This window comes from Melanotaenia boesemani, chromosome 23 (assembly GCF_017639745.1).
Source record: "Melanotaenia boesemani isolate fMelBoe1 chromosome 23, fMelBoe1.pri, whole genome shotgun sequence".
Taxonomy (NCBI): domain Eukaryota; kingdom Metazoa; phylum Chordata; class Actinopteri; order Atheriniformes; family Melanotaeniidae; genus Melanotaenia; species Melanotaenia boesemani.
Window position 1 is genome coordinate 25,308,883 of NC_055704.1, and position 144,179 is coordinate 25,453,061.

The 144,179-nt window shown below is 40.2% G+C and overlaps 4 protein-coding genes across 4 annotated transcripts; 1 reads left to right on the plus strand and 3 right to left on the minus strand.

Annotated features, from left to right (window-relative positions):
* Positions 1–4,701: 4,701 nt before the first annotated feature.
* On the minus strand, positions 4,702–24,090 carry gnai1 (guanine nucleotide binding protein (G protein), alpha inhibiting activity polypeptide 1). The gene is made up of 9 exons (XM_041977183.1): positions 23,608–24,090; positions 17,875–17,917; positions 11,712–11,853; positions 11,363–11,520; positions 8,788–8,916; positions 7,446–7,575; positions 7,184–7,337; positions 6,125–6,336; positions 4,702–5,926 (listed from the first exon to the last, which is right to left on the minus strand). The coding sequence occupies exons 1-8, from the start codon at positions 23,723–23,725 to the stop codon at positions 6,146–6,148; spliced, it is 1,065 nt and encodes a 354-aa protein (XP_041833117.1). The 5' UTR covers positions 23,726–24,090; the 3' UTR covers positions 4,702–5,926; positions 6,125–6,145.
* A 4,661-nt stretch (positions 24,091–28,751) lies between these two features.
* On the plus strand, positions 28,752–35,712 carry cd36 (CD36 molecule (thrombospondin receptor)). Its single transcript, XM_041977706.1, has 12 exons — positions 28,752–29,027; positions 29,392–29,552; positions 29,703–29,847; positions 31,888–32,043; positions 32,134–32,225; positions 32,353–32,402; positions 32,495–32,564; positions 32,732–32,919; positions 33,054–33,172; positions 33,288–33,361; positions 34,992–35,046; positions 35,131–35,712. The coding sequence occupies exons 1-12, from the start codon at positions 28,905–28,907 to the stop codon at positions 35,305–35,307; spliced, it is 1,410 nt and encodes a 469-aa protein (XP_041833640.1). The 5' UTR covers positions 28,752–28,904; the 3' UTR covers positions 35,308–35,712.
* A 3,473-nt stretch (positions 35,713–39,185) lies between these two features.
* Positions 39,186–87,840, minus strand: sema3c (sema domain, immunoglobulin domain (Ig), short basic domain, secreted, (semaphorin) 3C). The gene is made up of 18 exons (XM_041977927.1): positions 87,675–87,840; positions 84,782–84,940; positions 67,560–67,720; positions 66,945–67,007; positions 58,849–58,968; positions 57,312–57,402; positions 54,287–54,406; positions 54,038–54,180; positions 53,840–53,954; positions 53,361–53,430; positions 51,071–51,215; positions 49,652–49,874; positions 47,242–47,330; positions 45,456–45,497; positions 45,064–45,221; positions 43,321–43,388; positions 42,409–42,539; positions 39,186–40,453 (listed from the first exon to the last, which is right to left on the minus strand). The coding sequence occupies exons 2-18, from the start codon at positions 84,915–84,917 to the stop codon at positions 40,025–40,027; spliced, it is 2,304 nt and encodes a 767-aa protein (XP_041833861.1). The 5' UTR covers positions 84,918–84,940; positions 87,675–87,840; the 3' UTR covers positions 39,186–40,024.
* A 34,191-nt stretch (positions 87,841–122,031) lies between these two features.
* Positions 122,032–133,650, minus strand: LOC121634875 (protein FAM180A). The gene is made up of 3 exons (XM_041977835.1): positions 133,468–133,650; positions 123,276–123,373; positions 122,032–122,952 (listed from the first exon to the last, which is right to left on the minus strand). Exons 1-3 carry the CDS (start codon positions 133,541–133,543, stop codon positions 122,623–122,625), a joined length of 504 nt encoding a protein of 167 aa, XP_041833769.1. The 5' UTR covers positions 133,544–133,650; the 3' UTR covers positions 122,032–122,622.
* Positions 133,651–144,179: the final 10,529 nt, after the last annotated feature.

Genomic DNA, 144,179 nt, shown 5'->3' on the forward strand with positions numbered 1-144,179 from the left:
AAAGGCTAAGGGGCTAAACCGTTGTTGGATGTGTGTGATCTTTGAGTCCTTGAAGATCGGCCACATGGGCTCAGGAGCACCTCTGTTAAACCCTAAGTTTGAGTCAGCTGTGTACAGCGACATGTGACCCATATGCATTTTTCATAAAAGCCGCATATTAACTGTGTGCAGAACCACTGCAGCGTTACAGACATGATCTCAGCTGGATGGAAAGACAGGACATGAAATCCTGTTAACTGTTCACTTCACTTTAACCTACAAACTTTGAAACATAGACCTTTTATAACAACAAAGGCCACCAAATTTTACCTCCACTGCACGATTTTATCACACACTGAGAACAGCTTCACAACCTGGTCGTCTGCTGGGGTCAGCTCACTTAAAGCCGTGGAACAGCTCTATCAAAAAGCCATTCAGGTATTTGATAAGAACCACGGTCATATCACATCCGCCCAAATTTAGCTAAACACCACTTTCAGCTTTGTGAACTTCAAATTATTAAAAAAATGTTCGTCTCATTTATAAATTTGGAACAATCCCACCACCCCTGAAGGAATTCATCAAAAAACGAAATAGCTTAATTAGGACCAGGTCAGCCTCCAGAGGTGACTGGGAAGTTCAGAAGACCCTCATTTGCACCAAATGTTTAATCTGTTAAAACAAGCTGCAATCATTAGAGATAGCTCCACATTTTTCTCTTTTAACAGCTTAAAGTGTGTCTGATCTGTAATCAGCACTGAACACTGAATTAATTCTACATTTTAATCACAGATATTAAAAAAAGAACATTTGTATTTCCTATTTTATATTATAAATGCATGCATTTAACACCTAAATCCGGTATATTTACAGTAATATTGTATGGTCATTATTACAGACTGTCCCATGACACCACGCATCATTTTCACCATGTTAACCGACATTCGGGTAAAACGGATCATTTGTGGGACTGGAAGGTGTCCTGCTGCTGCTAGGCTAGCTAAATCAAACAAAGACATCAGCATCAATATGACCAGTTACACCTGTGGTGAACACAGTTTGAGAGCACCGCAAGCAGAAAATTAATTTTTAGATATTTGGAAATATAATTCTAACCAAAACAACCATGCAAATATCTCAATGGTAAAATAAAAACAAAATAACCAATAACCAAATTCATTAAAATAACCAAAATAATTACAAATTTCCAATCAATTTCCATTTTAAGCTTTAATTTTTATATTTATAAAAATGATAATTTCTTCTAAACATTTAAAGTTTCATAAAAACGATTTTCCTAATGTTTTAATATTTTATTTTTACTTATTTTCTTCTAATTCACACATTACAGACGTACAGTACCAGTAAGAAGCGTGGACACAACGGTTAAATGAGGAAGCGTGTGTGCACCCAGACTTTAAACTGGCACTGGAAAGTTATAATTGCATTACGTAAATTTAGAAACTGCATTTGCAGGACTGCTGTCATGGAATTGGTGCCATTCACCGCAGCTGAAATCAGGGAATCTAAGGGCCAGGTCCTTCTAGTTTATTTCTGATCATTCTTTTTGTTGTGATGAGACAAACTGCAGTTTTGTGGCTTATTGCAACAAACAAACACAAGAAACACGGCAGGAACCAAGAAGGTGAAGCACTGACTGGTGAGGACTGCATGTCAGGTTGGATCAGTTGATTCTGAGGGAAGCAGATCATTTTCTCTGAAGATGTTCTGAGCTGCAGAATGTGCAGGTGGAACAAATATAGTCTAATTAAAAGTGGCTTAGTCCAATTATGTGGATTTCACAGGTTAATATACTAAACTTGATGGACCGGAGACCTTTTCTTAAACAGTTTATGCAAGCTTTTCTCTCAATGACAAGCCCTTCCTTTGGTGGGGATGCCACTGCCTTTAATATGCCTTAAAACAGGGTCCACCAACTCTGGTCCTGGTCTGGTCGAGGGCCGGCATCCTGCAGGTATTTGATGTGTCCCAGCAGCCACAAACCTGATTCAAATGAACGGGTCATTAACAGACTTGTGCAGAACCCGACAACAAGCTATTGGAGATCCATTTTATTTGAATCAAGTGTTGCAATAGGGAAATATCCAATACCTGCAGGACACAGTTGGTGATCCCTACCCTAAATGTTGGTAAAGAGAATTTGGTTAACAAATGAGGCAAAAAAAACCACACATGCTTTTATTTATATCCTGAGCTTTTTCTATCTGATGTGATCCTCATGTGCAAATTAACTCACAATATTTCCATTCAACATAAGAACTTTTCTTTTTCTCTACTGCTGGATTCTTGAGATTCACCAGATCTAAAACCTGTAGGCCCAGCTGCCAAGAGCTAAAAGTAAAGTTAGCAGCTCGATCGAGCTCATCTCAGGAAGGTTCCTGTTCAGACCAGTGAGCTCTACAACATGGCCATGTCTTTTTAAGACATTGTGAGGAAATTGATAAGTAAGCCAACAAGTGCTTTACTTCACATCTACGAGGTGAATTTGGGGATGGTCAAGTCACAAATGTGCTACTTCAGCATCCTCTGTAATCACTAACATGCAATGTTGAATACAGTTAATTTATATTGAGATGCTACAATACATAGATCTACATCGATATATACTCATCATCCACTTTATTAGGTACACATATTTAACTGCTTGTTAACAGAGATATCTAATCAGCCAATCACACGGCAGCATGTAGACGTGGTGAAGACGACTTGCTGAAGTTCAAACTGAGCATCAGAATGAGGGAAAAAGAGGATTTAAGTGGTTTTTAAACGTGGCATGGTTGCTGGTGCCAGACAGGCTGGGTTGGATTTTCACACAACCATCTCCAGGGTTTCCAGAGGATGGTCTGAAGAAGAGAAAACATCCAGCGAGCAGCAGTTTGTCTGGACCAGGGTGTCTGGTTGATGTCAGAGGTCAGAGGAGAATGGGCAGACTGGTTGGAGATGATGGAAAGACAACAGGAAGTCAAAGTCAAGTTCATTTATAAGCATGTTTATAAAACAGATGCGGACTGAAGTGCTGTACAATTTGAAAAACAGCAAGTAAACAACACATAACAGATACGGACAAATACCAGAAAACGACACAAAGGCCTGAATGTCAAAATCTCAGTTAAAGCCAAGGAATGAAAATGAGTTTTAAAAACATCCACAGCAACATAAAAAGCTCCTGTGTTTTAACCTGGACCTCTGGACAACCAGAAGGATCTGATCAGCAGATCTCAAGGTTCTGGAAGGAGTGGGCAGCGGTGCTTGTGGTGTGGGAGATATTTTCCCTTAGTACCAACGTGGCCTGGTTTAACCAGCACAGCCTACCTGAGTATTGTTGCTGACCATGTCCATCCCTTTATAACCACAGTGGAGCATCTTCTGATGCTACTTCCAGCAGGATAATGCACCATGTCACAAAGCTCAGATCATCTCCACCTGCTTTCTAGAACATGACCATGAGTTCACTGGACTCCAACGGCCTCCACAGCCACCAGATCTCAGTCCAGTAGAGCAGCTTTGGGATGTGGTGGAACGGGAGATTCTCATCATGGATGCAGCCGACAAACCTGCAGCAACTGTGTGATGCTGTCATGTCAATATGGAGAAAACCTCTGAGGAAGGTTTCCACCACCTGCTTCATCTATCACACCAAGAATGAAGGTGGTTCTGGAGGAAAAAGGAGTCCAACCCGGTACTAGAAGGCGGACCTATAAAAGTGTATAAATTGGTCTATTTTCTTTGTTCTAACAGCCAAAATGTCTCATTTAAATCTAACGAGGGAAATGCAGATAACTGTCCTTTTTTGTGAGCAATAACATTTGTTTTTTTCTGATTACATCAGTACTAGTAGTTTCCTTTTGGTAGGTGGTGGAGACCAAAACAGAGGGAAAAGGAGACTGAGAACGACGGCCTGTAGGTGGCCATACAAGAATACTCCCACTCACTTTGCTATGTACTTAATACAATGACATCTTTGTTGAATGTTATTTTTCCCCTAAGTGGTGAACTCTGGATTATGTCAGAGTACACAAATTATGTAATAAAAAAATGCAAATTTCTTATCTGAAGCGACATTGTTAGAAAGGGTAGCAGTTACAGACCTCACTTACAGGTCATGGCACGACACATTTACAAGGCAAAGATAAAGCAGGGACGGCCTGAGGACTGCTTTACATCAGACGTCAGCAAATAGGAAAATAAATTGAAGGTGGTTTCTGCTTCGACACACTGAAGCCACGTTGAGGCACCATCAGCTCTCATCCCGGCTTGCCTCTGGTTACTGCAGCCATATGCAAACATGACATCAGTTTCAGATTTTCTCTGCTGGAGAAAAGATGCATCTTGGTTTGTAAATTAGTGTAACAGCACCTTGTTTGTGTGGCAAAGCGCTTCATCTATGAATGCAAACTTGCCACGAAGACAAAAGATGCATCAGTGAACCAGCAGTGATGAATGAAAGGATTTCAATTCACATACATAACAAAAAGCAAACATCTGATCACATTTACGGGGCTTCTGACTTTCCTTTTTTAGGAAAGCATGTGACAACAGCATGATGACTAGAGGAAAGGTCCAGAAATTTAAAAATGAGCAGAAATTGAATGAGCTGATCTTGTTATGTGCTTTAGCAGCTAATTAAAGTACTAGCAGAGCAACTCTATTTTCATGCTGTTTGCCAGAAACAAATGCACACAATGACTGAGAAACTCGGGATGGTTTGTAAATGGGTTTTATTAGCAAAATAAGGGAGATGAGTCTACAAAGATTCTCCTTCCTTGGAGAACATACATAAAGATTGACAGTTGTGGCAGTTTCTTTACATGAACAGATCCAGGACCCTTCGCACCTCAACTCGTCTGATCTACAGACCAGATTTCCAGCCTATGTTCCATCACATCGATCCTTCGCCAGCTCCTTTACTCTCATGGGCCAAAGCATGTCTGAATCTTAAATCCTCCTCGACTTTACAAACAATCCATCCTGTGATTCAGTTATTTTTCTCCTTAATACCAAAAACTCTACAACTGCTCCTCCAAATACATTAAAATATACAGTAAAATGTGCCTAATCTGGTCTCTGAAGCTCAGTGCCTCGACTAACCACTCTCAGAATGACTGGAAATGATTTATGTTTCATACACAGTTTAAAAACCTCAGCCCCAGATTCATGGGGTGAATGTAACAATATACATCTCAATATTGTACTTTTTGATGGGCCGGCGAGGCCACCCATCATCATGGTGGGTGGGGAAAAGATTGGGGTTAGGGGAACTGTGGAGGCTACATGTTGGTCACCATGGAGACCCATGTACCTTTTACCAAAAGGTGCATTACCAAAAGGGAAATCTTCCTTCTCCTGAAAGCTCTGTGGTGTGCACATAGAAGATAACAGACACTAACATATGAAAACAGTTTATCTTTTTATGTCTAGAACACTTCAGCAGGCAACAGAACAAGCATGGGGACTACGGCCGCAGTAAAAAGGCATGCGAAGGCACAGGTACCAACAAACTGGACTCAGAGTTGGACCCCTTTTCTTCCCTTTTGCTTGCAGGAAAAGAAGAAAAGGAGCATTTTCCATCAACAGCAAAGTTTCCTTTTCCAGAAATGGTGGCATAAGAAATAGCTAAAAACATTGTGATTTCCCCCTTTTTCTAAAAAACAAACAAACAAACAAAAACAACAACAACAAAAAAAAAGAAAACAAAGAGGGGGAAGAAAAATCCCCCCAAAAATAGAAATAAAGAGTGAAATTTTGCATGGACGCTTAATGATACAAACATCTTACACAAATGTAGTAACGCTAGTTCAAAATGTTCGGAGAAAAAACATAAATAAAGCTGTTAAAAGTGGCTTATAGTACAGCACTGGTCCATCACTGGTCCTCCCGACGCTCCTCATCCTCCCCACCAAAGATGCACATATGCTGGCTCCACCGCCTGAGGAGACGAGAGAAATAAAGAACCATTAGAAAAAAGATGGAGGAGGGATGAGGTGGGGCTGTGCAGACCTCCACCTCATCGCTCAACGCGGATCTAAACGGAGAAAATAACCGATCCCATGGATTATGATGCATTCTTGTGGTCAGCTGCAGCTATGCTCACACAGATGGTTGATGGTGATGAGGCGATTCTTACCGAGCAAACAGGTCGCCATCCTCAGAAAAGACCGCAGTCTTTCAGGTTGTTCTTGATGATGACGTCGGTGACGGCGTCGAAGACAAACTGCACATTCTTGGTATCGGTGGCGCAGGTGAAGTGGGTGTAAATCTCCTTAGTGTCCTTCCTCTTGTTCAGATCCTCGAACTGACACTGGATGTAAGCAGCTGCTTCCTCGTACGTATTGGAGCCTGGAAAAGATGAGAGAGGAGGACGTTAATTAGTCAGGAAGCCAAATGTATGTTTAGAAGGTTTTAGGTGACAAAGAGCACATCTGAGCTTCATCCTGAAAACTTTTGCTCATTTTGAATCTGATGCAGCAACACATCTCTAGAAAGTTGAAACGGGGCAACAAAAGTCTGGGAAAGTAACTGGAACAAAGGGTTAGGGTTAGGGAGGTTTGACAACTAATCCGGTTAACTGGCAACAGGTCAGTAACATAACTGGGTATAAAAGGAGCATTTCAGAGAGGGAGAGTCTCTCAGATGGAAAGCTGGACAGAGGTTCACCAATCTGAGACACACCGCAAAAAGTTCAGAAAATTGTTCCTCTGTGTAAAAGTGTGAAGACGGAAGATCCCACCATCTACAGTGTAAAATAACAAAAAGATTCAAAGAATCAGAAGGAATCTCTGTATGCATGCCCTCAGGCAGCACTGCATTAAAAGCAGACATGGAAACCACTGCATGGACTCAGGAAGACTTCCAGAAACCACTGTCTGTGAACACAGTTCACCCTGAAATCCACACATGCAGGTTAAAGCTCCATCGTGCAGAGAAGAAGCCAGATGTGAACAGCGCCGTCCGTCTTCTCTGGACCAAAGCTGTTCTGTTGTTTATTACATACAAAAGCCAGAATGGAAAAATTAGTTGTGGTTTTGCAGGGATTCATGTTCTGGACCCAGAAGCTGGCACGCAGGCCCCATACATCCACCGCTTGCTTTGTTTCCAGAATGTCGCGTCCCATGACGGGATTAACCAGAGAATGTCGATCACAGAGCTCCAGTACATCAGAAAAGCTTCATGATGCACGTCTTACCAGCGTATTCCGGGTAACAGATAGTGAGAGGACTCTTTCTGATTTTCTCCTCAAAAAGGTCCTTCTTATTGAGGAAGAGGATGATGGAGGTGTCTGTGAACCACTTGTTGTTGCAGATGCTGTCAAACAGCTTCATACTCTCATGCATTCGGTTCTGAGGGGAAAGGGAAAAGAGGGATTGGTCAATGTGATAAACACAGAGCGATCCGCCATTCCTCCCAATCTGTCCCGTTCTGTTACACAGACCATGCAACCCACTCACCATCTCTTCGTCTTCAGCCAGCACCAGGTCGTAATCACTCAGAGCCACACAGAAGATGATGGCGGTCACGCCCTCAAAGCAGTGGATCCACTTCTTCCTCTCCGACCGCTGCCCGCCGACGTCAAACATCCTGGCAGGAAGTCACCAGACAGCATGTAAGCAGGCAGTAAACAGGTAGGACAGAGCTCAGTGATGACAAGAAATCCTACATTTTTCAGCCCAAACTGCAGACGGATAAATCTTCATATAGTCACGCTTCCTTTAAGACGGCTTGATGGGGAACACAGTCCCCACCTCACATCTGTAGACATCAAGCTGGTAAAGATATCCAGCAGCTCCTGCTGTCTGCTCACAACCCCACGAAGAATGATGGGGGGTTCGTCTTTTTATTAGACTCTAATTCTTACGCCACAGAAAGAGGGATGAGGGAAAAGCCTGGAAACAAACATTTTCCAGAAGCAGCCTCATGATTCGTTTCGAAGTTTGAGATGTTTAGTTTCACTCAGTTCAGTGAAGCGAAAACTTTAAAGTTTGTGTTAATTTTTTTTTATTTAACATTCATGCTTCCAATATACAAAAAAACTAAACAAAAGCATTTTCCTAAAGCTCATTCTGGTTTGAAACAACTAAAATAACCATCGGTGTATGTGGGTTAAGTTCGGTGCCAGAAGTCGGCCTGGAGCCCTGTTTTGGATATTTTCTCATTATCGTGTCTTTTCTGTTTCACTGTTATTTTCTTTTTAAAATGATGTGATTTTGTTGTGCTTTGTGTAAAGTTGCAGTGCTTTTTAAATTAAATGTTAAAATCTTAATTTCCATGTTTATTTCCTGCTGTTTTCATTGTTGGTTCTTCCTCTAAAACGTGGTATTTTGCTCCTCATGACTGCTGTGCTGAAGGCAGACGGCAGTAAAGCCAACGAAGGGCCTTGTCTGGCTCTTCCGCTCAGCTGGAAACACTGCACTGGGAATTTGTCAAGAGTAATTAATGAATGAATAAGCGATGCTTAAATAAAAATAGCAAACATTTAACAGGTGAAATAATTAGTCTCATGCACGATGTCGTCTTCATGCAGCATTTTAGTAAAATGGAAATTCTGCTGTGACTTCAGTGACTGTGACATCATCAAGCCTACTGCCCCCACTTCCTGTCTGGTTAATGAAGGGCCGCGACTGAGTCATTGTTGATGTGCGCAACACCCTCACAAACTGTGTCACAACTCACAGCTGTACGTGTTCGAAGGGAATTTCTATGGCAGAGAATGAGTCAGTGACAGGAAGGAGAGCTAATTAAGCTGCAGAGTAAAACCAGATTTCTCTCTTTAAATGCTGGAGAAATTCTCACTTGAAGTGCAGGTCTTTGAATGTGAAATGCGTCTCCACGATACCGGTGGTTTTGACTCGGGTCCTCAGGACATCCTGCTGAGAGGGGATGTAGGTGGCCTGGGATATCCTGTCCAGATCATTCAAGTAGCTGAGAGAGGGAAACAAAGGAGGGGGCGTGGAGTGGGGGAATAAACACAAGAAAAAAGGAGGTGAGAAAAAAGAAAGGAGCCCCGTCTCATGTATGTTGCTGTTGAGATGCATCTGTCTTTGTTAAATGTAGACAATGCCACAGCGGCTCTGTTCAGAGCTGTTACCTTCCTACTAACAGGGGCTAAGTTTTAATCTAAGCCCTGGTCCTGTCAGTGGGGAGTGGGCATTGTTTTCTCTCTGGTTGGTGGGTTCCCTGTGGCTGCTCTGGTCCTCCCACATTCAGCTCCAATATGCAGCTGAATTGGAAACTCCCTCCATGTGAGGCCTGTAATGAACCAGCCATCTGTCCAGGGTGCTGTCCCACATTTTTTGCCAAATTCAGTACCTGCTGGGGTAGCCTCTAGCTCCCTCGTAATCCAGCAAGGAACACACAGCTTCTGAAAATAGAATTCCTTCTGCCAGTGTTTTTAAAAAGCAGGCTGATAAAACACTTGAGCAACAATTTGCTATAAACAGCGAAGTTTCCATTCATGACATAAAATCCAACACATTTAACTTAATACTTCACGTTAGAAAAACTTTGTCCTTTTTTTTAATCATTGCCATATTTTATATAAATACCTAAACTTCCACAACACAGTTAACTTAAAAAAAATCTGTTTAATTTGCTGAATAAGGCGCTGCATGGTCTGCATGGAAGGAAATACCAACTCCTACAAGCCAGAAAGAGCTGGACAAGCCTCCACTAGAGGAGACGTTGGAACAACTCGCAGACGTACCATGTTCGATCAGTCTTATCCGTTCCAGCTGGTAACCTAGGCAACAGCTTACCCCACATCAAACTGTTTCAAAACTAACAAAACTGGCTTGAACCAAGACTGTTCCTAGTTAATACTGTGGAAGATGTTTGGAACTCTGTAGACGTGGACATGTATGTGTATGAATGTGTGTTTATAGGCCTGAGTGTGTGTGTGTGTATACAGATGAAGGCTGGGCATGCGTTAATGCTTAATTAGTTAACATCAACATTTATGTTATCGCACGCTCACGCAGTTCTTTTCAAAGTTCGTTTCTGTCATCACAGGTCATGAGGTCATGTCCTCCTACGCTGAATTTCCGCTCCATCCACATCAGAAAGAAGCAGGAACCTTCCTAACAACTCATCTCCGACATTTCACCTGGCTCCTCGGAGAGCGTAAATCTCTTTTCCAGCGAAAAGTCATTAAAACAGACGTTTCTTTACATTCTATCAGTGCTGAGACTGTAATCATTCATCAGATATTCTTCCCTCTGTGATTAGAAGGAAGGCAGCTTCACACAGCTGACTGGTTACTTTAAACTGAAATAAATCCTAAAACTTTCATCTGTCTTATAAAAGTTGAGATTTACAAGAAATATAAAACAGTTCTATGAGATTAAAGCTGTTTAACAGCCGTTTGGATGTCGAATGTGTTTGTAAAGCAGAAGTTGCTGCATTTTTCTTCACACAGAGGAACTTTTAAAGAAAATAAGCACAAAAAATGATTTTAAATTCATCAATTTTTTCTGCTCAACAATTAGATTAATTGCATTATTTTAAAGGTATAAATGTACGTATCTAGGTGTAAATTAAGACAAAAGTAAGCATACAGATGTAGTTATGCTGTGATTTTTCGGGCTGATAGTAATAATGGGTCTGTATGTATTATGTGTACGTGAGGCAGTGTGTGTGTGGTTACTGGTTATACTGGTTTGTGTGACGCTGGTGTGCATCACCTGGTTTCTTGTTGCTGACTGATTGCATGTATTTCCTTATTTTTTTCTCTGAACTCTGATAATATATTTAATCTAACTGCTGTATTTTTAATATCCTCCAGGCACAACGGATAGAAGTCAGGCTTTCTTTGGAATCCAGAGTGTTTGCGTAGCTTGTTTTAATGTAATTTTCACCAACATTCACGGTCCCTTCTGAATAAACTATAAACTAAACGGATTAATTAGAAATAAGTCAAGACACTGCAGTGACTGGGCTTGTTTGTGGCAGAAAAACAAGGCCTTTTTCTTCTCAAACAGCACAGGAGCTGCCTTGTGATTATTTCTGTTTTAGTACTACAGGTTCTTGCACAATATGTGCCGAGTTCCAACAAGTAAAGGAAAATAGGTCAGCAGTTCGGCTACAGAAAGATTTTCTTTTCTGCTTTTTAAGTATGGGGCAAATGCTCCTGTGCTGAAGTGTAAGGTTGAAGATTAAAGAGTCGTCCTACTCTTGGTAGAGGAAGGCAAATATTGACAGATGAAAGTCCAGACAGATGCTGCAACAACTCTGTGTATCTGCACAGGAATGCAAGTAATTTGACATAAATTTGTAGGACCGCTGAGTCCTCCCTGTGGATGACTCACAGCTCTGGTGAACCTTGCCGTTATTGAGCTGGTTGTTTACTCAGTTGTTTGTGCGTGTGACTCACTATGCTGCCGAGTCGTTGAGCTGATATTCGCGGGAGCGGCTGAAGCAGGCCTGAACACCTCCGTCCTTCCAGAGCCGCTTGATGACACCGGCCAGCTCAGCTGTCATGAAGCCTTCCTCTGCAGACCCTGCCAGCACAAACAGCTGCCGGGCATCATCCTGAGAGGGGAGTCGGGGGAGGCATCGCCATCGTCAATCATTACGCCACCATTATAATCAAGCTGAAATGCCACTGACTGAGTTACAGCGACATTTAAGGAACAGATACATAACAAACTACTTCTAAAGTCTTGTTTTTTCTCACCATATTTCTATTTTAAACCAACCAATCAAGCTCTCCTGTCACTCACAGCTCTTGCAGCATCACCAAAGTCGATCTTGAGGCGTCCCATGGCTCTGATGATGGCGATGATGGACTGAATAGTGTTGCTGTAGACCACAGCCTTGTACTGCTTACACTCCTCTTCTGAGTAGCCCGCTTCGTGGATGATCCTGCAGAAAGAAAACAAAACTGATGCAAGACTCATCTTTTCATAACAAATCGGTTAGTGCTCATGAGGCTCTACTTTTAGATGCTCGTCATGACTGTTGGTCCACGATGGCACTCATCTCGACGCTCTTGGGAATTTTGATCATTCGGGGGAAAAAAAAGGGGCTATTTTTACTACTACATGCAGAAAATGCCAAATTATCATCTTCTATTATTAAATTTACTACAGAATTCTGAATAACGACATAATTCATGGTTTAATGAGATGAAGATTTTGGCCTGTGAAGTTAAAGTAAGCAGAAATAACTCGTCGATGAGTTAAATATGTAAATATTTCAGTTTCTTTTTTTTGTTTTTGTCTTCATTGAGATGCTGTACATGCAGCAGGTGCCATCAATAACCATCATAATAACCACCAAAAGCAGTACTTCTATGTAGGGCTGCAACTAAAAGTCATTTCATTTATTGGTTAAGCCATCCACTGTGTCGTCACTTACCACGGAATAAATGCATCAGTCATTTAAAGCAGAGTTTAAGATACGAAAATATTTCCTAATATATCTACAGTGCCATAATATTTCACCTTTATTCATTTAATTTGTTTGTGCTCGGTTCATCTAAAGGTTTGATTACAACATTGGACAATACTTACTTTTCTTTTTAAATAAAAAATGCATAAAAAATTCTAAGAAAATGCTGAATATAAACATGACTTGCTGACACACAAAGCATTTATAATGACTAAATCAGGCTAACAAAAAGCTCTGACATATTAAATGAAGAACCCTGCAGGAGCTGAATCAAACCACTACATTTCCCATGAGCACCAGTCCATGACGTGTCGTCCATCCATTGGCTGCGAGCTTACTTCAGTGTACTGGCTACTACCCGAACAAAGTGCAGCTAAATGAGGAGCGAAATCTAAATTAAACAAGCGTACAGAAACGCGTTGGTGGTTGGATGATGTTTGTTTATTTAAGATGCCCATTAGCTTTAGCATAGCAGCAGCTATTCTAGCTGGGGTCTGCACAATTTACATGGCGACAATACAAAAATACGAATTCACACTACTCATCACAATACACAAACACACCATACTGTACATCTACTATAAAACATTAACAACTGACACAATTTAAATAACACAAACGCAGACACACAACTTTTGGCAGGCTCCGACTGAATCTATAATAATTTACAAATATAATAATTTAACTTAGAATATTACAGAAAAACAAAATAAAATACCCATAGGTTCATTACACACCAAAAACACTTATTCATTTCCAAAATTTCCTCTTATGTAATGCTCTTTTAGTGTCTTTTTATTATTTTTATTATTTTATTATAGTTTTTATTATATATATTATTAAAGCTGATTTAGTTTTAGATTTTGACAAAGTAAAACAACCTTCAGCAGAGTTCCTGGTTAAATAATTGTATTTACTAAATTTTTTTGTAGAACATAAATAGGGTTGTTCTAACAGTCCTAATGAAAACCATCAGCGTATACAGGAATCTACTTTTCACCTCAAACCAACAGACATTCATGCATTTAGTGACATTAGTGACAGCTTTCCGTGCTGCTTTATTCTGGACCATTGGCAATTTCCTTACATTGTCTAAGGTAGTATTGGACCAAACTACCGAGCAATAATCCAGATGAGACTAAACCAAAGCTTGGATTACGTGTTTCATTGATTGTTGTGTCAGATATTTTGCAAATTATGGATAAAGTTTTTCCCATTTTAGTAAATATTCTCTGTATGTGTTTGTCCTATGATAGAGTATTTTCTATGATAACTCTCAAGAGTTTAACTTCTTCTACCTGCTTAATTACCATGTTATTTATACAAAGATCAAGCTTTGGTTTTGAACATAAAGAATAGTTTGTTACTATTAAAATACTGGTTGTTTTAGACACATTCAAAATAAGTTTATGACCATCAATCCAATCGACAATCAACTTCAATTCCCTATCAAGATTTGTATTCAAGTCACTGACTGTTGTTTCAGCTAAATATATTGTAGAGTCATCAGCATACATTGAAATATGACCTTTTCTAACACTAAAGGAAGATCATTAGTGGAAACTGTGTACAGAAGAGGCCCAAGATAATGTCCTGGAGGCACTCCGTGTTTCACACGTTTAACATCTGAATAACTTCCAACTTCTATCACTCAAATAACTTTCCATCCATAATACTGCACACTGAGAAAAAACATCTTATTTTCTCAACATCAACCCATGTCCATGATGTCAAAAGCTGCAGTGAAAACAAGCACAACTACTCCCATGATTTTCCTCTTTCCAATTTCCTCTAACCAGTGAAAGCCGTGGCTGTGGAATATTTTTCTCTGTAAGCTGAAAATTAGTGATTAATTTTAAAAATATGATTGAATCTGTTCATACACAGTTCTTTCCATTATTTTACTTAATATTGGTAATAAACTTATTGGTTGACTATTAGATTCAGAAAATTTATTTTTTGGTATTGGCACTACTTGTAAACAACTAGGTTAGTAGGCTGGTTAGTAGTTATATGTATAAATGGAAACTATGAAATTCTGGTAATTTATCAGCCACCTTCATTTAGAGCCCTGATTATTTCATTATTTTGCCTCTAAATAATCAACCTAACAGTCCTTGCGGCTGCTTTATCGTAGCGAGCTGCTTTTCTTTCTGCTCACTGATAATGGACCTCGTGGGAAAAGTGACAACTGCCATGAGTCTGATGGTGGGTGCATGCGAGCTGGCAGACCTGAGGCAAGTGTTATCTCCACCTGTTGGCTTCATTTGCCAACAAGGCCTGTTTACAGAGATGGTGCTTTGCTTCATTTAGGTCCTTCAACTTCAAATTTAAATAATGCAAAACCAGTGGTTTTGTCCTTTTGTTTTATCACTCTGGTGGCGGCTGGTTGGACATGTCAAACAGGAGTCCCCGTCCTGCTCTGTGGTTAGTTAAAGGGGATATATCATGAAAAATTCACTTTTTTTTTAGCTCTTAAATACATGTTTTTGTGCACTATTAGTGTTAATCAATGCAGAAATTTTAAAAACATTCTTTCCTGATGCTGTGTATATATCTTTATATTCTTTTTGGGTCATATTTTTCAGGCTGTTTAGTTTTCTCTATTCTCTATTACTATTACTCTCTGTGTGCTAACTTTTAGCTTCCTACCTGAGGATATAACTGTGCTGTGTGCTAACTTTTAGCTTCCTACCTGAGGATATAACTGTGCTGTGTGCTAACTTTTAGCTTCCTACCTGAGGATATAACTGTACTGTGTGCTAACTTTTAGCTTCCTACCTGAGGATATAACTGTACTGTGTGCTAACTTTTAGCTTCCTACCTGAGGATATAACTGTACTGTGTGCTAACTTTTAGCTTCCTACCTGAGGATATAACTGTGCTGTGTGCTAACTTTTAGCTTCCTACCTGAGGATATAACTGTACTGTGTGCTAACTTTTAGCTTCCTACCTGAGGATATAACTGTGCTGTGTGCTAACTTTTACCTTCCTACCTGAGGATATAACTGTACTGTGTGCTAACTTTAGCTTCCTACCTGAGGATACAACTGTGCTATGTGCTAACTTTTAGCTTCCTACCTGAGGATATAACTGTACTGTGTGCTAACTTTTAGCTTCCTACCTGAGGAAATAACTGTACTGTGTGCTAACTTTAGCTTCCTACCTGAGGATACAACTGTGCTATGTGCTAACTTTTAGCTTCCTACCTGAGGATATAACCGTGCTGTGTGCTAACTTTTAGCTTCCTACCTGAGGATATAACTGTACTGTGTGCTAACTTTTAGCTTCCTACCTGAGGATATAACTGTACTGTGTGTTAACTTTTAGCTTCCTACCTGAGGATATAATTGTGCTGTGTGCTAACTTTTAGCTTCCTACCTGAGGATACAACTGTGCTATGTGTTAACTTTTAGCTTCCTACCTGAGGATATAACTGTACTGTGTGCTAACTTTTAGCTTCCTACCTGAGGATATAACTGTACTGTGTGCTAACTTTTAGCTTCCTACCTGAGGATATAATTGTGCTGTGTGCTAACTTTTAGCTTCCTACCTGAGGATACAACTGTGCTATGTGCTAACTTTTAGCTTCCTACCTGAGGATATAACCGTGCTGTGTGCTAACTTTTAGCTTCCTACCTGAGGATATAACTGTACTGTGTGCTAACTTTTAGCTTCCTACCTGAGGATATAACTGTACTGTGTGCTAACTTTTAGCTTCCTACCTGAGGATATAATTGTGCTGTGTGCTAACTTTTAGCTTCCTACCTGAGGATACAACTGTGCTATGTGTTAACTTTTAGCTTCCTACCTGAGGATATAACTGTACTGTGTGCTAACTTTTAGCTTCCTACCTGAGGATATAACTGTACTGTGTGCTAACTTTTAGCTTCCTACCTGAGGATATAATTGTGCTGTGTGCTAACTTTTAGCTTCCTACCTGAGGATACAACTGTGCTATGTGCTAACTTTTAGCTTCCTACCTGAGGATATAATTGTGCTGTGTGCTAACTTTTAGCTTCCTACCTGAGGATATAACTGTACTATGTGCTAACTTTAGCTTCCGACCTGAGGATATAACTGTGCTGTGTGCTAACTTTTAGCTTCCTACCTGAGGATATAACTGTACTGTGTGCTAACTTTTAGCTTCCTACCTGAGGATATAACTGTACTGTGTGCTAACTTTTAGCTTCCTACCTGAGGATATAACTGCACTGTGTGCTAACTTTTAGCTTCCTACCTGAGGATATAACTGTACTGTGTGCTAACTTTTAGCTTCCTACCTGAGGATATAACTGTACTGTGTGCTAACTTTTAGCTTCCTACCTGAGGATACAACTGTGCTATGTGCTAACTTTTAGCTTCCTACCTGAGGATATAACTGTACTGTGTGCTAACTTTTAGCTTCCTATCTGTGGATATAACTGTACTGTGTGCTTTAAATAAAACTTTGTTTTTGGCTTTGTGTTTTTGCCCTTTTGTGTAGGAGAACACATGATCCAAATGCATTCATTGACTTTCTTGACACTCGCGTTAGCTAACTCCTTAACAATGTCCAGGCCTTGTTTATCGTATTCATACTGTGGTAATGTGGAAAAAGTAGTGTTGGGGGTGGGGGGACAACAGCTGGTAGAGACGGCATGGGATGATGAAAAACACATGGAAGTGTATGGGGAACTTATCAGTGAGGGATGAACAGAAATGGAGAGAAGAGGACTCGAATACGTAAGGCTGGACGGACACGTTTTCCGTTGTTGACATCTCTAGTAAACTTGACAATAAAACGTTTCTCAGCCGGTAGATAATCGTATTGCTGTTATCAAACTACAAATATGGCCGAATGGGGTGGAGTGGAACTCTCTGCGACCTGGAGGGAGGCGGGACATGAAATGCCTCATTCACATTTAAAAAGACCACAAGGGGTGTGTGGAGCTAGAATAACCAGGAATTCAGACCAAAGCATTGCGGTTCTACTTTATATAGACCATAAATTAATGATTTACATGTGAAATGGAAGGATTTAAAAGCATGATATGTCCACTATAAATCAATCCACTGTTGTCTAAAGAGGATTCATTAGAAAAAGGAAAGCATAAATGAGGACCTAGCTTACATCAGTTATATCTGTCACTGCCCTAAATTTATGACTTTGTTCACTAAACTGGCCGAACCTGCTGATAACGCAATCATAGAGCAGAATAGCCGTTTTTCCTGACACTTGGATGACTGATGATCGTGTTCCTGAAAATCATATGCTGTGCACACAGGCAGCTGGTTTATGATGTATATTCAGTCCACATTAATATATCCTGCAGCTTGTTCTTGCAACCTGTTTGCACTGCAATTCACAGCTTGCTGGGTTACCAGCAGAGACGCTATAAAATACGGCTGATGGAAAACGAGCCCCCTCCTCATGTGTGTTATTGTGCATGTCTGGTCAGACCACAACAGGAGAAGAATAACGGGATGTTCATTTTAGTGAAATTAACTCACTTCATCTGCTTCACGATCGTACTTTTTCCTGATTCACCAGCACCTGAAACACACAGAAAAGAGGCTTTGTTAGAGAGACAGGGGAATCTTCCATTTTTAATATCAGATTTAAACAAAAAACATTAAAACTAGACATAACTGTCAACCAAAGCAGTGTTCGGCCTTGGTTTCAGGTGGTTCCAGCTTATTTACAGCCAAAAGGCTCGCTCAGATGACTGTTTTATAATTTCATTTCTACTGAATACATCATTGTATGAACCGACTGTATTCACAGCCGAGGCTCCTCATGCTTTCTGGGTGTGAAAGCTCCAGGCTCACAGCTAATGATAAAATAGACCATCATTGACAGTGCTGTGAAAAACAGTGAAACATGGTGTCGCCTCATGGTGGAGTGGCCTGAAGGGCTGTGGACTCGACAGCGGTTTACTCCACCATGATCTGACGACGGAGGAGGGTGGAAGAGATGAGGGGGAGTTTAGTCACTCGGCTTTTGCCTTGCAGACCTCTCAGACGTCACAGCGTCATGACAACTGGGCTGATGCTATCAGGACATCTCAGTCACCTGAGGAGACTTCATGGATACGAGTGTGATACACGCAGCATCACCAGCCATTTGGAAACGCCCTTAAACTAAATTCTACAAGAACCTCATAAACCACATTCATTAGACTCACAGTCTAATGGTTGTTACCATCAGCTGCATCAGATCTAGTACTTTCCAATCAATGCCAATCATATTACAGCAACGGTTCTGACTAATGTGCCATTTCCACTCTGGAAGAGTCCTCAAACCACTTGTGAGAAGCTAATCTCTGAGTAAAGCACCCATAGCTTCTCCCTCGGATACAGAAACTTTAAAAAGAGGAAGTGGGATTGCATCGTGACATCAGCCACTTTTACCAGCTTGTGATTCAGTCTGAAACAAGATGTACGGCTCTTGCATCGTAAATCCACAGCCTAACCCAGTTCCACTTTCCTTGCTGGTGCAAGATAAAAGAAGAAGAAGAAAACAAAACAAAGAAAAAAAAAAAAAAAGTATCTAGTAAACTAGAAGCATCCTAAGAAGTGCACCGTGGGGGGCAGCAGCTCTCTGTGGTTCTCTTGGCCTGCCCAAGACCCATTCTCACCACACACACTTTGCATACCGAGGCCACGCCCCTCAGTGTGTGGATGCATGGAAACCTACTTCAGGCGAGCTCCACGAAGCCTCCTTGTAAAGGTAACTGATGCTAGCTGGTGGCTATGTGAACCTGAACCATCTTATTGCACAAAAAGTCAGCAAATATCTGGCTGGTTTTTAAAGGGATGCTTCCAATTTGTCCCCATCTGAGTTTAATGATGCGATTTCACAGACACCGATAAAAACCTCATATTTGTGTTATGCATCCAAAATAAACTGGTTTGTCATGACGGGAAAGCTCCCAAATTATCTCTAACAGTTCATAGAAAGTGAACCAAACCACACCAATGCTGATCCGAACCATCCCAGAAGCTGAACCTAAACCAGTCCAATAAATTTGGTGTCTGAGTCGACCTTTATGAGATGTTGTTGAGAACATCAGGGTGTGGCGTCTGTCAAGAAAAGGAAGAACAAACTGCTGGTTGCACTGATTTCGCCGCTCACCAGCCTTTAAGGGTTTTACATTCAACCACAGACCTGACCTATCACTCCTCGTGCAGAGTCACGTTACACGCCCACAGCTTTGATGCTCCCACCAGCAGCTGGTTTCAGTTTCTAGCAGTTCAAACTATTTTAGGAAAATTTTAGCTCACCCTCAGAGTGAACTGTGTTTTCCTCTCCTCTTTCTCAGAAAACAGAGCTGTTCCTATCTCCCCACCACAAACACATCTTCCCCCCTGAGGAAGAGGCCAGTGAGGATGATGAGACAACGATGTGCTCAACAGAAGTACCCGGCCTTTCTATCTGGAAATTTCTAGTCGTTCTCACTTGCTTTGGGGGTCAGATAATGGTGCTGTGATAAATTTGTGGGGGCGGTTTATGAAGGCCGCGCCGTCTTTCTGCCACGTTCTCTTTGAGGTAAGCAATCCAAGGACTCGAGGAGGGCTTCTGGAGTTTGGCACAATGCGCGGAGCACATTAACGATGCCACATTAGCAGCATGAAGCAGACACCATCGACCTCATCTCTTGCTTTATTTTTCCACTCTTGCTCAGCTTCATACGTCTTTCTTCCTCTTTTACATTCTCTCAGTCTTCTACAGCCATCTTCCCTTTATGATTTATTGTTCCTCTCACTCACTATCCAATTCCTCTTTCTCTCTCTCCGAACCTCCCTCTGGGCGGATTTAACTATGAGTCACTCATGACAGATTCCAGGAGCCGCCGAGTGGTGTTACCCACCGGGGGAAACGACCACAGTTAATCACAGGGATCGATCTGCCAAAAAGCAAAATCGACCGCTAGAAGATTGTTTCCCACACACACTACTGACTGAGCTATTCACTGTTTGAAGTGATGTCCAACGGCAATACAGAGATACAAGCAATTTAGCTACTCCTGTCTGTGTTTAAAACTCCAAGCTATTTTTTTAAACTATTTTTGGTCAGCCTACTTTTTTTTTTATGTAAAAATGCACATAGAAGCTCAACCCTTTTAATCCCAGCCAGCATCAGACATGTTTCTCAGCTGTCAGATTGGGAGGTAAATGATGTAAAATGAATGTATGAATAGATTTAGCAGCATGAAGGTCGACCAGAAGAAGAAAGCAGAATTTATTACTAACAGAACTTTGTAGAAATAACACACAGACCAACAGTGACCAAACCTTTTCTCATCTCATCGTTCTCTCAAGTCTTGGCTTTCAGGAGAAAAAATATTGTTATTGAAACAAACACACAACAGAAACTATTTCCATGTTTCCACTTTTTCCTCATTTCCAGTTATTCCTGCTACTATTTACCTGCTATCCTCACTAAACCAACTCCAGCTCAGCTGCTTTGTGGCGCCACCGTGCATCAGAAACGTCTTCTTGGCTTTATTCCAGCCATAGAGGAGCATTATTTTTCTTCTTTTCACACACACATAGAACTTTCTGCTCACTGGTTGATCTTTGGCTGCTCCCGATTGGACGTTACCGTCAATCTAAGCTCTCTGATTGGTGGAAAGTCTGACAGGAAGTGGCTTCATCATCATGTCCAGGTCTAAATAGAGGTCTCTTAGCTATTTTTATTACAAAATGTGATAAATAATGGTGTTCTCATGGATCACTCACTGTGGATTTACCATAGAGTATAAAACTCCTGGACAGGATATAAACACCTGGAAAACTTCTGTAGATCACTTGAAGGATAAACTATCCATCACATTTACCCCACAGAGCTACACACAACGCTCCTGAGACACTGGTGGTGGTTGGAGTGATGGTGCTCAGTGGTGATCTAGCAGAGTTGTTAGGGTTAACAGGAGAGGACCTCTCGTGTCATACTAGTTGCATCACTTGAAAATATAGGAAAAAAGGAGAATAAATGATACAAGTCAGAAACAGCCTATGGATTATTAATAAATCCTTCCCTCAGTTGCATTCCAACTATAGAAAGATTAATTAGGCTGAAGAGATTTAATCTATTTTAGCGTGTAGATATGAATAGTAGGATAATTGGGTCCTCGAGATTAAAGAAATAAAGAGTTTAATCAAAAATATGTTCAGTTTTCACATCTCTTGATAAAAAAAAGCCTGAGTGAGCCAGCAGGTTTGGACCTGATGGTATGCACACGCTATCTCCACAAGCATGACGATAATTTCATGCTTGTGAGAAGGACACCCCAGATAACCAGTTACTACCACTCCATCAGCTTTGTTGTTGTTCATGTCTGTCAGCGTGGAGCGTTTAGAGAAAAACACACTCCTCAAATAGCCTGGGATCAGCAACCTCAAAAACATCTTTTCAATGATTGCTTATCTGCAAGATAAACAACTAAAAACACCTCCCTTGGCTCTGAGCTGTTTCATTTTTAATGCTGCGGTCATTAGCAGCGCTCTCATCTTACAGCCTCTCTTTACCTTTCTCCTGGCATCCCAGCCCATCTGCATGTCACTCCAGGCAGTAACCTGACGAGGCTGAGTGGGTTACCTGGCTACCACAGCCAACAGATCAAACACAAATGATGGGAAATAGTGGCAAAGCCACTTCGAGCGCTGCCCCATCACCTGGTGCAGAACCACTGTGGTAAAAAGTAAGCCTCTGGCTCATGAGCTGAGATGGGTTACGTAGTGCCACATGGTTCATGTCAAAGCAAGGCCTGGTGAAAACGCATATTCCAGCCTTCAGGAGCGTAACAGTAACGTGACCCAACTTGCTCACTTTCAATCAGCAAGCCCCATCTGGCCCTGCAGCACACCAGGAATGTGTTTACCTTCAATAAGAAAGTATCTACATTCCTGCCAAATACCCGCTGTCCAACTAAATTAAAAGTTTTCATCCTCTGAATGTGCGATTCAATGACCATTCCTCGTGTTTTTTTTAAATGCAGGGAAAAAAACTCAAATGATCTCACTCAGGCTCACAGCTATGTCCACAAAAGCTGCTAACAGCGGTTATTATGTGCCGTCTGTCAGGTGTTTGCCTGCTGCTGATACAGGCCTCACAGTTTGTGCTCCGGTAACCCACATACCATGTGTGTGTGCATGTCAACATTCCCCCAAGGCAGCCACCTAAGAGGCGGATGGAAAACTTTTCACCTACCGACCGTAGTTTTAAGGATAGCAGCAATGCCATTTACACACGGCTGGCTTCTAAATGCAAATAAATCAGGAAGTGCAAAGAAACAGCTAAGAAATAGTAATAATAACAAACCAAAGACTCAGTCGGCCTGTTTTGGCATCAAATAATAATGTGAGGCTGACTTTAAAAAGTAGATGAGTTTACTAACAGCCCACACCTGTTGGTTTCTCAGGCATGGACTTGAAAATTGTTTGGTTACACAAAGGGCAGTCAGAATGGGCTATTACTGCGAGTAATGAAAGGGTCATGAGGCCACTACCTCTACATCAGCCTGTGATGTCATTACCACGACCTGGACAATGCCAAGCCAGTTTAACTACTCATGTTTATCCAGCTTTGAGCTAAAATCAGACATTATCTGACCACCTTATAACTGTTATTTCTGTTTGGATCTTCTTGTTGAATTTAAGGATTAAAGGAAAACAGGCACACATGATATTAAATGTGCCTCCACACGCCTGGAGATTGGAAATAATAATGATGATTCTGCAGCAGGAGCTCAGCTCAGTAAAGAATTAAAGCTTGAAGCAAGCAGAAAATTATCAGAGGCAACAGGTTTTGTTCACAATGAGTTAGACCTGGGCCCCTAATGAGGCGTGGGCCTATTTTTACTGCAATGCACTGAACCAGAGAGGAAATGTGCCTTGTTGAAAGGATTTAGTCAACAGAAAAGGGCTGAATGGTTTTATCAACAGCAGGAAAAAGAGGGTAAAGCGTGCACATAATGTTACAGAACCTACTAAAAATAGTTAATTACACACCAGTTGGCATAGAATAACTGATGTTTAAGGCCAACTGTTTATAAAGTATACTTAGCATAAAGTAGGCTAATTACAAAGTTTAAAGTTAACTTAAGCTAGCAAGGAATGGAGGATGCTAACAATGCAGAAAAAGTCAACACATCTAAGCCTATTAAACCATTAATGGAGCTACTTAAATGTGATTTTAATGACAGGGTGTGTCCCCCCGGCTCCCCAGCTTCGCCTGCTTACCGAGCAGCAGCAGCTTGACCTCCCTGGCCGCCTTCTCCCCGTCGTCCCGCAGATTCCTGTCGATCATTTTGCTGCGCTCCACCGCCGCCTTGTCCTCGGTACTTAGCGTGCATCCCATCCTCGACTATGTCCTTCAGACCCAGGTGGTGTTAAAAAAAAGACTAAAAATGTCTAAAACACCATATATGCCGACATTAATTGGTTAAAACTGCCTTCACCCCCGAACACACGCCCTTTTTCATACAACGGGCAATCGATCTGTTCCTCTCGGGGGTAAAGGGGAAGCGATTCGACTTTAAGAAAAAAAAGAAAAAAAGGGACTCTGTCGTTACTTTAGCTGACTGAAACCTCCCTCCTGATAAAATCCTCGTTACATCCAAAATAAGGGTGATTCAACAGCGGGAAAAACAAATTCTTGGTGATACCGCTTCCAACCGTCCGCGTCCATCCGTCGCAGGGACTGCTAGTTCTTCTGGGTGAGCGGCTACGACTAGAGCAGCGGCGGCGCGTCGTTCCGCAAGCGGCAAAACAGATGCACTTCCGGTTACAGACTTCACAATAACAGCTTTTCAAAATATTTGTAAATATTCTCAGCGTATTTTTTTCTTTAAACTATATCAAATAATTTTTATGACAGCACAACAAAGCAAAACAAAGATAAAAATAAATAAATAACAAACTCCTTGCAGGTGTGTAGCTATAGCATAACAGAGGTTGGAAATATTCAGTGATGGGGCCAGAAGGGTGACATACACACATATTCAAGGATTCAAGGATTCAAGGATTCAAGGAACTTTATTGTCATACCAGCTCACATTTACATGTTTATGGTACGAAATTAGAACTGAGGTCCCGGTTTGAGCCATAAGAAGGAGGGCAATAAGTGAAATAAAATAAGACATGAAAAAAAAAAAAAAAAAAAAAAAAAATAGAAATATAGGCTAAATATAAATAGAATATAAGCTAAATACAATAGAATGTAAACAGCACAATTTTAAATAAAATAAAAATAAAAATAACAGTAAACACTAAAGAGCCCAGTTTGCATGTGCAGCCTAGATAAATATGTGCAAGTATGTATGTGCATGAGGTAGTGGTAGTCCAAAGTATAACATTTCTGATATTAATATTAGTGATATTGCACTTATATGGACAGCAGGTAAACATGTAAACATGTGGACAGGAACATGTGGACAGGACAACTCCCAATAAAAGAGAATACATCTATTTAGTGTAAGATTAGTGTAAGTTGGCTTTACCTGGGTAAACCTCAGATGCCCAAGTGAGGTATGTAGCATGCAATGTACTTATGTTGCTTTAAGATACGTCAACTCTACCATAATGCAGCATTTATATAGCATCATCTCACTATCTGCTTTATGGTGCCATTATTTCAATTCAGTCCAGCTTTATTTGTACAGCATCAGTTCAGAACAAAGTCATCCCAAGAAACTTTGCAGACATAATCAATTATGATTCAATTAAAACAAATCCACATTAGTCCAATTTATTATAATAGTGTTCATGCAAGCCAATTCTTAAAAAATAATTGCTTGGCTAAAGAAAAGCTGGGCAATTAGCTTTTCTATATTTGACTTGCTAAACTGTACAAAGTTAAAAGACCGACAACGCTGAAGAAACACTGATAAAATGGCTGAATTGGCTCAAAGCTAGTTTATCTTTTTCATAAGGTCTCGGTTTCTGGAGCAACGGTTAAAAACATACAATGCAGGATCATCAAATAAATAATTGATAATGGTAAAAATATTATTGGCTGTTTGGTTTTACTTTTACATTAGATGACAGCTTTAGTTGTAATAATCAGTTCTTTTTTTCCCTAAAATCTTGTTCCTTACAAAAAAACACAAAAAACACAAAACAAAACAACAACAAAAAAAACAAAAAACAAAAAAACAAAAAAACAAAACAAAAAAACATCACATTTACATGTGCCACCTTTTCCTCCCTCTGTACCCCTTAAAACAAACCAAATTACTCTCAAGTATTGAAGCTTTTATTTTGGAAGTAGACACCTAAACCGGAAACGTATTAATAGCCAATGTATTTTTTTTACGAGCACACCCATTACTTTACTTACTTTCACTCATAAAAGCGCATTATTTTTAAATAACAAGTAAGACATTTGACAGTAATCTTTCTACAGAGGGAATATAATATTTATTTTATACAATAAATCTAATATTTATTTGACAGTTGTTAAAAGAAGAGGGGATGCTACGCAATGTTAAACTTCACCCTGGAACAACTTTTGCAGATGTGTTGCTGCGATCAGATTCAAAATTATGTCATATTTTCCATGAAACTGTCAAATGTCTCAGTTTCAACATCTGAAATGTTGTTTATGTTTTATTGGGAATAAAAACCTGGATTTATGAGATTTAAAATCAATGCATTATGATTTTATTCATTTTTGCATGCTGCTCAAACTTTTTGGAATTGGTATTGTATTAAAGTATTAAATTTTTACAGTATTATACTGCTGCCCCAATCACAAATCTAAATTACGCTGTATCTTTTTGACCAAACAGAACGGCAAATCCAACTACTTCAGCATATTTTATTTACGTCGTAACCACACCACAAACCAGTTTTTCCCCTTCTCATTCAGCTGTACTCAGCCGTTGTTTGTACTTTAATAATTTAACCACTTGGACCAAGTCATGTGTGAAGATGCAAAATCAAAAGTCTGCTTTAAGTTATGGAGTAAACTTTAATAATTTAATAATAATAATAAAAAAAAAGTTCCAAATCAATGCATGATAAACATGATCTGTCTGTCTTCTTGAGTAATTTTCAGGTCATGTGTCCTGTGCAGGCTGAGAGTTTACTTTCTGTTTGTTATTAACAAGAAACACAACATGTGTCCACTGGGCAGCAAAAGTTATGTCATTATATCAACTAAGACAGAAAACAGCTGAATGAAAATAGTGACTTAAAAAAAAGAACTTTGTTATGTGAAACTATTACAGTTTTGTTTAAATGTACATAAAATATGTCTGCAAGCCACCAAAGTAAGAGTCGGAATAACGTTTCAGTTAAGCTACAGCTAAACCTTTATGATCAAACACTCATCATCCACTCGCCATCCAAATGGAGACTCATCAGACCAGCAACGTTTCTCCATCTTCTATTGTCCAGTGTTGGTGAGTGTGTGTGAATTGTAGCCTCAGTTTCCTGTTCTTAGCTGGCAGGAGGACCCGGTGTGTCTTCTGCTGTAGCCCATCTGCTTCAAGTCTGGACGTGTTGTGTGTTCAGAGATGCTGTTCTGCAGACCTTTGGTAGGAACTTATATGACTTCTGTTGCCTTTCCATCACCTCCAACCAGTCTGCCCTTCCTCCTCTGACCTCTGACTTCAACCAGACATCCTGGTCCAGACAAACTGTTGCTCTGGATGTTTTCTCTTCTTCAGACCATCTCTGGAAACCCTGGAGATGGTTGTGGGTGAAAGTAAATACTCAGACCAACAACCATGCCACGTTCAAAGTCTCTTAAATCTCCTTTCCTCCTCATCCTGATGCTCAGTTTGAACTCCAGCAAGTCGTCTTCACCATGTCTACAAGACTACAAGCAGCCATGTGATTGGCTGATTAGATATCTCTGTTAATAAGCAATTGAGCATGCATACCTAATAAAGTGGCCGGGGAGAGCTTCTCCTTGTCTTTATCAACATAAAAAATCAGTCAAAATTAATTGGAAAAAAAGATTGGTATACTGAAAACTGGTATTAATCAATGAATTCTCGACTTTCAGTCTGTAAACTGTGTATTTTTCAAGTTGCTGCAAAAGAAATGTCTAGAATCAACCAAGTGAAGCAATGATGCAACAGCATTTGTTTGCACGTCAATCATTACAGGTTTATTAGAAAAAACATGTATTTTACCAGAAGATATAGGAATACGGGAACTATAGTTGTTTGTATAACGTCTCACATCCTGTCTTCTTTTCTAAGTGTACACTATCAAAACAAAGTCATATATTTGAGTATTACTATCCATCAGAGGTATGAACATAGCAGCTGGCAAAAGAAGGAGAAAGTCTTGTCTGCACACCTGAAGTTGTGTTTGCAAGATAAACAGTGAAGTCATTCAGGTGAGACTGATGCTCTCTGATAAGACTGTTTAAACAGAGGTGGATGCAGTGAGCGTGCAGTGGGTGACCAGGGAATGGTGGTGCTGCCCTCCAGTGGTAATACCTTATAACTACATGACTCTTACTCTCCAATCTTCCCAGTGCTGCACAGATTTAGAAAGGTGCCATTTAAAAGGAGCAGTCCATCAGTTCTGAGCAGACAGACCAGCCATGTGGTGAAATGAGCTGTATAACATGTTTTACTTGAAGATCTTTTTGCCTTATTGTGTTGCATTCTGGAAGAAGTTGTATCCAGTGTTTTCGACCCAGTAAATATTAAATAAATAAACTCTACTCCTGCTTTTGAAATGAATAAAGTCTTGGAATATCAGCCTTACTTGCTAAACAAAATGTAAATCCCTCTAGTGTTGCTCAGTAAGTTATAGTGGGCTAGATTTAAAAAAAAAATGTGTTTAAGGTAAGGGACAGAAATATAAGCATAAAGGACAGCAGAATTACATGGTAATAATAAAAAAAAGGTAATTTGTTTCTGCTTACCAAGCTCCCAAAAGCCACATGCAATAATTTATCACTGTGAATAATCTTGATAAGCATGAGGAAGTAATTTTTCATGATAAGGAACGGGTCTTTTTAAAATCCATGAAACTGTAAAACCATAATTACTGATAATGGCACCTAAACACTGCCAAAGAAACAGATCTAGTAATGGACAGAATGACACCTGCACTAACCCTCGAAAAAGTCTTTTTTCAAGGTGGATTCATCAAACTACTGCCATGGAGTCAAAGCAAGTAAAAAGAATCAAATAAAGTAAAATAAAGATTAAACTTTGGGATAACTTTGTTTCTGAGCAACCTTTCTCCTCAATCCTTAATGGCTGTTATCACCTGGACAGAGGGTTCTTACTGATACCTTCAATGAGTTCTGACCTTTAATCCTGCCTTGTCATTATATAATGAAATTTATGCCACGGTCCTGGGCCCCTGCCAGAGGTGTGTGTACCTTTACCTGGCCTCAGCTGCTCTGTCAGCTCCTCTGATGGTACAGCCTTCCTCTGCTGCTGCTACTGGGACTCACAGACAAGCTGCACATACTAACACACTCCACAAACACAGAGACAGAAGGAGAACAAGCAGCCCGGCAGACAGACAGACAGACGTACGCCTGGAAAGAGGGAAAGCACACCATGGGCTGCTGTAACAGAAGGTGCGGGCTGATAGCCGGAGCTGTGTTTGGGGCTGTGGTAGCCATCCTGGGAGGCATCCTTATTCCTCTGGGGAACAAGATCATTCAGGGGACTGTGGAGAAGGTATGGTTTTCAGTTTCACCCTGGCTTAGAGGGTATGACAGACTGCGTGAATGTGTGTGTGTGCAGCGGAGATGAAGGTGAATGAGGAGAAATGAGAGGGAAGAGGCGTATATTTGGAGAGCTGTTTCAAATGGTAAACAGGAGGCAGTGCAGGAAGCCAAGTATATCTTGTTTTCATCCATCAAAAGATCAGCATCTGCGATTCTTTTAGAAATCGAAGCGGAAATCGAACCAATTTCCTGTAGATCTTTTTAATAAGAAATAACAGAGCATCCACCTTTTTCATGTGTCAGGAGAGCTGCTGGCCTGCTGGCAGCCTTGAGGCGTGTTAAAAATAGCCTGTCTGTGTGTCTGCGGGGTCTAGGAAGCCGTCATTGAGCCTGGAACGATAGCTTATGACACCTGGACTGCTTCAGGGGCAAAGGTGTACAGACAGTTCTGGTTCTTTGACGTGAAAAATCCAAAGGAGATTCTGGAACATGGCTCAAAACCAGTGGTGATGGAAAAAGGACCTTACACATATTGGTAAGGTATATTTACTGACCTTTCTTTATCATCTGTATGATAAGCATTCAGCTTGAAACCTGAAATTTGATAATCTCCTTCATCATATGTTGCCAGGTAACAGACAACAGCACAGGATCATCTGGTGAAATTGAATTTCTTCTGTTTCAGGACAAGATATCTTCCCAAAGAGAACATCACATTTAACTCCAACCACACGGTGTCCTTCCTGCTGCCTCAGGGTGCCATCTTTGAGCCATCTATGTCAGTGGGACCAGAGGAAGACAACGTCACCTCGCTCAACCTTGCAGTGGCTGTAAGTGTCGGAGCAAATGTGTATTTTTTCTTGTTCGACATCCACTTCAAGCAGTCATTGTCACTGTGATTTTAAATGAATCACAAGAAATGCCAAAGCAAGCTGTGCTGGCTTCTGGCAGGTCACAACAATGTTGATTCATTACATCTGTTTGTTTGTTTTTGGATGATTTTTACTTTCCTGGGTTGTTCTTTTAAATAATTTTGTAGGGCTGAAAACTACTGAAAAAGGATTAGAGACAAATGTCAATCATCTCTGTTTTGAAACACCAACAAGATGCCAGCCTCCGAGCTCTATTCCACGTAGCACATATTCATTAAAATAACAATTTGAATACTCAAGAGAAGACAAGGGACCATGCTGGTGTTGGACCATGAGTTTCTGCAACAATACAAATATTGTTTTTAAAACAATATTCCTCCTAAAACTTGGTTAGCATAATGCTGACTTGCAGTCATAAACGCTGCTGACTAAATTAAATGTTTTCAGAATATTTCTACTGTAGCTAGCTGGGTGTAGTTTCCTTCCTCTACCTCTGGGCTTAGCAAATAATACAGGGCTAATCTATTTGTTTATGTTCCTGACAAACAGGATCATGCTATCCTGTTATATGATGGTACTAAATTATAGAATCTGAGCTTAAATAATTTATAAATCAACAATTCAGCCATCCAGACCACACATTTTGTTTGTGGACTGTTTTTACGTTGTGAACTACCTGCAGGCTGACTAAGTGTTAGCATCTCCTGCGTTGGCAACGCCGTGTTGTGTGCTGGGACAGGACGAGCCTCTGCCTGCTCGTGCTTGGTTAACTACAGTTTAGTTTAGCTAAAAACAATCAAATCTGGTGGAGAAGGATCTTAATGAGACTTTGGTTTTTAACAATCACTAGTTTCAAATCTTATTCAACAGAATAAGATGGTAATTTCTGGAATCATGCTCTTGTTTAGAGCTAAAAATATTGGTGCTCCTTAGTAACTTAAGGTTTCAGGAGACTAACAAGGTGGCGGCCAAAACAGCAGCCTCAAGGATTTAGTCCGTCCATTTTCAGTACCTGCAGATGAAGTGGGGAGGTTACTGGAGCTGCTGCTAGAGAAGAAGGGAAAGGCTTTAGGGACATCATAAAGAAATTAATCAAATCACATTAGCCATGTCCATCAGTTTCTTTTAAAGTCTATGACATTGACTCACTGTTGGAGCAAAGCTCATTTAAAAATTTAAAGAACCAAAAGAATCACAGCTTTTGGCCTCGTAACAAACTCTCAGTCTCAGCCGATACTCAAAATAAAAAATCCTCATAACGCTTGATTGAAGTGGAAAAAGTGATGTTCTAACACACACTGTGATATTTTCCAACCACACTTCCTAAGCAGACTGCTGAGAATAAATGTAAAAATCCAGATTAAATGAATTAAATGATTTCAGGTAGAATTTCAGGACCGGTTTTCTGGTCTTTGATCCGTTTATCAACTCGCTGTGTGGACTTTTGCTCCTAATCCTTTTTGGCTGGATGCCCTTTGCTAGAAAGACTTTTTGGCACTTGGTTTTCTGGCAGAAGGAGGCTTTTTTTTGTTGTCCTCATCTTTCAGCCTCTTAAGGCGGCAGAACAGCTGAAAGTAAGATTAGGTCTGGAAAGTGTCGGAATTCTTCTTTAATTATAATAGCAAAATTGGCAAGTCTGTGTTTATTTAAAAAGAAACATACGCATCTAAACCGATGTTACCCACATGCAAAAACAGTAATACATATTTTATTTAGTTCTTATGTAAATAATTTACATGTCTTTCTTCAGACTTTGATAAGCTTTGACTGATGAGTGCGACAAGTGAAGGCGTCTGCTTGTCATTATGGAGAATGTAATAAAAGAAGATTATTTTCTGGCTTTTCTCCAGTGGAAACAGCTTTCTTTGTGTACACAGCAGTTCTGCATGTTTTACTTGTGCATTGTTGGAACTACACTGATGCCTCGTGTAACTAAGATCTTCACTGACAAACAAGTTTTCTAAATGTTAGCATCATTTCTCCTTTCTCCTTTCTCAGGGAGCTTATTCACTGGTTGGAGAGGAGCTTCATCCTCTTCTAGAGATAATGATACAAGCAACCAAGTCCTCCTTGTTCCAGTACCGGACAGTGAAGGAATTGCTGTGGGGGTACACAGACCCTTTAATGAAAGATACTTTGGGCCTATTTGCACCTGTAAGTCCACCCTTTAAAAGATGATTAAGCTATAAGAAGTCTTGCTTGAATGCTGTTTCGGAGTGTCTAATTTAAGTCTGCCTTTCCTAGTACAATGATACGTTTGATGGCTATTACAACGTCTACACTGGCAAGGACGACATAAAAAAAGTAGGAATGATTGACATGTGGAGAGGAAGACGGTGAGTTCATTCAGAATCGTGAGACTTTGATGTTCAGTCATCAATTATTCAGACACAATTTAATGACAAGTGAGAATATTTTGAAATTGAAGGAACAAAGTTTGACTGAATCATTTTTGTGCCACAGGAGCTTAAATTTTTGGAATGACTCTTACTGTGACATGATCAACGGGACGGGTAAGCCTCAAATCCTGGACCTCGCTTATATTTCTGCTGCTCCACTGCAGACAAAGCATCTATATACTCAGATTTTCACAACTCTCTCGCAGATGCTACATCCTTCGCTCCACTTTTGGACAAGAAAAAGCCCCTCTATTTCTTCTCATCGGACATTTGCAGGTGATAATGTGTCTCATACAGAAGCTAATTGGCTGATTTAGCTCTTTGTCCTTTTAGTAACCCCTGGAGGCCAGAGCTTACCATTAAAGTCTCATCTGACTTAGGTTGCACATTAAAGGTACCAGAACATCGAGCCTGGACCAACCTCTTTGCTGTTTTGTCTTCAGGTCAGTTTCAGCCAGCTATGAGAAGACAGTGGATCTGAAAGGGATTAAAGTGTACCGTTACTCCCTCCTGCCAGAGACCCTCGCTTCCCCTGTGAACAACCCAGACAACAGGTGTTTCTGCAGAAATATGAAGATCACCAAGAACTGCACCTTGGCCGGAGTACTGGACCTCAGCTCCTGTCAAGAAGGTCTGTTAGCGTTCATCTTTCTGTGCACAACATGCCAAAATGAAACTGCATCCCATTTATCTGCTGTTTCATCATTTTGCTCCTGCAACAGCCTGCCATGTGGATGTCTAATTCTGTGCTTCCCATCTGAACAGGGAGACCTATCTTCATTTCTCTGGCCCACTTCCTTCATGGCAGTCCAGAACTGACAGAGCAGATACTGGGGCTCAACCCCAGTGAGGAGCAACATAAAACATACCTGGAAGTAGAACCTGTACGAACCAATGACAGACAGATTTCCTTTTTTTCCTTTTTTTTTTTGTGTGTTTTAAAAGAAGTTTCACGAGTTAATATTTAACTGCTAATTTTTGTTCTATTTTTTCCAACAGACCACTGGGTTTACTCTGAATTTTGCCAAGAGAATTCAAGTTAATATGCTGTATGGACCATCAAAAGACATCACGTAAGTTATCACTACTTCCGAGTTTGTAGAGCAGGATTTTCTGCATCTACATAATGAGATCCTGACATGCTCACCTGAAACAAAGGGTACGGTTAAATAGTCCAAAAAATGATTTATCATCTTTCCTTTAGCTAGTTACTTGACCTTACTGTAAGACATCATGGGGTTGAGGAAAGATGGCAGCAGAAGTATAACTGGAGAAACATGACCAAACATCAATTTAAAATTGTGGGACCGAACATGAGCAGCTACCTTCAGCTCCACCATCAGCTGATCAAACAAGGTGCCTGATTTCCTGCAAAGTATAATCCATCCATCCATCCATCCATCCATCCATCCATCCCATTATCCATCCATCCATCCATCCATCCATCCATCCATCCATCCATCCATCCATCCATCCATCCCATTATCCATCCATCCATCCATCCATCCATCCATCCATCCATCCATCCCATTATCCATCCATCCATCCATCCATCCATCCATCCATCCATCCATCCATCCATCCATCCATCCATCCCATTATCCATCCATCCATCCATCCATCCATCCATCCATCCATCCCATTATCCATCCATCCATCCATCCATCCATCCATTATCCATCCATCCCATCATCCATCCATCCATCCATCCAGCCATCCATCCATCCATCCATCCATCCATCCCATTATCCATCCATCCATCCATCCCATTATCCATCCATCCATCCATCCATCCATCCATCCATCCCATTATCCATCCATCCATCCATCCATCCATCCATCCATCCATCCATCCATCCATCCATCCATCCATCCATCCATCCATCCATCCATCCCATTATCCATCCATCCATCCATCCATCCATCCCATTATCCATCCATCCATCCATCCATCCATCCATCCATCCATCCATCCATCCATCCATCCCATTATCCATCCATCCATCCATCCATCCCATTATCCATCCTCCATCCATCCATCCATCCATCCCATTATCCATCCATCCATCCATCCATCCATCCATCAATCCATCCATCCATTATCCATCCATCCCATCATCCATCCATCCATCCATCCATCCATCCATCCATCCATCCCATTATCCATCCATCCATCCATCCATCCATCCATCCATCCATCCATCCATCCATCCATCCATCCATCCATCCACCCATCCATCCATTTTCCACTGCTCATCTGAGGCTGTAGTTTTAGCAGAGAAGCCCAGACTTCCCTCTCCCTGGCCACTTCTGATCCTGAGGTGTTCCCAGAACAGCTAAGAGTCATATCTTCTAGATCTTCCCTGGGTCCTCGTCCCAGTGGGAAAACTGGGAGGGGGCCTGGTAAAGGTCTCCACCTGGCTCCTTTTGATAGACTGATGCAGAGTCTGCGTCACTACTGATGCTGCACTATGGACTTGGTTAATTATTTTGCCACTTTACTAATATTGTCTTATACATGGTTAGAAAGCCTGATTATTCACCTTTACAACGAGGTAATATTTGTAAAGATGGTGCTTCTGTGGAAGGTGGAGCACAGTTAAATGTGTAGGTAGTCTAGCTGATGTGACAAACTTCTCAAAGAAAGAAAGTCTGAAACTGCTTCATTCTCTGACGGTCAAGTAATGAAGTCTTTCCCAACAGGGTGCTTAAGAAAGTCAAAGACTACACCTTGTTTCCAGTTGTTTGGATGAACGAGGTAAGAGAGAAAAAAGAAAAGAAGAAGTAAAGAGTGAAAGAAATAAAATGGAAATCAGTTTCTCTCTCCTCTGTCTCTTCCCAGACGGCGACGCTGGATGATGAGACGGCGGACATGTTTAAGAATGAGCTATTATCTCGTATCAATATGTTGGAGGTGATACAGCAGGTGCTGCTCGGCACAGGTATTGCCATCTTCCTCCTGTGTCTCATCTTCTACTGCGTGGTGAAGAGGAAGCAGAACCAAAGCAAGCTTGCGTGAAGGAGCGATGCGAGCACGGTGCATTCAAGCTGCTATGCGACATCAACCCTTTTGATATAGACTCACACTTTTTTGTAATTTCACTGTTATTTATAATATTTTACCTCCTTTTGTACCAAGAGGAGGGAATACTGTGATTTTGTAAAGCTCAAGAGCTGAATTCCTTTGCCAAGTTTATTTTAATTGCAATGTCACATGAACTCAATCAGGGATAACTCTAGAGAAAGCAGGTGGAAACTCCTCCCAGCTGTCAGGTAATCCTTCACAACCCTTAGGCGGGAGTTTGACATCCTATGACAGAAATGTACACAAATCTAATATTGCGCAAATGTTTATATTATTTGCTGAACTAGTGTCTTTAAAATGAATTAAAAAGCTGAAAGATCGAGTTTTATTTGTCCTTGATCAGGAGTCTTGTTCCCTGTGTTGGATTTTTCCTGTTTGCACCAGGTTGTCAAAACTGGTCTACATCCCCGTCAGCGCAGACCGCCTCGGTGCTGACGCTGCACTGTGCTCATGTTTTAGTTTACCTTTAGTGGAACATAATTCACATAAAGCCTGGGGTGATTATTAGTCTGCAAATATCAACGAGTCTGGGGTTTGTTTGCTGAGAAAGCAGCATTTCTGGGCAATGGGAGACCATGCTTTCAGTTTATGGGTTTTAAAATGACCCTTTGCAGGCTGTGAGGGGCAGAGACCAGGAAGTGATTTAGATATAGTGATCAAAACTAACAAAGTCAAACATGCAGGATTTATTTAACAAACCAAACACTGGCAGCCAAGTAGACAGACCTGGTGGGCAAAAAGATTAAGTCTCAAAACAGCCCAGCAAATGAGATGAAATGACAAGAAATGATAACAATGGTAGGGATGCAGGAGCAGGAAAGAGGTCCATTTCTAGGGCTCTTGCCAATGCATAGCCTAATGTAGCAAACAGAGTAATAACAATGGAAGCCTTGGGGGCAGTGTCGAGCGGTGTAGATGATGATCCAATCTATGCAACGACTAAAAGGAACAAAGAAGAAGAAAAAGAAGATACTATGATATATTCGATGGCCGCACATACATCTACTCTGCTGCCTCTTTTTATGTCTTTTTTGGAGAACATCATCATGATCTCCCTCCCCATCACCATGATGAAACTGATGTTGTGAACTCTGCACTGCCCCCTAGTGTATGTACTACAAACAACCATGCTAATGTAAACGGTACATGAGAGAATGAGGACAGTGATGTTTGAAACAGACAAATGTATTAATGTATGCAAAGGAAGCATTAATGCCAATCATGTTAGCAAGAAAGAAAGAGCAGAGCCAGTCATTTCAGTTAAAACTGGTGGGACTTTTGTGGGCGATGGATTGTTACAGAGCACAGAGAACACGGATCTCAGCTTGTCATGCTACAAAAAATGGAAGGAAGAACACTTGTTGGACGTTTGCCGGGAGTACTGCTCCTGAGAACCACCACAGCCTCTTTTGGGTGTGTTCAGTTCAAATATTTGGCTTAAATCTAGCCTATCACACAGTTAGGGGAGGGTTTAATTCTTTCTTATTTCTGAGTATCTGTGAGTTTGAAACTAGACATATCAGATCCAATTGTGGAATGACTTTTAAAACAAGCTTTGATTAAAAATATGAAACAGGGTTTCTTATCACTGATACTTTTGGAGTTAAAGTGGACGGTGTCCTGTGTTGGGAGGGGCTTTGGAGCCAAAGCTGAAGCACAGCAGAGAGGGAAGCGAAACAAACTTTAACTTTTTTTTCATAATTTAAACTCTGATATCTCACCGTTCTTGATTTAAAGAAGCATTCTGGTAGAGTTTTTTGCTGTTCAGCAGAATGATCATAAAGCTGCAGCTTACTTTCCAAACAGCAAGAACAAATAAATGAAACAATCTTCAGATTTTTTTAAACATTTGTAGCAGATCTGGATGTTATAGACTGGATTATGGCGATTTGTCTCTTCTGTTTGCACATTTCAGACATTCCCTGCTCATACAATACAGTTTACTTCAGATTTTGTGTATTGTGTAGAGTCCTTGGTGGTGATGCTTGGTATGTTCTTCTTCTTTGGGTTAAGCAAGCCAGTGACAAACTACAACCTTTTTGACTAATCAGATTCATTTAAACACATTTATTCAGGCTATCATGACATCAATAAATACAAATACATACTTTTCATGACTCTAAAATGACACAATGTGGAAGCTGACATGATGCTGGTGACAGATATCTGAAGGGAAGGTACATGCTTTTTTTCCAAATAAAAATGATAATACTCTATTTCTCCGCAATCTGCAGATACAGTCATGTTAGTTGATGAATAATGTTGAAATCATATACACAGTGAAACCTTTCACAGAGCTTGGTGCAACATTAATTTAAAGACTGAACAAACAAAATACTATGTACACAAGCGTCTCTATCTACATCACCTATGTTTTAAAGGAAAGTCTTTTCACAAACGTCCAGCCACCTAATCTACAGACAGCCTCACTGAAAATGTGTGTTCATGTTGGAAAACATGAATCCAAAGGAGGATGCTGTCATTTTTCAGCAATTAGCTACATATTTTCTAGTTCTGTGCTAAAATCAATTCAGGCAATGATTTAGGAACCTCTACGTTGCCAAGGAAACATGCTTCTGTGATGAAAAGGTGGAAGTGATCTGATGACACAGAGGCAGCTTTTCTGACAGTTCAGGTACATCTGAGTACAGGAAATAACAGAGGAGAGATCCTACATGGAATTTCATTAAATGTTTAGTTTAGTGCTTCAAGCAAAAAAAAAAAAAAAAAGAAAAAAAAGAAAAAAACAAACAAACACAAAAAAGGAAAAGACACACTCCAATGTATATGCCTGCTTAATCCATTTAAACAAAGGAAAAGAAAAACAATAAAAACTAAAACATGTTGTCACAAAACAACAAACCTAGTATAAGAAAACCTGTAGTGTTTTACAACCATGTCCTGGTATGTGGAGAGGCACATTTAAAGCAACACTACGTAACATGAAAACACATTTTACATAATTTAATCTTAACCTTTGTGCTTCTGACTCATTTTGATGGTACACCGACATTTATGAACCTTCCTGAAGCCCTCCTAAAACCACACTTCAGGACATTCTGTCAAAGCTACATTTTGCTTTAAAGCACCACGTCCCGTGCTAGAAACTGGATATCAACACACTGGCTACTTTGGACACACACCAGGCTGATTCATCCAAGAAATGCAAGCGGATGCTGCTGGAAAAAGAGAGAAAATGACAGAGCAAGAGATAAAACAGGAGTTAACATCTGACTTTTACTGGCTGGTGAGCAACCAGAAAAGAGACAGGATGCAAGATAGATGCTGAATCAGCCTTCGTTAGCAGGCGGAAAAAAATCTGCCAGAGTATAATAGTGTTGCTTTAAAGTAAAAAAAACTGTAGCGTTCTCTTTTTCAGGGGATGCCGAAGCTGCTTCGCCGATTGTGGGCTCTAGCAACGGCAAATAACCAATAAAAAATCGGCTCCATACTGACTCTCTATCCTCTCTTCACAACCACACAAAAAGAAAACAGAACAGAAGGACCTCCTCCTAACTTCCAGCCAATCACAGACCTTAAATGAGATGTGTCATAGTTCACTTTGACTGACAGGTGATCTGATTCAGTGACACTCTGTAAATGCCAGCACACACCAGTCTGAGCATGACAGTTACATGTAAAATGTCAACATGAACCATGTTAACAGAGAGAAGGAATACAAAACTAATATATTTGTTAAAAAACAAAGAGCGGTTGTATTATGGCACCGAAATGGTGAGCAGCCCAGTTTAGAATATGTTGTTTTCTTTTGTTAAAGGTGTTGTGTGATGTTTCGTAACTATTTTTTTTGGTGTGGTTTTATGAAATGTTTGCAAATGGAAATACATTTTTTTTTTGTGTGAAATGTTTGCATATTCTTATGTTTTGCAAAATGTTCTTCTCCTTTCTGTTTTGTTGCAGCATTTGTCACCTCAGGTTAACCATTGTTAGAAGTAGATGAACAGTTTGGCCTTATACTGTTACACAACATTCTTGATTAGGATTATTTGTCCTCTGGACTTTATATAACTGATACTGTTGTAAACATGATATTACCTTTCATGAGTCCACAAAGACCCTGTAGTTTAACTGCAATAAACTATTTTATTAGTTAAAAGTAAACATTCAAATGGGGGGATAATCTAATAACAGACTAACATTTCTTATTCTAATATTCTCACTATCAATAATACATTTGTCTCCGTTTTATCCCTTTTCATTCACCTCTATTTAATAGGTTGATTTAAAAATTCTTCTTTTAACAAAAAGGAACAAATCCATTGTGAGTTAATTCCCAGCTGGTTTATTTCCCACCACGAATGTAAGATAAGATAGCTGAGTCTCAAAGTGTAATATTCTGTGTACTATCAGCTGAGACCACAGCTTATTAAAAGGCAGTCATAACATGTCCACTTCACGTTATGCTGTGACCGTCACAAATCAGTGGTTTGTGGCTGCCTGTGTGGTTATGAAATGTCACAGCCATCTGGTCACAGTACCTCATGCAAGAAAAGAAATTCCCCAAACCCACATTCTGGTTCGACTGTACATCCACAATGCAGCTTTGCAGCTGAGATGGGAGCAGGGGTCTGAAGGGTTAAGGTTAGAGGAAGGTGTGCGTATCAGTTTCTGCTGCTGCAAACTCCCTGCGTCAGACCTCTGGGAGGTGATTGCGTCTATTCCGGCTCTTCCTCCGATCCAGTAGGGGCTTCAGTTTGGCCAGGTCCCCCCTGAGAGGACTGGGTGGTTGTGGCGGCGGCTGCTGCTGATTCCTTTGCTGCAGGTTCTGAAACTCCCTCCTCTCTTTGCAGTACTGCTGTACAGCCAGAGTCTCTGCAGGACTGAAGGCTTCCAAAAGGGCCTTAGGGTGCAAAGAGCTGGCCCACGCCCAGGGCGACTGCTGCTTGTCTGCCAGCACGCTCACCATGGCTTCACTTAGCACACGGAGACGGATTTTGGCAACGGTGCGTTTGAAGCCGTTCTCTGTGGTCAGGCAGTAGTAAAGGCCCTGGTCGGACAGCTGGACGGAGCGGAAGAGGAGGCCGTGTTCGGTGGAGAGGACACGGTCATTCAGCTTCACCTGCACAAGCCCATGGAAAATAGAAACTCTATAACACCTACATTTATTCACAATAATATATACAAACTCAAAATATGTATCTAAGTAATTAGAGACTTTGTAATTTATCAATTTTGATTAATTGCATTTTAATCACATAATATTTGCTCATAAAAACCAACATTTTTAAATTTTAATAGATTTTAGTGGACGACTAAATCAAATAATAGACAGATATTTATATTGTAAATTCAAGCTCTAGTCATTTCTGGAATAATGTATTTAATTGCATTTAAATTCCAAATAGTAGAAAAAGAAATAGAAAATTTTCAACACTCCGAAGTGTGCAGACCCTGAATTGGGACGCAGCACCAGCCAAGTTCTGATGTGTGTCTTAATTTATTCGGTGTACGGAACTCCTGTTGTTAGGAACACATACTGCAGTTAAATGTGTAGATTTTTTATGGCGGTAATTGGTTTGTAATTAATTGATCGTAATTAATGTAAATGGTTAGCGACAGTTTTTAGGAGAAGCCAGAGCTTGAAGACCCTCTTCCTTCGTTAAAACCTCCTGTTTGGGAGCACTTCAGCTTCCCATGGATAAGACGAAAACGGGAAGCCGGTCTTGCGTCGAGCTGCGCTCCCTGTAGCCCCGCCCCCTCCACGTCAAAGAGCTCTCTGCTGTGCTCCCTGTAGCCCCGCCCCCTCCACGTGGAAGCGCTCTCTGCTGCGCTCCCTGTAGCCCCGCCCCCTCCACGTCGAAGCGCTCTCTGCTGCGCTCCCTGTAGCCCCGCCCCCTCCACGTCGAAGCGCTCTCTGCTGCGCTCCCTGTAGCCCCGCCCCCTCCACGTGGAAGCGCGCTCTCTGAAAACTCGCTGAACGGTGTTCGAGCCACAAAATCACTACTGACGGCCTGAAGGACCTTTTTTTCCTACAGCTTTTAAGTAGCTTTTGTTTTGAAGAGCTGTAAACTTTTTTATAGTTCTATTTTCTGACAGCTTTTGTCTTTAACAATATGAAACACTGTAAATAAAATAAATAAAATGTAAAATGGTTGTTTTTACTCCGAATACAGACTTTATCTGAAAATATGCTCATTCAAATACCAAACACGTCGTAGTCCTGCAGCTTATCCTATGCTACATTATCTTTTACAGCATACATGCAATTAAAGTTTTACTTTTAAAAGAAAACATTGAACTGTGGATTAATTTAACATTTGTTTAAGTTAGCATGAAACATCTATCTCTTGAAACATTCCTCCCTCCTTTAAAATATGTAAGTGCAGATATTGTTTAGTAAAACAGAGGAAGCATTTCTCTATTCATGCCATATTTTTATTTATTTAAGAATCTTTTAATGGAGAATTTATTGCGAGTTTAATTTTAAATGTCAATAAAGATGTTCCTGTTTACACCAAAGTTAATCAGTTTTATGTTTTGCATTTGTTCCCATACTGTAAGAACAGAACCGTGACCTTTAAACCAACGTACGTACGAGCTGTGAGGGAGAAATGAGTTTGTGTAAGAGTTAAATCTATATTAAATCTTTATCTGCTAGGCACTCTTTCCCCCACCTTTATATAACCTTTTAAAGGATCCTTTCTTCTGAGGGGAGTCAAATATTTGTGAAATGCTTCCCCCACAGAGAACGTGGTCATTAGCCGAGGCCCATATCATGTTTGATCTGTAGTATCACCTCTCATTATGAAGCTCCCCTGCCAGTAAACCTTCACTGTCTCTTTCCGCAGGCGATACAAATCTTAATAACATGCTGTATATGAGCTCAGTGGTTTGTTATGTCTTATGTTTAATGAAATATTAAAGTCAACATGCACCTGCTCCCTGTGGATGAGGGAGGACATTTAATCAGTCACATCATGAGGGATTTTGTTGTCAGTTCTACGTTATCTTGTCAGAAGTGACCAATAAAAAGCTTTGCCGCTGACTTTTGTCCTCTTCAAATGTCAGACTGACCTCTTTCCTCCTGTCATTGTCCCTCTGAATGAGCCAGCGGATCGATGCTTGAGGAGACTTTGGAATACACTCCAGGAAGGTGGTGTTGTTTTTCACACCATACTGCATCATCTCCACGGCGTTCCTGTAGGCTGACACACACACACACACACACACACACACACACAGGCTCAGAGTCAAAGCAGGCACATCAGACGTCACTCGCTGACAGACATGAAGCCCACAGATGGTCTCAAATCTGTCTCAAGTCTCAGGAGTGACACTGAAATGTTGACGAAAAGCTCCTTCTTTACACGACCAAACCCCACCCACACTTCAGCTTCTCCAAACAATAAAGCTCGCTTTCCCATCCTGTCATTTCTGCTGCGTTTAAGTGGTTCATCACTCAGCTGGATGTACGACAGGGATGTGGCTAATTAGTGGTAATGGCCATATGGCAGGTTTCCTGGGCTCATGTTAATTTAGAGATGTAAACTTTCACGGAAATGAGAGAGTCCTGGGAATGAATTCTCTCCTGTCATTAAACTGCATCCTGCTAATAGACTGGATATGATCTGTGCAGCACCAGGACTCAGAAATGCTGCAGAATGCAAACAGAAAAATACACTATACAATTTATTGACAGACCTCAAACACGTCTTCACAGTAAATCTGTTAGGCCAAATGCTTATTGACTGAATAATGCATCCATGCAGGATTAAAAGCTGCATTGATTAAATTCATATGGCCGTTTGGAAGCAGCTCAGAATCATTATCCCCCTATAAATTAGCCAAGGCTAGCTAGAAAATAGCTTCCTGTTTATACACCAAGCAGATCCAATACAACATTCATTAACAGTCAAGGTCTCATTTTAGCTCATCGTTTCACCTTTAACCTTGTGCACACACAATCATTTAACCCACTTAAATTACCTTTTAAATTGAATCCCCTACACTGAGTGAGTGGATTTCCATGCATAATATCCTGCCTTCGGCTTCTCCTGCAAAGAAAGAAAGAAAGAAAGAAAAAAACATAAATAAAAACATGCTTCCTTTTCTCGTGAAGAAAATTTTGCTGCCAAAATACAACGAGGGAAATCTGGTCATGTTATTCCACTCGGTCCAGCACACTCATACAGAACAGCTTGAGGGGAAGAGCATGTAAACAGCTCACACATTTCAGGCACATTTCCTGCAGAAAAACTGAGATTTGGGCTTTTTTTTGTTGTTCCAAACTAAACTTGACCTGAGACTGAACAAATCGTCTAGAGGCTTGCAGCTGCGGCTCAAAGAGACCACAGAGGTATCGGTTTAGAGGCGAGGTGTTGCTCATTCCAGACGAGGACGTCTGTGTTATGTCTGGACACAAGGAGGGGAACAACAAAAGCTAAATTTGTGACATTGCTTACACTCAAGTGTGTACTGATGGATCATAAGATCCTCTCACCCCCACTGTGGACAGATCTTTCTATTCCTGTTTAACAGATTATACATCAGCTGCTGCCTTCAGTCTGGTATGTTGATTCATTTCAGATTTATTTATTTTAGAAAACTTCAACAGTAGACATTGAATAAAACAGAATACATGGGTAGTTCTCAGGCTTGAGGGGCCCTGGGTCCTGCCTTTGACTCATGCTTGGGTAGTTGGTGCCTGGTGGGGTTGGCAGGCCACAGTTCCTGATCTCTTGGGGCCTGTGCTCCATGGTTGTGGGGGCTCTGATTGGAGAATTCCTCTGCTTTCCTCCGGGTGGGTGTGTGGTTGTCCTTGCGGTGGGCTTGCTGAGGTTCATGCTCTATCTTGGGTACTGTCTGCCTGAGCTTTGGGAGCCTCATTGTTTCTGACCATTGGATGGGGCGCGGTTGCATTAGCACGACTGCATCCATCATTACACACATCTCATCCCATCTATTTTCATGCACACACACATATGCTTATCATACAGTTGCTGTGTTGTCTTTTGAGTTTACCAGCAGCCACAGTAATTTGCTCACATGCCAGTGTTGTTTTAGATGGTTCTCTGCTTTGTTTTCTTACATAGGCCATACGTTGATTTCTGTTAAGCTTCCTCACTGATGTAGCAGCTGGTTGTCTGGTGTTGCTGTTGTATCTTTGCTTGTTGTTTTTTTTCTTTTATATCTTCCTTTTTCTTGTCTTTTTCTTTTTTTTTTCAAGCTCCCCTTGGCAAAGCAGATACAGTATGTTTGACACAATATGGCAGCCAGACCATCTATACAAGACACGTTAAAGGAAAAACTAAGTGTACTGACAGATGCCGGGCATGGGATTCTCTTGCCCTCATAATGTTGAACAGATTATAAAGATTATAGCTGAGTCATTTAGGTTTGTTTGTTCTTTTAGAAAAATGTGCTCAGTACTCATTGAAGAAAACAGAATGCAAGTAAACCCACTGGTACATACTTTGAAGTCTTAAAAATCTACATTATGCTAATATTTATTTTATGCTTCCATAAAAGTTTCCTTCCATGAATGAGCTTCCGAATCAGCCGATGTTACATTTTACCACAGAAACATTTGTTTTAAAGTTTATGGGCTTTCCAGAGAGAAATCCTTGGTGGAAGTTGGATACTTCTTTGCATTAAATTTAAAGATGCTAAAAAAAAAAAAAAGAAAAATATCTGAGGCTATAACCTCTAAAACTGGACGCCATTGTGTACCTTTTCCCAGTGGGGTAGAAGCGGGAGCAGCTCAGTCCGTCCCAGGCACAGTAGGGGTCTCTGGCGAGGCAGCAATCAGCACAAGCCGAACCGTAGGCGTGACAACGGTGCAGCGAGACCTGGGAGACCCCGAACTCCGAGCTGACGTACAGCTGTTGCTGTAAAGCAAACAGGTCAAATGTCAGCCCCCCTGTTTGTCTTAATAAGTGGCCGGCTGACAGGAAAATGAGGCAGAGTGCCGAAGCAATTATGGCTTATTATTTCCTTTCCTATGGGACGGCTTATTGTGCACATGAGATTTTTTTCATGCACTGCCATAGACAATGAATAACGTATTGAAACAACAGGGCTTCACCAAATGTAAAATTACACAATATATTGTATGTACTTACTTTTTTGGGAGATATCTTCAAGTTTGTGACAGCAGCTTGGTTCTGAGGAAAGAAAAGCACATAAAGAACCAAGCTCAATAATTTTACATTCCTCAGATTTCATCCTCACAACATTTTTGGAATTATGCATGCAATTACAATACCGCACACAACCCTCATTTCTTTATATATTGCCAGGAAACCTGGAAATAGGTTAAACAGTGAAAACCTAGAAGTCTTTAGGAATAGTTCTGCAGGCTTCTTGAGAGACTTGTCAAGTTTTGTTTCAACAATGTTGAGGTTAGTGCTCTGTGGAGGATTCATCCCTTCAGCAGACATGTTGGCACCGATTTTCACTGATTTCTTCTAATTTTTTCAGGACACACCAAGAAAGCCCAAAATTTCAGCCAAAATCCCTGTAAATCATCATGTTGCAAAAAAATACTATTTTCCTGTAAAACTCTGTTATCGTTTGTATTTTTTTTAGATGCAACTAAAGAAATCAGAACAAATTGTGTCTTTGTGACAGGATGTTAGTAACAAAGGTGCTTTGCCAAAACAAATAATCCCTAGAGTTAGGAGCCTTTAGTTATGCTTGAATGATTCATATTTATATTAAAGAAGCACTACTGAGGCCCGACTAATTCAGCATCCACCTTTCATCCTGTCTCTTCTATAAGTTCTCTCCAGCAACTAAAAGTCAGTCTGATGTTGACTCTTGTCTAATCTCTTTTTGTTCCTCTCTTCCTCTGACAATGTCCTCTGGCGTTTCCTTGAGGAATCAGCCGTGGTGCAAGTTCAAACCAGTGTGTTGATATCCAGTTGCTGGCATGGGAAGCGTAAAGTGAAATTTAGCTGTACTGTGATTTCCCAGGCTGGAGCACCAGGTTGTGAAGTGTGTACTTTCTCAGACTTGTGAAGACAGCTCCAGGAATATGCATTATGAATGCCAGTGTTCCATCAAAACAAGTCAGACACATGTTTTTAAGGTCAGAAAGTAACGTAGTGCTATAAGTTATTTAACATACAAAATAACACATTTTCCTGTGAAAATGGTTCAGTACAAAATATTAGAATAAGGTCAGGCTGCTTGGAGGCACAACATAAAAAAAATGAGGAGTGGCTCATATCTGGTTTGCAGGTTGCTGCTGCAGCAACAGGCTAACAAACAAGAACAAACACAGTAAATATCTGAAGCCTGTTTCATATTTGTAGGTAGGAAGCATGTTTAATAATGTTTTAGTATCATGATCAACTTGTTTCATGCATGCAGAAGCAGTTTAAATGGGTTACATTGTGGTCCTACAGGATGCTGTGTAAACTAGGCTAACTGCTCGCTAGCTGTAGCCTCTCTGTTTGCAAACTGCACCGTGGGAGCAACGCCTCTACTGCAGAGATTATCTTATCACAGAAGAGGAGCTGCAACAAAACAACTTCTCAGATCAGTATCTCCACACTTTTGAGAAAAATCTCCTCAAACTGAGGGACTGCTGTTGTCCTGGTGTAGGCAGAAGATCAAACGAATCAGGGCCTTTCACTGATCACAGGTGGAGTTTTTCCACCTAAGATAAAACCACATGTACAAAGGTTCACTTGGGGCAACAACCAGACTCTTGCAGTATTTTAGCATGCTTCCCATCACTCTACTCTGCATTGCATCAATCTCATGAGTGCCACCCAGCTCTCGTCTGTCTACCCTTGGCCTTTATGTTGTAGCCAAGCGCACCCTCCTCCATGCTGCCTTTGATTTCCAGGGAAAAAAAAGGATTAAAGAGTAAGGGAGAAAAAAAGGAAAAGGAAAGCAGACCTTAAACACTTCCAGCTCCTCCAGGATCAGATCTTCATGCAGGGATTGATTGCGTGGCAGCACAATCACCTTCTGTATTGTACCTTTGTCTGAGGGCAGAACGAGAGGTCAGCAGATATGGCTCAACAATAAACAACCAGTAATGTAGAGAACAACTGTTGGTGAAAAATAAACTCCTAATCTGTTTCTCCTTTGCCTGTGTTTGCTTTTGAATTAGGTGTGATAGCCATGATCAGTTTCCACAGCAAAGCAGTGGGAACTGAATCTGCTAAGCTCACACCAGAGAGGTCAAGGACTGCAAAAAGGACAAAAAAAAAAACAAAAAAAACACCATCATCATAAACATGGCCGTTTTGTCCCAGGAGTTTGGAAGGAGGAGGTACAGTAACAGCTCCTGCAAACGCCTGATAAGGGTTTCTCATCATCCCTGGGACAAAGAACGGTTTCAGGAGAAGATATGGTCGGGCAGCACTGGCTTGTCTTCAAGAATCCAGGCAGGGGGAAGAGACAGGAGAGGCTGCTTGATAAACACAAGCAGCTGCATGAGAGTCCCAGAGCAGTTTGCTGAATGTAAATGTGCTCACATGGATATGCAAAAGCACGAAGACGGGAATAATTCTCCATGCAAATACAAATTACTCTATGTTAAACAGACAAGTAGCTATTTTACAAGTGAACTATACATTATATATTAGCGGAAATGTCTCCATCCGTCGTGTTATTTTATTATGGATGAATTATAGAATCAGAACTGTTACAGTCCAAAGAGCCACCTGCTGTTATGCTGACATCAACACAAAACTACTTAAATTATACATTTTGAGATACTCTGCACAGGATTTAGACATCTAACAGTTCATTTCTGTTAGTCATTTTGTGTGTGTGTGTGTGTGTGTGTGTGTGTGTTGGTGACCTCTACTGGTCCTTTTAAAATTGTTTTGCAGTTTTCTGTTGCTGTTTTGACTCATTAAACCTCTTTGTTGTGAGGCTGCACTTTTAGTTTTTATTATGGTTTTTTGGTTTTCGAGCTTCTTTGTAGTTGACTGGAGTTTCTGTAGCTTTCAATTTGCTTTTGGGTGTTTTCAGTTACTCTGTTGCTCATTTGTGTCAAACTGTATCCCTGTACAGTTAAAAAATGATTTTTAAAGCCATTTTTTCACATGAAAATGGTTTTTTATTGTGGTTTAGCAGCTGATTTGTGTCAAACTGTATCCCTGTACAGTTAAAAAATGATTTTTAAAGCCATTTTTTCACATGAAAATGGTTTTTTATTGTGGTTTAGCAGCTGATTTGTGTCAAACTGTATCCCTGTACAGTTAAAAAATTATTTTTAAAGCCATTTTTTCCACATGAAAATGGTTTTTTATTGTGGTTTAGCAGCTGATTTGTGTCAAACTGTATCCCTGTACAGTTAAAAAATGATTTTTAAAGCCATTATTTCACATGAAAATGGTTTTTTATTGTGGTTTAGCAGCTGATTTGTGTCAAACTGTATCCCTGTACAGTTAAAAAAATGATTTTTAAAGCTATTTTTCACATGAAAATGGTTTTTTATTGTGGTTTAGCAGCTGATTTGTGTCAAACTGTATCCCTGTACAGTTAAAAAAATGATTTTTAAAGCTATTTTTCACATGAAAATGGCTTTTTATTGTGGTTTAGCAGCTGATTTGTGTCAGTCATTCTGAAACTGAACACATTTTGTGTCATTAGCCTGAATAATTTCATCTTTTTTGTAGTTTTTTTTCATCTCTTTGTAGTTGCAGTTTTGTGTATTTGCTGAATAATTGTGGGATTCTTTCTCTTGTGTCGGGAATCTGTTTTTTGTGTTGTGAATAACCACAAATTTTTTTTTTTTAATTTTCAGCTCAACTCATCAGCTTTAACATCAGCTGACGAGTCTCTGGACCAGGGGCCACTTTCCTCTTCAGGCCCCTGAGCCAGCAGACTTACACCAACAACCTTTTTTTAACTTCCTACTTTTTACACAGTGATGGCCTCTGATAACGAACTGTAGCATATCTCACAGTGAATTAGCATATCTTTGCTGACATAAGCTGACCTGAATCAGCAGGACCTATGGACGTGTCAGGCTGACCTTGCTTAGTTCAGCTGGAACACTCGTTAGCTGTAACCTTGTTTATCTGTTTATCTGATAACCAGCTGCAGCAAAGGGACTCCTCTAAATCATTTACTTATGAATCACATCAGTAAAAAGGACTGAATCTGCGTTTTTTTTGCTTATAACTTAATTAATACCACAGCCTAAAGGATGTAAAATATCTAAAGGGGTATAAATTTAAATTTTTATCTTCTGATTGATAATGTTTTCTGTTGGACTTTCAACAGCTGACACAAATGGTGATTTTTTACAGGATAAACTGGTAGTTGTATGACAGAAGTAGATTCTTACCTGTGCCCAGGAAGAGCACCTGATAGCTGCCGTCAGCAGCCGTGACCTGATCCACGGCTACCGATGTGTATCTGTAGTCTGCGTTGGTACGAACTACCAGGGGTCTCCTCCCCACCGGGTAGATGGGGTTGAACATGACCGGATGGTTCCGTACAAAGTTCACCACGTCGTCTGGGAACTCTTTTGTTGTGTGTATGTCAGGTGTGAAGGCTCCACCGGGACACTGCAGACAGACAGACAGCAAGCTATTTTAGGAAATTAATCTAATCTCATATTTTTACATTTTTTTTCTCAGTCACAAAGAAAACTGACATCTCACTAAATATTTAACAAAAAGCAGAATATTAGTGGTGATAAATCCCTCAGGTTGTTAGAGTTTTCAAACTTGTGTTTAAACTGAAATGATTTATTTTCACATGAGTGACCAGGTTCACTATCAGTGCTTTATTCTGTGTGTTTACATTTAATGTGTGTTTGAAAGTTTTCTAGAAATGAAAACCTGTATTGGTTGGTACGAGACTGAATGGTTTATAATTTTAAATTCATTAGTAAATAGTTAATAAAATACTAATATGAAAAATATAGAAGATCAGTATATTTTTAAATGTAGAGTTTTATGATTTTCAACAACATTGTTGATTTTAAGAAAAAACTTTTTTCTGACTTTACATCACTAAATTTACAATAAAAATATATTTATTTAGACCTTGTTTGACCTGGTGGGCAAATGTTTATAGTAAAATATGTAATATTTAAATATTTACAATACTTTTTTTACGATGTCTTGCAAAATGCTACAAGACAACCCAGAAAAAACAAAGTGAAAACAAAAAGAGATGAAATCTTTTCATTTCATGTGAAGTCGCCTGTTCAGGAGAAAGTTTTGTGGTTGAGCGTCTCTGTCTGGATATTAATTTTCACCAGGAACTAAAACACAACGGAAGAGAGTGAAGAAATTTCCTGCCCCACATCACGGAGTCAAAGAGCATTTGTTCTCTCAACGTGTTTTTCTTTCAGGATACAAAGCTGTGAAGTAAAATATTGATTAGGTTCTCTGTCTACTCTGACTCTTATCTTAACAATGATTTAAATTTTCAATTTGTTGTACCACTTAAATCAATGAGCAAATATGTTTTCTTAATAATAAAAATAATAAAATAATAAAATAAAATAATAAAAAAAATAAATAAAATAATCTTATTTTTATATTATATTATATTATATTATATTATATTATATTATATTATCCATCCATTATCAAATTATCTATACTGCTTCGTCTATTATGGGTTGCGGGGAAGCTGGAGCATAACCCAGCATTTAGCAGGTGAGAGGCAGGTACACCAGGACAGGTCACCAGTCCATTTATTATATTATATTATATTATATTATATTGAATTTTGAAATCACTGAACTTACAGTTCCTGGCCTCGGGTAGGGGATGCGTCCCTGGAATGCCACCCACTGAAAGTTGGGCCCCTCTCTGTGAGCGAAGGGTCCATTGAAGACAGTGAGGATGTCGGCCATGTTGTACACACACACTGCTGACCCTTTAAACACAGAACTGTGGAAATAAGATACATGTGTTGAATGAAACCTCACTGTAGGAGCTTACACTCACATCTAAGAGACCAACCCGTCAAAAATACAGAGCAGTTTGTTTCTTAAGATCACAGCTTCTGAGGATGTGAGTCATGACAGGAAGGACCTTCACATGTCAGTGTGGACTGAGCCTCAATTTCCTCCTCAGAATGCAATGTGGTTTGGTTCAGATATTTAAAACCACACTACTTAACACATAAAAGATGCTTTGCTGGGAAAGGGAACAGAAGCATCTTGTGCAGAGCAGAGAGGAGGAATAACACTGAGCGCAGTGATGCTAATGGACCTCACTGTTTGCTTTGGCTGAGTTCTCTGAGCCAGGATACACGACTGTAGACTTTCTCTGACTCTGAGGTAACAAGTGAATCTGGGGTCAGCAACAATGTCACTCCGAGTTAAACAGACAAAGTCAGTTAAAGGTCAGAGCAGATGCATCATAAAACCATTTCTATAAACCTTCAAACGCGAATGAGAGCAGCTCAGTCGGTGGTGGTCTTTCAGCTGCCACAGAGCTTTCACACAGTGTCTGTTAACATTTCTTTTCTTAGTTTGTAATGTCAAAAATAATGTTTTTGACATTATGTTTCTCATATTTTGACTTTACAAATGATACAGTGCTGAGATATGTTTTCATCTCACACAAATACTTAGAATAAGAAAAAGATTTGAAGTCTTTGTTTTATGACTTAAATAATGAACAAGTTCATCTTTTTAACTGAAATATTGTTAGTTTCCTCAAAGTGTGTGAAAAGCTTTGTAGGTTCTCAGCTGTGCAGATCACAGTCATCTGGACTAGAGCAGTGGGTTTTCTGCAGGACCCACCATCAAACCACCACTATCACCTCGTGCACCAAAACACCTTGAAGCACATGAAGAAGCAGAGACACAGACTCTAGTTTTCTGGCTGTTCAGCTAAAGTACCTCAGCTTTAATTTGAAGATTTTAACACCAGTAAACTCTGCGCTGTGGAGCATTTGAAGTGGTGGATGCTGCTTTCTGAGGTGTATTTGCTTTATTTCTGAGGTCAGCAGTGGGCTTTCCTTTGTGTTCATGACAACTGGTTTGTTTCATACTGTCAGATGATAATATTTTCAGATGTAAGAGTTTTCTCTTCATTATCAAAGATAATAATATAGATTTATATTACGTTTTTAACAGTGGTAGGACTTTAAAGCACTTACAGTAGATCTAATATTCCTCCACTCCTCACTCATACCTGGTGAAGGTAAGCAACATCTGTAGAGACAGCTAATCTGTCACCACCACCGAAATATTCATACACACTTTTGCACCAGTGATGCCGACATTACCCACCACTGTACTGGTAAAGCCCCTGGCAAGATGTCTTCTCATATTTTCTAGTCTTTTTAAAGTTGTTTTTATTGTTGATTCATCATCATTTGCTCTGTGGTACTTTTACAAATTCATCCATGTTTTGCTAGAAGTGCAACAACTATACATTTTATTTAGTCTACATCCCAAACTGGGAACCACTGCCAGCCACTTTTATATCTTTTACTTTTATGCCTTAGTGTCCAGTTTGGCATGACTACAGATGACTCTTTTCTCCCCTTTATATTCTTTTGAAATACTCAAAAATAAAAAAAAAAATCTACACAAACTAATGAATGAGTTCTGCAGAATTTATTTATAAATTCTAGACTCAGATCTGATGGCAGAAACACTTCTTAAAGTTGGAACAGGAGCAACAAAAGGCCGGAGAAGTACTCGGCACAAATCAGAAACACCAGGAGGAGCATTTGACGACTAATAAGGTTAATTAGCAACAGGTGAGGCTCTAAGGTAAAGATGCACAGAGGTTCACCAATCTGAGACAAACTGGGTCTAAAAATAGTGGGACAGTTGTGAAAACTTTAAAGATCCCACTATCTTTCTCTGAGAGACTCTGCCTCTCTGAAATGCTCCTTTAATACCCAGTCATGTTACCAACCCGTTTCCAATTAACCTGATTAGTTGTTTTCACAACAAAGCAATCAATTTCAAGGCCGTAACATCAAAATAAAAGCGGCGATGCTGTAATTGTACGTGTTCTGCAACATGGCAGGTGAATGAAACAGGCTGTTACACTTTGTACCATCAGTCTTACCTTGTAGATGTGAAGACTCCAAACACTAAAAGGCCCTTTGGTTGATCAATTTCCAGCAAAAACACGCTTTCTGCATGAGGAACACACACACTTATAGGTACATACAGATATGTACATGTCAACAGATACAGATCTACAAAATGTTTAAAGTTAAAAGTGATGCTCAGAAAGAAATAAATTAACACAAGATTTCCAAAAGCAATAATTGTTGTTATGAACTTTGACAATGGGCCTAAATCCTAATCCAAACCAAACACGGAAAGTTCTGTGGACTGTTTATGGAAAAAGCAAACCTTAGAAATCTTGGAACATAAATAGCAAGCTTTCATAAATTAGGATGACTTTATTTCTTGGCTGAACATTTTCTAAACTAAAAGGCATGTTTGAACTAGTCTCTTGGACCATCTTCAGAAAAACAAAGCTTAGAAAAATGACATAAATAATAGAAAAAGAATTTAAAAAGTGTTTGTGTTACACACCGAGTTCATCAAAGTGTGTTTCCGTGCCGTCCTCTTCCAGCACCGAACACACCATCCTGGCTTTGAGGAAGGTGGTCCACTTGTTAACGAGGCTGCGCTGCCCGCCAATGTCATTCTGCAAACAAAACAAGCAAATAGCAACTGGAAAGCATTAAACATGCAGCATGGATTCATTCAGGCACGAGCGAAGGCACTCACTGGACACACTCTGGCAACCATGGTGTGGATATTTTTAGTGTTTCCACTGTTATCCGTTAGCCTCTCTCTGAAGAAAAAGTACAATTTGGCGTCGTTTGGGTCCATCCCGTCTGGTATCAGGTGGGCATCAATGAAAATAGGCTCTAAATAAAGTCACAGAACGTTTTGAATTTCACAGTGATTCAAAGATATATCATTTTAAATAACTGAATTAAACAATATTAGTGCCTTAAATGTGAGTTTGCTCACCACTGAGCCATTTGGAGTTGTGCTGATCAGTCCGCACTGCATTTCTCTTGGTCAGGCTCCTGAAGATGGCAGCATCTGTCCCCATGAAGTCAATGTACATGCCTGAGAACAGCTCCTGGTCTGGAAGCATGCAAACACACACACAAAGAACACTATTACTAACACTTTAGAGCCTGAAAGAAAATATTACAGAATTACTGTGATTAATCATTCAGATAAAACGAATAAGATGCTGCAACCACTACATCAGTTAATGTCAGTTTTTACTGAAAATGTCCTCATAACTGCTCATAAAATTACTTACAGTCTGTGTCCTGCTTCTAATAAGTGGCCCTGTGCTCTACACGGCAGCCTCATGTTTTTCCTTCCCCACATTTAATCATCTACCAGCTTCAGACCATATGTTTAAGAAGAAATGCAGCAAGTTTGGGGAATATTAAAGATCTGTGGCCTGTGTCCGAGGTGTTGACAGCAGTCAGACGGTCATGGAGGGAAAAAACATGTGGATGAGGAGATGAAACAAAGATTTAACCCAGAAACTGCATGTGATTGTCCTCCCAGTGCTGCTCTATTGGTTTTGCAGCACTGCAGCTGGCCTCCCAACCACCTTCTTTTCTGCCCCCATGGATCGTTCCCCGCTTCCCCTCTCATTTGCTCTGGGGGATCTCCGATGATGCTTTCTGGCTGGAAAAGCTGCTGCTGACATGGCAGTGCTCAGGTGTCGGAAAGCACAGCTGAGGGTGCAATGTGGCATCTTTGGCCGTGTCAAAAGCAACCCAACACCCCTCAACCAATCAGAGATGAAAGGAGGGGGCTTAACTTGGAAGACACATGAGCCTCAGTGTTAGTTGCATGTAAAAGCTGAATGTAAACATGAAATAATGCACAACTGATTTTCCAAAAAGAGCAAGGATCCTGTATGAAATATGTTAGCAATACATACAGCCTTAAATTTAACTGAAAATCCTACAAAAACCACCTGAACCATGTTGAAACTTAATGTCCGTAACATGTTTAAAAAGGTTTTTAAACCAATAAGCGTGAAACATCTTAGCTTAAATAAGTTTTTCAGGCATAAAAACAGGAAAGGGTATTAGCACTCTGTAAAGATGTGGTGGGCAAATGGTTCAACAGCTTAATCTTTTTTTTGTGAAAGTGAAAAGAAATGAAGCATTTTTATCATTTATTGTCATAAAAAATCTGAGAATCCACTGAAATCTCTACAGAGAAAAAGCTAAGAATCAATTTTAAATGACAATGAGCTTTAGTTCCTCATGCAGCCAGTTTTGCAGTGGAAATCATTTATTGACTCGTTATATTTCTGAAATCACGGTCAGTGAACACACCCCATCTTTATTTCCAAAAAGCTGCATGACAGACTCTCCCATGCAAAGAAAACAATGGAAAATCCAGAAACAATGAAGCCTTTTCTGGGCTAGAGCTCATTTAAACTAGTTAAGTTGAAAAATTGTCCTATAGTCTGATAAATAATAATAAAAAATAAATAAAATAAAAAAACTTTTTTAAATAATGGTTGCTGCATTCTCAGGGAAATACAAGACCAGATCTTCTGCACAAAGTACAACAGGACGGCTGTGGAGTAAAGAGTTCAGTACTTTAATAACCCGCATGGATTCCAGACACAGAACCCACTGAAAATATCTGGCACATTATGAAATATTAGATTCAACAGCAGAAGCCACAAACGGAAATCCTTCAACAAAAGAAAAGGGAAAAACATTCAGCTTGCACAACACAGTTGGTCTCACATCCTCACTTCCTAAGAATAAATTAAAATGGCTGTGGTTCAGTGATTAGACTGAGCCCAATCCCCTCACGGTCTCCACACCCAGACCGGCTTCTTCTTTGTCTTCGTGGTTCCTACAATTCCTCATTCATTCAACCACTGCACATTTTCAGCCAGGGACAGAACTAGAGGGGACCAGGGTGGCACCAGCCACTGCTGAAACATCCCAGGTGCCACCTCAGGTGATTGACAAGTAACTGGAGGAGGCGAGGGGCCAGATCAACAGTGTCACTACACCAGTTCGAAGTCATTTTAAAGTAGTTTCCTAATCAACTGTTAAATTATTCACATGTGGCTGCACATTTGTAGTGAACTTTTTTTGTTTCTGAGCAATGTATGTATTAATCTGATGTTAGCTTGAATCTATGTAGCAGTAGATTAGTTTTAAAATGTTGGGAAACCTTGTCATGTTTAGCTTTCACCGAGTGCAGAGACTTAAGGGACTTCACATCAACTCAATTAATCAAGGATTTTCACACTGGAGCTGAAAATAAACTTTGTATTATGCTTAATGAGTACAAGTTATTTAGCGCTCACTAAGCTAGCACTGCATGCTAATGGTTTTAAAGTAAGCTATGTCATTAAATGGTGGAGAAATATAGCCTATAGTCTGATCTTATATAAGAATGAGGAGAAAGGGAGATATTTCTGACTTTGTTGTAAAGAAATTGAGACAGATCCCAGCCCCCAGCAGCTTGACAGCTCCCAACAGGAAGTTAGCCACACCAGTCAGAGTGATCAGACACAAAGATCCAGTCTACCACCACCACCAGTCAGTAAACCAGAACTGATCCCCCGACTACCACAAAGCAACCAAATTGTCTTACGGAGCTTATTTGAATTTGCTTCAAATATTTCCACTTGGTGATCCAGATTATTAATGTAAAGATGTTTTATTCTAATTTCTCAGTAATAATAATTTACTTTCTTAGTATATGAGCCCCTTGATAAAATCTTACCCACCCTCTGGTCCCCCATGTTTAAAAGTCTTGCTCTGCATCTGCTTTCAGCCTTTCCTTTAAACCTCTGTCCTTCAACGTCAAGGTAGGGTGCCTCTTACTGGAGTTAAGTTATTAGAGTGTGGAATAATGCATGGGCACAACCCATATTGAGAGCTCGTGATACATCCACATCTTTACCCTCCATGCAGCTAATGCAATTCCTAACAATTCCCACCAAAATAAGGTAAATAAGGCAGAGAGAGATGGAGGCACCTACTGATCATGACAGAGACTGTATTCACTTGAGGGTTGAACGAGCACCTCCCTTTTCCAGATTCAGTCCTTGAGTCAATGTGAAATACTTGTTCCTGTCACACAGAGAGAACAAAAGATTAAAAAATCAGACATTGTGGAGACTTTTTTATTTGACAGGCTTTTCCATCTGGTGACCTGCGACAGTAAAACTGACTTCACGAGTGAAATAAATATTAGAAAAAGACACAGAGAGGCGGTCCGGCTGTAGTCTGCTTTACGTGGCCCGTATGGGTCGGTGAAAGCAGAGAAAAAGGAGGAATGTCTGTGATGATCTGTTGGGAAGATATTTCTCTATTTAGGACAATTCTGCCAAGTTTCAACACTCTCCTTATGGCAGACTCAAGAGTAACCATGGTAAAATACAACACTTGCTATCCCATCTATTTAGATTTGGCCCTCTGCTGTGGGGTTTCCATGAACGGGAATGCAGAGTATGTCAGCTACGCAGCAGAATCCAAGAAAATGTGTCAAGAGGTTTTGCAGGTGGATAAACTCCATTTGGCAGGCTTTGACATTAGCTTCTTGCTGCAATATTTAATAGCTTAAAGTTCTCATTTTTAATTAATTAAAGAAGATTTTATAGTATTTACTATTTATGTTTAATGAATAATACACCAATACTAATGTAGAGTAAGTTGCATGGCCATTTAAAGACCAAATAAAAGACTATTGGTCAAAAAAGACTCAAAAGCACTGTTGCATGCTAACATTTGAGTACTGTCCTCTCCCCTGACTTTTTAGATAACCATAACAATCTGGTGACACATCCACAAAGCAATGGTCTGTGATGTCAGCTTTCCAATGCAGCATCCTTTTATACTTAACAGATCTCTCTTCCTGAGGCGCTGACATGTTTGAGCTCAGAGGCTGCAAACAGAGCAGTCTGCCTTTCAAACAAAAAAACTCCAGATGACAAAAGGCACTGCAGTGAGCGGAGAGCCTGGTTCTCTCCGCTTATTAGCTTTTGGCAGCAGTCTGTGGATGAATGTTGTTCATTCTGTGAGCATATTTCTCCTGGAGGGCTTCCCCGCTCCTTCTTCCAGAGCTGCGTGGCCGGATATGAGAGCCCAGAAACAGCTCTGACACTAGACCTTCATTTTCTCCCTCTTATCCCCTCTCAGGAGAGACCCGACTGACAACAGGAAAACTTGGCTCCCTTCAAGTTGTGGAATCTGTACTAACTTTAAGAAAACAAACACATGATGACACTTAACTACAAGCAAATCACTGAAAACATCCCATGATGAGATTATAGCAACTTGGTAGACACAGACTGTCATTCAGCATTCATTTCCAATGCTTACTGATTTTTATTTTTCATGTTTTAAAATCATATTAATGGTTAAATGTCATCTCATAGCCTGAAGTATATCCCAAAGTGTTTTAAAAGGACAGCCAGAAAGCCTTTTTTATTTAAATAAGTTGTGGTCATCGCTGTGCCAATGTCCATAGATGGTTTATTCCTGTATGCGTTTGTTTCCTCTGTGAAGTGAACCTACCTCTGGCCTGCGGCCCCTGTTGATGTACACACAGACGGGACTGTATGCTCCACTGCCACACATAAACAGATGAGTTCTGTTGTAAGGCTGCACCACCCGGATGAAGTTCCCACAGCCGTGCTGGAAAGATAAATCAAAACAAGAGAGAGATGCGCATGAAATGTTTAGTGTGGAATAAAGTGAAGTAATTTTGTAGATTTGTCAAATTATTCTGGAAGTTTAAATCAATGTGCAAGTCTAAGACAAAAGAAAACAAATATAAAACAATCATATACAATAATTAATGTAAATAAAAGCCAACTTTTTTTTCAATATTATCAAGTTATCTGTTCCATCGTCTTACAACCTTTAGAAGAAATCCATGAAAACTGATGGATATGACTGTAGGCATTTTTTATTGATGAGATAACTAAACCTAAACCTCCACCACAAAAAGGTGGAGAAAGATGGCCGCCCTTCCTCAGTCTGTGTGTTATGAAGGACCTCATTGAGACAAGACTGAATTGGCAGGTTTATTATGAACAGGGTTATCTCATCCAGATTCTTACGAGTTCCAAAGATAATGCTGAGTCCAAGTAATTATCCTGGTCAGTCGGGACCGGAAAGAGAAGTTCAGATAGCTTGAACGAGGTCTGACGAAGACTGTCTGGAGAGCTGGCGCTTATGTATCCTGGAGCTGGGATTACTCGCAGGTGTGTCTCATCAGTATTCCGGAGAGGGAGAGCGGCGGTGATTGATTGGAGCAGGTGTGGGCGTAGCACAGTCTGGTGCAGAGGTGACACTGTGGGAGTATTTTCCTCTCCACTGTTGCCTCATTGCCTCAGATTTGATGCAATCCATTGGTTTCATAATTGGTTTATATTAACTCAGTTCTTATGAATGTAGATGAAATATTGTATTTGTTTAAATTGTAATTAAATTAAAATTATAAATCAATTGAAACTATCTGGATTGTAATTATAATCCAATTTAAATGAACTGGACTGAACTGGACTCTGTCTGTAAAAGTGCCTTAAGATTACTTTAATATGCGACTAGAGCTGAACTGAAGCAGAAACATCTATGCTAACATCTTCAGAACGCTGAAGGTCACAACTAAAACCCACCCATCACTGTCAGAATCAACTTCATGTGAAACCAAACCAGAAAAATTACTTCTGCTTGTTGGGAAAAGAGTAGTGAAAAATTTTAAAAACTGACAGTGTCTTGCTCAAATTAGATTAAGTAAATGAGTCAACAAAATTTTACTAAGTTTTCATTAATATTTAAAAAATTTAAAGTCCGGTCAGAGATTCGCTTCAAAACACATTATGTGTATTTAAAAAAAAGAGCCAAAAAAAGCATGAAAAGACTGCTCAAGTCCTGATTTGTGAAGTTAATTTTTTAGTTTTTATCTGTTAGTGGTACATATCACTTGTGTAGCTAACTCAGTAACTTGTTGGAATAGCCAGGGGCGCTTCCAGAGATTTTGGGCCCCATGAAAAGAAACTGAAGCCCCCCCCCCCGAAAATTGTGATACTTACATACATAAATTAGCAATTTTAATGATGTTTTGACCATCACACCTATATTTTTGAAAAGAAAAACATGACAGTGAGGCTACTTGGTAGGGGAAGGACTTAAAATACAATGAAGTTAATTTAGATTTAGCTATTTGCTGCAAGACAGCTACTTTATATTTAAAAACCCATCTCTCTTCTTTAAAATATTTAATTATTAATTATCTCAAGATCAGTTACATAAAATAAAAAAACTTAAATACAAAATAACCTCTTCCATGAAAATGAAATGCATTAATAATCTTTGGAGAAACAAATCAAATCTCAGCTAAAACATCAAAAACAAAATGGCCGCTCGTTTTTTAGGATTTATTGTATTGTGAGCATTATTATTGAACATTATCACTGAACAAGAAGCAACAAAAAATGAATAAATAAAAGCAAATAAATAAATAAAATCAGAAGCAAATGGTAAAATAAATGAGGTAGGCTCAGAAACAAAAACTAGCCGGACCTCACATAGTTTATTGTATTATATGAACTGAATGTAATACGACCACAAGGAAACCACTGAGGAGATTTACAGCCAGACAATAGTTGGGACCCATCTTTAAAATTAAATAATCACATTTAAAAGGTAGAACTTTGTGTAATAAGATATCAAGGAGTGGTAAAGGTGCACTATTGCTGAGTCATGCTCGTGCAATCTCGTTCACCATCACTGTCCTTGCTCAGCTCAGAAATGTTTCCAAAACAAAGAAACTTAGTGATACCATTGCACTGTAACTAAAATGTTTTCGTGATTGTAAGTTTATCATTGAGTATTAGATAATTTTGTTAGTATTACAATTGCATTGAGGGCCCTCTCAATCATGGGCCCCTAGAATCCTTCACCTTTACCCCCCCGCCCCTTTTTTTGCGCCCCAGGGAATACCTACTGGTTTTGCTTAGTCATTAGCATGCTGAGGCTAACAGTTAGCATACATGCTAGCATTAACTACTGGGTTAGCTTCTTTATTTATAAGAGATTGGAGACACATACTTTTCCTTGATTTAATTAATTGATATAAATAAATTTGTCATATTAATCAACTTTTTACCACAGTAAGAATTTGAACTGATAGCTTATATCTGGGCTAATGCTAGAATGGTGAAAGTAGATATTACAGCTTATTTTTAAAGTTTTTACAAACATTTTACAAATGTTTTTTAACTTAATTTTATACACTTAGCTGAAAGGTTATTTATACATTTATATATATTCCTGACAAGGTGATATTTAATCTGGTATGGCTGGTACTGTTTTGTAGCTTCTGCCAACCAGTGGTAATTAACTAAATGTTGATTAGTCATTCTGTTATTAATTATTGCGCTTGTTCAAAAACATTTAAGCCAAACCATTATTTTTTTATACTGCGATGGACTGGTGACCTGTCCAGGGTGTACCTGCCTCTTACCTACTAAACGCTGGGTTAGGCTCCAGCTTCCCCGCAACCCTTAACTGGATGAAGCAGTATGGATAATGACTGACTGATGATGACTCACATGACATTATTGTTTATTGCGAATGTTAATTAATGTCACCTTTATGACAACATAAAGACCTTTTGCAGAGTGCATCTTTCATCAATGCCAGAGTCCTATCTTAGGAATTTAAAGCAATCTGGATCTGCAACTTATTTTTAAGGAATCTTCCAAAGCCTGTGCACTGTAATAGCTTTCCACCAACAAAACATTTGCTTTTACTAAAAAGTTTTCTAACACTGCTCCAATACCTGTTAGCCTGTTAACAGTAGTTCAATAAATAAAGACTGTTTTCATATCTTTTATTCTCAGCTATGACACTTAGTACTGAATCAGACATACCAGAGGAGAGATCCATTTCCTGGTATAAAGCCAAGGCGAGCATCAGATCCAGATCGTGTTTATTGCTCCTGAATGTTATTCCACATGAAGCAGTAATTCAAACTTATCTCACTCGTTATGACAGCTGTAGCATCACATGCTGCACAATCAGACGACCCCAGAGCTCACTGGTCTGGCATTAATACCAGTGGAAAAAGATTGTCATTTGTATTGGTGAGATTGACTACTGATCCCTCTGCTTCCACTTCCAAACCCAGCAGCAGCAGAGTGCTGGACTTTGTGGCTAATTAAGTTTGAGTTGGCAAAAAACGAGTGGAAGAAGAAGGAAAAAAAAAAAGAGTGGAGAAAAGAGGGGAGGAGGAGGAGAACACGCATCCAGGGAGCTGTCAGGAACTTGGCCATGGCTACAGAATTGGCAGCTGCTGCAGCTCATGGCCGGTGCACATAGCTCCACTGAGAGCTATCAACGAATAGCAACTGAATATTTTATCACCACACACCCATCTCTGTTATTTATCTTCCCTTACTTTATCTTATTTCTGCTTTTCCTTTGGTTTGATCACTCATTCACTTTAATGTATTCCTGTAAGCCTGAATACCTCTCATATCCGTTTTACTGTGTCACATTTATACTTAACCTGTTTTATTTTCCTCACCTGTTTCCTGTCATACAGGCATGGCTTCAAATGCAAAGTGATGATCAAACTAAGATGACTGCTACTAGCAAACCAGTATATTTAAATGACATAACTGCTATAGATTTCTCCTCTGATGCTTCCACTCTGGAAAAAACAATGTGCTATCACTTTCTCGCTTAAATCACACACTGTTTTGGAGAAAGGGAACTTAATTCATACAGATGGGGACGGGAGCCATTATAGATATATGAGGGCGCTAAAAAGTAAGAAAATGTCCTTGAGAAAGTTGACTATAGATGAGAGAAATTTCAATATTCTCTAGTAAAAACTGGACTAAAATATTGAAAGAGTTAAGAAACGTAAGCAAAGAAAACAGGAAAAATAGTCAGATTGAAACTTAAAGTAGTAGAAAGTGGCAGGAGTTCAGAATGTTGCAGATGATGGAGAGGAGGAAGAGGTCGCTGATTGGCTCTGCACATACATGGCCCACTCAAATATTTTAGGGAATCGTCTGCAGCAGACATTACTCACAACCTGCAAAAATCACCCAGTTACTGGAAACTACTCCTCTATTTCTGCATCAGCATGTTGTTAAAAAGCCTCTCTCCATTACCCTGTAGATGTCAGAGGATGGTCGATAACTCCGGATACAACATGCAGCAATGGCAACAAAGAAATTAGGCTGCTGATTTAAGTAAATAATTGCATCTGAATGTTAAGCATGTTATGTATTACAATTTATAGACTACCCAAGCCTCCCTTCTCTTTTATTTAGGAATTTCCTGATCTTTTATCTACCATACATTTTAAATACAACAAAATTTTATTAACTGGTTTAATTTGAACATCAATAACAACTTTGTAGACCTTTTAGACAGAGGACACAACCTGGACCTGGTCCTAACCTATGACCTGTCCTCTGGTGTGTCTTCTGTTGTTGACCTGGCTGTGTCAGACCACTACTGTGCATTTTTTAATGTCACCAGTTTTATCCATCAGGAGGCCCCGGTGAGAACTGTGAGGAAACAATATATAACTCCTCGAGCGGCTGCAAATTTTATTGACATTTTAAACCAAACTCCTGCTCAGATTGTACCTGCATTGTGTGATTTTATTGTAGATAAGTTTAACAGCAAACTGAAGTCAGCCATCAACTGCTCCACTTAAAACAATAATTATACAATCTAAACTCACACCATCATGGAGACATGAAGAAATCAGAAACCTCAAAAGAAATTGCTGAAGAGCAGAGAAGAATTTAGGAAATCTTATCAGAGAAAACACTGGACAGTTTTGTCCTGGTTGAAGTGTGAGCTTTTAGACATGATGAATTACTCTAACGGGGGTCTTCCCATCCGCCTGTAAAACAGCCGTGGTCAGGCCCCTTCTGAAGAAGTTAATTTAGACCCAAATATTCTTGATAACTACTGACCTGTATCCAACTTGCCCTTTTTAATTAAAAGTTGAGAAAAAGTTGTTTTTATTCAGTTTCACAAGTTTTTGAATGAACACAATATTTTAGAAAAATATAAATCTGGTTTTAGGGTAAACCACAGTTCCAAGATGCCCTTTTAAAGATTGTTATATTCTCCAGGTGTGACTTGGACTCACAGAAACTTTCTGTTCTGGTTCTATTGGATCTTAGTAGTCTTATGTGATACAGCAGATCACCAAATTTTATTAGACATACTCAGAAGTCTGGTGGGCCTTTCAAGTACTGGTTTAAAATGGTTTTATTCCTATCTCTCTAATCAACAGTTTTTTGTAAGTATGGATACCTGCGCCTCAGGAATTCATAAAATAAGATGTGGGGTCCCCCAAGGTTCAATTTCAGGCCCAATGCTTTTTAGTTTGTACATGTTGCCTCTTAGGGATGTCATCAGGAGACATGGCATTGATTTCCACAGCTATGCTGATGACACACAGCTTTACATCGCTGTGTCTCCTGATGACCTGGAGCCAGTTGACGTCCTTTTATACAGTATTTTAGATGCTAAGACATGGATGGCAGAGAATTTCCTACAGCTCAACTTGGAAAAAACTGAAGTTTTAATTATAGGTCCTGAAGGCAAGTATGAGATCATTTTACATTTCTATTTCTATTTCTATTATCTAAATAACTGTTAATTCCCCACACTGGAACGTTATTCCTTGCATTTTAGCTATTTTATTTTAGCTTTTTTCTTTCTGTTTTCACTTAATTTCTGCAGAGATTGTTGATGCTTTTAAAGAGAATCTCAAGACCTTTTTAATTTAGCTTTTAACTGACTTGTCATCTTACCTTGTTTAGGCTACTTAATTTCATTATTTTTTATTTTTATTTTTATTTTATTTTACTTGTTCATGTACTTATTTATTTAAAAAAAAACAACTGTTTTTGTAATTTTCTCAATTCTGTTTTTTATGACTTTGTTTTACAAAGCACATTGTTTTTATAAGCTCCTTTAGTTAAACTTTCATACTTGTTATTCTTATTTGTTCTTATTGGTTTTGGGTTTATTTAGTTTTTTTTACTTTTAACATTTTAACTCCAGTGTTTTCCCCATGGGACCCTCCACACTGGGACCATTGCCATGGTCATTGTGGCTCTTGGTGTGGACGGATCCCTAAGATATCATTTCCTCACAGTAGTGTCAAGCCAGGTTATATTCGTATTATGTTAAGGGAAGGGGGATTGCTTTGGGTGTGAGTGTATGTGTGTGAGAGAGAGTAGGTGTGGAATTTTATTTGCTGTTTTATATTCTTTTCTGTTTGCAAACATTACTTTTGTGTGCATTTGTTCTACTTACGTATGAAAAGCTTTATAAATAAAATTTGATTTGATCTGATTTAAAAGTAGACCTTTTTCCCATCCATCTGTTTTCAATTTCCTCACCACTGCATTATCTATAAGATGCTGTGCATGTCTCAGTACAATCTAATTAAAGGAGAACAGATGCTGAGGTGGGATTAGTCTCATGAGTCTTGCTGTATGTCTTCATTAAATCTTGTTGTAACTAACAAATATTTCTCTGGCTTTGTCAGTGAAATAAGTGCCATTCTTCAAAGTCAAGTGTTCCGTTCCACAAAGATCTAAGATGGTATGTAACAATACTATGATTGCAAATATCATAGAAAATAAACTTAACCTTATAGTTGGATGATTATTTTGGTGAATATTTAGTACAATAATGCTTTTATATCTTATGTATGAGAAACTTTTTCCCATGCCTCTTTTCTGTTGCATTTTTAGCAAATCAGACAAGCATACCATTGATTTTGACCGTGCACTGTGGCTGATCAGCAAAGAAACACAAGAAGATATTATCAGAGGAAGAGATGGAAAAAGCGACAGAGCAAGAGATAAGACTGTCTTTTACTGGCTGGAGAGATCTCACAGTATAGGTCGGATGCAAGATGGATCCAAAATTAGCCATCGATAAGGAAAATCTGTTCTGATAGATTTAACTTATAATGCTTCATGGTAACTTTTTCATCCCACAATCGTCTGCCTAAACTTGTGTTCAGCTAAGTGCTTTATGATAGTTTCACTTTAGCATAAAATCTAAATGCCATGAGTTGTCTAGAGTAGATTTGTTTCTGCTTTATTCAGACTTTAAAGGCTAAAATCTGTGTTCAAGAAAAACTTTTAGTAACAAAAATTCTCAGATTAAAGAAGCAAATCAATGAGAAAAGTCAGAAAGTTTATAAAGCAACCCGATCTCCCAGAAATACGCCACAAATGATGTGTTGATGAATGCGAAGATGTCATTGCATCTGTCCATTGACACAAAACTTCAGATGCACAAAAGCCATTATCACATGTAAATCATATGTTTTCTTCTGTAGAAACCCAATTCCCAACCATGTCCATATGCGTATGATAATATGGAGAGTATGAACAGACATCACATGTATCTTATTATCACTAAATCTGATCAGGAGTATAATTTGATTAGTTCATCAACCACAGGCATTAAACATAGCAAACAGGGGGATGGCGTGATAAGGCAACACAGGCTTCTTTTTTTTGGAAATGTACCCTTTAAATGTCATGCTCTGAGTTATGCTCATAAATGAATGTACTTGTTGAAATAAAGTTTGCTTCTCTTACTGTTGGGTCCTTGCCTGCCATTTGGCATTCTTCTATTTTGCTTGTAGATGCAGGCCAAAACACCTGGTGGTCAAAAACAGACATAACCCACAGTGAACAAAAACAACCAGACAGCACATGATATGCTCATCAGGTTCTATATTCTATAAACAAAGAGAAGTCCCAGAGAAATAGTAGAAAATGAACACAGAGGATGTTCTAAAAGTTTATTTTTCCATAGAAATCCAGCTTCAGTGATTACAACCAGCTATACTCTGCAGAAAATGTGCTTTCAAACCAGAGAAAGGGGTTTAAAGGTCTAACTCAGTGACTACATCATGTAATTTACTGGGAATAAACAAACGCGGTGCAGCACTCTCTGCAGGAGCTTTCCCATCTGTTTATGCACTTTATGTCTGCCAATTACATAAAAGATAATTTCTTCACCGCATTCAGAATTACTGACAAGAGAGCTGAGGTGGTTTAATGGCCCTTCTGGGAAACCCTAAATTTGTACTGATCATAGCGAATGTAAGTTAATTTGCATCTCATTACAGAGGTTTTAAAAAAAACATATATCACAGCAGTATTGCAGAAGAAGAAATAAATGTTCTATAACTATAACCATCTCCTGACCTTAAGTGTGCCATGGGTGATGTTGTTGATGTCCATGGAGAGAACATGGTCTTTGCAGCCCACATACATCCTGTCCTGGTCTTCATCCATATGCAGGATCCTGTAGTCCATGGCCTTTTCTGATAGGTTGTAGTATTCAAAAGACAGAGAGGTCTGCAGGTCTGAGAGGCACAGAGGAGAAAATGCTAAAGAAAACATACAGATAAGCCGTTCCACACTGAATAAAGCGTCTCTTATTTCTGCTCAGTTAATAACAAACACAAGGACAAAATTTAACTGCTATTCTTTAAACTGTTCTCAGATGGAAAGACTATTTGCAGAGGTCCTAAAGACGATTTGTAGCTACGACACAGTCTGCACATACAATAGTACAACAGAAGGCTGATAGAAATTTAAAAGCGACCCTTTTTGTTCAGTCAGGACTAAGTAGTGCACTTCATCACCTCTGTGTGCTGGAGACGCATGCAGCGAGGGGAATAGCTGGTTTGCACACGGCCGTAGTCATGACCACTTAAGGTGATTCCCAGACAAGATAAAGTCTAAGTTTACAGATTAACTTAAGACCAAGACCAAACAGGCTTTAAGCCAAGTTGAGACGGAAGCCAATGAAATGAAGCAGTGCCGTTCATATACCTCAAACTACTTAGTTTAAGTCAACCGTGATCATTCTGATCATTCAGTGCAGGTCTTAGAATATGGAGAGGTTTAAAATGTGATAGGAAAGCAGGAATCAACTGATTTACTGGACAGAAAGGATCACCTCAGATCATGAATCAAGACATTTAGTGTTTTGAATTTGTCACATTTGATCTTAACTACACAATTATTTTGGCCTAAAACATTCATGAAAATAATCTGATCACAACATCAATAGAAAACATGACAAAAACCCTTAGTACATGAATTTCTCCGCTTCAGTAAAACCAGTTTGTGTTGCATTATACATCGTTAGAAAGTCTGACAAGTACCCTTTACAACGAGGTTTTACATTTTAATGTTCAGGAGTTGTGGTTCATCATGTCACAGTGATGCTGCTCTATGGAAAACAATGACGGAATACTTCCACCTCACAGTTTACAACTACGGATTGTTGCACTATTAGGTGTTGGATATGGACTTAAACACACTTGGAATTAATTTCTTTCTTTCTTTATTTATTTTTTGTCAGAAACGGTCTCTGTTGTTACCAAGAAAAAAGTTTTGACTATTAAAATTTAGACTCTGACATATCAGTTATCAATGAAACTTTATTTATATAGAACTTTTCATACAAAAGTAACTCACTTAAAACAAAGCAACCAGGTGCAAATACAAAGAAACACGATTTAGAACAAAGAGCATAACAAGGTGCATAAAAAGCAGCTGCTCCAAGCTTGAAAGACAAATGCAAATCAGCACAAAAACGACAAATTAAATGCAACAGTAAAAAGATTTAAAAGAAGCTACATGATCTCTTACATGATGGGTTAATGCCATTTGAAGCCAATCACACAATAATTCATTGGTAAAAATGTATAGTTTTACTTTTCTTTTTATTATTTTAATCGAACAGCAATTCTGACTCCAGATCATGTAAAACAGCAAATAAACAAGGCGTATAAAAAATCTTCCTGCAAAGTCTTTTCTATTCATTAGATTGTTCACACAGACGGAGTAAACATCCTCAGACAGTTATTTTCAGCCTATTTACTGCAGATAGAGATTTTCACCAGTACCATCAAAGGGCTGCACTGTTGAAGCCAAACTCATGCATATTTATCACTTTTTCAATCTGCAGAGGTTGGGGGGGGATGTAGACCCACACCCTCCATTTCCTTCCCTGTATTGACCCTCTGAGTCCGCTTTGTATCCCTTCTACTCATCAACAAACAGGTTGTCCTGCACTTTGCTTCAATCCCTCGGGCTAAAGTCACATTTCCATTATTGTTTGGCATATGCTTTTGAGGCCTTTTATCTACATGGAAAGTGGCTTTTTGTGGCACCCCCTCGCTCTCATCACAGCCTGTTTTTTTGGTTCATTCGCCATGTAAAGCCTGAAGTGTTTAACTTTCCATAAAGACAAATTAACCACTTTGGGGATGGCCAAGTTTCCCACGACTCTTCACTCTCCTCTTCAGCTGCATTAACTTAAACTGCTTCACATCTCGAGGTGAGAGGAGAGTTTTTTAAGGCTGTATTGTCCAGAGTGAGAGCATCTGCTTCTACATAGTGTGGAACATGCATGTAGATGAAGCAGAGACTAAATTAAAAGTGAAGACTTTTCAAGCAGATTAGAAACTGGGCAAGAAACGGCTGCAATAAGGATAAGCATCGCCGATAGCATCAGTGATCACAAAGAAATATTAACCTGCAGAGGCTGAAGATATTACATCACTGAGAGTTCTTGCCATCAACCCTAAAACCTTCACTAACAACTAATAAAAATACATCGTTCTGCCAAGATGATAAGCTCTTCGATTTAATACTAAAAATTTGACAGGAAGTTATTGGATGAGATTTATGGTAACCTCATTATAGCCCTTTAAGGTTTTTGTTATTTTTCCGGGGAATAAAACAGCTGATTACGATGTCAATGTCTCAGAAAATCTAAACAAGAAAACCCATAAAAAGCACCTTCTTCTCCTTCATGGTGGATTGTAAAAGCAGCATAATGTCCCACAACATAGTAGAGACCGGCACCGCATTTTGCTTCCTCTGGTTTGGAAGCTCACCAGAGAGAAGAAAATACTGTTTACATGTTTAACTGGGGGAAAATGACTGAGCTTTACAACCCAGTTCCCAAAAAGTTGGGAGGCTGTGAAAAATGTGAATAAAAACAGTATGCAATGATTTGCAAATCTCATAAACTCATATTTTATTCCCAGAAGAACATAAACAACATATTATTTGTTAAAACTGAAACATTTTAACAGACAGTGATTTCTGGAAGTGTTTCTGAGCCAAAGACTACGAGCATCCAGTTTTAACTTTCAGTCTTGTCCCATGCACACAGAGATTCCTCCTGATTCTTTTCATTAATGATATCTTAGATGTTGGGATCTTGAAAGTCTTAGCTACCTTGTACAAGGAACATTTATTTGAACCTTGAACCTGACCTTTTGCCAATTAATATTACAAATGCTCCTCCAGGTATTTTTTATTATTATTATTATTTACTTTTTTAGCCTTTTGATGCCCCAGTTCCAACTTTTTAGAGACGTGTTTCTGCCATCAGATTCACTATCAGCTATATTTTCCATCACATGAAAAGGCAGTAACCACTGACCCTAAACAGGTCCCTCACTCCATTAGAGACGTTTGGTCATATTTAAAACCCAGTCAAATGTTTGGACAAAAGGTTTGAGTAGACGTGACCAAACTTCTTTGTGCGTCATGATGTTTCATAATGAAAAATGCATTTCAAGATCTGGCAATGACATGTTGTCCTTCTGTGGACTGAAAGGTCCAGAATGATCTGTGATTGCTAAACCTGTATCTTTAGCCCTCATTTACTCTCTAGAAACAGAAACAGCTGATGGTTCTTGTGATCAATCATGTTTGTTGCAGAGCTGATTGCACTGGCCATGAACTCTGCTCTAAAAAAAAAAGCCCCTCAAGCAGTGTAAGAAAGAAAAACCTGTTTTGGGAAAGTGGAGAAAATTTCTTGGAATTTCATTGTTTTCATTAAAAAAATTAAATCTATAACTTCTGAACTGACATAAAATGCTGATGTTAACTTGACTAATGAGCTTAAGTTGAGCTACTTTTTAAAACTGATATAAAAGTGACATATTCTCCATATGAAAACTACAAAACGGTAAACAGCAACTCTGGGTTTCCCAGCTACTGTTAATAAACTTAATTTGGATAAACTAGCTACTTGGAGATTAAAGCTAACCCTCTGTTGAAAACATGGCATTAAGTCACATTTCCATATTTTAAAACATATAATTTTTCTAACTTTTCATAGTGACAGTAGCTCAAACAGCAGTAAACTAATAGTTTAGCTTCCAACGGCCCATCATTAGCATTTCAAGCTGTTAGCATATTAGCTAAACTGGTGTAATTTTTCTATATGACTTTTTTTTTTGAAAATAAGGATTTCTGAGAATTTCAAGAGGAGACCATTAATGCAAAATAAAACAATACTCTTGTTCTTTCTGGCCAAACCCCTCCTGGACAATCCACAAGGGGCAGAAATTGTTCCAGGGGGTGTGGTCAGGGTGAAATCAGTGCTCAACATTATGGTGAACTTTGAATTGTTTTCACAGTGGGGAGAAATAGAAGACTTTCATGTTCCCATGTGAGGGTGGAAGGCCAGCAAAGCCTGGTGCTATGATGACACGCAGCAGGGTGTGTCACATGGATCCAGCTTACTTACTGAGACACAAACTGAAACCCTCTGGAGTCCACATGCTGGATCTGGTCTCTGGCCTGCACTGCTGCAGACCAGCATTTAAAGTTTCACTTGCCAGATGGTGCACCTGCTCCAAACAGCCGAGGTTTTTCAGGACGTCTAAAGAGACCCAGTGTTTACAGAATCTGTGATTGTATCATGAGGTGGACTAATCTGGCCAGGTGTGGCGTCCAACATCATTCTCTTAAATCATCTAACAATTGTGTTTGACAGGGCTAACGTTCAGCTCTCATAATATGACGTCAGAGATTTTATCAAAGCAAAAAAACAAAAGCTGGAGTACAGCTATGTGGTTTATATCTGTGGGTTGGACCACATGTAGCTCATTAGATATGTGTTTATGTGCATTCCCCATGGCTGAGATCACAGAGAGGGAAGACTACTGAGTGACACATCATAACCGAGGCATTGTTGAGAATCTTAATGTGTTTTTTAAGTGTAGCTGCACCGTTCTTTCTATGCTAAGATGGTGAATTTACAGGTTTTTGGGGATGGTACAGAGATCAATCAGAAGAAGATGAAGCAGTGAGAGTGATGAAATGACTCATTTTGTTTTTCATTTACCATCATTGGAGAGAGCCTTGAAAAGAATGAAGAAAGAAGAAGAACACAAGCATGTGCATGACAGCTTGTGGATTTTCTATTATGTATGTGAGCAGGTGGGCCTTGGACCTCCCTGTGGACCTCACAGCGATCTTCTGAGTCCTACCTTTGACTTTGAGCTTTGACCCATGATGCCCCATTGGTTGGTTGGCAGACCAGTCGTGCTATAATCCCATCAGATCAATGCTGTGGACGGTGGAGTGGAAAGGCCAGTGTGGTGGCTGGGGGAGCTGAGAGTTTCTCTTTAAGTGTGTTAAGTGACCAAGTGGAAGCAGCACAAAAGCCTTTTGTTTAGTGAAGAAACTCCATAGGTCATTCAATATTAAACAACAGATTGCTTTCTCTGCAGCAGATCACATGTGCAGAAAACATTCCTCGCATGTTGGTTTATCTCAGCTGGCATTGTGCAGGAGACAGGGTACATGTCACCAGCCCATCACAAGACAAGCAACCATGCACACGCTCACTCACTGCTAACCACTGCTAACCACTGCTAACCACTGCTAACCACTGCTAACCACGGCTAACCACTGCTAACCACGGCTAACCACTGCTAACCACTGCTAACCACGGCACCATGAAGAGAAATAAGAACAAATTAGATGTTGAAACTGAAACATTTCACCATTTCATGGAAAATATTAAAGAGAAAAAGTTGGAACAAAAGGCTGGAAAAGTAATTAGTACACATAATTAAAAGGAAAAAATGTTTTTGTCGAGCATTTGACAACTAATTAGGTAAATTAGGTGAAACAGATCAGCAGCATGACTGGTATAAAAGGAACGTTTCATAGCTCCCCAGTCTGAGACTGAATGTCTGAAAATTGTGGTGGAATATAAAAAGATTCAGAGAATTAGAAGGAATCTCTGTGTACATGGAACAAAACTGAAGATCAATACTAAAGATCTTCAGATCCCTCGTTGCATCAAAAACAGGCAAAATTCTCTTCTGGAAACGAAACCATTTGAAATGAACTAAATAACAGATTGGCTTTTTACTTTTTCTGTAATAAGTCATCAGAAAAGAAGGAATCCTTTATGTTTCAAAGCCACCAGCACAACCAGTGTGTTGCAGTAAATTTACTGTATGGATCTAAACCCAGTCACCCACTTTTCATAAAAGAGGTTCTGTTGCATTGCTTTCATTAAAATACAAGTTTATTAGTTCAAGTTTATAACACTATAAGATATAAGATACCCTTCTGTCAAAAAAGATCAGTTGTGCAAAACTAAGTTTCTCATTTTTTTAATAACATCCAATTAAAATGTTGTGGTAAAGCTACCTTAAAAAATCAGGAATGCTCTGATTTATCCAAACCAAATTTGGTACAATGAACCCCATTTTAATTAAATTCAGTTCAGCTTTATTTGTACAGTGATAATTTACAACAAACTAATCTCAAGGCACTACAGACACGGGCCAATACAAAACACTTTACTCTGGTCCAATTATAATCCCATTAAAACAAAGAAATTCACACAAACAACATTAAACAAATTCAAAATAACTGGGTTTGTACAATCTATCAGCATCTAACCCTCCATCATGTGCTCTCAGTGAGGAGGAAAATCTTCCTTTAAACAGGCAGGAAAACCTGCAGCGGAGCCAGAACCACCTCCATCTACCAGAAGCATTTTAAGGAGGCTTTAACATGAGGCAGCATATTGACAGGAAACGTGCGTAGTTTGCTGTAATGATGTTGGTTCATGGCCTAGAAAGGGATCTGCTCCTTTTCTGTTTAATTCTTGCACCACTGTGAATTATTTTCTTCATTTTGACATTTAAGAACCAAACTGCTGAACACGTTAACAGTGTCTCTGATATTAACAGATGTGAACACACACACACACACACACATCCTGCAGGGCGAACATGTCAGCTCTTCTGATCCATGTTTTAGAAAGCAGACTTTTATTTGTTTAGTTGTCACCAGTGTTGTGCTACTTACTGTAAAAAGTAACTAGTTACAGTTACTAGTTACTTTATTCAAAAAGTGACTCAGTTACTTTGTTGATTACTTACACCAAAAAGTAATATGTTACTGTTAAAAGTAACTTTTTAGTTACTTTCGTAAAAGAACATTCTTCAACTTCTCCCATTAGTACGAAATATAAAACAAATCAAGCACAAAGTCAGGCCAGCAGGTTATTTAAAAAAAGAAATAGAAATAAAAAGTAATATACCATCTTTCTCCTGCTCTTTATATATTTATATATTTTATTTACATATTTCTTTAGTTATTCGCAGGCCTTGTCATGGTCTCTCTGCCAAGTGAAGTTTTTCTAGGGATAGAAGGATCTGGGGTCGATACTTTGATACCAGCCAGTCAAAATATCGGATTCAATACTTTTTTAAGTATCGAGATACCACTTTGCTGATACAAAACGTGCCATTTGTTTTCACTTCTGAGAGTTTTAGGCCAGGGATCCTCAAGGCCCACTGTCCTGCAGACACTCCATGTTTCCCTGCTTCAGCACACCTGACTGAAATTAATGGCGTATTAACAGACTTGTGCAGAACTTGTCAGAGAACCATTTAATTTAAATCAGGTGTGTTGCGGCAGACAAACATCTACGACCTGCAGGGTAGTGGGCTTTGAAGACCAGGGTTGGAGAAGCCCAGCCGCAGCACGTTCCCTCTGTCACATGATCATGGCAGCCAATCAGCTGTCTTCATGATGCTGCTGCTGTTTGTGACGTGAGGTTATGTTTTGATATTTTCCTGGTTTAATTAAGGTTTTTGCACATTATGTTTTATTATATTTATCATATTACTCTTGCATGTATATATAAATACATATTTTATTTTCTATTTAATACATTTGAATAATCCTAAAATAATCTGTAGTTTAATTATTTTATCATTTTAAAAAGATTTACTCATCAGTACATACATTTTTTGCCAGTTGCCGGTTCAATCCCAGCCCGGACAGATCATGTCAAGGTGTCCCTGAGCAAGACACCGAACCCCTAATTGCTCCTGATGGGTCGTGGTTGAGCGCCTTGCATGGCAGCTTCCGCCATCAGTGTGTGAATGTGTGTGTGTGAATGGGTGAATGTGATGTATGATGTAAAGTGCTTTGAGATTCATTCCAGGTACAGAAAAGTGCTGTATAAATACAGACCATTTACCATCATTCATATTTCATACTGCCCTTTAAATAAATATTAATACACTGTGAACAATCATGATTTTCCTTTAAGGGCCAAGAAGTATCGATATCAGAAATAATGAAAAAGTTCCATAAACTAACGGTGTCGTATCAACAGGAAACGGTAACCAAGGAAACAGGGCTGTGAGCACTAGTTCCTGAAAAAAAGGACTGTTGCGTTAACATTTCCCGCTCTGCATCCAGGGTTTTGCTTTGTGGACAGCTGTGGGAGACTCAGGAGGGCTTCACAAAGGAAGCAGAGGAAGCCTCAACCTGCAACTGACGATATTTACAAGCAACTTCACAGAAAAATAAGCCCAACAAGCAGACTTTGCAACACCCTCCATGTGGTGCTGCATCGTCGCTGTAAACAGGAAGAAGCTCACAACTGCTGGCCAGAATGTAGTAATTTAGCAAGTAACAGAGTAACACACCATAGGTAACTGAGTTACTTTATTTAAAGAGTAATGCATTAAAGTATAGTTTCTGACAAAAGTAATAGTGTTACTGGTAACGAGCTACTACCCAATACTGGTTGTCACCACGGCCTGGCAGAAAGTAACTTAGAGGCAAATAAACTGTGACCATGGTGGGACTTAATTCATCTTTCTATAAGCTCTACAGGAACTGATTGTTCACGGGCACGTTACAGTATTATATCCCAGAAAGGCATGGCTTTCCACATCCCACAGAGGTTTTAAAAATGGGCATCCTCTTTTAAGTGACTGTGGTGAAAAGCAGAGTAGAAATAGCAAAAAATGTGTGTGACATAAAGGAACTTGTAGCGCCTGCTTATATGGCAGCAATTAAAGTGCAGCAGAGACTGCAGTTCTCACTTCTCATTATACACTACAGCCAGGACTGGAAAAATGCTGCAGCCACAACGACGCTCCTCTCAGGTTCTCAGTCTTTTCTCACAAACTTTGCCCCCAAAATTACTTCCATGATCGAATAACTGGGTTTTAATGCGCCAGTAAACAACGGAGCCATGGTTTTAGTTTGGGATGTCAATACAAGGAGCGGTTTGTTGAAATGCGGTATTGTCAAAAACGAGTTTCCAGTGGCTGGAAAATATGTGGGATCTTTATGAGAGACGCAACTGTAGTTCTGGAGGTTTTAGGAGCTGGTGCCAACTGCCTGAACTGGTATCACTCCATCAGCTACGGGAGTCTTCCTGCAGTGTGAAGGGGATAGAAATGGAAGAACTCTAAAAGACACTGCATTGTTATTTTTTATCTAAACACAAGTCTTACCTTGTGAAATTCCACTGGTGGATGCTTTTCTCCCTACATGATGAGGTGATACAATCAGCAGGGAGCAACAATATAGGATTATTTTGCCAGGACATAGGATTAGTCTTTGTAGTGCAGGGATTAAAAGCTTTCATGGTATTTGGAGGTTTTTTTTTATTTTTTTTTTTATCAATACCAGTGTCTGAACCAAAGCCAACATATCCTTGCACCTAATTAAAAACACTCCAGGATGGGACTGTGAGCCAATTACAAACAAACCTTAGTGTCTCCAAATGCAAATCAACCCTCATCAATTGGCTTCCTACCTGAAAGGCCAGCATGCATACATTAACTCCATGCTAATGAGGATGGCTCCCCATTTAATTCAAGGAGAACCTACTCTGTGGTTGTCAGGGGGAGCTGGTGGGAGGACCCCAATCACCCATCTCAATAAATATTGAAGCCGGAGCTTATCTGACTTCAAACCTGCTGCCAAATACCGTTGCTCTTAGCCTGGACAATGCTAAGAGCGCTTGAGTTCACTTCTGGATGGTTGCACTTACCTAATACATTGCAGACCAACCCACACATACTAGGCCAGTAAAAAACTTTGTCTTGGCAACTGACAAGCGACCCATGGAGATAAAAAAAGGCTGTGGTCAGAACATTCAGCCATACAGTCTTTTTATGCAGTATGATGTGATCACTTGCGCAGCATAAATATGGCAGAGGAGAAGTTAAGGTGTCGATCGAGAGGACGAAGACCACCCAAGACGTCTCGCACTGGCTGACAGAGTCGTCCGATTGTCTGTCCAACAGGCATACTCTACATTCCCAGGCTGTCTACTCTCTGCACTTAAAATGCAAACAGCATGCATAAATGTACTTCACTGCAACACAGAAGTCGGACTGGGCTCTGACAGCGAGGACTTTTGATCTGCCCTGTCTCATTAATTTCCTGATTGTTGTCTGTTGCCAATTATCTGTAACCAGACATTTCTAATGGAAGTCATATGGCTGCATGGAATTACATGATTCCCATGCGCTGCCTTCTTCCTAAAGCAGACACTGTGTCTAAATATGACACGTGAGACGCGCAGACTGATGTTTTTCAGCACTAAAGTCAGGGCGGGTCTCAGCGCATGCCTGACCTGTGAAGGTGATGGTTAATATTCCCAGTAAGATTTGAAACTTGAGATTACAAACAGCTCAATTTTGCTCCCCCTTCAGCCGAGTAGTTTGTGTTCCCAGCGCCCCAATTAGCACCTGACCTTCCCTTTACATGCCACTGACAGTCGAACCAACTCACACCATCAGCCACCGTCCTTTTAGCCTGTGACCTCTCACCTGCAAACATCAGGAGCCTCTAGTTGCCTCATAGTCCCTGGCAGACAGTAAATCTTCATGATTTTACTGTGAGGGAGGCTGTCGTAGAGGCTGTCAGGGTGCGGGGTGGCTTGCAGGAGACATGGGTCAGAGAAATTTCAGTGCTGATGTGTTTACTGGTCATGGAAGACACCCAAAGGGAAATGCACAACCAGGTGGAGCTCCTATTTTCTTTTAGTGTTTTCCCAATGAAGGACTGTTTTCTTTTCTATTTTATTATAAGATTTTGACCTATAAAGGTCCATAACCTGAAAGATTAATTTATGGTGTAGTGCTAAATAAGTCAAATGAATCAAATATTCAAGGCTCCATTTTCTATTTGACTTGGATGTTAGAGCTGTCTCTGATGGTGAGTGAAGGTCAGGATTCGCTGCAAGGTCAACAATGACTTGAGCACCTACCACACCTGGCTGAGAACTCAACACTTGCTTAAAGAAAAACCACTTAAAACCAAAAATGTTTCCAAAAATGGAAACGGGAATCTGTGTGTGTGGCTGATAGAACACCCTGATATGACAGCAATTATTGTGCAGTTCAAAAGTCTATATCACACATTACACAACGGAGGCAGACATGCAAACATAAATGAAAAGAGAGTTTGTGCTGATGTCAAACCCCTGACTCCATCTGTTCCTGAGGAGATGCTGCCTGGTCTGAGCAGATAACCATCGATTTTCTTTCAACAAGTTGCAGGGTCAGAATATTAAAACCTTCAATAAGCCGGCAAGGTCAGAGACAGGAATGGCTTAACACAGCGAGAAACTGACTGATGGAGGAACTGTCAGTCTCAAGCTGCAACTCCATTAACTTCATTAACATTTACCTCTTTTCATCAACCATCATGCACCACTAATTTACAGCTATTTGTAGCATGTCTGCACGTGGCTGCAGACAGCTTTGACAGGCCTGTGTAACAACAGCATCCCTGACTTTACGTCATAGGCTTCGTTATTAGATGCTAATGTGCAGCTGTAATGAAAAACAGAGGCAGGAAGCTGTCCCTTGTTAGCAAAGAATTAACATAATGGTGCAGACAAAACCATCCTCCAGGGCTGCTTGTCAGCGTTACCCTTTGACTCTTTGATCTTTGATTGACCCCAAAAAACCAGGCACACAATTACTCATCCAGATTTGGTCTCCAGGTGATTTTTATGTCTAAAGGTAATAAACTCTATTAATGAGAAAGAATGCTTATTTTAAGCATTTAACCTCACACAGAACAGGCAATGAAACCCACTTTGTGCTGAGGTCATCTTGGCATTCAAAGGAGTCTGTAGACTGTTTTATGACCACATGCAGGTTACAAAACTGGAAAACCAACAACCATGCAGTGGAAAGTTTGCCTCTGAAATGCAGTGACTTAACCAGAAATTTTTAATGTGATGGGCAAGAGGTTAGTGTGAGGTGGCCGATCAAGATCAGTAAGTACAATACCAAGCAGGATCATTGTAAACTTTGGTTAGAATCAGTGTGTGACATTCAGGGATTCTTGGGTGTCTGGAAACCCTTAAAAAACAGATTTGAGCCCTTTCCAATGTGAAAAATAGAACTCTGTTTACAGATTTTATAGAATATACAAGATAGGAACTGTGCAATATGAGTAAAGTTTAAAGCCTTTCTGTCCTCTGCAAGATAAAGAACTTTTTGAAATACCAGTTAGGTCTTTTTTAGAGTAAAAAGAGAAACGATCAACCCAAATGCAGCCGTTTTTTATAGCTGCTGGAATCTACTGGTGGCTCGGCTTTTAAGGGTGCATCCATACTGGGCCAGGGACTCGACTGGGTGGGGAAAAATGTTCGCACCTTCAATTAATTTGTGTTTACACTACTCACTAGGGGGCGGTATCCTCCAAAACTATGCCGACCAAGAAAAAGGAAGAAAACCTGGCTCTTTGATTGGCCAGGTCCAAAACCAGCTCGTTCACCACAAGTAAACAGAGCATTTATTCAGTCTTTACTTTGCTGTTTGAATCCAATGCGGTTTCTATTAGAATCTGTCCAGTATGGGACGCAAGAGAGGCAGCGAGATATCCGACATGTTCTGCTACGCCACGTTTTACATCTTTGGTTCACTGGACAGTCCGTTTGCTTTCACACTGTCAGTGAACCACACCAGAGTTCACTTGCAAGTGAACTAAGACCCCTGGTTTTCAAGTGAGTCCGAATGCGTGCTCACACTGCTACAAAAGGGCCAGACCATCTGTGGATGTGGACCAGGGTTCGTTTAAAGAGGACCAAACAGAACCAGTGTGAACGCGCCCACATCCCGTCAAGAAATGCACACATTTTCTCAGATTTAGTGACATACACACACTCCTACATCTAGTTAACATTCTGAACAGACACAAAGCGACTCTACATGAACAATATCATTATGAATTATGGGGGTGACCAGAAATAGAAATGAGTCATGAAGGGGAACCGGTACATAAGCTCCCACACCTGGTTCCTGATCTTCATGCCTGGTTCCGTTCAGGGCTGTGAACCATCTGGCTCATACCAGAGCAGAAGAGCACTCATTAAACTGCAGACATCATTTTAATCAATCTCTCTGACAGGATTTGTGTGCAAAAATCTCCATTAACCCCAAAAAGCCCATTTAGGCCCACTCGCTCTCAAATAAACATCTTTTATGGGTTGACATCCCCACTGTATGTATTTCTAAGCAAATTTTGTGTTGAATATGGAGGTTTGCCAGAACAGGGTGAGACTGTTGATGAGGTTTAATGATCCTAATCGTAAACACAGACCACTGCACCATCTGTCAGCCAGGGGGAAAAATAAGTCGGGTTTTCTGACCCCACAATTCACAGAATGTCATCTTGGCAACAGCAGGAGCAGTAAGCAGTGTATTAAGTGTGCAATTTCAGTGGTCATTTTTTCACTCAGCAGGATATAGAAATACTGTCATACAAGACGTCACGTGTTTGCAACAGGCGTGACACACTGTTATGTTTACACAGTCTTTTAGTACAACTAACCGACCACATCATTTGAGGCTAAACCCAGTAAATGTTTAAAGAGCAAAAAACTGTTAATTAAAAATTAACTGTTAATTTAAATAAATATTTACCTGAAGATATTTATTTAGATTAATTTATTTAAAATATATTATTATAATTTATTTTTAAAATCATTATTACCCCCTACAATTGAGTATTTTTAAAATATTAAATTAAATGAAACTGACCAAAGTCAAGGTATCAACAGTTGCAGGTTTTGATGTATCATTGCTGCAACACACCTGACTCAAACTAATGATTCATTTTCCAGAATATCATAGGCTGTTGGATCCATTTAATTTGGGTCAGGTGTGTTGGAGCAGGGGGACCCTGAAAACCTACATTCCTGCGACCGAGTAAAAAAAGATCTGTTTTCATGTCGTTTTTAACAACTCTTTACATTACCACTGTAGACGCTGATCTAGAAATTGTTTGATTTATTTGCACGGCTGCAGTTTACTTTGTCCTTAAGATGCATTTTCTTTGCATTTCAATCTCATTCTGACTCATTCTGAGGAATGCTGAGAGAACAGAGACATTTAAAGCAACTGAAGGGGAGTAATTATCTTTTATCACACTGGGTATCCCCAAATAGATTTGCTGCCAGGAAAGGCCTGCGTTAATTATCCAGGCAAGAAAGGCACCACTTAAGACTTTATTATTTGGGTTAACTGCATTTTATAATGTTTATTATGTGGTTTTGGTGCTGCATTTCCCTCCAGAACAGTAGAGTAAGCTGAGTAAAGGGGAGAGGAATGTTAAAGACTGCAGCTTCTCCACAGGAAGTGGGGCTATGATGGGAGTCCCGTGAACCTGCCTTACCCCCCGATTGGGTTTCAACAGTAACACAAGAATATTCAAGTCTTCACTGATCCACAGCGCTGGTTTATTTTCTTGGATTAGTTTGTTTCAGCTGAAAATAATGAATCAACCACATCTGAGAGCAAAAGTTTTAAGGAGTAACCTTCCAGACACCCAGCAGGTGTCGAACCACCTGCACCTACTTCCACCTTCGTCCTTCAGTATCACTTTATTCATTTCACTGGTCCCTTCGGCCTGAGCTCAAACTCCTGGAATTCTTCCTTTGGTGAGGACCTCCAGTGTTTGTGAAAGAAAAATGAGCCTCCACCTTTAGAGGCTCCCTACATCTGCAGCTCTTTCCAAGAGTTCACGATAATTTCTGAGTCGAAAGCAAACTTGCATCCACTCATCGCTCCCTGAAGTGTTAAATCAAAGCTGGAATCTAAACTCACACCTGATGTTGGCTCTTAAAGCCTGAATAAACATCCTCATCTCGTTCCCTCTGCTCTTTTCTCATAAATCCCCTCGAAATGTACACACATTTACTTCATCCAACAGATAAGCACTCATTAAAAATGAAGGGCAGAAGCTGCTGAGGAATTTCTGCAATTTGAATACCAAAGTCGATCTCACATTTTCTGCTCCTCCCTGCAGCAAAACAGACACAGTAAGTGAGATGAAGTCCTTTCAGCCACACATTCATTATAACATTACAAACTGATGAAGATGGCTTGAAAATGGATGCGTGTTAGCAGCTAATTTCATTGTTCGTAGATGCAACTGACAGTAAGTTCACCTTCCCAGCCCTCTGCCTCTGTTTTAGGCCTCTGCTGAAAAATGACATACCCATAATGAGAGTAAATCTCTGTAACCACAAGTTCTATTTGAATACTTTTGTAGTCACAGTAAAGGGAGCATAGTGAGATATGTAAAGATGTGTGTATATTAGTATATGTGTTTTACTAGTGAAGAATAAATGGCACAAATAAAAAAAAAGTTTGAGGCTCGCCTAAAATACTTGAAATAATGGAACTTTATTAAATCATTTGTGTTCTATGATTTGACATTTTCTCTGCAGGCCAACTCTGACAAACTGAAGCAGAATAAAATTTTAGTTTAGTACAAATGGTTCATACACCAGTTCAGGTCACGTCTCCAAAATGGACATTTGGGGAGTTTGTCCCCATCTGTGCTCAAATCCCCCGATTAGAGGGCACCAGGCTGAAAAGGTGAAGGCAAGCATGTGTTCACTTCCTGACAGCGGCTTTCATGAACTCTCACAGAGAAAAAAGTCTTTGTTTTCTTGTAGTTTAAAAAAAAGTATTTAATTATTATCTCTGCAAATAATGAGATAAATTATCTTGTTATATCAAGAAAACAATCCCTGTTATCTCAAGCTAACACGATAGGTACACTAAAGGATACTCCATGTCTAGAGATAATCATGTTAAATGAAATGTTCAAACATGGTGTAAATCAGTGTAAAAAAAAAACTGGAACCTTCTCAGATATAACATCACATATTTTCCCAAAAATATTCCTCTTCTGGATGTCCACCAAAGCTTTTTGTTTTTAAACTTAATTTTAAGTTTGATCCCAGCAAGAAAAACAACTTCTATTGAAACCAGCCATTAGCAACGTAGCCTAGCCTGATGACAGCGAGCAGCTTTATTTGCTTCAAACCAATGGAAATGTGACTTATTTATCTTTTAAGTGTCTTTTTGAAAGATAAATTAATCATTTCTACTTTATGTATCCCAGAGGAAATTGTAAAAAGTAATGTTTAGTGCTGGTTTTCCTTGAATTAAGTCTTCAGTTTAGTTTTTTCCCAAGATGACATCATAAAAACAGCTCAGAAAACTTCCCAAAGAAATCCAGTATGATGGCAAAAAAAAAAAAAAAAAAAAAAAAGAAAGCAATCTGAGACAGGATTAAATGACAGATGACAATATTAGACTAAATCTGGGAAGAAACATGACAGAAAAACAGTGAATCTGTCCAGTAAAATACTGCTGGTCCTCCCTAACACGGAAAGCCGAGTGATGGACGGTCTCAGCTGCCCTGTGCTGCCTAATCCACAGTGAGAGGCAGTGAAAGGTGATCAAACGTCTCCTTCAGCTCCCTGCACGCCATCCAGCTGCTATGAAGAGGTTACTGCACCACCCATAACACTTAAGCGACCCCCCTCATCCACAGCGATTCACATACACACCAGTTAAACCTGCCTGACTCCTGGCAACTCTCTCATTCCAGGAACACATCAAATTTTCATAAAAATAATTCTGAGTAAAAAGATTTTAAAAGAAGAAAATCAAACCAGAAGCAGCAGCAATGCCCACGGGCCTGCAGGCGAACAGTGATTAAAGTTTAACTACCAGGGTCGTCACCGTCAGGGCCACCTCCTGTTGAGGTCTGACTCTTGATCAACACTACAGGACAAAGGATGAATGAAGGTTGTATACAAATGGAAATTTAGGACCTGGGGCATGTGACTGTAAAAATACAAGCAAAGCATCCAAATTTCCATGATGATGAAGCCCCAAGCAAAGCTTGATTACCAACCATTTGTGTAGCCTAAGTACAATAAACACATGACAACCATGCAACTGCATCTCAACCATTACAGACCTGAAAATCAGTTTGTTTCTTACCTTCAAAGGAAAGGAAGACTCTTGGCAGAGGCTGAGGAAGGCTTGAGACCCCATTGCAGAGCAAGAAGAAAGCCAGGAAGGAGAACGCCATAACTGACACCAGAGGTGGCCTGGCCAGCCCCTCCGGCCTGCCCATAGCTGCACCACCAGTCACTCCGCCTGTCAGAGGACATCAAAGTTTTGAGCTGGAATTGGTGAATCACCAGGGTTAATCTTTAAAATCTGATATTTCAAATAAACTCTGATTGCGTTGAGTTTTAATTTAATTTAAATATGGTTTCTTTTATAAATGATCAACTTTCCTGAGGTAATCAACTCTTAAAAATACAAAATATCACCAGTATTCAGAGTAAATAATGCTTACATGTTTGAGGGCAGGAGAACCAGATGAAAAGACATGTCCCTTAAATCCCATCACTTACTGTATCCTTGCAAATGTACCTCTCTTAAATATGGATGAGGTAAATATGCACAAAAGAGCTGCAAGAGAAGCACACCCTCATCCTCCTCTTGTTCTCTGCCTTTAACAGGACAAGAGCAGCTCAATTATTGATGGATGCAGGTGCTGTCCTGCCTGGGGGGATTGGGGGGGCACGAACTTCTGCTATGCAAAAAGACTTGGCTGTTTTAACCACACAAGCTGGCAGCTACACCACCTGCGTTGCTCAAAGCCACATCACACAAGTGACCCCAAATTTTTATTTGATTTATTTCTTTATTTTAAAAGGAGGCAGCGTCTCTGATCTCATTGCTTATTGATGTGCAATAAAAAATTGATGGATAGAGATAAAAAAGCTACATGATTGCTATGAAAATTTTAGTTTGGGGTGTAGTGTACAAATAGGCTGAAATGTCTGTGTTTTTGTGCAGTGGAGTGGAGCCTGACTCACACACAGCTGAGGTGGAATGCTCTTGTTCAGGTGCATAAGGTTTAACATATGGAAAACAGAGGAATGAGATCTTTTTGGCTGCACTTGAGAGCAATAAAGCAGCATGGGGCACATCTAAACGGCCCCAGCCGGTGCATTGCAACCCCTCTCCTGCTGCATCATGCACACACACACATGCACAAAACCTCCCCACTGCCACGGCTTAAACCCTAACCTGAAGCAGAGCTCTTGTTCTCTTCATCCTTCAAAGATCTGTGGTGAGTTTCTGCCTTTATCCCAATGCAGTGGAAGTGATTAAGGCTCAGTTCTTTATAAGCGAACTCCATGTCTTTCTCTCTGAATACTGACCGTGAAATGCCACATTTGACCCGTTTAGACCCGTGTCAAAAACAAAGACCGCTGCTTCCTATGAGCACAAGCCAGGCTTCACTGCAACCATATTTATTTTTTCTACTGCTACTGAATTTCGCCAGGTCAGACATCAGACTTGAAGCACATTGTTCTGCTAATCAAGTCCAGCCGCACAGGAATAAAGTAAAAAAACTAGTCTCAAAATTTTCCAGCTGTCTTTCAACTTCAGCATTGCTTCTATTGCTTAGGTGCAAAAGAGTTTGACTCTCCCTTTCCTCATTATTCCATATCTGGGACAACATGAATCCTGGAGTCAAGGGTGACAAAATATTTTGTACCTTTTTGATGAAGTGACCCCTTAAACTATTTTGCGTCATCACTAACACCCCCTCAGAGAGATGGTGATATATGGGGAAGAGTCTCCGGCATGGAAACTCACAGCTGCTAAACTCATCGTCAGGGGAGTCAGTCTGGGACATCCCATGAGGCCACGTTTAGACACTTTGCTTCGCCACACTGAAGGAGATGAATGAGCTCGCTACCACTGTTCCCCACACTCCTGGAGCTCTGTGGAGCCCCCGTGGATGAAAGGGGTCTGCCAATAAAACGGTGCATTACCGTTTGAGTAAAAATAATAAATACTCCAATTAATTTTGTTGGGTACTTTAGCCCAGAAATTCCAGAGCTGGCTTTGACAGGAATCTCTGCTGCAGTAATTAAATGCCTCTGCACACAGGGGGTCAGTGCAGTGGGTGAGCGGAGAGTTTTATTTCCAGTGGGGTGTAATGATAATTGTGTTTATTGTGCTCATTCCTTGGCTGACAGCCTAATGAATGTTCCCTCTTGCCATTGCAGAGGCACTGCTCTAAAGCTAATATTGATAAAAGTGGAAAACGCTCGTGCACTGCCACACAAGCAAGTACACCCCCTCCTGTTTTTGGACTTTCATCTGCTCCCTTAATGCTTTAAACATATTGAACATAATTTAGCCATAACTAATTGATGGAGCGGGTTCTTCCTGTTTGGACTTTTTCTTCCTTTTTTATAAAAGTCTGACTCATCCCTGACTGCAGAGGAAGAATAGAAATCGCAGTAAGAAAACAAGTTGCTTTGTGTCCCGGCTCTAACAGGACTGCATGCGCATACCACACCCTGTCTGTCAGCTGTCAGCGGCTCTGTTGCACCCTCGCTCCATCACACACAGAGGATAGAGTCAACTACTTAAACTTTCACCCAGCCAATTTTAATCTGGGAAAGTCATCTTTATTAAATATGAGGACAAACTGAAATCTCTAGAGCATAATTTGAATAAGTAATTGTTATAAAAGAAGTGATTTTCCTGGGGTATTGACTTAAGGATAACGGAGAAAAGTCATGACTCATAATGGAAAATCATACTGGATTTAAAATAGACTGTGCACACGAAGCATGTTCCAGTATTCTGATGATTTAAGAGAAGCATGAAGTGATTCTATGTCGGTCAAGTTGAGTCACTTCCAGCTACTCTCACTGCTTCTTACTGGCAGGACTTTGCACCTGTTAGTCTGCTGCCCACCAACTCCTCTCTGCATCCACAGTGAGATCTACGCCACTACAAGAAACTACAGCACCCTCACAGACGGGGTTTTATCAGGCTGTGCTGCAGGACTCACCGTCCAGCTGCTTCTTCCAGTCCTGGTTCCAGCTGAAGAAGGCAGATCCACCAAACCAGGCCCAGACCTTATCCCGTCCTTTCTGTAACACTTGTTTCCAGTTTTCTCCAGTGACACCAGAGAGGAAAAATGCAGCTATTCCATCTAAGAGCAGAGCAGACTTGACTGGAAGAGGGAGAGCACAGGAGAGGAGAGGAAAGAGGGAGGAGAACGAAGAGACAGAGCGCCGGTGTCCTATTACACTCTCCACTAAAGTCCCCCTCCTCCTCCTCCTCCCTACCCCTCCTCTTCAGCATCGTCCTCCTTCCCTCCGTTAACTAGACAGCAAACAGATCACTTTAACAGCTCGAAACATCAGAGGTGGAGGAACCTTACCTCATATGGTGAGAGGGTGAAGCCCAAAAGGTCAGACACATCCATCACTCCTGCTGCTTTTAATCTCATTTCCAGTCTAAAAGTGCTCATGTTATGAATGAAATCCTTCACGCTAACATGTGTGTGCCTAGAAAGTTTCCTTTTAAAATTGAGTTCCAAAAAGTGTAAAAAAAAGGGGCTAAAAACATGGAAACATCAGCACAGTCACCAGGAAAATATGTTGAGTGTTTATTGAAACCACAACGCTGCACACTGTCTTCAAGCCTTGTGCAGCTATTTTTTTGCTTTTTGGTGACATGCACAACCACCTTTCACTAATTCTCAAGCAAAAATCTTCTGTAGCCATTAAGCACAGACCTAGGAGAAAAAATTTAGCATAAAATCGTTTTCTTCTTTTATTTGATCTCTTTCTGATGTCTTTCAAAAAGAGGTAATTTCAAGCCATTTCTCCAACATTAAGAAAATCCATAACTGGTTAAAGTTAGGAAACAAAACTCCTTGTTAGGGTAAAAATAATCATCTGGTATTAAATACATGACTTGGACAACCTGCATGTTTCTCATAAACTGTTATGTCATCCTGCAGGTCACATGGCAACGGACGCTCCGCGCTATTTTAGCCGAGGAATGAACATATGATACGTAACGTGCCAGAAACGTGCCAAGAAAACATTTTGGCCACAATACGATGCACCAGTCTAATAGCTAAATTCAGCGTTCTAATGCACGTTTATCAAGTTCACCATTTCACATGGATATCATACCATGCATAACGTGAGAGCGCGTGAGAGTCGGGTGGTACGTAAACTCCCATTGGTTGGTGCACTCAAGGTTCTCTGTGGATAACTTTTGTTGTGAACTCAGGGATCAGTAACTTAGCTTGTTAGCCACCTCCTCTGTAGAAATCGATCTGCTGGGTGTGTACTGCTCTTCCAAGCACACACTATAAAAAGAACTACATGCATTAAGAAAGTAACTCCAGCACTGAGATTTCAAGCTATCTGACATGTATCTGCAGATGTGGTGTGATTATTGTAAGACAAAACCCAATGATCAGCGGTCCTATCGTACAGGACAAAGGTGGCAGTGAGTGACTACATCTCCTTTTGCACCCTGTTGGCCCAGATTTGGGGCTTTTAGTCAGCACTTACTGAACACCATTAGTGACATAAAAATGAAATTTTGCCCTTGGAAAATGCAGATAGTGCCAGCTGGAAACCTTGCTTGGACTTTATAAATTCTAACTTCTCTTTTGTTCTGCCTCCCTGTAGCAGAGAAGGGCTTTGTCGAGATAATGCCCATTTTACTATGGATTGATGGAGATTTAGAGAATCTGATGCATTATTACAAAGAATTGCTGACCTTGAAGGTAAATGCCTAATGTATCATATATGAGACTTCTTGTATCACCATATGGTAAAAACTTTGCCCAAAATCTGATTCTTGGCTTCTGCTACCTGGTGGATGCCTTTAGCACTACAATAATTCTGATATCATACAATAATACACACATTAGTATTGTCATTGTTTTACATTTTTCTCAAAGGCAAATTAACGACTTTACATTTAAAACATTTGAATTTTCTTTCCAGTATTTCTTGGCTCAGGTGTTAAAGGGTTACGTTTATGCAGAAAGTTTTTACTTTCGCTTTCTGTTTGGGTAGTTTTAATAAAATTACTTAAGCTCAGGTGAAGTTCAGGAAAAACTTGGCTTTTCCTGAATCTTCTTTGATAGTAGAGCTGAAAATCGCATAGGATTCATCGTCCTACCAGGTCATTTGAGGACATGCTTGTTGCTTTATCACACCCTCCACTACAGTTAAAAGTTGTTCTTATTTAGCCTTTTTACTAAGACTGTCCTCAATGATTTTAGAGGAACCAGGAGTTTGTTGGCCATGTTTACATGAGTTTTAATTCCCCTTTAATTCAGAATAAAAATTAAATCCTCTTTGTAAACACCTAATTCTCAATGAAAATGACCATTATGAATTAAATCCAAAGTAAGTTATTTTAAATAATTTCTTGTTTAAAACGTTCATTCCGCAAAAAATTAATAAGGCTAGGCGGATCAGTCCAAATATTGATATTATCAATACCAAGGCAAGTATCGATCAATCGATACCAGTGTGATGATATCGATATTTTTCTTACAAAGTGCTTTGAGGGCAAAAAGCCAAAGAACGTGAATGAGAGCCAACCAAACGTAGGTTTCGCTGTGTGTGAAAAAAGGGAATAACAATTATTTAAAATGAGTTATTTTATTTTGTTTCATTGTTGATTTTATTATACTGTTTACAAATAAAAAAGCTTATATTTACATTTTTTTGTTCCATCATTCAGTTTAGTAATAAAAATGTTTTATTTGACAATAATCTTTATTCTGTGTTTGCTCATGATAATAATTATCATCAGTAATTAAAGGCAAAGTCATTAAATTATTTAAATGATGTGAAATTTCAAGCACAAGTATTGGTATCAGCCCCGAGGAAGACCCAGGACACACTGGACGGACTACATCTCTCAGCTGGCCTGGGAACGCCTCGGGATCCCCACGGATGAGCGGGGGAATGTGGCCGGGGAGAGGGAAGTCTGGGTTTCCCCGCGACCCGACTCCGGATAAGCGGCAGAAAATGGATGGATGAAAAGTGTTTTCCATGTAAACTTAATTCGGAATTAAATGGAAACATTAAGGAGGATACTTTAATGACGAATTATTTAATTCTGAATAATTAATTCCAAATTAAAAAATGCCATGCAACCATGGCTATTATTAGATTATAAGATATTATGAGACATCCGTCTCCACCTCCATCTAAGGTTACATCAGTTGCTATTGAATCACCCATTTACCAGTTAAGTGTTTGCTTTTTCTTTCTTTCTTTTTCTTTTTTAACCATTTGTTAGCATGCTAATTCTTGCTAATTCTTGCTAATTCTTGCTAATTCAGATGAGGTCAAAGTTCAGCCAAGGCTGATGGAAGTAATATTTAGTCTGACTGGATTTCTAATGGTAAAAGATTTTTATTTGCTTCACATTTTATAAGAAATTACTAATTAAAATATCCTTGAAGCTGGAAGTTTACAGAGATGTGAAGATTTGGCTTGGAAGGCCTTCTAAGTTCTTAGTAAATGTATGCAAAAATCCTGAAGACTGAAGACGTTGTTTCTGAGACCTTCTTACGTTTTACATTCTTACATGTCTGACCACCAGCTCTAAGTCCTGCCCAGCACCATTTTCAGTATAAGATTACTGGATTATGAGTGAACCTGTGTTTCTGAACCTGAGTCTACATCGTGGAACAAAGTTAAAAAAAGGCTTTGCAACCAGCTGCCTTTGTTGTTGCTCTTGCTGCACTTTGGTTGCGTTTAAAGTGCTGTATAAATACAACTGGTTTGGACTGGATTGGAACTTTGTGGCTGCACAAAAGGTGATGGATGAGCAAACACACATTGGTGGAGCCGTGCCATTTTCTTGGTCCCAAAATACAAAAAAATGACTTTTTTCTTTACTCATGCATTCTTTGTTAAACCAGTATGAGACGTTTTGCCTCAGAAGGGATGGATTTCATGATTAGAAATGATAGTTAAACAATAACATAGCAAATTCTTCATCCATTGTGGTCAGCAAAGGATATGGTTTTGGTGACAGAGGCATGCTTAAACCACCAAACCTCTTCAGTAAAGGAGATATCATGTTCAAGGCTTCTGAAAACAGAAGAAAAATAAAAACATTTAATGCAGAATATCTGTGAATGAATTCATGAAGCAGAGCTTGCTCAGCACAACAAGCTTAGAAATGCCATGCTGTGTAAGTAAACCATGCCAGACCAGCATCACCAGTTCCAGTACGGATTTTGTGGTTTCTGCATAAGCACAAACCAGAGGAGTCAGTCTGAAAGACTTGGCTGGATAAATGAATGATGCAGTCTGTATAACCATGTGCTACCAGCAGCATGGCTTTGATTTACATTTCCATAATAAGCTCCAGAGAGAAGCTCTGAGTATGGCTGTCACATGCCACTTCCCTGCAGGAACCAGCCAGAATGTAGGAGTTTACGCTAATGCACACTAGCTTTGATAAAAAATGAAGGTGGTATTTGCTAAAAAAAATCAGAGAACTGGAAAGAATGAAAGGGAAAATAAGGAAAGGGGGGTATGAGAGCCTTGTTTCTAGTGAAAGTGTCTGTCAGAAAGAAAAAGTAAAGTAGGAGGAGGAGAGAGGGAATCACTGGTGGCTCAGACAGGAGGGAATAATTACCCCTCTCCTTCACAATGGAGCCTGATTTACGCCTCTCCAATTAAAGTGTCAGGATGCCCCACAAGAGACATGCAGGCTTTCCATTGGTCCGTGAAGACTCGATACCGCGGGTAGGTGGTGGAGAAGAAGAAAAGAGGTGGGTGAAAGCTAAACTGAGATGAGGCTTATCCTTTACAATCCTCACAACAGATTCCCGGCAGTAAATTAACTTAATGACAGTGGCGAGTAAAACGAGAGTCAGGTGTACTGTCTGAAAAGAGGTGTGATTACAGACGAGGAGCTGTACTTAGTTACGTTTTACAGGTTTACTCCACGGACTATATTTGTCCCAGGACTGAAAGTCAACATCCCGTCTGCAGCGACACACAAGCTGCTGGTGGCAAAGAGTGTGTCGAGTGTCTGTATTGAGTTTCTGTGCATGAAACACTTCTCACTTCATCTGCTGCCCATGTCCACGCTAACCTTCGGACAAGCTGCCTCTTGTTAGCACTGCAGATGTTAGGCATTTATCACAGCGTGGCTCAAAGTCCTCTGATGTTCACCGTATCACACACACGTCTGCGCTTAGCAGCTCGCAGGGTAGTACTGATGTACTGTCAGCTATATAGTATTTAATCATTTTTGTCCTTTTAACTTGAGAAACATCATCAACTTTTGTACCTGTAACATGTGTCTTAAACGGCTGTACACCAGCCAAACTTTTTCTTTTTCTTTTCTTTTTTTATGGAAAATCTTGAAATCAATAAAAAATTAAATGAGAAAAAAGAGAAAGTTTTCTTTCTTGCATTTCCATGACTGATGATAAACCTTTTTATTCTAAATTGTGGTTAAGAAATATAACTCTACCCATTTATTAATAATTATTATTATGGATCAGTTTGTCAAAAAACTGACTAAAAGTTCAGTAAAAATCTAAATTTATTCATTTTTTTAAATATCTTCAATGAATAAAAAGTTGGAACGTTTGATGTTAAAGTTTTTTTTCTGACTTTACTTTTAAAACATGTTTTTTGCTGCTTTCACTTTCTGTCTGATATAAAAACGAACACAGAAAGTACCAGGAACCAGAAAGTACCAGGAACCAGAAAGTACCAGTTGATGTTGTATCTTACATCACTGGAAAGCCTGATTACCACCAGCTCACTCTTGTCCGGGTTTCTTGCTGGATTGGATGATTATACTCTTCCACAGTCACAAGAAAAAAAATCTACTGGCCATTTTTATATTTCACTAATTTCCCGTAGACCTTTATTAGTGTATAAGATCCATGCGCAGCTGCCGCAGCTTGGTTCCTCATACTGGTCACCAGTCTGTGGGTTGGCATCCCATTCCTCAACAAGAAGTTGCTGAAGGTCCACCAGCGAGGTCGTGGTGGTCGCTTTAGCACATACAGCACAGCCAGAAGTGTTCAGGGGGGTTGAAATCATTTCCTTTCTCTAAACTTCCATATTCTGAAGATTGTCGAGCAGAAAGTTGTCTTGCTGGAGGATGAAATTAGGTCCCAGATTCCAAAGATATGGGATCACCTCTGGCTCTTGAATCATTTAGGTACCAATCAGGTACCTGTCATACTGACACACACCTGCCAGTACTTGAATATCAGAACATTTTTTGGGGGCACTACCCACACATTTAGCTGTGTTGCTCATTCCACAGAAGAACAATCCTTGCATGTTATACCTCATTGTAACGGTGACACATCAGGCTTTCCAGTGATATATAACACAACACCAACTGGTATTATTAAAAGGGGAAATAATGGACTAAAAAGAAATTTCCTTTCTTCTTGTGTTAAGTTTATCATTTCAATAAATTCTATAATTCCTTTACTAATAGAAAATCCCATTAATGCAGATGGTTTTTCTGTTTTCATAACAATCTGTTGTCAGAGCTGATAGCACAATGACATGACACTGGAATAAAATTAATTACCATGTTCAGGCAAAACCAGCCTGTCAAAACTAATCTGACTGAAACTGTATTTAATTTTTAAGTCTGACTAACACCCTTAATAATGTTGTTGGGAGTCAAATTATTTCTAATTGTGTTTGTATGGAACCAAGGTGCTCATCCACCTTGGTCATCATTCAGAGGCAGGATGGAAGCTTACGTCAAATCGAGGACCATCCATCACCGATCAATACGAATCTGACTGCTGCTCATATACAGCCGGTAGTGAGGACTGAGGCCACCTTCACCAGCCGGCTCCAACGCTTCCAAAGCAGGAAATCAAGGAAAATGTTAAAACCGATTCAATAAAAAATGCTCAATATTTTTTACCTTCAATATTCACATTTAATCCACATATCCTGACCCTAACTCTCCCAACGGCTCCTCCACTTGGAAATCAAATCAAATCAAATCAAATTTTATTTATAAAGCGCTTTTCATGCAAAGGCAACACAAAGTGCTTTACATAGTATAAATGAATGCATATTAAAATGAAAAAAGAAAATCACAGAACAAAAACAATAAGCCATTTACACACCCAGTTATGTGACAGATTAAACACCTTACACCCACCCCCCCTCACCCATCCACACACACACACACACACATGGCAGCTCTCTAGTAACTCTGTTGGGAATGGATAAAATGTAGAAATAATTTCTCAGTCAGGATCAGTAAAGTAAAAATTGTATTATTATTTTCTTCATCAAATTCAAAGAAAACCTTTTAGGCTTTTAAAACAAAGAAGATGAAAACAAAGCCACGTGTTCTTTATTAAAAACATCTCATGAATGATCATTTTATCCGTGTTTTATGCAGATTTTCACTGTGGATTGATGCCGTTGAATCCTTGATCACAAATCCAATCAAATCAAATTAAATAAAACTTTATTTTTAAATGCTTTTCATGCTGAAGGCAACACAAAGTGTTTCACATGATGTTAAAAAAATGCATATGAAAAATCAAACAAGCCTTTACAAACGTCAAAATAGATTACAGAACAATTAATAAAACACACTCATTAACATCTTTCACAGTTGCATGCACACACACACGTGCACACACACACACACACACACACACACACACACACACACACACACACACACACACACACACACACACACACACACACACACACACACAAAGCAGCCCCACCACCACTCCACCACCACCATTCTGTACAAACATGACTCCCTAATTTCTGTCTCTAAACTGAATGTAGGTATAAAATACTAGAAGTGATGAACATCTGGCCTGATGCTGATGTGTGGAAACAACATCATGGAGAGCCATTGACCCCAGGAGCCAGTCCACTCAAGTCCACTGAGGCCGCCGCCACGGCAACCACCCTGATCAGGGCTAACCGGAGACTACACCACAGCCATAAGGCTGCAGTGCAGGACCCCAGCCACCCAGACAAGGGCGATCCCCGCAGCAACAACCCCCAGCATGGAGGATCCCCATGAAGAAAACACAAACAAAGATTAAATAACCAAAGAAACAACAAGATCAACTAACAATAAATAGATAAATAATAGTAATAGTTGAGTAAAATTAAAATAACATGAGGTAAAATGATGTAAAATAAATTAAGATCAAATAAAACTTAGTTAAAAGGTAAGCTAAAAAGGCCTTAAGCCTCTTTTTAAAAACAGCAACGGTCTCTGCAGCCCTGAGGTTCTCTGACAGGCTGGTCCACAGACGAGGAATCATCGAATCCTTGATCATAGAATTGCTGTAGATCAGTGTACTGTTACCCCCCTACGAACAGATCAAAACTTAAAGAGACAGAGTGCATCTGATTTGTTTAGAAAGGAAGAAAGTATTAGTAGTTTATTAGTAGTAGTTTATGTGCAGCACAAATAAAATGCAGACAGCTGAGAATGTGTTGATTTTGTCTCACAGTGATTTGCCACTTAGACTAGACTAAAATAATTTAATTCATTATTAGTAGATTATCCTCAAGCTGCTGTAAACAGCCTTCAAAGCCACTGCTGCAAGAGATTTAATGAGGATTAATGTGAGAGATCATGTTTCCTCAGTCCAGGCTTCTCTATTGGCTCCCTGCAAAATCCAGGGTTAAATTTAAGGTTTAATTACTACATACAGTGAATGAATGAATGAATGAATGAATTTTTACTTTATTAAATAGCATTTTATGTCCAGCTTGAGAATTTGGATTTAGTATGATTTTAGTCAGAGTAACACATATACATGCATTTTATAAACCTGGTTTTGGTCTAACTACCAAAAGTTAAAAGTAGTCAGACGAAAGGTATTTCTACCACAATGAGAAGCCAAATATCTAAAATTACCACCTTCTCACCTTTTTTCCCTTCTGCTTCTTTTGCATTTTGGCTTGTGCAGAATAAAAACTAATTATTTTCCTTCATCAAAGCAGCTGCTTGGCGTTTACATTCATTCCATCTGTGCAGTCATTGCATATTATGAATGACACCTGTGCAAGCCTGTGAATGCAGAGAAAAACAATAGGCTGAGATGTGAATAATGGGACCAGTAATTAGCTGCCAGGCAGCAGAAAGCAGATCTGATAAATGCTAAACAGGAATCAGCATCTTTCATGTTCAACAGCTCATTTGTGAGCATGACCGCAAGTTTCGCCACCCCTGCGAAAAAGAGGTGAGGAATTCTGCCAGAGTCACGCTCTGTGTCAAAACAGCTCAAGATGAATCCACCAGCCTCCCTGCTGAAGCTAAAACCCAGACTGTGCAGCACAATAGAGGGAGTCCGAAGTTTGAGGCATTTTCTATAACAAGCACATCAGCAGATTTCACGCTGCTGATGACAGAAAAGAGGGAATTAGGAAAAAGAGCTAAAGAAAATGAGTGAGCTCATCAAAGTGAACCTAGTTTCATATGAACAACCGAGTTTAAGAGCACTGCTGTCTTTTTTCTTTTAAACCGTTTATCCAGTCAGAAAATTTGATAGAACAATAATGTATCCCCCCTTTAAGACGCAATGTCAAGCAGATATTTTGAAGACCTTCTTAACTCTCTGCTTTAATATTATTATTTATTTACAGACCTCCACCAAGATTTGAGGTCACGTGTTCATGGGTTGTCTGTCTGTTAGCAACATGACTCAAAAAGCTTTGGGAGGATTTTGATCCAATTCAAAATGGAAACTTCTAAATGAAATAAGGAACAAGTGATAAGGTTTTGGGAGTAATCTGGATCACCGCCTGGATCCAGGAATTTTTAAAGGATTCTTTACTATGGTAAGACAAGGATAACTTTTCTATTAGAAATTCTAACTCAAAAATGGCCAGTGGCATGTCGGAGGTTAAATAGTTTTATGGTAAAGACAGAGTTTAAATAGGGCTGAGCACAGGTGAGGATAGGGAGCAGTCAGGGAAGCACAGGTGTAAGGAATGAACCTGATGGAGGAAGCAATCACCAGAGGCCTGGCCGATGAGCCATGGCAATCAGATCATGGAAGAGTATGTTGTACCTGGAAAAGTGAAGCGGAACATCCTGCAGCATTCTCATGATAGACATCATCATCACAACGTCACTCTGATGGCTCCATGCCGGCTCCATGCCGGCTCCATGCCGGCTCCATCCATGCCGGCTCCATGCCGGCTCCATCCATGCCGGCTCCATGCCGGCTCCATCCATGCCGGCTCCATGCCAGCTCCGAGCCGCCTCCATGCCGGCAGTAGCACTGCTGGGTTTGTTAAAAACTCTGAAGTACAGCCTAAGAACAAATTTAAGAAGATTTGTAGGAAGATATTTGTAAGTGAGGCCTAGAGGGGGGGTTTGGCTGAGGAACAGGAAACAGCTGTATCACACATAAAGTAGAGATTGTTATGAACTGGTGTGACGTATAAATGCTGCACCTCCACATGTGGAACACAGTTTGACACTGAATAAGACTCACGCTATGTGGAGCTTTTGGACAGGTCCTCTTTTTACTATCAATACCTTCTCGCTGGGAGATGAGACATCATTCAAGATGTCACAGACAGGACCAGTTGCTTCCAACTTCTCACACTTTCACCTGATAGAGTCGAAGGTCAGCATCTGGAAGTCTGGGAACATTAGCAGCTGGGGAACATGGCACACGCTAATGTAAGCATAGGTTCCATGTGAAAACCTCTGAGGCTCTGTTTACCATGAAAAAATGACAGAACTGAGTGTTTTAGATTTAAGAAATAAAAAGATAAATCCATCTGTACCCGTTATAACTGACACTGTCATCCCTGCACATCATTTCCTATCCTCCACACTTCAGTCTCAGTGGGTGGGGACAACAACAAATCAAATAAAGTTCTCTCGTTGAGTCTGGTCATGATTTATCCCACTTCCTGCTTCTTGTAGCAGCTGTACTGTACAGTTAACAGACAGAACGCTTGGGATCTTTCTAGATTTTGCAATCCAAACTACAAATTTATTACTTCAATAAACTTAATTAACTTGCGTGTTAAACAAGCACTGTTACGGTAGTTGTGGTTTTTAGCTGCATCTTTAACAAGCTTTAAGTTTTTAAGCAGGTTCCAGAAAGTTTTATGAGAGAGCTTAGTGAGTGAGCGATAATCCTCTCCGATGGATGCTTCTGATTTCCTGATACAGACATCGTCATGCTATAAATGATATTAATCTCTCTTTGGGGATCAGCAAGATTCACTCCAAATGATTCAGCCTCTTGAACTTTGGACTGGCTTTCCCCTGCAGTAGCTTCCAAGAAGAAATAACATTTTGTTCACGCTGCATGACGATGATAAACAGTGCATGCATTTAACATCTGTTTGTTCCTGGACCTGACTTGAGCCACATCATGCCTTGTCAGGTTCAGCGTGATATATTTGCTTCTATCACCCAGGACGGCATTTTGGAAAGTTGTACGTAAAGACTCTAATCTCAGTCGCTGTTTCAGTGGGCTCAGATCTGGCCATGATGAATCTGGTGTTACCTGATAGTTGGATTGATATGCTGTTTATTGGATGCTGAAAAGACATGCCCACCAAACATCTGTTGCAGTTTCACCAGCTGATCTGAACTCAAGTTGATCCCAAACACAGATGCTGCTGTTTGTTACCACAGCCGGGGCCTTGCTGTATTCAGAGTAGATTTATTCTTCCTCATTCACACTGCAACCAACAAAACAAACAAAAAACACAAGCACTGGAAGTGAAGCATGTCTGCAGGATAAAATACATTAGCTAGAATAACGTTTAAATGAATGAATGCAAACCTGAAAAGTGTTTTTTTTTTCTTTTTCATTTAGAAAACTGACGGAGGGGTGTTGTCTGTGTGAGGCTCATTGGGATTAAACATGATCAGAGCAAGGAGGAGATTCTTGGTTTGGAACGAGTTGTTGGACTTATGCAGTTGACAGCTGCTGGGAGGAGAGTCCTAGAAGCAGTTCCTGGAATAAAACAGTTGCTGGAGAGTGGAGATCCTGTCAGAACAACAGATGTAGGAGGAAAATTTGCCACTGAGATTTGGGTAGAGGCTGCACAAAAAAAACAACAAAAACTAAAAACTATCACATAATGTAATTTTAATATTTGTCTACTGATCTGTGTTCTTACTGTATTTCCTGTATGATTCCAGTCATTTTTAACATTATCTTAAGTAAAATCACAGAATTCACACAGTTCCTGATCAAATGCAGATTAGGCAGCGGTGAGCCTCTCCTCACCTGGAATGATGGATCCCAGACACAAAGTTTACAGAAAGATTTATTATAGACCATGACTTCTACGGTCTGTGTAATGACTTCAGTGTAAGTGTGTGACATAATTATTCTCGGAGAAAAGTCATAAAATGAGGGAGGCAGTACTCTGCTGCACCTTGAGGGGGCGCATGTGAGCTGGCAGGTGCTTGTTGCTACCGTGCTAATAAAGCGTTAGCTACAGTCAGCAGGTCATGTGCTGCAGCGGTTTGTTGATGCTCTGCTTCGCCTGACTGCCCTGATGGAGGATGATATGTCTTAACTAAAATAAAGACTGAATGTTTCCTTTTTAAATAATAGATGACACTATAAATAAATAAATAAATAAATATGAATTTTGAAAACAAAAAATTTGATCTTAAGTGAATAATTCTAGTTTTTCTTCTTTCTAGTTCTATTGCTGCAGGTCGTTGAGTCGCTGCCGATTGCTCAGTTGCTACAGGTTACTGATTCTCTGCGTGTTGCTGATTTGCTGTCTGTCGCTGAGTCGCTGCAGGTCATTCAGTCACTGCGGGTTGCAGTTTGCTGCAGATCGTTTAGTTGCTGTGTGTTGCTGAGTCGTTGAGTGGCTGCGGGTTGCAGAGTAGCTGCAGGTTGCTCAGTTGCTGTGGGTAATTCAGTCGCTGTGGGTTGCAAAGTAGCTGCAGGTTGCTGAGTCACTGCGAGTTGCAGAGTCGAGGCTCAAACATGTATGGCTGTATGTTTTGTGTTGACATTGTTTACGAGTTCTGCGATGTTTCTATGATGAAAACATTATGCTCTTCCAACATCTACTCCCGGCAGTTGACCTATCAGAGGCAGCCTGCATCAGGGGGAGGCGGGGCTTAGAGCAGCAGAGTCTCATTCTGCTTGTTTCTGGCTGAGGCTGATCTGAGAGGATCGATATAAAATGAATGAAGGGGTTTTTGAAAAATGCTGGATTGATTCCTGCGCTTGTGGACTCACATATTAAAATAAATTAGCCTGAAATGAGCATAACAGAGCCACTCTAAGTCTATTGGTTCTGGATTTGATCAGTCTACATCTTTTACCAGAAGGCCGTGAGGTGAACAGTGTGTCCAGGGTGAGTGTGGTCTTTGGAGATTGACTGGCTTTCTTTTGGAGTCGGCCAGTGAAAATATCTCTGAGGCAGGGTAGTGGTGAGCCAAACGTTTGTAAAGAGGCGCTTAAGACCTTAGTTTCTTGGAGAATTCCAGTATATATGGTGCCCTTCTTACTTGAAGAGAGATGTGTGGCATCCAGGTGAGGTCAGCAGAGATGTGCAAGCCAAGGAACTTGAAACCGTCCATCCTCTGGACATCTTCTCCCAGTATACAGAGGACAGCCTGTTGTGTGTGTTTGGATTTCCTAAAGTCCACTATTAGCTCCTTGGTTTTAGAGATGTTTAAGTCCAAGATGCTGAACCTGCTCTCTATAGGCTGTCTCATCCCTGTTATCACTCCTAAAATGGTGGTCAGCAAACTTGATAATAGTGGGGAGGGTGGGGGCACAGTCCTACGTGAACAGTTAGTAGAGGTGAGGGGGCACCCCAGGGAGTCTAGGGCCTGGTGGGCCCCAGACCCGAGCCTCTCCACATACACACACCCACACAACCACATACATTCTCCCCGGGGTCTCACCAGCCCCCCGATGCGGCACCGAGGGCAGCTCCCAGGGCAGATGGCGCCCAGCAGCACCCCACACAGGACTCCAGGCAGGCACCGAACCTCCACCCCCCGCAGCCCCGAGTGCATCCCGGGACACGAGGGCGTAGGAAGACCCCGGCCCCCCTGCCCCCCAGCCTGAGCCTGAGGGGTTCCTGTGTTTAGGATGAGGGTAGATGAAGTGACGTCTCCCATCCTAACGATCTGTGATCTGTTGCTCAGAAAGTCCTGAATCCAGCAGCGAGCTTTCTAAGTGAACCAGTGAGGGATTACTGTATCAAAAGCAGAGCTGAAATCTACAAACAGCATCCTTGTCTAGGTGAGAAAGAGCTGTGATAACTGCATCCGTGGTTGACCTGTTAAAAGGCACAAGAGGTTCAGCTGATGACAGTCTGTTTGTCACACAAGCCCTAAAACATCATCTAAACTTACAACTAAACGTTAAGAAAATGAGGTGGTGTATGCACAGTGCATGTGTGGTGGGTTATCTCTTCCTGTTCTTTGTTTGCCCATTTTCTACATTGTGAAAGAACAGCATTCACACAGTAGACATTTGGCCTCTCAGCAGATGCCATGAGCTTAATAAGTCATGCCAGCGAGACAAAGACAGACTTTAAGACCGAGCAGGAGTAGATAGCACATCATGCTGCATGCAAAACTATTTCCAGCCATCCAGCTCAGGCTCATTCTGCATCATAATCATGGAGATAAATCCATTTTGGCCCGTCAGCCACAGCTCATTAACCTGCCACACCAGCTTCCATCTCGTTACTGCGCCTTCTGCTGCATTTTATTGAATATTATCGCTCATTTCCCCCAGCTGTCACCTCGTCCGTGTTACCCCTCCCCTTTTTTTAACAACTGAAAATACTGTCAGACATGCAGGACAAACTCAAAATTCTTTGCAATGAAGTAAAAGGTGGACAAAGAAGCAGGAAATATGTTTAACCCCAGTTCCAAAAAATAAAACATAAATAAAACCAGAAACAGGAGGAAGCATCTCAGGAGAAGAGTCCGGCTGCTGAACTGGCCTGCCTGCAGTCCAGACCTTTCACCAGTACACAACATCTGGAGCATCATGGAAGCCGAAATCCAGCAACCAAGGTCAAGGACTGTAGAGCAGCTAGAATCCTGCATTAGACCAGAATGGGACAACATTCCTCTCCTATAAACTAAATTACTAACAGAGACGGCCTTTTATGTGTCAGAAGGACTGGCAAAAACTGGTTCATTCATTTTAGTTTTTAGCAGACCGGTCTAATATGACATGGACTTGTACAGCGTTTTTCCACTCAAAGCGCTTTACACTACATATAACATTCACCCATTCACACACACACACACCCCTACCACGATAACCATCAGGAGGCAACGTGGGGTTAGGTGTCTTGCCCAAGGACACTTCAATATGGAGTCAAGGAAAGCCTGGTGTTGATCCACCAACCTGGAAGCCGACTGCTCTTCCTCCTGAGCTACAGCCGCCCCTAAAACTCTGCTGCTCGAGTCCTCACCAACACCAGATTATATCCCTCCTGTTCTGAGATCTTTACACTGGCTTCTGTCCAACAAAGAGTTGATTTTAAAATGCTGCTGCTGGTTTATTAAACTCTGGATGGTTTATGGCCAAAGTACATCTCAAACCATCTGGTTCACTATGAACCTTCCAGGCAGCTTCGATCGTCAGATGCAGACTCGCTTTCTGTTCACACATCAAGCACTAAACATGGAGAAGCTGCTTTCACTTTTCATGAACCTTGTTTTGTACTTATTTTTGTTCCAACTTTGAATGAATGCAGCTATATAAAAAGAGTTTGATTTGATTTGTACTTAAAAACTTAATAATGGCAAAATCTCATCTTAAACATTCAAGTTAAAGCACACAAACAAGATAAAAACAAAGCAAAAAAGATAAGTTAATTAGATAAATAGATTATCTTTTTAGTGAACTTTGCAATATCTCCTGTTGGTTTAACCTCTAGTTAAACTCTCCAAGCAGCAGTGTGACGGGTTTTCTTAGTGGATTTTAACTTTGATAAGATCTGGAGAGATTACTCTGGTGGCAAACATACGACACACTGACTGGAGAAAATCTTTTTTTCTTTTTCATCTGTATTTTTACTGCAATTTGAGTGTCACAGCAGATCACTGCTTTAGTTCTCCACACAGGAAATTCAGTCAGGTGGAGAGAGGTTTTTACTTTTCCTCTCGATCAGCTCGGAGCAGCAAGGTCACTCAACATTTGTTACTGTGTTCAATATGCATGAGGATGATTTATTCTGTGGGCGTTTCAAGCTTTAAACAGATCATGTCTTTGTCATGATTGTCCAATTGAGCCTTCATTAATGGCCGTGGGTCAGGTGTCTGCCACCGACCTGGTGTCAATCACAGCTTGACCTCTCTGACCGAGTCGTGGAAAAGAGAAGGTGAAGATTTTCTGCTGTCGTTGCAGGTCCTCCTCCCAGAACGAGAATTATCCAGAGAGAGCCTTGACTAATGTTCAGAATTTAACTGTAAATGCTGACAGATTATTTTCTTTGTGTAAATCTAGAATTTGTCTCCCAAGAGCTCAACAGCTGATCATTTTATTGGAGACTGAAATTTGTAATGCTTTTAGAGGATAACTGTGGCCAGAAAGGGGATGAAAGTTACGGTTGACCACTAAACAACCACTAACCACAAACTAAAATGGCTGATGTTGATCAAGGAAGATGCAAGAAGTCAGATGTTCACAGCTCACATGTAAATACGCACATTTTATACCTTAAAAGATAAATACTCTATTTTTATTTATTTTGAACAATTAATTTATTGATTAATTAATTTATGTTAAAGTTCTCCCTCTTATTTTTTCAGCTGCTTAACTGCATAAATAATCTGTAGTTATAAATATAATCTTTAGTTATAAATAATCTGTAGTTATAAATATAATCTGTAGTTATAAATAATCTGTAGTTATAAATATAATCTGTAGTAATAAATAATCTTTAGTTATAAATAATCTGTAGTTATAAATATAATCTGTAGTTATAAATAATCTGTGGTTATAAATAATCTGTAGTTATAAATATAATCTGTAGTTATAAATAATCTGTGGTTATAAATAATCTGTAGTTATAAATATAATCTGTAGTTATAAATATAATCTGTAGTAATAAATAATCTGTAGTTATGGGGAAACAGACATCTGCAGGACGCTGTATCGCTGCATCTGATGTGCATCACGTGTATGAATTGCTTGAAGAGAACATTAAAGTTTCAGACTGGAGGACTAAGATGCCAAGTTACCTCTGCCAAGTATTCAGCGGTATGATTTGTTGGTTAGCAACATAACTCAAAAAGTTGTGGGCAGATTTCGATTAAAATTTCAACAAATATTGGACATGAAATAAGGAACAAGTCATTAGATTTTGGGGGTGATCCTGATCATCACATGGATCCAGAAATTTTTTTAAGGATCCTTTAGATAAGGATAAATTTTATATTAGAGCTTCTAACTTAAAAATAATGCCCACAATTATTGGCAATAAATAAACAAATAAACAATTAAATAAATAAATAAATAAAAAAGACACTGGCCAACCCAGCATTGTTTCTGCTCTTATAAGTACACATTTTGGTGTTTGCATAGCATCATTGCTGTGTTTGTTAGGTGTAAATTAGGGATTTCAAACTCCAGCCCTCTATGGCCACAGTCCTGCAGGTTTTAGATGCTTCCCTGCTCCAACACACCTGATTAAAATCAAATGGATCCAACAGTTTCTTGTCAAGTTCTTCATAATGACCCATTCATCTGAATCTGCTGTGTTGGATCAGGTAAACATCTAAAGGTCGGAGGTCCTTGAGGATCAAACTTTGACATTCCTGACGTAAACAAACCGACACGGGCCGTTTCACTCTATCATGACCCAGACTCTTCATAGGAGCCCGGTCTATGTGGTCTCAAAGATTCCTAGGACATCCTGCTGAGTGTTGCAAAAACATTGGTTCATGAGTCATTTCTTGTTGCTTAGCAACCACAATCCTGAGTGGTGTAAAACAAAAGAGAAGCTACAGTTTTTTTTATCGCCCCACGAGCTTTGATTTAGCCACAAAATATCAGCAGCAAACACAGCAGGGCCCTAACAACTGAAGAAAAGTGACAGACAAACTTGAAGTGATCACTGCTAACTAAGATTTGACTTTTGATCCCAATAAGAAGTTCGTAAACAACTTTTTTAAACATCTTTATGCAAAATCTTCAGCTTACCCTCCGTTACGACTTCATGGAAAAACCTGAAGTAGCCTTGATCAGTTTTTCAGTTTGACTGATTAAAACAAAAAAAAACGAGGCATTTTCAGGAAAACGTTCTCCACACACAATCTGGTCTATAATAAGCCAGGTCGGCCAGTGCTTCACAAGGCCGATGTGACGTAATGTCAATACCAGCGATTTCAAACCATGCAGCTCTTTAACAGTTAAACTTTTCATCAAACTATTTTTACCTGGTAACATAAATACAGGGGAACTTGCCCCACTGAGGGAAAGGCATCACAGAAATACTGATGTTACAACTCAATCTCACAGCAGAAACACACAGACCAGATTTTTGCTTCTTCGTCCTGCACTGCTGCAGGCGGCATTGTCACAAAGCCATGCCGTGTGTTTGCTGTTTGATATTTAATGTGAAAAAATCCACCTTCAAAGGATGGGGCAATGTGGGAGAACCAAAGTCCCCTTCTATTCTGACCATAAAAATATCTTTTTTTTTTCTGGATTTAAATTATTTAACACCAAAAACTATTCAGTAGAAGGTGTTTCTGAAAACCACTGATGCGGGAAATAAGCCATGCATTAGCTGAATCTGTCTTCATTTTAGATGGATGTGCTGGTAATTTTTCACTTCAACTTTATGCAAATGAGAAGTGGACGACCTGACAGCCCATTTCTCAAAATGAATGTCACGACACCACAATGAATGCTAGATCTGGACCCTGTCACATAATTAGACAAAAGCAATAACATGTGGGGGTGGTTGAGAGGCTTCTTCATCACCGAAATGCAGTTAGAGTTGAAACAAAATAAAGGCTTTAAATATTCAATACCACATTGTCTCCTATATTTTCTGTTCTGTGACCAGACTATGACGGTATATAAACCTCCAGTTGTAGGGAGTCCTTCAAAGTAACACACAGACAAAGCAAATTGGCTAGTTTCATCCATCTTAAGTAACTCAAACAAATAAAGCTCCTTTAAAGGCCTCTTCTTACAATCCTTTTAAACATCAGCAGACAGCTAAATGGTGTTTAAAGTGTGAAGATGGATGGAGCCAAAAAATAGAGGATGTCTTTTAAACTATCTCTCCAGACATCAAGATTGTTTTGGAGGTTTAAAGGTGAGTACTGTTGGCCTCAGAGAGGCTGGAACTCAAAAGACATACAAGCTCATTAGCTTGAGAGCCGGCGTCTCTCTCTGGAAGCACATGTCTCAACTTCCATCAATTTATACACATCAGCAGATTGGTGAGATTCACAGAAGCTGCAGCCCCCACATGCTACCTGCATTATGAACAGATGTGCCAGGAGCTGGAACCCCTGATCCAGTAACGCATGACGAATGGCTGAATTTCACCCACAGTCAAAGGTCAAGTCGTATCCCTTACCCGACCCTGGCATTAGACCCAGATGCATGATGTCAGCTCCCAAGTGCTCGGACTGGAAGGGGACTCCAAACCCTTTGACTTCCCCGTGGAGCTGCAATCCCAGCAACCACTCACCATGAACCATGAACCTTCAGTTCCCAGATACCCAACTCAAATTATCCAGCCCCAGAGGATCCGAAGACTTTCTTCCTTTCACCTTCACCCAGCATTCCCCTCTTACAACTCCCCCCCCATACACCCATGAAAGCCGCTCACCTGTAGAGAGAAGAACACTGAACATGAAGAGGTTCAAGTTATGTCTCAGCTTGTAGGTCACGGCCTCAGTGTGTTATGGCCTTGTAACTTTTGGTGCACATTTTATAATTTATTGAGGTGTACATGCGCACACTGAACCCAAGCTTCAACTTTCTTGTCATAAATATTTGTTTTTTCATGTATTTTCACAGTGGAATGGAGGGTTTTAGATGATTGGACTAGTCTTTCATTTAGTATACAATGAATTTATGAACTTGTCATCTGACTCATTGCTGAATAAAAGCAGGGATTACACTGGAAACATCAATCCAAACATACCTCATCTTCGATATTGTCTTAAAAAAAGTAATAATGGATCATTTTACTGCATTCTGATTTTATGGTTATGTCTGTACTCAAGCTGTTAGAATCACTCATGAATCCCAACTATAAAAATAATGGTCCTGCCAGCTATTTATTTAAGATTTAATTGCTCCATATATGTGTTTTTTATGGCTTTATCTTATAACCTTAACTACTCTTAGACTTAGTGTAGCTGCCTTAATATTGCACGCACCAACACCCACTTAATGTAGGAGTTCATGTGAAACAAAAGGTCCATTTATCAGATTAGAGTGCCTGTGTGACAGGAACTCTGCAGATATTCTGACCCCGTGTCAGGCATCATTTAAAAATTGGGGCTTGTGTAAACTTCCTGCTGTTTTATATGCTTCCTGAGGTCAGGGGTGAATTTGCGAGCATGACGAATCTCAAAATAAATCAGTGTTTGAAGGCATTTTGTCATCAGAATACTAGAATTCAATCAGCTTTCATTCATCTTAAGGGTCTCAATTAGCCCAGCTGCTCCTCATGTTGATGGATGATGTTTTTAACCTGCAGACGTTGCATTAACTCAAAGTGCTGACACATAACATTCAGATAAATTGGGTTAAATGAGCGGAGGATATTGTTTGTATGTTTACACACTATATTAAAAAGCAAATATTTTGTAATATGTTGCCAGAAATTTGATCAGTTTATTACTTGTTCTTGTTCTCCTGCTTCCAAGTGATTAAATGAATGTGCACCTTTAACTTGTAACGGCTTTGACCCTTTAAGACCGATGGTATTGAAGTCGCACCGGTGGTCGTGTGTGTGGCCAGATCTGATGTGCAGGGTGAGCAGAGAAACACCTGAAAACCTGCGCGACTGTGGCCCTCATGGGGGCATTTTTGGACTCCCATGTAGACAAAAGGTACAAACAATTAAAAACTTTGTCTTTGTGTCAACATATCCTGAGAAAAACAATAAAAAAGCTATTAGATATGCAGACGTGTGCCATGTTTGGGCTTCACTGGCTGAATCTTGTTGACTTTTATGGGCTCCTGACCTTTCCTTCATCACCACCTCAATATTTCTGGAGTTACATTTGAACAGCTTAGCTATTACAATTTACATTTAGTGCTTATTAACACAAAGTAGAAAATGCGATTTTCGTGACGTAGTTCTACATGCTGGAACGCGATCGCCATCTGGTAAGAGACGCTCTCCCTTTAACTGTTTGCAACCACTGTTGCAGGTTTAGCTCCTTCCAAAACATGCAGTGTTTTAGTTTATAAATTCTCAACTCAGTAATGAAAGAATCATTTATAACCTCTGGGAAATGAAAAGTTGATGACATTTCACATCACAAGTTTGGTCATGATACGACATACTGATTCAGAGGATAATGATTCAATGTTTGCTAATATTCCATATTCTGACACGATTTGATTCAACCCAATTCAGTGTCTATTGATCTTTAAAAGATGATTTCACATTCTGGTTTTACACAGTCAGTTCAATTAATATAAAATCACAAGTATGATTGAAATTTGGATTAATGCAGTTTGGTTGGTGAATATTTAATGGATGTGTTGTTACGAAGTTCAGGGTGGCACATGTGCTCCCACCCTACAGAGAAGCTGTATATAACTTATCTCCAAGGAAAACTGTACTGTGCAAAATTCATATACTGAAAGGAAAAATATACTCCAGCTCCCACGTTGACACAGGAAGTCATTGTATAAAGATACTGTTGCAGGCAGAAATTACTTCCTGTGCCAGTCCTACTGAAAGCAACTACCATGGACCCTGCACCATGAACCCTGCACCATGAACCCTACACCATAGACCCTGCACCATGAACCCTGCACCATGAACCCTGCACCATGAACCCTGCACCATGAACCCTACACCATAGACCCTGCACCATGAACCCTGCACCATGGACCATGGACCCTGCACCATGGACCCTGCACCATGAACCCTGCACCATGAACCCTACACCATAGACCCTGCACCATGAACCCTGCACCATGAACCCTGCACCATGAACCCTGCACCATGAACCCTACACCATAGACCCTGCACCATGAACCCTGCACCATGGACCATGGACCCTGCACCATGGACCCTGCACCATGAACCCTGCACCATGAACCCTGCACCATGGACCATGGACCCTGCACCATGAACCCTGCACCATGGACCCTGCACCATGGACCCTACACCATGGACCATGGACCCTGCACCATGGACCATGAACCCTGCACCATGGACCATGGACCCTGCACCATGAACCCTGCACCATGAACCCTGCACCATGGACCATGGACCCTGCACCATGGACCCTGCACCATGGACCCTGCACCATGGACCCTGCACCATGGACCCTACACCATGGACCCTGCACCATGAAGTTGTGGACAGTTGTGCAGATGTGGGTTGCTTAGATGCGGCAGAGGGATGCTTTGATATGTACCACCTACCTAAACACTGCTACAGATCACACACTCTCCTTCAAGGTAACACTATTCTCAGAAGACCGTGGTTCAGTCAGTCCTGTGCTGGTCACCAGTATAAAAACCTGACATCAACTAGTGGAAAATATTCTCCCTTTTTGTGACCTTTTTTAAGGCATAGTTAAAAGACGGAAAGCTACAGTATAGAATAGACTATCAAAACGAGTCTCGATGGGCACAAAGCTGATCCCACGTTTCTTTTTAATGAATCAGGGCTGAAGCCTCATCAGCTATAGCATACCATTTCCACTTAAATACTCCATCCATGCATCTGACAGGCTTTCTGGCTTATTGCTTCACTACCTGTTATTTACTTGTTTTTGCATTTCAGTCTTAGTTAAGTCTCAGGGCCAAAAAGGCCAATTAAACCCTGAGTGACGCACAGATTGAGGCCCTGACAGTTTAATCAATGCAGAGGATTAGTAGTAGGAAGGTGTAATCTGCAGAACCCCTAACTTTAATCAGCATTACTGCTCTAATTGCTGGAACTATGCACTACATTTAAATAGCCATCTTATGCATAGAAGGAGAGCAAAAATGTTTCCAAGAATATTTTTTTCTTCCAGATATATCCATTAATCTGCAAGTATAAAAAGAATTAATTGCAATTTTTAGAAGATGTTGATCATTTTTACTTGATATTATCAGGGGAAATTGATCCAACTATGATCTGCTCACCATGGCTGTAAATAATAGGACTTCTCTTTATCTTCTCCAACTGTGGTCAAGCAGCACAAAGGCAGTGCAGCTCATTTAGTAACCATAGGAAATTTATTTTTTCTTTTGTTTTTCTTAATCAATTCTAATTTCAGTAACCAACACAGGTGAGTGTAATCCCTTCTGAGCTCAACACTGGAACTGGACAGCTTTGACTCTGATTCATACAAGGTCAGCCCTGCTTCGTCTTCAGGAAAAGACTCATTAAAATCCAGCCAACACAAAAATTATTAACATGTGTGAACCAGGTAAAAACTTAAGGTAACACTGGGAACATGGAGGGAGTCCTTCCCTTTTGCTCCAGGTTTTGTCTGCCTCACAACAATGTGGTTATGATGAGATCCACGACATGTCACTCCTCATTTACTTGATTACTCCTACAGGATGACCCTTCTAGATTTCTAAACATACAAACTGGAAGATCAATACTCAAACCTGATGCTTGCCTAAAACTAAAAGAAATGTCCCATCGAAGCTTTAAGAAAATGAGCAGCAAAAAGCCAGGATGTTTAATTAGTTTGACCCTGCGGGTGCCATGGGACCATCTCCACCTCAAGGAGATGAATAGTCCTAATTGGCTGGATGAAAGCTCAGGGATACTCACAGGTAATTTCATTCAAGGCTCTGATTGATTTAGTCAGCATTAACCTGTGGACCTGGTTTCCCAGGGGGATGTGGGGCGGACATCTTTGCCTCTATTCCAGATTGAGTTGGACATCCATCTGCTACATGAGAGAGAAGTTACTTAGCGGTATTACCTTTTGACAGGCAGTGCTTTATTGATGCCTGTCAGTCAGCAAAATAACAAAATGATTCATCATTCGACTGATAAAAGTCCCTTTTTTCAGGTTCATTTGACTTCACATGAAGTCTTCTTCTATCCTGCAGTTGTTTTGATGGAGCTTATATGGACTGTTGTTTGGAGATTGTATGTTGACTACAAGCTGAAAGCAGAAGAAAGGTAAAAGCTTGAGGAGGAAAAGAAAAGAAAAGCAGTTGAAAACCTTTATGGAAGCATTTCAATCTGAAATGGCCTGTCCTGCGTTGGCTGCAGAACAGGAAGTGCCCCGAGGCCCAGTAATGCTCCCTTACGTATGTAAATAGGGACACACGTCGCCATCCCTCATTCTTCCATGCGTCTTTTACGCTGCCATTGTTAAGTCATTTCATTTACTAGTGGGCAACGCTGTTAGCTATACTGCTCAACACTGCCCCCGTGGTTTCTAGTGGTTCTCTGTTGGTCCCCGGAAAACAGTCCGTTTCCGTCTGTCTGCGTATCCATCGTCTGGATCGAGCAGAAATGGGCCTTAAGAGTGAAACACGTCAGCTGCATGCTTTCTAACAACAATCATATTGTTTATAAGTTGACGTAGATCAGCTGCAATCGTTGAAAATACACTTTCTGATTGTGTAAAATAGATGTGACAATTAATATTTCTTATTCTTCTAACAGTAGTCTGTATTTGCAGGGATGTAACCACTCTTGCAATAATTTTCTGCGCTAATTTTCAAAGGTTGTCCACATGCTATGGAAACCGTAGTGTCCAGCAGCCCTGCAACACGCTGATATTTGCCAAGCAAACATGTGCAAAGCTCACAAATACCATCTGAACAGAGTCGAGATATGAACTTATGGTTGGTGCTGCTGACAGAAGAAGATGTGGGACAGGAAACTCTGGCATGCATTAAGTGTGAATTTGAGCTGCACACCAGCAGCAGGGAGCACAGGGCAAACATGAATTCAGATTGTTGTCTGTTTTCTTTCTGCAGAGTTAGCATTTTGGAGTAGTTGATCTACGCAGAGAAAGCCAAATGTTGGATATTATTATTTGTATGTAGCATGAGAGCAAGTAACTTTACAGATATTTACCGTTTGTAGCCGATGAACTGCAGTTAATCTGCTGACTCCATCCTCACACATCACATTGCTCTTAGCAGACTTATTCTAGTAATGTAAATGGAAAATCAATGCATATAAATTCAAAACAAATAAACCTTCAAATGCATGTCAAGAAATCAGTCTGTGAACAACAGTTGTGGTTTTGATGTTTACTTCCTGAAAAGTGCAAAGTATGCATGCGCTTTGGGAAGCTTGTGTCCATACATCATGTACAATTTTGAATTTTGCACTACCCTGGCACGACAACCAGACAAGGATTTCCTGGACAGAGACAGACATCACCAGAGGAATGCACTCGTGTATGGCCGTATTTGAAAGGGAATACCCACGAGCGATGCATTCCTGTGCTCATTAAACATCAATCACATGCTGCTTTGTGCAAGAAAAACTTCCACTTCTTCAATAACAATATTTGTGACTTTAGACTGAGATTGAATGAAAAACGAACATCAAACATTCAGAGTCAAGCTTTGCTTTCCAACTTTCAGACTCAGCACATCTGCACAGCCACTTTGTGACACATCTGCCTTTTTTAATTGAACTGCTGTCGATTGCAACCAGAGACCAATGAATCTGTCTTCTTTGTTTTCTGTCACACGTTCCTCATATAAGTGCTTCCTCTCAGTGAAATCTGGGATACTGTGGAAGTAGAAGCATCATTTTATCTCAGCACTGTGAGGTCAGGATAAGGGCGTTCGCCAGGGTGCTGCTTTTTCTTGAGTATATATACAAATAAGACTGAGTGGAGAAATGAGAGTGTAAGCAAAATGTGTGTGTTAGCAGTTGGTATGGGACTCCCAGGGGGCCTGTACACTTCTTCACAGTCAGTTTGACACCAAACACATAATGAGGAAGGCCTCTGGTGAGTTGGTCGAGTCTTCACACACACACACACACGTCAAACACACAAGACAAACATTTTCTCCGTAATGAAGCAAACTATTGTCTTCGCTAACGCTGCGTTTTCTGTGTGAGTTTATGTTGAAGCAGTAAAAACAAACTAAGGTGGCTACAGTTAAAACAAAACTGGCAGACAACCATTCATCCGAGTCTCTTCGTGATGAATTCCTCTCGAAAAATCCCCAAAGGTCGACTTGTCTTCAACCAAATTCATTTGCAGTCAAATGTGTGAGTGCCAGTCAATCTGCTGCCACTTATCACAGATAACTGAGCTCTAAAGACACAGAACTGAATATAAACAAACATTCTTTCAGCACAATCTAAAGAAGAAATACACTTTTCACAGTGTGTGTGATGGCCTACCAGCCACAAGTCTAACCTCTCGGATTTTCCTAATATGAGCGAACAAACAGGAAAACGCTGCCCTTAATCAGGGAAATGAATGAATGAATCTTTATTTCTGGAATTACAGGGTAGTTTGGGTCAAAAAAGGCTCAGACTTTTATCCTCCTCCTCCTTTGCTGGAACATGTCATTATAGCCTCAGACATGACAATGGGCCTTCAGTGTAATCAGTACTGTCATTGTGGGTGCAACACAAGATAATATCCACTAGTACGACACAGGAGACACGGTCAAATCAAAATGCAGCCCTCTGTCATTATTTTTCATTCTAATTAAATGACATGTGGTGATCTTATAAAGAGGAAAAGCGCTGTGTGAAAGATATAACATGAAACATCTATAATTTGTCCTGTTTCCGGCTTGGAAATGCTTTTAAGAGATTTATTCTGCAAGAAGAAACAACAGGACACATTTTATTTTTGTCCTAAAATAAAGTGAGCTTTACTTTGGTCAGATGTTCAGCAGCATTAAAAGTTTTGCAAGTCATTTTAGAAGAGAAGTGACCATCCATGAACAGTGTTAACACTGCCTGTTACAGCCCATGCTATATGAAGAACATGCTTAAGGTTGTGTTTTCAAATTGAACTTTGGTGTCCACCATGTTTAATTTAACAGAAAAAAAGCTCCAAAATGCTGCAAACAAATCGTAAAATGAAAAATAAAAATTCAGGAAGGACAACATGTTTTACTTCCAGATGAAAATCAACTAAAATAAACATTTAAAACATAAAACAACTGAGATTAAAAACAGTTCTTCACAAAATCATAAAACTAAAAACAAGTTAAAAGAGACACAATTAGTCAAGAAGACAGTTTAAACAAATGGATTTAAGTTGTTTGATGAATGTGTCCAAAGTCTTTATAGATCTTGTCGGATGGGAGAAAGTTCCAAAGTTTAGAGGTAAAAATCTGAAAAGCTTCTTTAGTTCCGAACTGAAGAACATATGACAGCCCCGATCAGAGGACAGATAGCTGGACAAAATCCTGCGACACTGGGGTTTCTAAATAATCTAAATATTATGGAAATTATAGGTGCATCTTCCATGAAAAAAAGAAAAAAATCAACAATGAAGGCACCATTAATGCCTAATGATCTGTACAGGTTTTTAAACGTCATTCGTTCTTTCAGCAACAGTTACTGGACAGAACGTGATAACTGTGCAAGAACACGACTTTTCTTCAGCTCCATTAGCAGCTGGTTTCTAAACTCTGCTGCTTACAGACTGTTATAATACCCTTTCTGTGTACTACTTTCTGTTAAATAAAGGGGACAGAACTCCTCACATTTGTGGGGAGCAGTGGGTTGATGAGTGCTTTTCATAGAAAACATCTGTCTGTTGCAGCTGGAATCATGGATTCATGAGAGAAAGTAAAACAATCAAGTTATGAGCTGTGAAACTGAGCTCAAATATGCAAAACCATGTTATCATGCTGAGAGGAACCCTGGAGTTGAGATATAAGCAACAGCTTTCACATTACGTCTATAACCTGACCGCATGGATTAGTGCAGTTTAAAACACTCCTTATGTTGACTGACGAAAACAAGCTGCAGCCTCCAAACACCTTCAGATGATGTAAAGAAGCGATCCACACAGACATAGCAGCATTATCAGTCTTTTATGTGCCATCTGCTGCTTTCCTTTGAGACCGCTCCACCTGTGGCTGAGCTTTACCATGTGAAATCAAATTAGGGACCTGGGGAGTTGTGTTGAAGCACGCCATACCGCGACTCCCATGTGAATCCATCTCTTCATTACAGTGCCTGATAAGACTGTGGGAGGGTAAGAGAGCATCAGCCTCCCTCCTTATCAAACGTTCTCTTAAACCCGGGAAGCACTCGGTGGGAAAACCAGCAGTATCTGAAATTGTTGTGAGAACTGCTTCTGCTGTTTTGTACGAGGTGATGTGATGAAGATGAAGCAGAGTACTGGAAACAGCTCTGATCATTTCTAAAGGGTTTGCAGTGTGAATCCAAATGTTTTCCTGATGCTCTCTCAGCTGTTGTGTTGATTCCTAGAGGCTGCAGCGAAAAGGACGTTGCCTGCTCTCACTCAAGCTGTGTAATTGGCTCTACCTCTCTGCGAGCTCTCCCACTCCCTGACTAATGCATCCCACCTCTGTCCACCCATCCAACCCATCTCTCTGCAAGCCACATTAGGCGTGTTGATATCACAGCTCTGCAAAAACATAATGACCCAGACCTGTTTGTAGAGTTTAGATTTCAGATTATGAACAGTTATATTTCTGCATGCTTAGGATCTATACAATCATGTACCAAAAGTCCAAATGATTCATAGCTTTACCAGTAAACTGAATTAGCAGTGTAAGAACAGTCCATCTAGACATCAGCTGATGACCTCAGCCAGTTCAGGCTGCAGCTCATAAATCACTTCCCAGCATTCAGCCCCACATCTGGACGTTAACTCAGTGTTAAATTCCTCCTTGGACTGATTCGCCCGATAATATCTTATATCAAAAGATCTTTAAAAAAGTGCACAAAGGGATGTTTTCCCTGAATTATTTTTCTCATGTCTGCCAAGTCATGCAACCAAAATTTAAAATTTTTTCCTGCAATTTTACAATAGATCTTTTATTAAAACAAAACAAAACAATAACATGATTGAATTGAAATGTTTAATATGCTTTGCTGAAACCCCAGTGGATATATAGATGTATATATAAATGTGACACATGGCGGTGCCTCATCTCTCTCTCTGCCTGCAGAGTAAGATTTGAAGCATGAAAAATATGCCTGACAGCCATGGGGGAAACATATGCAGCTGATAAGCTTGGTTGAAACAACTGTCAAATGGAGGTGATCAGAGAGGATTTCTACCAGAAAAGACACTCTGGGTTTGATGAGCCTGAGTTCTCATTAACCCACTTCCAAAGCAGCATTGGAAGGAAAAGGAAAGAATTCATAAATGCCATGTTGTTGGTTGTGTCCACTGCAGCAGCATTTTGAGTTCAGACATCCCTGCTTACCTCTTACTCTATGATACACCTGCACAAATTAGAAACAAAAAGCCAAATGATTACAGATTGCACAAATGAGAATCAGTGGCTTCAGGCAGGAAATGCTGCCACCTAGTGGGCATGTTGCACTACTACCAGAGAAAGATCGATGGTTGAAAATGTTTGATCCGAAAAAAATGAAAGATGCAGGGAGCTAAGGCGCCTTGTTGTGGACAAATGAGGTTGAAATGTAACAGCTGAAGTGTTCAAAAGCTCACCAGTCATGTCTCTGTGCTTATATTAAACATAAATCTGGAATAATACAGATGTGCAACAGATCTGTGGTGATTTGCACTGGAATATGGCTAAAAGAGTGTGTGTATCAGCTCCTTCATTCTATGGATACATTCATTTACAGCCTTGCTCTTACAAATGAGCAATGCAAATGAATTTGCTATGTCTTGCCTTGCAGGGCATATTTTGTTCTAAAGTAGGGCATGTGGTTAGGAAACAGACATTTACAGGATTTGCAGAATTCCTCAGTAATGTCAGAGGATATCACAGCAAGTCAAAATAGAGAAGGTACGTGACTCTTACACAAGCTTGAAAGGCAAAAGCAGTTCGCTCTGCAGCCACTTGGTGATGCTCTAAACATGCCTCATGCTGCAGTACGTTCAGCATCACATTAGGGGACATTGCACAAAACAGATAACATACAACTGAAATACGGCACATTGGTAAGTCAACAATCTGCACAAACATTTGTTTAGTCAAATCTGCACCAAAATCACAAAAGAGGAGCGAGAGATGAAGAAAAGCTGAACAGTTAATGAGTGGCTTATGTTAAAGAGTTCCAGTGATTCTGTTAAATCACTGGAACTCCATCACAAGGCATCCTCAATTATTTACTTTGATCACTCCTGTATGAGTTTACAGGGAGCAGCTCACTCTGCAAAAACCCTCACAGAACAGTGTCTGCAGTAACTTGAAGTCTGGAGGCGAGTTAAGCTAATTTAGTGCCTGAAAATACAATTTCACATGTTTTGTTGCAAGGATTTGGGGACGTTTCTTTCCCTTCAGCAGGCTATTGTTGGGTTTAAATGAAGTTATGCTTTCATGAACCTCAGCGCTGTCACACCACATGCAGGAAATGAGCCTCACTGTTATCCCCAAGCTTTTCCAAACATACCAAAACCCACCCCACCCCAATCCTTTTCACTGCACCAGACCCTAAAATAACACGGGCACATATAATTTCTCACAAATTAGGCTTTGTAATCTTTTCATGGCTGCATAAAACAAAGCGATCTAAAGTGGAAGCAAACGTAAAACTGACTCAAACACACACTTTCTATCCACTCCGAGATGAGTAATCTGCACAAAAAGCCCATTAAGGAAACGAATCAATCTTGCAAAATAAGCAGGGAAATTGGTATGTTGGTTCATGTGAAACACCTATCAAACATTTTACAGTCTAGCTAAATTTGCAGTCGGGTTTATCGCTGTAAACAGACTCTGCACTTTTCAAAGGACTTTTAAAGGCAAATCAAATGAGTCGAGAAATCTTTTCTAGACACAGCAAAGCATCTTCTAAACTTATTTGAAGACGTCAAACAGGCAGGGCAGGGGGCTGGTCGTGACTCCACATCAAGCTGGCAAACTAATGTACCGCTTAATGTTAGATTTTGTGTATTTTTATTTTCTAAAGTAGGTCAAAGATCAGTATAATCATGAAAAGTTAGAAGGTAAGCTGGGGTGGATCTAAAAGTACAGCATATGTGTCTAATGATGTGTTGATGTGTTTTCGTCTGCAGCCCCAGCTCCTCTTAGGACTGCCAGCACACGCTGGTCCAAGAGGTTTATTGTGGCTCACCAGGACTCGGTTGATTAATGAGACCATTCGGTGGCTTCCCAAGATACGGGGAGCTCAGAGGCTTTTACTGGTTTCATTTAACTTTCATAAAGTCAAACATTATGCATCATCGTTCCAATCAGCAGGAGTCAAATTGCATTTTGCTGAAATCAGACATTTTGTTAATAAAAACACAGCTATGGTCTGATTTATATGATGCTGATTCACTAGTTAATTATTTCACTGTCTTGTTTCTCAAGGTACCATCTACTGTAACTGGATATCATGAGATAAAAATCACGAGCTGATCGAAGAAAGCTGGAAAATCGGCGACTTGCACCGGATTTGACTGGAAATTGTCAGTTAGTAGCACAAAGTCAAGGTGTACACAACTGGGATTTGTCTTTATTTCATCATTGCTTTTGAAGACTAATTAAACTGTTATCTTGAGATAATGATAATACATTTTTCCAATCAAGGCTGCTCGCAGCTTCTGTAGACAGAGGGGAAGCATTTAGACTGGATGACCACTGGGTCTTCATGTTGGTTCATCATTTAACCATACAATCTGAACACATACAGTGCTGGAACAAAGCATAAGAGACTTTAAAGTGTCACGCGTGGCAGAGGTTAGGACCCAAATGCAGGCAGATCCACACACGACAGGGAATAAACCACAAGGACCCGACAAGGAAAACTGACAAGCATGGGGTGTTTGTACAGAGAGAGAGTAATTACGAGCAGGTGAAGAGAATCAGAAATTTAACCAGGTGAACTAACGAGCCAGGAGCAGAAAACACAGAGCACATGAGGGAAAACAGGGAACTGAACTAAACATGACAAAACCCAGAACTATAAACCAAAATCAGCAGCAAGCATGACGTAAACGGGGGGGACGTGTGCAGCTTGGATGGGTATGTTTGATATGTAGCACGAAGGTTTGAGGCGGATCACAGCAGCTGGATTTGTCCGCCTCACAGGTGTCGTTTCATTAAAGGTGACTATCAGCAGATAGCCTTACTTATTTGTCCTAATAGGGACGAATCATCTGCACTGTGGTGTTTCTTAGACATTTTTATTATTGAAATGTTGGAGGAAAATAAATCCAGATTACCAAGATAGACATGAACTGTGTACTTACTGTAGCTCACTGATCTCACTAAACCCCAGTACATGAATAAAAACTGGTTGGATGCACACACTTTGGCCTCCTGAGTAGATTTTTATATTGCTGTATAACAGATTTATTCACTTTGGCACCTGATTTCAAAAGTTTGTGTTTTCAGGCTCCCAAATTTAAGAGGATAAGCCTAAAGTGACATGATCTAATATTAGTCACACAGGCTCTGCAAGGACAAAGCCTTGCGGGCTCCTTATGCTCACCACTGGTTTACAGCATGACTTTTAAGGAATTTACAATATATCAAATAAGAGAATAATGCAGAGTTTTCAGAACATGATAAATTCAAAGAAAACCAGTCACACGTTCACTTCTAAACAACATGTTAACAACGTTTTAAGAAACCAGCTTTTGTAGCTGTGATCACGGCTGTCATGGTGTGCTCGCCACAACTAACTGTCTACAAAACCACACGGCTCAGCTTCGCTTGAAGGTTTATGACCATCCATCTTCCTTTTGATGCTATTCCAGAGGTTTTCACCAGGGTTGGGTCAGACCTTGATACCCCTGGCTGTGTGACATGGAGCTTTGTCCTGCTGGAAATCCTCAGATCTGGGGAACATAACAAATCAAAGGTTTTTCTGGGACAACCGTGTATGTGGCCTTATTAATGCATCATTCACAGCCCCCATATCATCACTGATCCTCTCCTACATTTAATAGTTGGTGTGAGACACTGTGGGTTGTAGGCCTCTCCAGGTCTTTCGTCTAACCAGAAGACGACATTTGAGACGATGGACTCTAGTCTTCTACAGTCCAGTTCCCGTGGTCCTTTTCAAACCTCAGCCTGACTCTTTTTTGCCTCTTACTGATGAAGTTTTCTAATTTCTGGCCTTGCATGATTTCAGGCGTGTCGGAGTCTGGTTGCAGCTGTTCTTGCTGCACACCGTCCCCCCAGTCTCAGTTTGCCGCGGTGTGTAAGGATCACCTGATGTCTACGGGTTTGCAGTCATTCCTTCCTGTTGATTTCACCCTCTGCCAGACTGTAGTTTCGTTGTCCTCATGAAGCAGAATGAGATGTGCTTGTGTAATAATTAATTTTTTTTTCAGTAATACTCAGAGCTGAACAAGTAAAAAACAAAATTTGGTGAAACGATCACGCCACTCAGAGGCACACTTTGCTGGAAGAAACTACCAGTAACTGTCAGCACATATAACACTGACCGTTGTTATTATTTGAGATTTTAGACACGATCTCAATCAGATGCCTTTTATTCTGCATCCTTTTGATGTAAATGTGTGCTGTTGTTCATGTCTTAATATACTTCACTGTTTTAAGTCCAGCTACCTGACCAGGGACCTAAGATGGAAATTAGTCACTGACTATAATCTAGCATATTTACAAGAGAATGTACATTACTATGCCTAGTTCCCATTTTTAATAAATAAATTGAAAATGAAAACTAAAGTGCAGTTTGAAAGCAAACCAAATGAAAAAAAGTTCCTGCTCCCCCTTACTCTTAGTTCATAAGCAGCAGCCTCTGGTACTGCAGATACCCCAACTCACCAAGGTAGACGCCCTCTCATCAAACAAAATTTTCTTCTTTTCCTCCTTCATCTGCATGCAGGAGCATTCTGGTCCATATAAGAGTCAAGTGTGTTAACTGATGCACTGTAGTCAAACAACGTATAATTGATTGATTAATGTTCTTTATTTCGAGCAGACAAAGCAGTACAGTACGTTCAACTATCAAAGATGTATATATGATTTTTAGAAAATCAAATCAAATCAAATCAATACCTATATATATATATATATATATATATATATATATATATATATATATATGTATATATATAGCCTATATATGAAAGAAATTAAATTTAAGAAAAAAAGAGATTATCCATCTCAAAAAGGAGCAGGATGAAATAACTGCTTACATAAAGAATGTTAGAAGAGGTGAACGAAAAAAAGGAAAGAAAAAAGTAAAAGATGAAGTTTCAGGTAGAGAAAATGACAGAAAAGACGAGTGCGGCGTCTGCAGCTGCACGTTGTGCTGCAGCGTAGAGCTCCTCGGCTTTCAGCTGCATTCTTAACCTTGACTGCAGCAGCTGATGGAGAACGTTGTGGTTTAAGTTTGGATTCACCTTTTTGCTCAGAAAAAGCTCAAAATAAGTTTGAAAACTTTTTAAAAAAAGTAAATATTGACCTCGACTCGAGATGTTTTTGTGAAACACATCCTGTGAAGCAGCTGCAGGCGTCATAACAGTAACAAATACAGCACATACACTTACAGTTAGTTTATAGTTCAGGCATGAAACTGGTGAGAACAGAGCCGGCCTGAGGCATAAGCAAACTAAGCGCCTGCTTAGGACCCCATGGAGGCTTTGGGCCAGCCCTGAGCATGAAGCAAAAGCCAAGATGGTAGCAAAACTTTGGAGATGAATGAGTATGAAGGTCAGGAAGGTGTGAGCTCTCGTTGAACAGCTCGGAACAGCTGCACCAGGCTGTCCGTCCACATCTCTCTCTGCTGCTGGTTGCTGGTTTCAGCCAGCGTCTGAGCGGTGTAAACCAGAGTCAGCACTGTTCTCTCAAAGTCCTGCCAGCTGAGAGGACGCCGCCACCGGGCGAGGTCAGCTGTCAGACGGCGGATATCGGAGAGTTTCTTGGGTAGGACGTCGTCACAGATGACTTCCAGCTTTTTGACGCTGCTCAGGGAGGCCAGCTCTTCGTCTGGGATCAACAGGGTGTCCTCCTCACCTCGGATCTGCATTCCAGCCAGCAGCATCTGGGAGACCGTCAACAAAAAGATAAGTAAGGTAAGAGGTAAAACTACCTCTAAGATGCCATATTTGGTAAATCTTCACAAGACATCTACCAGAAAAAATGATTTATGTAATATGAAGACTTCAGTTAATAATAAACATTCCTTTAAATCAGTGTCAGGAGGCCTTTGGATAAACACATATTTCACATTTCTGCTAATGATTAACAGGGCAGTAGCGGCACACAGAACTCAGAAATGTTTAATCTGGAGGGGAATGACACTGCTTCTCACCATGCAGCTCTGCATAGATACTAATTCATGTTCTCTCAAAGACCTAAACTGACCTCAAAAAGCAGACTGACGTCCTCTTGCGAGTGCTGGAATGTGGGGTTGATCAGTGAATATGTCCCACGCCTTATCCTGAACGCAGATGGAAACAGAGCTGCAACACATGAGAACGGGAAATTGGATTAGTTAAGCCCCCTTTGTATTTAAGAAATTATCCATCGCATTACCCAAAGTGGCATGCACGTGGGTGGGCCAGAGGTTGAGTAAACATGGATTCATTACAGCTCAAATATTATGCAGGTGGGAGAGAATCTGGCTACAGCTGCGAGGAGGGTAACTGCATTCAGAGGTGAGATAGCTGCTCTTTTGTCCACAGAGGGGTCAAATGTAAGCGACCTCATTTGTTCCGTGTGAAGCAGATCAGGGGTTTAGTAATCTGTGCCCAGGTATGGCTGAAATAAAACAGCTGCTGCTGCTTTATTTTCATCATAAAAAGCTGTGAAATCCATAACACATTAAGCTCTCCCTTTGTCTGCTACTGTGCCAGATTTGATTCCCTGTTTAGTGTAATTGTTAAGTAGTGCTGCTCAATTTAGTGGCCACATAGAAAAGAGAACATAATGTGATACAAGTTCTAAAGAAATTTACCCCATATAGCAATACAACGTGATGAAAAGAGGTTAGGAATGGATCAAAGTTGTTGTCATGGCTCAGCTCATTGCATCTCAACATGATTTAGCAACCAGTGGCGATTTGCTTTCAAATACCAATACGTCTTCAGCTTTGAACTGTCATTATGAAGTAAAGACTGATTAGAAAATGCAATAAATAAAGAAATTAAGAACACTAGCTGCAAAGGCTTTCTGCCACCAGGCCAAAAACTTCAATTCCCAAAAAGTTGGCACATGTGTAAAATACAAAAAAAAAACAGAATGCAATGATTTGTGAATCACATCAACCCATATTTTATTCCCAGTAGAAGATAAACAACATATCTGATGTTGAAACTGAGACATTTTAGCATTTCATGGAAAATATGAGCTCATTTTGAATCTGATGGCAGCAACACGTCCGTAAAAAGTTGGAAGAACAGCAACAAAAAGCAGGAAAAGGAACAACTGGAGGAGCATTTGACAACTAGTCAGGTTACCTGGCAACAGGTCAGTAACATGACTGGGTATAAAAGGAGCATTTCAGAGAGGCAGAGTCTCTCAGACAGAGGCTCACCAATCTGAGCCACACTGGGTTTGAGGATCAATAAAAAATGTAAAATTATGAAGATTTTGAAGATCCCACCATCTACAGTATATAATATCAACGATTCAGAGAATCAGGAAGAATGTCTGTGTGCATGGGACAAGGATGAAGGTCTAAACTGGATGCTGGTGATCTTCTGCATTAAAAGCAGACATGATTCTCTACTGGAAACCACTACATGGACTCAGGAACACTTCCAGAAACCACCGTCTGTGAACACAGTTCACCCTGAAACCCACAAATGCAGGTTAAAGCTCCATCATGCAGAGAAGAAGCCAGATGTGAACAGGATCCAGAACCAGCTTCTTCCATCTTCTCTGGACCAAAGCTCATTTAAAATGTTCTGAGGCAAAGTGGAAACCTGGATGAAGATGTGAACTAGTTTGTGGAAAGCATGGACGGCGTGTCCTGCAGACTAAAGAGGAGAGGGAGCATCCAGGTTGTTATCAGTGGACAGGTGAAAAGCTGCATCTCTGATGGGATGGGGCTGCATTAGTGCCTATGGCGTGGGCAGCTTCCACATCTGTGAAGCTCCATCAATGCTGAAAAGTACATGGAGGTTTTAGAGCAACATCTGCTCCCATCCAGACAACGTCTCTTTCAGGGAAGACCTTTCAGATTTCAGCAAGACGATGCTGAACCACATCCTGCATCCATCACAGCAGCATGGCTTCACAGGAGAAGAGTCCGGCTGCTGAACTGGCCTGCCTGCAGTCCAGACCTTTTGTTGCAAGGTGGTTCATTTTAGGTTTTTATTGTGTCTATGGTTTCCTTTGATGGCTTGTTTTACTCGTTTTACCTTGTTTTATTTTTTTATTGGCATGCCGTTCTGAGCTAAAATAGCATCCAGTTTACGATTAAGCTCCTGCAACGCTATAGTCTGTTTGTTTGTAGCTTGGCACACCCCAGCAGAAAAGTCCGGCAGCTTGCCAGTGGCCGCCAACAGTGCCCGAATTTTGCGATATACCAGGAAACTGCCAGCTCCAAACAGCAGAAACCCAATCATGAGTCAAAATGTGTAGATGTCCTCTGCATCCTCAACAGAAAGAAGCGACAGACACATGACCTTCCACAACCCCCAGGAGTCCATCACATATCCAGCCACGTACGTTCCGCCAGGACAAGCGGGCTCCCCTACACCCTAAATATAGGTAATATTATTATTACAGGTAGTATTAAAATATTTTATACTTGAAATGGGAAAATGTTTTTTGGAGGTTTAATCTATTTTTTATACTGCAGAATTCTTAAAATAATTTTTGCCCCTGGTGAAATTTTTTTAATTACAAAATGGAAATGGCACCCATTTCATAGAATGACTCATAAAGTTGTTTCCAACCACCCAAGATCCCTCTAACACTCGCATACAGTCTTTCTTCAAAAGCTCACACACTTTCTACAATTGTTGTCCCCGTCTTCATGCTTCTTTTACATTTTTGTTCCCTTCCTGTTCCTTTCCTTCTCTGGTTTCTTTCTTTCTCTGGTCGCATGTCAGCTATTCTGCTCAGCACTGTCCCTGTGGTTTCCGGTGGTATTGCTCCATCTTCTGTGTAAAGCAACAGATAGCTAAGCTCCCTGAAAACGGACCAAATTACGCATATAACCGATGCAGAAGATGGACGAAACTGTCCGTCTTTCTGCGGCTCCGTCTTCTGTGTCCCGACTTAGAACTAGAATTTTCCTGAATGATCATTTGTAACTTGAAAGATTTGCTACTTAAAACAACAATATGCTGTTGCAATGTCATTTCTGTTTATCAGTCATCTGAAATAGTGTGCACATATTCTGCTTGGCCTGCGATGGACCGGTGACCTGTCTGGGTGTACCTGCCTGTCCCCTGTTAAATGCTGGATTAGGCTCCAGCTTTCCCGTGACTCTTAATGGACGGAGTGGCAGATGATGGATGGATGGATGGATGGATGGATGGATGGATGGATGGATGGATGGATGGATGGATGGATATTCTGCTTGGCAAAGACTTTAAGTCAAAACAAACTTGGGATACAAAAGGAGGAAGAAGCTTCAATCCAAAGTAAATTAATCTGTTTCTTTTTGTTTTAAAGGAACTGAAAAGCAACTTTATCTTTTGCTTTAAGGGGTCCACAACATAATAAAGAAAGATAAATCTTCCTGTAAGTTTCCTTAAATATTTTTCTCTCTTTTTGGTTTGCTTCTGCTGCTGTCCAGAGTTTTGCTTGGCGAGTAAACCAACACACAAATCTTAATGAGGCATATAAAATATACACTGGGCTTCAACTGAATTTGGATCCAATTCTACCATTAAGCAACATCTACGGGGTCCTGCCTCGCCAGCTCTGCAGTAATGATGCCGCCCTGCCGGCCACCACATTTAGCTGTATGGCAGTGACGAAGCCTGACAGAGTCACATGCACCGGCTGACTGCTTCCAGCTTGGCTGACTGCCATCTCAGCTCTGCTGCTGCTTTCGCAACACAGATACCACTGAGATTGTAAAGAAATCTGTTGCCATGTATACCAGTAAATAGTGATTTTCAAAGATCTTAATACATTTAATAACACTTTCATCTATACAAAATGCCTGAACCAAGCAGGGCAATGTGCACGGTTTTAGAAAAGTTTCTGTTTCTGCTTCTGCTTTGACAACAGAAACAAGTTACTTGTGGGCTTTTAGTGCACTTTACAATAACATGACGAGTTGTTTTTAAGTCATCACAGCACAGGTTATTTGCATTTCTTACACAGTTCACATGTTGTGTAAAAAGATGTAATCACCCACTGACAGACACAAGGCCGGTGCAGAAGTAACCTAAAACATGACGCACAAAACACTTAAAAAGCGTCTTTTATAAAATACAAAGTTAAAGCTTTTTTCCCACAAGACATTATGGTATCATACAATCTGCTCATTCACTGAGCAACTGAGTGCCTTCAAAGTAGTAGAGGAGCTGTGTGGACCTACTTTATACTAAACAGACAATGCAGTTTCAGTGGGGCAGTGCTGATGTAAACATAACACCTAAAAGGAAGAGTATTCAGAACAAATGCTTTCATAAAGAAAAAGAGGCACTGCAGGGAAAATAAAAACAGCCTGACGCTGCTTTACACTTAAAATAAATAACCTGTAATTTACATAAAAAGCACCTACTACTCTGTCATTGCTGGCTAGAAAATAACAGCTCTGTGGCGTGTGGGAGTATTTATGTTTGTTATTTTATGGAGGCAATAGACTGAAACCTAAGGGATGGATGCAATGTAGCCAAGCAACAAAAGCACTCATGCTTTTTATCCACACCTCTACAGGTGCAGGCAGTTAAGAAAATAGGACAATGAAACCCAAGCATCATTAAAAAAGTGCAACACATCCCACCTCTGAAGAATCCTCAAGAGAAATGCTACAGTTTGGCCCTCAAAACTACAAGATAGAGAGGACCAACATGTCACCCACACAGATCTGATTCCAACACAATCACCGAATGAAGAAACAGATGCTCTTTCATGACTGAACTTAATCTGAATGGGTTCATTCAGCATCTCATGTTTACTATTGAGCTCAATTTCCTTGAACTGCAGCAAAAGTAAATGCTTTATAAGGCTAAATGATTTTACAGGAAAATAGTTCAAGGACACAGTACACAAGTGCCACAAACAGTGAAGATTACTCAAAATACTGCATATCTGTCAGGAATCAAAGCAGCAGGACACAAGGAGGCAGAAACCAAAGGCAGATTGGACACAGGTGGTTGTGTGAACTGGGAATTTAATAACAAAATGTGCTGCTCAAGCAGGACACCAGAAACAAAAAAAATTAGAAGCAGGAAGTAAGCGGAACAGAATACACAAGAAGATCAACTCTACAAAATAAAACAGGAAACAAGACAGAGGACTCACCATTACAATACACCAGGGGTAGCCAACGTTGGTCCTCGAGGGCCCCAATCCGGCAGGTTTTCCAGATTTCCGTGCTCCAACACACCTGACTTAAACTAACCAGTCATTGTGGAGATCCTTATAGGCTGTTGGATCCATTTAATTTGAGTCAGGTGTGCTGGAGCAGGGAAATCTGGAAAACCTGCCGGATTGGGGCCCTCGAGGACCAATGTTGGCCACCCCTGCAATACAGCATTACAATATCAGCAAACACATATCCCAACAAAATTAGAACCACACAGAGTTTTTACATTCAGTGACAACATTTACCATCACAAAAACACTCAATTCAGCATCAAACAATCATCCATGAGTGGAAGGCATGTCCCCACACACACGTGTGACACCGAAATAATTCAAGCTAGATCCAACCTCACCAGAAGCACAATCACACCGGGAGTGTGTCCTGTGAAGTGGCTCAAAACGTCTAGGATATCCTTCAGTTACTCTCATAAAATCTGTAGAAGTTGAGCTCATGTGGAGCATCACAATACCAGTTATCAGCTTTAAATCTAGATTTTCTCATGCATGTTAAAGAGCTGGTGCAGATGACCGCTCAAGTTCTCATAAGAGCAACAAACTATGATCCTAAAAAGATATCAGAAATGCACATACAAAAAACCCTTATGGAAGCCAAAAGCAACACAGCTGCAGCCAGGAAGGAAAACTGAAAGGCACACTCACAGACACACTGTGAGAATTATGTGGTTATGAGAATCACATTAATTCGCTGATCACAGCAATGTGATCAGTGAATAAACTAAAACAATTCAAACCGGTTAGATGGAGCAAGAAAAAGAAATGTATCTGATCTACTTGTCTCTGTACACACATGTTCAGAGAAATCATTAAAAGGCATTTGGTAATCATAGCAGAAAGTTTTAGGATGAAAATGAAAAGATAATAGCTCTGGGATTTAAAATAAAAGTGAAAAGTTCATTCTTATTTTCTAATGCTGAGATATCAGTGAAATCTCAAGAGAACTGATGACTATGGAGGCAGTGCTTTATCTGGCCCTGATTTCTTATCTTGAGCATTAACTGCTCCAGCAAAGCATCGGTTTTCAGCACAAGCTGCAGGAAGAACTTTAATATCCCTGAAAACTGAGCGCTTGAACCAAAAGTTTCCTTTACAGAGTTATCAATCGTAATTCAAACTACTGAAAATTGAAACACATTACACGTTATAGAAACACTCTCAGAGCTCTGTTTATGTCACAACCTGGCTTTGTAGGTTATATTGTTGGGGAAAATTTTAAAAAAGGCTTTATTTGAAAAGCTAAAATAAAAGGTAAAACTTGATTAAAGTCAAGGCACTTGAGAAAAAACCAAGCAGAACACTGCAGCAGTGCAAATATCTCCCACCATAGCACGACTAACCCAAACCTTGATATGTGTAGCCTGATACAAAGAAGACAACAAGATCCAAACGCTGCAAAACGACTACACTAACAGTCCAAAGCTGAGGTTGCAACAATCATTTCAACCTTAAAATGCCTTGACTTTGGGTTGCACTAAATCAAATCAAATTTATTTATGAAGAACTTTTCATACATAAGCAGCACAAAGTGCTTTATATAAAAAAACACACATAAAAACAATGTTTGCAAACAAAAAATTATATAAAACAGCAAATAACCAGGAGCCACCATGACCACAGAGGCTGCCACCACGGGGACAGTCCAGGTCCGGGTAGGCCGGGACCCAGACTACAGCCACTAATGAGAATCTAAGAAATTGATGGGGGGAGGAGGCAGGTATACATAAAACAGGTGCACAGGCTATTGTGGAGGTTAGGCGATGATAAGAAGCAGGAAAAACTGAGAGCAACTTCTAAAGTTCCTGGAATGACAAGATGCTGAGAGGTTGTGCCTGAAATTACTGTGCTGTTCATGCAGTCTCTACTCTCCCTCCACCAGAAATTCATTACTTGCCTCTAGAAGGAGCAGCAAATTGAATTCTCACATACTAATGCATTACTGTCATTTTGCATCAGCGCTGACAGCTGTGGAGGTGCACAGCTGTCATTTTTGCACCAATGCAAACATTGTTGAATTGCTATAATTAAATTTTGCACACTACCATGCACAGCATAAATTTCACATTTAGAGTTTGGACACTCAGATAAAAGTGTTTAGGGAAAATGTAGTTCATTATACTGTGTTGTAAACAAGACATTGTTTTATGATACAATGGCTGGCAGACCAATTACAAGTAGTTAATGGTGTGAAAAAAGAAGCTGCTGTAGCTATGACAACACACCAAGTCAAGAGATCCATGAAAGTGAAATTGAAATAGAGTTTTCAAACTGATCCATAGCAGAACGTGGGCGTCGCCGAAAGGAGTGCTCTCCAACACCCCCTCCAAGGACTCCAAAAAGGGTGGGTACTCTGAACTGCTATTTGGTGCATAAGCACAAACAACAGTCAGGATCGGTTCCCCCACCTGAATGCGGAGGGAGGCTACCCTTTTGCCCACCGGAGTAAACCACAATGTACAGGCGCCAAGTCGTGGGGCAATGAGCGTGCCCACACCTGCTCGGCGCCTCTTATCAGGAGCAACTCCAGAAAGGAAGAGGGTCCAGCCCCTCTCGAGGACAGTGGTTCCAGAGCCCAAGCCATGCGTTGAGGTGAGTCCAACTATATCTAGCTCCTTCCCCACCAGAGAGGTGACATTCCACGTCCCTACAGCTAGCTTTTGCAGCCGAGGATCAGACCACCAGGGTCCCCATCTCTGGCAGCCGCCCAGCTCACACTGCACCCGACCTGCACTGGCCCCTGCTGCAGGTGGTGAGCCCACGGGAGGGGAGGCCCATGTCACCCTTTCGGGCTGAGCCCGACTGGGCCTCATGGGCAAAGGCCCGGCCACCAAGCGCTCGCCTCCATGTTCCACCTCCAGGCCTTGCTCCAGAGGGGGGCCCCAGTGACCCACATCTGGGCAAGGGAAACCCCGGTCCTTGCTTTGTCATCATAATAGGGGTGATTTGAGCCGCACTTCGTCTGCGTTATGATACAATACGATACGATACACCTTCACTGTGACACGTCTGAAATTTGTTTTGTGTCATGTCAACAAAATGTTTACACAGACCACATAGCTTTTGCTAACTTCTCCTGGTGACTTGCTACATTCTCATTTTATTATAAGTTAAATCGGCTTCACAGCATCACTACACAAGTTGTCAGTATTAGTTAGTCCTTGACCCTAACTTTCTACGACGAACGTCTAGTCATCTGACCTCACCGGTCTGAGACTGTAGATGGTGCTTTGCAGATCCCCTGATCTGATATCTGATTTAGCTAACAAATATTAAGCATACATTATGCTGAGCTAAAAGCGTAAATTTTAACAGGTATTTCAAGTTAAATCATTAACAGGCATGGAAACAAAAATATGGGAAAGTTTTGTATTTCCGGAGAATTTGCATCACTCATTTCAGATTAAACTATTTATATAGAAGAATTTTATCGCAGCATCTCAGCTTTCCCTGCTGTTCGTTCTGCGACCAGCCATTTGTTATGTTTCTCCTCCTTCCTCCTTCCTCCTGCACTCCAAACAATCAATGTTTGAATGGGCAGGCTTCCCCCCTGTGTCATTATGTAGAGGGCAGGGAACTTGTAATCTCCAGCTAACTGCTTGCAAAGGGATGAGGGAACAACAAAGATTCATTAATTAACCAGGCTAAACGGTACTCTGTGCCAGAGGGATGTTTTGATGAGACAAAGGGTAAAACAAACAAAAACATAAGACAGAATGGATGGCAGGATCCCTCTGGCATACAGTAAAAAAGGTGAAAAGGACACAGAGAAGAATAACATCTCCACAACAACAGCTCATCCTCTGCACCTCAAATGAGTGTTAAAACCCAGACAAATGACAATTTTCTCACGTGTCAAATCCAAGATCCAGCTTTACAATGCAAACAGACTTCACCACCAATGCTCCCACTGCGAGCCCAGTCTGTGAGAGACTGAGCAGCAATAACGGTGTATAAAATAACAAGGAGAGCTTACAGGATTTGACATCGTGGAACTGGAATACTGTGGATGCACGTGATGACTGATGCTGGGGAATGCAAATCTGACCGACCCTCAATGCCTTTTATTCATATACATCTTTGCAGAATATGGTGTAAACTTTCTTTCAATAAAATGATAGTCAGTATTGCAAATAGCAACAATTACAGGAAAACTACCAGACAACTTAGGGTTTTTATTTTAATGTAATTTATGACTTTATTATGATTTTATTGTGATTTTTGCAATTTGTTGCTACCTTTGACTACTTTTTAATGCTTTCTTTGCACCTTCTGTAATGTTTTTAATGTTTTATTTAAAGTACTTTGAATTGTCCTATACATGAAATATAAAGTACTATACACATAATCTTTGTGCTTTTTTTCTTTTAGGGGGGAAACATGATCATATTTAGTGGCACTACAAGGCAAAGACTATTCTTGCTTTTAATTATGTGTACACATGTTTTTCATTTGTGCAATGTGCCATCTTCATTTATTCTTCAACAGTAACACATATACTAATATTCACACATCTCACAGTTGTTCTTTTAGCTATGACTCTAGAAGTATTTAAAACGACCTTGCAGCTGCAGAGACACAGGTAAATGAGAATGCCACCAAACAGGTTGGCAGAAAAATTAAAAACTGATAGAAATCAAAAGTGTACTAGCTAGAATAAGGGACTCTAATGAAGCTGGTTTAGCATCCCATTTCTTGCTGACATATTTCTATGTGAGTGTTGATGAAGGAATTTCCTTTGTGAGTGGATTCCAGTAACAATGAGCCAGCCTCTTTTCCTTGGAAAAGAATCTGTTGATGTTCTGCAGGTCACATGTTCTTGGTAACTATAAATAACAGCAGCACAGACACCCAGACTGCGCCATCATTAACCAGGGTTTGCTTCTAATTTATAGTAAACAATTAAAAAACATTCATCCAACATTTACCCAACTTCTTCAGGAAAAGTTCCTCAAATGCTAAATTTCCGTCTTCGTAATAAAACTCCTGCATGTCTTGTGACAGATGAGACCCACAATTATTTACTGCTGCTGGTATGTCCTCCTACCTTTCCTGTGGTGCTGAGATGCTGCCCGGCGGTTGGACAGGTAAACAACAGCAAATAAAGCCCACCACTGCATCATGCTGATCCTTACACACAGATCTGCTTACACAAATCAACACACACTCCTTGTCAAGCTCTCTCAATAGTCAGTCCCAGTCATAAATGATGACAGAGAACCCTCCCATCTACATCTCACCGGAGTTTAATGTGAAGGATAATTTCTTCATTCACTTTATGTACTTCATCGTTGCCTCCTCCCTCCATCCTCTCACACACTCCCTCCTTCTCTCCTTTTTGTATGTATGTGTCTTTTCTCAGGCCAGACAGCCTGGGCTCACATCTGGAAATCATCAGGATTTGGAGGAACGCCGGCCCAACTGGATGGACTTCTCTCGCGCCTACTGACTGGATGACTGCTTGACTGGTGGACTGGTTCAGTTACTGAGTGACTGTTTCATTGACTGGACTTGGGTGAATGATTAACTGGTTGAGAGATTAAGATGGAAGCTGACTGGCTGAGCATGGTGGCATCCCATCCCAGCGTTTGGAAAAGCACGAGTGCTTCATCCACTTTTTTTCTTTTTTTTAATTTTTGTTTTTTTGTATTTTTTACTATAATTTGTTATTACATTGACGTTGGTGGTTTTATTGGGAAACCAGGGAATACTGCAACTTTGACAACTATCCCGGAAGCAAGCAGCCTGATGAGCTGAAAAGTTTTAAAGTGACCTGGATTTACTTAACAAATAAGTAGGAACCTCCTATTGGGTAATTCCTGCTGGATGATCATCTTCCAGCTGCAACAAGTTATTAAACCCCAACTGATGCAATGAGTAACTTTTCACTTCTTGAACAGTCATGTGGAAAGACACATCCCCTAATTGTAGAAAAGATGTTATTCTGTTTGAAAAGGGTCAAATCATCGGCATCAAGCAGAGAAAACATCTAAGGAGATGAAGAAAGTACTAAAGAACTGTCCAATGCATACTAAAAACTGGAAGGATGGTGGGGAACCAGGAAGAAATGGGGTCAGAAAGAATCCAGAATGAAGGGGATCAGTGATCACCTAAATGACTGGCGAAATAAAATCAAAGACAAACAACAGTAGAACTCAGGACTACGTTTAATAGTGAAAGTTAGAACATTTCCACATGAACAAAATGAAAAGAACTCAAGGGACTGAACAGCTGTGTAGCCAGAAGAAAACCAGTAATCAGAGTCAGCTAACTAGAGAAAAAGGTTTCAGGTTGCTAGTGAGCATAAAGACTGGACTCTGGAGCCATGGAAGAAGGTCATGTGGTCTGATGAGTCCAGATCTATCCTGTTCCAGAGTGATGGAGCATCAGGGTAAGAAGAGAGGAGGATGAAGGGAAGCAGACATCATGTCTAGTGCTACTGTACAAGCCTGTGGGGGCAGGCTATGGTCTGCGGTTGCTGCAGTTCGTCAGGTCTAGGTTCAGGTCTGGGTCAGGTCTAGGTTCAGCGTCATTATGTGTCCAAAGAATGAGGTCAGTTGATGACCTGAATCTACTGAATGAGCAGGTTATTCCATTTTCCCTGATGGCACAGTGCCAGGATTCATGGGGCTCAGACTGTGAAAGAGTGGTTCAGGGAACAGGAGACATCATGTTCACACATGGATCGGCCACCACAGAGTCCAGACCTGAACCCCATGGAGAATCTTCGGGATGTGCTGGAAAAGGCTTTGTGCAGTGGTTGGACTCTCCGTCATCTTTGCTGAGAAATTAATGCAACTCTGGATGGAAATAAATGTTGTGAAGTTGCAGAAGCTCATTGAAACTATGCCACAGCAAATCAAAGCTAAAGGTGTTTCTACAAAATATGTGTGTGAACTATTATTTCTTTGGTTGCTACACACTGATCCACCTTCAACACACTGGCCTGTTTGAAAGTGTGCCATGGCTGATTCAGCAAAACAAAAACCAAGAGGACGTTATTGGGGGAAAAGCGGAAAAGAAAGAAAAAAAGTGAAAGAGCAAGAGAAAAGAAAAGAGTCAACATCAGACTAACTTTTACTGGCTGGAGAGATCTCAGAGAATAGACACGACAAAAGGCGGGTGCTGTATTAGCTGTTGTTACGCAGCACCTTCCAAAATTCAGTAGTTTTGCTTTTTAAAAGATCTGAAACTATATTTTTATAATCCTAGAAACTGTTTGTTGTTTCTTCAGTGAAATATCTGATGTTGGCTTTAAACTTAATGAATAATTGCAACATAAAAAACAAAAGACTGATTTCTTCTGTTTGCGTGTTGGACCATGTAATGCTATGTTCAAATTCAAGGTTAATTAATTGTAATCTTGCATTTAAAGAGCAAAGAACTAAATAGTCTCTATTATTGCACAGAGTATGAAGAAAACAACAATAACACCCATACAGATGGAGACAGGCTGCAAGTCAACATCAGTGTAAGAACCACTCAGAGCATCTTGACTAAAGGCTGTCAACACTTTTTCCAGATATGTACACTCACTCCTCCACAGCCCCTTCTTCTTTTCATTGTCACAGAATATGTGCAATAAATAAAAAGCCCTCCTTCTTCTGTCAACTTGTTCAACAACCTGTGCAGGTGCTCTCGATGTCAGCTCACTTTTCTGATCCTCCAAGGCTGCATCCTCTAAAATAAAACTAAGGAAGATATTTTACCGGTGCTCTCACATAAAATGACTTAAAAGTGAGAGCCCTGAGCCCCAGCAGCGTATCAGAGATAACCACTTAATTATTCAAACAGATGGAGAAGATATCTAAGTCCAAATGTTAAAAAAAAAGATAAGAGCTGTCTGGTTCTTACCATCATTTTCCTGTTTGAATTTATGATGAAAGTCATCTTATTGAATAGACATAAAGTTATGTCAAGAAAAGCTTTGACTGGGTGTGTTGCAGCAGGGAAACATCTAAATCCCTCAGGACAGTGGCCATCAAGGACTGAAGTTGGTGATCTCTATTTTCAAGGGTTAAAACATTCTCAAAAATGCTGCATTTTTTTTCCAAAAATATGATCATGATAATGAAAGATATAGATGAATTGGTCTACGTAAAACAACCAGGTACAGGTCTGCTTATAGGTCTAAACTTAAAGGTTGAATCAGAACACAGACTAGTGGATAACATGTGATACTTTACTGCTGCTATTTGATTGCATGTTTGCTTGCACCAGGTGGACAGATGAGGTCTGATGTCCTTTTCTTTTCTGAATCCTATAGAAAAGCAAAACTAAATTTACATGGAACTGATTTGTGAGCAAGCTGTAACTCCTGTCTGCCTGTGACTCGCATGAGCAACACATAAGGCGAAGGCAGATGGCTTTTCTCTCCACTTACTCATATCCTCTGCGTTTGCCTCCAGGTGCACTTATTCATCTGAACAAAAACTTTACTCTGAGCCATAAATGTGTGAGGTTGTAAACACATAAAACACAAAGTGCATCGAAGTGTAACCTGCTTTTCTTTTTCTTCTTTTTTTAATCATAGTGACCACAAGGGGGCAGCGTTAAAACACAGATCCCGGGTGATCCACAGCTATCCAACTTATCCAAGATCCTGCAGTGATTGCCTCTGCTCCCCCGACTCTTTCAGCGATGCTGCATGAATTCAGAAATAATTGAATTCTATTCAGATAAGGTCTGGTAATATGAATGCAGCCACTTAACATAGATCAAAGGGTTGTTTGGGTTCAAACCAGGTGGGGACCCTCGAGACATCCTTTAGTTTAATTGCTTCTGTGCTGTAAATCACTGGAATGCCTCAAATATGCAAATTTTTATGAGGCCACCGTAAATCTGAACTTGCGTGAGGCTTGCTTAATAGTCAAATTGCTAATGCACAAAAAGTGTGCAGCTGCAGTTTTATTCTCCAACACTGAGGGTCAAGGTAATAAGTAAACACCTGACCTGATTAAACATCGAGAGAAAATGCTGAAATCTGTTCCACCAGGGTTTCTTTGCAGCCAAGACAAATAGATTAATGGGGCTCTGCATCAAAGCCTTGTGATGATATATGGAAAACTGTCTGACAGATTGCGGGAACCAAAGTCTGGAGAATCCAGCAGAAGCCTGGATCATGTAAAACACACTTCCTGTCAGCGCTGGTCACTGGCCATGGGTGGAACTAGAGGGGGGACCAGGGTGGCACCAGTTACCTTTGAAATCTGGTTGGACACCCCAGTTGCCACCTCAGGAGACTGACAAGTCACTGGAGGAGGAGGGGGGCAGGAACGTCTTTCCAGACATGCCTGCATGCTGGATTTCCAGTATCACTACAGTAGTCTGAAGTTTGTTTTAAATTGGCTTCCTAATGATTCATCCTTTAAATATCTTGATGTTTGGCTGTACGTTTCTAGAAGAGATTTTGTCCCTGAGCATGTACATCTACTATTGTTATCTAAGGCTATTAACCTGATTTTAGCATGAAGCTACGTGAAGCTAAATCAAGATTTTCACATTGTAGCTAAAAGTAAACTGTAAAGATGTTCAAAGAGTACATCAGTATGTAGGTTTCTTAGTGCTAACCAAGTTAGAGCTACGTGATCCTGTTTGATTAGAACAGGAAGTTAGCAAGGCTGCTATCTGATTTTAAAGACGCACTACAGAACTTATGTCAGTTTGTCAGTGACGTGCCGCCTATCGACGGCTAATCCAGCGTCCATCTTGCATCCTGTTGTACCCGTACCGTAAGCTTTCTCCATCCAGTGAAGTGTTATCTTGACTCGCATATTGTTCCGTCTCTTTCTCTGTTTCTTTTCCTCTTTGCTTCTAATAATGTCTTCTTGTGTTTCTTTGCTGAATCAGCCACTGTGCATGTTTAAAACAGCTGGTGTGTATATTTGCTTGCTAGTGTGAGATGTGGTGCGTAAAGCGAAACTCCGCTGCAACGTCACGTGGCACCCCAAAAGAAAAAGTTGGGAAGTGGTTTCCCAGCCTCAGGACGTTGCTGGGTGGCGACGGCTCCATAAATACAGACGATAGATGTCAGACGATGAGTAAATACATAAAAAAAATCTAAGAACAGCTTGAAATTAAATGTTTGAGAGTTTAAAACCCAGATATATTGATCAACTGTTGTTGGTGGCAACTATCACAACTATAGGCTAGATTATTTCTAAATAGCTGGCAGGGGAGCCTCCACAACAGCTCAACTAAATACGGAGGGTAAGTGTTCAATCACAGTGCTTAATAATCATACCTAAAGTAGAAGAATGAGCTTAACAGTTCATCACAATCCTGCAAACATTTTCACCAAGATTGATCTGAATAGGAGCACAGTCAAAGCTTTTAAATGGAGTTGGCATGTGTTGTCGCTGTGGGTGTCGGATGTCTGTACACTGCAAACTGGAGAGGAGGCAGCTAGTCTACACAGAATTCCTGTCTCATCACCAGTTACCATATCATACTGAAATTAGTCATTAAGGTAAATACTATTATGATATTAATGAGATGCCATTTTATTTTATGTTCATCAGATTGTCCTTATGACCAATAAATCTATAATAGCTTAATTTGTGGTCTAGACTGGGGAGTCAAATGTGCTGAATACAAACCTTAAACATTACTACACAATGTTTTAAATACAATTTGATAAAATTTTATGTTTTAAATTTGACAACTTAGTATGATCAAAGTCTCTTTTAAGATTTTCTAAGCCTCATCACATGATCTTCATTAGGACATGTCCATGCCTTCACCATGAAACCCTGAGACTTATATGTATTTATATACCTTATTTTTCAAAACAAACTTAATCATATGCTGCCATCCAGATGATGTCTTTTTCAGGGAAGACTTATTTCAGCTCATCAATGCCAAACAACATTCTGCAAGTATTATTAAATGAAGCAAAGCAACACAGTGATAAATATCCACCTGTCCTAACTTTCTGGCAAAAGCAATTGAGTAAATCTCACAGTTACTCTGGGTCCCCACAAGAACACCAAGGAACGTGTAGATCAACAGGAAATTCTGGGTCTGCAAGACATGATTTCAGTACAAATGTCACAATCACATCAAAAGAATTCAGACAACGAGCTGCAACGTATTCACTGCACCATGAAAACAGAAAAGTTCAGCAGTTTGTGTTTGGTTCATGATCTGGGGCTTCAACTGTTCAGAACCAATGTGATTTAAATTAAGGCCACGTCCACACAGAGACAAGCTGAAGTGTACTTGCTGACGTTTGGGTGTTTCATTCAGTGTTTTGGGAACCCATTAACACAACCTTTGCACCATTTCATTAATGAAACATGTCTGAGTGCAGATGATTCATCTTTATTTTGAAAAAAAAAACCCAGTAAGGCTCTATGTTGATAATTACCTTAACTTTAGTTTTATCAAAGGAAAGTCAGTCAGAATGCATCATTTATGGTGAGGAGAATCGAATGAAATCATAAATCCAAGCATGGTTTCAACACAGGGCAGGAAGGGGGTCCACAGCTCTTTGGTAGTTGCATGAACCACTGCACTAAACAAAAGTCTTTATGAAGTAATTTACTCATTTTCCAGGGCTTTGCATACACAGCAAGATGAGGACAGGAGAGAAAATATTTTAAATGAACTTATTCAAGCAAGGGACAGAGAAACCTTTAGGCTGGACTGATTTCTCTCAGGATGAGGGAAACGATGTGGCTGCTGGGCTGCTTGTGCAGGCATCCTCAGCCTTTCCTCTGAGCCTCCCGCTGCCTCCCTCCCTGCAGGGAAAGAGCTGGGTTCATCTTCATTTCATACACGACGGAGTCTCAACAGTCTTTACTGATTGCTACTCAGAGGCTGCATCTCTGCCTCATCTTCCCTTTCTTGTTGGACATAACACTGAGTTGGTTGACAGACAGACTTTTTTAGTGTTTGTGAATGCTTCAGCATTAGTTTAATCAACTCTTGAAGAAGTTGTTTTTTTTTTTTAATTTTGGTGTCTTTTTAACTTTAATACCTTTAAAATCTTATTTGATGTTTTGCTGAGGGGGTACAAGTGTGTAATCAAATTAATGCAGACTAACTGATGCACAGCAAAAGTAGGACATGCTTTTCACAAAAGGAATATTATTGGGCTCCTGGTACAAACAGCTCTGTTTACCAAGCCCCCTCAGCAGGTTATGTCTGGGTCTTTGAATTAGTAAGAAGTTATACATAAATTAATATTATACACTTAAATAAATAAAAACAAACTTTCATAAATTTGGGGGACACAAAGGAAAAAAATAAACTGAAAGACAACAAAACAGAAATAATAAAAAGCTTTCTAGGGCAGAATGACAAATAATTTCTTCACATTTCACATTTAAAAAAAACTATATTTTTTTATTAAAAACAGATTAAACTGGGTACCAAATTATTCTGCATGCTGTTTTTTTCATTTCTCCTAAATAAATAAATCTTTTTTTCTTTTTTACTTTTTTAATTCTCAAAATATGTCAAAAATGAAATTTTATTGAACAAAACTACCAATAGAGGGGTCTGTTTATATGTCAAAGACAGGTGGTGTAGTAGCGTTGCTGTCAGAGAGGGAATATGTACCTCGAGCTCCTCTGTGTCACCCTGCAACCATTTTACCTTCCACAGGAGTTCATCAACATATTTGTGTTCATGTTTTATGTTCCACCAGGTGGAAGTGTCACCAGAGCAGCCAGCCTGTCCATCCCAACTTCAGAATAAACCTGACGCGCCCCTGCTCATCCTCGGTGATTTAAACCACTGCAGCTTGAACAATGTGTTCAGTGCAACACAAGGAACAACGGAACACTTGATAAGTGCTACGGGAACATTAAAGATGCTTTTACTGCCAGAGTTAGACCTCCACTAAGCAATTCAGATCACAATGTAATCCAGCTACTCCCCACCTACACATCAGTCTTTAAGTCCGGCAAACCTGAAGTTCACTCTGTCAAAATCATATCATGTAGGAGATAAATCAACAAGTTCCACATTAACGGGAAGCTATGATGTCGTGATGTAGGCGATCACTGCGTCATTGCAGGTGTTAGTTATACAAAAATGCCAAAAGTTCAGCTTCACTACAAAGTGATAAAAAGCATTTTAATGAACTCAGCTTCAGACAAGATCTAAAACAAATTACTGGATAGTTTCTAAAACCAGATGTTTTATTTTCTTAGTTTGCTATTACCCATTATAGATAAGCATGCCCTCTTTAGGAGATATAAGGTCAATGGTGGGGATAATCCTGGTTCTCAGAAGAACTGACTGACCTGATTCATGAAATAAATTATTACTGGACAAGAAATTCAAACTCTGATGCACTGGGCCACTTTTAGCTGTCTAAAAAATAAATGTCCTGCCTTAGTTAAGAAGATCCAGCAACGGCTTCTTCATTCGTTAAACTTGGAAGTCCATGGAAAGTTTCTGCCTGGATCTCATTGAGGAGACCAGAATTTTCTCCTAAGGTTGCTGTTTGAAGGTCTACTGGCCCAGATACAGTTTTATGCAGAACTGCAGCCTGATGGGGAGGTTCACCAGCAGCTTCAGATACCTGCTGCTGCTCTCTGAGTACCATGCATTTCCTGACAGTCTTTCCTTGACCTGCCTTTGCCTGAATAGAAACAATCAGCAGACATGTTGCTTTCAAGTTCACCTACTTTAACCCTTTAAGCCCGAGGGTTTTTGGAGGTGTGGTTTGCCTAAACAGACCTAACCAAATTAAATCAACAATAACTCTGTGATTTTTAGGTCAATATACATAACCTTGCTCTCAATGGATAGGTAAGACCCTATGGAATATAAATCCAGTGTCAGAAACATTGTGAATGTTCATATGTCTGTGCAAATTGTCATAAACCACAGGTAAAAAAAAATATCCTCGGCAATTTTTTTGTTTTTTTTTGTACACAGATGAAAACATCATGATAGAAACCATTCTGTGCATAAAGATACCACTGCATGGATTCAGCAACTCCTTGACTACAACTGTACAAAGTTTCATGAAAACAGAACAAAGTTCATAGCTTTTATGCAGGTTTTAGTGTGGATAGAACCAGGCGGACTCTCCATTTGGCCACTTTGAAACCCAAACTGTGCCAAATTGTGCTGTGTCTGTATTTTCTCCAGAGCTTCTAACACGGTGTATTTGGTTTTTTGTAATTTCTTGGACATGTTTATGGCTTTTATCCTTCGTTCTAAATGGATAAAAAGTCAAAATGAAGCAAAGAAATGAAAGCTGTTTGATATTCGCTCTTTCCGGTGCGCCCACGTGCGTAACTGCAGCAAAATGGCAACGATGCTCCTTTGTTTACACGCAAGCATTTATACCTGATGGATAAAGTGTCATTCATGTGTAAGATATCGTTGGAAAGCTCGTAAGATGTAGAATTTGACCAAACTTTATTTAACTGCCAAAACCCACAACAAGACAACAAAATGGCTGTGAATGAGAGCACATGACGTGTTAGCGCATGACGCAGTTTCAGCATTATAAATTACTACGCTGTGAGTTTTGGTCGAAGAAACGTGTGGATAGAGTGAAAATGACCACAAAAAGGTAAGGAAATAAAACATATCGCTGTTTGTGAGAGTATCTTTGGGGTTTGGTGTATTTGGTGATAAACATGCTGTCTGATAAGGCTGCTGTGATATGGGACGGTTAGCTTTGTGTTTGTTTTGAGACTGACGTGAGGTGCTTGGTGAATATCTTTTTATGCTTGGTATCATATGAAAGTTCAGCTTTTCTAGTTTCATTTGACACCCACCATGTTGGGGTGGAGTGAACGGATCACGCGTTGTGTTGCATTTTGTTCCGGTTTTACTGGTTATGGTGGCGCTGTTGTTTGTTGCATACGTATGTTAAAGTTATTAAACAAATTCTTTGTTGACTTAATGCACTTGGAGAGTTGATTTAGTGGCGTTAGGTTTTCTTCTTTAAGACACATTATAAATAAAATATCCTTATATCACTAAAGTAACTTTTTTTACACACATGAACTTGTGTTTACACCTGTTGGACCCACCGGTGGGTCCGTCGGGCTTAACAGGTTTTAATCCTGCAGCAGGAACTTGGTGTGAACGTGATTTTTTGCTGGATAACAGCTTCAAAACACAGAAATACAGTCACATGACACCAAATTCATTAAAAATGATGCATTGTCTTTATCCATCAACATTCTAACTGGTAAACTGTATTTTTATGACTAGAACATGTTGTATATGCACCAAAACTACAGTGAAAGGTGATATGATATGAGGCCAATGTGGAGACCAGAACATGTTTTCCTGCCACGATCCAGCAGGTTTTCAATGTATTCCTGTTTCAACACACCTGAACCTAATAAAATGGATCTAACAGCTTATCAGGTTCTGCACAATTACTCCTTAATCTGAGTCAGTTGTGTTGGAGCAGGAACACATGGAGAACTGCTGGTTCGCAGCCCTCATAGGACTGACTTTAGCAGCCCTCTGATCAACTATAACAGTAGAAACAAGAAGAAAAAACTAAAGAAAAAAAACTTTTAGTTTGCATAATGAGAAAATGGACAGTTTATTTCTCAGTTTTCACATATTTCTGAAATTACAAGAAACCTTGTTATCATTTGAATTATTATTGATCAACCAAATAAATAAAAAAGTTAATTTCTGTGTGATTCCAAATATTACAAAGCTCTCAAAGTGCAAAGTTTTATACAAAAGTAACTTACTGTATAAAACTTTGCACTTTGAGAGAATTTATTTTATTACTTTAATTCAACTGCGTTATGCAACCCCCAA

What these genes read in the sequence shown, in the direction of transcription:
- gnai1 (XM_041977183.1), bottom strand. Translation starts at nt 23,725, where the DNA reads ATGGGATGCACGCTAAGTACCGAGGACAAGGCGGCGGTGGAGCGCAGC. An exon ending in CTCAACGACTCGGCAGCATA is followed by an intron (nt 8,917 to 11,362) that starts GTGAGTCACACG and finishes TCCCTCTCTCAG; the next exon opens with CTACTTGAATGATCTGGACA. An exon ending in TGGCTGAAGACGAAGAGATG is followed by an intron (nt 7,338 to 7,445) that starts GTGAGTGGGTTG and finishes CTTTCCCCTCAG; the next exon opens with AACCGAATGCATGAGAGTAT.
- cd36 (XM_041977706.1), top strand. Translation starts at nt 28,905, where the DNA reads ATGGGCTGCTGTAACAGAAGGTGCGGGCTGATAGCCGGAGCTGTGTTT. An exon ending in TGACATGATCAACGGGACGG is followed by an intron (nt 32,403 to 32,494) that starts GTAAGCCTCAAA and finishes ACTCTCTCGCAG; the next exon opens with ATGCTACATCCTTCGCTCCA. An exon ending in CATACCTGGAAGTAGAACCT is followed by an intron (nt 33,173 to 33,287) that starts GTACGAACCAAT and finishes TTTTTCCAACAG; the next exon opens with ACCACTGGGTTTACTCTGAA.
- sema3c (XM_041977927.1), bottom strand. Translation starts at nt 84,917, where the DNA reads ATGGGCAGGCCGGAGGGGCTGGCCAGGCCACCTCTGGTGTCAGTTATG. An exon ending in TGGCAGGCAAGGACCCAACA is followed by an intron (nt 58,969 to 66,944) that starts GTAAGAGAAGCA and finishes TTATCTTTCCAG; the next exon opens with CACGGCTGTGGGAACTTCAT. An exon ending in GGAGTCTTCACATCTACAAG is followed by an intron (nt 51,216 to 53,360) that starts GTAAGACTGATG and finishes TTATTTCCACAG; the next exon opens with TTCTGTGTTTAAAGGGTCAG.
- LOC121634875 (XM_041977835.1), bottom strand. Translation starts at nt 133,543, where the DNA reads ATGATGCAGTGGTGGGCTTTATTTGCTGTTGTTTACCTGTCCAACCGC. An exon ending in ATCTCAGCACCACAGGAAAG is followed by an intron (nt 123,374 to 133,467) that starts GTAGGAGGACAT and finishes CATGTGTTGCAG; the next exon opens with CTCTGTTTCCATCTGCGTTC. An exon ending in ACGTCAGTCTGCTTTTTGAG is followed by an intron (nt 122,953 to 123,275) that starts GTCAGTTTAGGT and finishes ACGGTCTCCCAG; the next exon opens with ATGCTGCTGGCTGGAATGCA.